This window comes from Scyliorhinus torazame, chromosome 1 (assembly GCF_047496885.1).
Source record: "Scyliorhinus torazame isolate Kashiwa2021f chromosome 1, sScyTor2.1, whole genome shotgun sequence".
NCBI classification, from domain to species: domain Eukaryota; kingdom Metazoa; phylum Chordata; class Chondrichthyes; order Carcharhiniformes; family Scyliorhinidae; genus Scyliorhinus; species Scyliorhinus torazame.
In genome coordinates, this window is record NC_092707.1 from 248,092,471 (window position 1) to 248,200,496 (window position 108,026).

A 108,026-nucleotide genomic window follows, 5' to 3' on the forward strand; every position below is an offset into this window, starting at 1 on the left:
CACTCCGCTATCTGCAACGACCGTGGAAAGAAGGGACATTTCGCAAAGGTTTGCCTAGCTGGGCCCAAAGTCCAGAAACAAAAGTCTCATCCTGGGCCCCACAACGCGGCTGCGCGCCAGCCGGACACGCCCCCCTCTGATGCATCATTGAACTCGGCCTCATGCGAGTCATGGGGGCAGCCATCTTGGCGGTGGCCATCTTCAAAATCCGACACGTGCAACTGGCACTTTAACAACCTGCTGCTGGAGGACGAGTGGTTCCTGGGCTTATTTTGTCACTTCTGGACCGCTGAAGAAGGAAGCTGGAGACTTCCCCTCCTTGGGGCTATGGTGGGATGTGGGCAAGAAACACGTGCGTTTCTTCAGGAGTATGTGAGGGGGTCAACAAAGAGGCGAAAGCTAGGGTCGAGGAGTTGGAGAAGGAGGCGCTTGACCTGGAGTCACGTCTCGATGAGGACCCAGCCCTGCAGTTGGTGTACAGAGGGGAGAAGGGCGCGTTGCGGGACCTGCAACTTGTCGGGTCCCATGACACATTAATGAGGTCGCGGATCCAAATCCTTACGGATATGGACCTCGGCTCACCCTTCTTCTACTTGTTGCAAAAAAGACACAAGGTCCGTCAGCAGCTCCTTACGCTGCTGGCCAACAACGGGTCCCTCATCTCGGATCCAAAGGAGGTTAGGGCCCAAATCCGAAGCTTCCACAGCGCCATTTTCTCCCCGGATGCGTCTTGCGAGGATGCTTGCCACGTTTTGTGGGAGGTACCACCGCAGGTCGGCCCGGAGGACATTGGGAGGCTTGATACCCCTATAAACCTCGGGGAATTGACCGGCGCCCTCAACAGCCTGTCCAGGTGCAAAACCCCAGGGTTGGATGGGCTGACCGTGGAGTTCTTCAAGGCGTACTGACACGTCCTGGGAAGCGACTATGCGGGGGTCCTGGGGGAAAGTATCGAGACCGGGAAGATGCTCCTCTTGTAGCGCAGGGCTGCTGCCAAAGAGGGGGGATCTCCGCCACCTTAAAAACTGGCGACTGGTCTCCCTCCTCAGCATGGATTAAAAGATCTTTGCCAAGGCGATGTGTTTGTGCCTTGGCACCGTGCTGGACCACATGATCCACCCTGACCAGTCCTTCACGGTCCCAGGCCGCACAATCCACGACAACATCACAACAACAAGGCGCACAATAGCACAGTGGTTAGAACTGTTGCTTCACAGCTCCAGGGTCCCAGGTTTGATTCCGGCTTGGGTCACTGTCTGTGCGGAGTCTGCACGTTCTCCCCGTGTCTGCGTGGGTTTCCTCCGGGTGCTCCAGTTTCCTCCCACAGTCCAAAGATGTGCAGGTTAGGTGGATTGGTCATGCTAAATTGCCCTCAGTGTCCAAAATTGTTAGGTGGGGTTGCTGGGTTACGGGCATGGGGTGGAGGTGTGGGCTTAAGTAGGGTGCTCTTTCCAAGGGCCAGTGCAGACTCGATGGGCAGAATTGTCTTCTTCTGCACTGTAAATTCTATGATTCTATGAACATCGATCTGGTCTGGGACCTGGTCCACCGTTCCCAGAGACTGGTCTGTCAAGTGCCTTCCTGTCCCTTGATCAGGAGATGGCATTCGACGGGGTGGATCACGAATATTTATTTGGAACGCTGCCATCATTTTGGTTTGGGCCGCATTTCGTCGCCCGGACAAAACTTCCATGCACTGCCACAGAGTGTCTCGTTAAGGTTAACAGGTCCGTGACGGCATCCCTTCACTTTGGGAGAGGAGTACGTCAGGGCTGCCTCTTGGCCAAATCTATTCTATTTGCTTGAAGCTTTTCCTGTGCCTCCTGCAGAGGAGATTGTGGGACTGGTTCTGTGCGGGCCGGGCATTGAGGTAGTCCTCTCGGCTTATGCTGATGACATCTTCCTTATGTTCGCTGACCTGCGGAGGATGCGAAAGTGACAGGCTGTGTACTCTGCTGCGTCCTCTCCCAGAATCGACTGGGATAAGTGTTCCGGACTCCTGGTCGGTCCTTGGCAGATGGACCCCCTCTCAGAGGAGCTCAGGGATTTCACCTGGAGCAAGACCAGCCTCCTCGGTTTGCTAGTCCATCTTTGCCCAGCTGAGGAATCCTGGCTGGTTAACTGGCAGGAGCTGGAGGCCAGGGTCACTGCTCGCTTGAGACACTGGACTGGACTGCTCCTAGTGCTGTCTTACAGGGGTTAAGTTCTCGTCATAAACCAGCTGATAGCCTCCATGTTGCGGTACTGGCTGGTCACTTTAACCCCTCCCCCTGACTTTGCCACAAAGCTCCAGAGAATGCCTGTAGAGTTCTTCTGGGACACGAGACTGCACTGGGTCGCTGCTGACGTTCACTCAGGTGCTGGTGTGCCTTCGCACCCAGGTGGCGACCTTCCACCTTCAGGCCCTGCGCTGCCCGTCTTTTATCAGAACCTGCTCAAAGTCTGGAACATTGTCGGCTCGCACCGCAGCCCCCCCCCCCCTCCCTCGGTGACTGTTGCCCCACAATCCTAGTCGCCTCACGGAAATGCCCTCCGTGCCTCTTTGCACTGTACGGAAGGGTTTCTTGTACGGGCTGCTGCTGCACACCCTTCACATCCTTACCCTCGCCCATTGTCCTGACATGCCTTGTTGACGTCCAGCGGCGGAGGTTTCCACTGGAGGAACCTCTACGGAGGAGTCCTGCCCCTCAATCTCGGGGATCTGGGGTAGAGGGTGTTGCATGCAGCACTGCCTTAAATCACCAATTGCACCAGTTCACGAACTCCCAAGAAGCCTGCCATTTTTGCGACCTTGTGTTGTCCGTGGACCACGTCTATGTTACATGTTATAGGCTGCACTTCCTTTTTAGTTTTCTGTCAAATCTTTTTTTTAAATTTAGAGTACCCAATTATTTTTTTCCAATTAAGGGGCAATTTAGTGTGGCCAATCCACCGACCCTGCACATCTTTGTGTTGTGAGGGTGAAACCCATACAGACACGGGGAGAATGTTCAAACTCCACATGGACAGTGACCCGGGGCTGGGATCGAACCCAGGACCTCGGCTCCATGAGGCAGCAGTGCTAACCACTGCGCCACCTTGCCACCATTTTTTCTGTCACATCTTTTGTTGAAGTTTGCTTGAACTTCAACCCCACGCTCCTGATCTATGGGCACAGTGGGTAGCACAGTGCATAGCACTGTTACTTCACAGCTCCAGGGTCCCACGTTCGATTCCCGGCTTGGGTCACTGTCTGTGTGGAGTCTGCACGTTCTTGTCTTGTCTGTGTTGGTTTCCTCCGGGTGCTCCGGTTTCCTCCCACGAGTCCCGAAAGTTAGGTAATTTGCCATTCTGAATTCTCCCTCTGTGTACCCGAACAGGCACCGGAATGTGGCGACTAGGGGCTTTTCACAGTAACTTCATTGCAGTGTTAATGTACGCCTACTTGTGACAATAAAGATCATAAAAATAAAAAAAATATCCAATATTTTGAAGATCACTTTTAACTTGTTTCAAACAATTGACTCAAGGGGGGAGGTCAGGTTAATTTTGAAACCAGAGAAATAATGGAAGTCTGATGACAAATCCTTTAGCAGCAGTCGCATTGCTCATTTCCTCATTGTCTGACTATCATAACAAGTCACTTTGCAGACTATTGAACATCAAAGGACTTCAGACATTTATTTGCAAGCATGTTTTTGCTTTGCTGAGGCAGGAATGCAACATAATTTGAGTAATTATCTTTGGGTTGCTTAGTTTACCACTCACAATGAACAAGAGCAAGGTGCTTTGTCACCACCAATTCCACTGTCCCTGGTTGAATCAGCCTGAAATCTTGATATCCTATTTGATCCCAGCTGAGCTTTGAACCCCATATCCTCTCCCTCACCAAGACTGCCTGCTTAAACTTATGTAACTTCACTTGCCTCCACCCTGCTTCAGCTCATATGTATCTGAAACTCCTGTCCATTCCTTTGTGAGTATCAGACTCGAATACTTAAATCCTCAACCCTCTAAATTTCATCTCCTCGAAAACTCCACACCAAGTCCCATTCAACCATCATCCCTGTGGCTCGGGGGGCAGGGGGGTGGTCGGGGGCGGAAGGAAGGTGGGGAAACCACAAGAGAAGAGGAAAGGTGCTGAGGGGGGCGGGGAATCTTAGACCGATCCAGAGGGCAACAAAATGTATATGGAGTTAGTTAAATGAAGGACAAAATAAACCTCTCTGTAAAATAAAGTAAATGAGCATGGGCAAGAAAAATGTAATGTATAGACACAATTGTTTATCAATATGAGAAAAGGCAATGAAAAGATTTTTTTTTTTAAATAAAATTTAAAGTGCTCACTGTTATGTTTAATTTCCTCTGTGGCAATGAGCTTGGCACTTGCTTTCTAACAGCACTGTGGGTGTACTTACCCAACATGGACTGTAGAAATTCGAGAAGGTGGCTTACCATCACCTTCTCAAGGGCAATTAGGGATGAGCAATACATTTTCAACTAGCCAGTGCCACCCACATCCCGTGAATGAATGAATTACACAATCATTCTACAACTGTAAGGCAGCACGGTGGCGCAGTGCGTTAGCACTGCGGCCTGACGACGCCGAGGTCCCAGGTTCGATCCCGGCTCTGGGTCACTGTCCATGTGGAGTTTGCACATTCTCCCTGTGTTTGTGTGGGTTTCGCCCCCATAACCCAAAAATGTGCAAGCTAGGTGGATTGGCCACGCTAAATTGCCCCTTAATTGGAAAAAATGAATTGGGTATGCTAAATTTGAAAACTCTACAACTGTGCCCTCCCAGCTGTCCATTTGCATTACTGCAGCTTCTTGGATATCTCTTTTCCCTCCATTTCACCATTGCCTTCAACCTTAAAGAAAGGAAGACTTATGCTTTTCATGACCGTGATGTCACAAAACATTTTACAGCCAATGAAGTATATTTGAAATGTAAGGTGGAACATCCCTGCCGGTGTGTTCAATGGTGGGCGGGAGGAGAAGAATTCAGCGGGAGGGCCAGAAAATGGTATTACATCATTCTGGATATGCCCACCATGGTGAATCAAGAACCCCGCATTTGCATCTGAAGTGCTTTCTAGCAGTTAGAAAGAACACCTGCTCAAAAGAGGAAGCACTTCAGAGTTAATGGGCCGGAAAGAGCTATAAAAACAAAGAAAGCCAATTTTTGAAATAACCCGGACCTCTCAATCAAGAGGCATTTAAAAGATAATGGATCATAAAATTGAATGTAAAAATGCAGTTCAAAACTTTTCGGCTTCTCAACGTGCCCAGTGGCTAGAAACAATTAAAGGGGAGTTTTGTGAGGGCCACGAAGAATCCAGCACGGGTTTTAAGGATACAAAGCAATAACATTTATTTGCAATAACATATATATATATAACAGCAGCAGCAACTTCCCTTGCTGCACACTCCTTCCTGCTGGTTCCAAACTGGCCAGCTTTATTTATACTTGGAGTTTACTAATGGTTTCTCTGCCCCCCCTCATTGGGGAAGCTCATACTCCCACAGGATTGTGGGATTGTCATTAGTCCCCAGCCAATGGTAAGCAGGCAGGTTATAACATCCCTCCCCCCCAAAGTCCAAGGAATCCACCGAAGACCCTGGCGAAGGAGGGCGTCGGACTCGTTTTGCCGCAGGCTGGACACCATTTGCACGCGGTGCTGGATCAGGCGGCGTGTAACGAGACGGAGACCGGCACTTCCGTAATGAACGGCCGTTGCGGTTGTACATCCACGACCCGTGGACCCGAGGATTCCCCCTCTGATGCATCCTGTGTCTCCATCTCGGAGTCAGAGTCTGCTGCCTCCGTCATGTCAGCGTCTCTATCTCCATTCGGTTCTGTAACGACCTGCGCAGGCTTCGAGTGAGGCACCAGTGGAAGATTGTGAGGACTACCTTCCCTTGTCTCTGGTCTCTGCGGCTGTAGAAATTAGCTCCGGGGGCGGGGAATCTTTCGAGGGGATAGTCTTCTGGACCGAACGTGGTCTACATGTTTGCGCTGGAGACGGCCCTGGGCTTGCACCTGGTAAGATATAGGGCCCGTTTGGCGAAAGATTACGCCAGGAACCCACTGAGCACCACCAGCAAAATTCCGAACGAACACTGGGTCACCGGATGCAAACTGCCGAATCGGCCGATGCCAAGAAAATCCCTGTCCCTGCCGTTCTTGTGTGCGGCGTACTTTTGCGCCAATGTCCGGGAAAACCATACTGAGGCGGGTGCGAAGTCTCCGGCCCATTAGGAGTTCTGTGGGAGCTACCCCAGTCACCGCATGGGGGGGTGGTCCTATACGTAAACAAAAAGCGAGCCAGTCTCGTGTCCATTGATCCGGAAGACTGCTTCTTTCGGCCTCTTTTGAATGTCTGCACTGCCAACCCATTTGAAGCCGGGTGGTAAGGGGCAGTGCGGATATGGCGTATGCCGTTCATCTCTATGAACCTCGCAAACTCCTCACTCGTGAATGGAGTGCCGTTATCCGTGACCAGCACCTCGGGGAGGCCATGCGTACTAAAAGACAAACGCATCTTTTCAATTGTTGCGCAGGACGTTGTCCTCTGCATCTTATGCACCTCTAGCCATTTAGACTGGGCGTCAATTAATAGAAGGAACATGGATCCTTGAAAAGAGCCTGCGAAATCTGCATGCAAGCGTGCCCAAGGCCACCCTGGCCATTCCCAGTGATGTAGGGGCACGGCCGGCGGAAGCTTCTGATGCTCCTGGCAAATGGAGCAGTTTTGCGCCACCTTCTCAATGTCGGCGTCGAGGCCTGGCCACCAGACATAACGCCGGGCCAACATTTTCATTTTGGTCACACCTGGATGCCCATTGTGCAAGTCTCTTAGTATCAGCTCCTGGCCTTTTTCCGGGACAATCACACGCGTCCCCCACAAGAGGATGCCGTCTTCCACGCTGAATTCTGACAGCATGGAGGAAAATGCCCGCAACTCGCCTGGGAGCTGTCTATGCTGCCCACCATACAGGACTATGTGCCGAACCTTTGACAGGACTGGCTCCGTCTGGGTCCACTCACGGATCTGTGATGCCGTGACAGGCAAGGTGTCCATAAAATTTAGCGTTGCAACCACCTCACCGGTCGTGGGGGTCGACATGGGGCCGGTCGATAAAGGAAATCGGCTCAGTGCGTCGGCATTTGCTATCTGCATTCCTGGTTTGTGCTCCAGAGAATACCCGTATGCAGCAAGCAACAAAGCCCAGCGCTGGATCCGTGCGGAAGCAATGGGCGGTATTGGCTTATCCTCTCTGAAAAGTCCCAGCAGAGGCTTATGATCAGTCACGATAGTGAAATGTCGGCCATACACGTACTGGTGGAAGCGTTTCACCGCAAAAACCACTGCCAGGCCCTCCTTCTCGATCTGCGCGTAGTTTTTCTCCGCTGCAGTCAATGTGCGGGAGGCGAAAGCTATCGGTCGCTCTCCATCTTGTGGGAGAGGACGGCCCCAATACCATACGGGGATGCATCACATGTGACGAGCAAAGGCTTTCCAGGATCATAGTGGGTTAGTAACCCAGACGACGACAATTGTTGCTTTCCCCGCCGGAAAGCGGTTTCTTGCGGCTGACCCCAAACCCAGGTGTGATTTTTCTTTAGCAGAAGGTGCAGCGTGGTTGCCAGATTGGGGAGGAACTTCCCGTAATAGTTTACGAGACCGAGAAAAGAACGAAGATGCGAAGCGCCTGTCGGGGCGGGGGCCTGTTGAATCGCACGCACCTTCTCTGCGACGGGGTGCAAACCTTCACGGTCCACCCGATAACCTAGGTAGACTACTTCCTTAGCCTGAAATAGCCAGCTCTGGTGCTATGGTTGGTGTCCTGTAACTCCTTGGAGCTTGGAATATACCTTCTCGAAAGTACTTATTATGGCCTTAGAGGCTGGGCTTTGTTTCTTCTGTGCACGGTGGCCTAGGGTGCAGCCGAATCCTGTACTTTGGTTGATATCCTGTTGCCCCCCCCCTCCTAATGGTAGACATGCTTTCTTATTCAGATGATCAGCTTATTCTCTGTTTTATTAATGGGTGATGGGTGTGCACCGAGAGAATGTGGGATCCTGATCCTTTGTTATCCTGTGATCCACTCCTGGTAGTTATAATTTTCCTTCCTTTTTGTTTATTTTCTTGGGAGGTGTTGACGCCACTGATCATGGTCCAAACATGTTACTGCTGGTCTTCGCTGTATAAATAGATGGAATGATTTTGGTTCTGTACTGGGCCTGAGACTTGGGTTATGTTCCATTATGTGATTATATACGCAGCACCCTTTTAAAACTGGGGTTCTCGTTTATTTTTATTGTACGTTTTTATTTATTTATTTATTTTGTTTTTATAAAATAAATTTAGAGTACTCAATTTTTTTTGCAATTAAGGGGCAATTTAGCGTGGCCAATCCACCTACCCTGCACATCTTTGGATTGTGGGGGTGAGACCCACGTAAACACGGGGAGAATGTGCAAACTCCACACGGACAGTAACCTGGGGCCGAGATCGAACCCGGATCCTCAGCACAGTAAGGCAGCAGTGAAAACCCACTGCACAACCGTGCCGCCCCACGTTTTATTTTTTTTAAGGGTGAGAATAAAGAATCATAATTGGTTCCTGCATGAGTGCGGATAGGAAGGAGCTGGTGGTGTGTCATTGGTGCGTCTGACATGCTGGAGTTGAGAGAGAAATATTGGTGCATGCCAGAACATGGCGCAAAATTTTTTATCCTGAACTCTCATGGTAATTGTGAGCAATTGCTGTGTGGGAAGATGTGTGTTAAAACCCTTTGGGGGCCAAGGATTGTGCTCTGAGGACGGCGGGCGGGAGGCGGCCGCACAATGGAGGGCTCCCGTTCGGGAACGGCATTTTCGGGGCTTTAAGCCCGGTCCCAGGGTCCACGGAGGCGGCAAAAGCAGGAAGAGACAGTAAAGGCACAGTGAAGAAGAATGTCGAGGGTAAGCAAAAAATCTTCCGTAAAGAATACAGCTGAAGGTCCGTCGTGGAGTGGAAAGGTCACCGCGGGGTCACCAAGGAAAATGGAGGCTGGAGCACCAGGGGAGGCCGCATTGCTTACGGCTGAAGAAATAACTAAGGTGATGGCTGCGGAATTCGAAAGACAGTTTACAAGATACATGGAGACGGTGAGGAAGGAGATGAGAGAGGTTTTGAGTGCGCTGGTGGAGGAGGCGATTTCCCCGGTGATGACGGCGGTGGCGAGCGCAGTGGCGGAGGTGCGAGAGCAAGGGGAGGTGCTGAAGGAAGTGGAGGAGACATTATTGCAGCACGGTGATCAACTTGCCTCGATGGGGAAGGAGATGCGGAAGGTGATGGACATTAACAAGGATCTGCGCGGAAAAATGGAAGACCTGGAAAACAGATCCAGGCGACAGAATTTGAGGATTGTGGGGCTGCCCGAAGGAGTTGAAGGACCGAAGCCGATTGAGTATTTTGCCGCGATGCTGGCGAAACTATTGGGGGAGGGGGAGGATCCCTCCCGATATGAACTGGATCGGGCTCATCGGTCGTGGAGACCTGTACCAATGGTGAGTGAGCCGCCAAGGGTAGTGACTCTGTGCTTCCGTAGGTACAGTGTGAAGAAGGTCCTGAGTTGGGCCAAGCAGAAGCGGGTGGTGCAGTGGGCTGGAGCTGGTATACGTGTATACCAGGACATTACGGTGGAGCTGGCGAGGAAGCGGGCTGCCTTCAACCGGGTGAAGAGGGCACTGTACATTAGCAAGGTGCGGTGCGGCATTGTATATCCAGCGAAGCTGAGGGTGACTTACAAGCTCAGGGACTTTTATTTTGGAACGGCGGAAGCAGCGGAGGAGTTTGCGAAAGCAGAAGGACTGTGGCAGAACTGAGAAATTGAGGAATGGCCATGTGCCGATGTGAGCTCATGACTGACTGTATTTTCTTCTTTTTTTGTTTCACTGTGTGCGGGTGTATGGGCTAAAGGAGCCAATGTTGTATATATTTGGACAAGGGAAGTGATGGGACTTTCACTCGAAATGAGGGCTCTTTGGGGTGTAGGTGGATATGCGGGGTTTGTGTGCTAAAAGGGGATTTCTGGGCTTTCCTAGGGCCGGGCAAGGGGGAAAGGGACCCGGGCAGGGGCCTCCATGCTGGCCGGTTTAAGCCGGCCAGTGAAGAGGAGTGAGGTGGGGGGAGGGGCTGCGGCCATCGGAGCCTGGCAGAACAGGGTCCGAGTGGTCTAGCCGGGGTGGAAAGTTGGGGGGAAGGAACCAAGGTTGGGAGGAGGAGTTTTACAAGTGGACGGGAGGAGTTGGAGACTGGGGCGGGGGGGGGGGGGGGGGGGGGGGGGGTGGGGGGGGGGGGGGCTGGTTTTACAACTCTTGGGTATCATGTACGGTACTCTTTCAGAGGTTGGATGGCGTTGAGTGTAGGGGGGGGAGGGGGTGTGGACTCTATAGGTCAATTGACACCATGGGCGGTCCCGGACTCCTTTTGTCTTTTTCTCCTTTGTTTTTTGTTGCCACCGTGGGAGGGTTTGTTTTATTGGATGCATATATTGACAGGTGGGCCGTTGTTTGGGGTGGTGGGAGGATGGGATCTGTGGGTGGGGTGTAAATTTTGAAGGAAAATGTGAAAATGGAGAATAAAAACATTTTTTTTAAAAAGGACTGTGCTCTGTACAATTTCCTCCTTCCACAGCTGAGTATGACCTCCCCTGGTAATTGGGGGCAGGGTTTTCTCTTAACAAGGGGAAACTGCTCAGTATAAAAACCCTGACCTGGGAGCAGTTCAGGAAGGGTGGCCCTTCTTGGAGTTATTGTCTTGTTATTTTGTGTACAGCACAATATACCTGTTGTTTATTTCTAACCTACCATGTGTTCCTGTTGTCTCTCTCGTTCTGGTTCTACGCTGGCGACGAGGGTGAAGTGGAGCTGCCGCAGCTGCTGTGCGTTATACCATCGATCCACTTCATCCAGGCCCACAATGGCCTCCACTCCAAATGGTGAGATGCCACACTTCGGAAACTGGAACAGTACGGTGCTGGTACCGATGACTGGACAGCACTTGGAGTAGGTGCAATATTTTTTTCAGTCGAATGTGATCATTGGGGATGAACGACAGACCATTATCCTGCTGACTGCAGTCGGGGGACCCACCTATGTGCTCATCAAACGCCTCATGCACCCGGGCAGGCTGGGCTCCCAAGTCTTTCGTCACTGTGGCACTGGTCGAGGCACACCTTAACCCAGTTAATGGTCCTCCAGTTCCATTTTCACATGGCCTCACAGGCCCAAAGAAAATCAAATGGTGAATGTTTGGAACACTTGAGGACACTCATCACCTCATGTGAGTTTGGGGCCGTGCTGTCCGATTCTTGAAGGGACCATTTCATCTGTGAGCTCCGAGACGCCGATACCCAAAGGAAACACCTTATGGAGGCCTACTTAAACGTCCAGCAGGCGGTGGACATGGCTATTTCCCTGGACTGCGCCATTTCCTGGGAGAGCGCGGGGTGCAGGAGTTGCAAGGCCTGTCGGTCCTGAACCTCAGTCACCGAAGCGACCACTGACCAATCGCTCTCAGTGTGGCTTCCGCGAAGTGGCACCTATCATGGGACCCAAGGACGTCGCTATGGCGCACCCAGATGCAACCGGGATGATTCCCCGAAATGGAACACCAAGATAGCAGCCATAGGCCACGAGCTGGATGCCATGAATAGGGTCGGGACGCTGGACAAACCCGTGAGGGAACCGTTCCCTGCTGAACCGACAGGTGTGACTGCCCCCCTAGAGTCCAAACATACTATGTTGAAGACCAGGAGGCGAAGTACCAGTAGTTGCACTACGTTACAGCCCCCAGGGTTGCACCCATCTGGATTGCATTGCAGGTGAATGGCCACCCCATTGAAATGGAGCTCGTTACCGGAGCAGCAGTCTCGGTGACCAGCCACTGGACATTTGCCATGATCAAGTCCGGTCTCCATACTTTGGATCTTTGGGACACGGATGCCCGATTGGCGATTTACACTGGAGAGCCTTTGGCCATTGAGGAAACCATCTATGTGACGGTGGCATATGGGGACCAGTCGGCCTGTTTGCCCTTGATGATAGTCCTTGGAGGAGGACCCACCTTACTGGGCCGGGATTGACTGCGCCACTTAAAGTGGTGGCCAATGCGTCTGCCGCATGTACTCCCACAGCCTGGAAGGAGTGCTGGCGAAGTTTCCAGGCATTTTCAATGAAGGCCTCAGGATGATAAAAGGTGCAGTAGCCAAAATTGGTGTGGATGAGGACACGGAATTCCATTATTTCCACGCCTGCCCAGTACACTACACGCTGAGGCCAAAGGTCGACTGGATCGTTTGGAACGCTTGGTCATCATCCGCCCCGTCCATTTCGCCGATTGGGTTGTGCCAGTGGTCCTGGTGCTAAAACCCGATGGGTCTGTACGGGGACTACAAGATGACAGTGAACCGGTCTCTCGCCTTGACCGTTACCCAGTCCCATGCACTGAGGACCTGAACGCCATGCTCAGCGGAGGAACATCATTCTGAACAGGCTGGCGTCTGCATCCGCAGAGAGAAGTGCGTTTTACCACCCAAAAGTCACCTATTTAGAGCACTTGGTCGACAGGAAGGAGCTTCACCCAGTGGAAGACAAGGTGTGGGCTATCCGCTAGGCTCACATCCCTCAAGACCTGACCGAACTCTGTTCCATTTTAGGACTTATCAACTACTCCGGGAAATTCACCCCCAACTTGGCCATGTTAATTTTATGAATTTAGACTATCCAATTATTTTTTTCCCAATGGGGCAATTTAGCGTGGCCAATCCACCTCGACTACACATCTTTGGGTTGTGGGCATGAGACCAGGGGTGAGAACCACGCAAACACGTGGAGAATGTGCAAACTCCAGACGGACACGGACAGTGACTCGGAGCCGGGATTGAACCCTGGTCCTCGGCGCCGTGAGGCAGTAGTGCTAACCACTGCACCACCGTGCTGCCCCAACTTGGCCAAGCTGCTTAGCCCGCTCCACCAATTATTTAAAAAAGGACACCACTGGGAATGGAGCTCCCCACACCAGAAGGCGATCCAAGAGGTCAAGCAACAGTTATCTCCGAGAAACTACTGACGCACTTCGACCCATAGAAACAACTTCCCCTTACAGCGTAGGAACCGTTCTCGCACACCAATCTCCGGGTCAGAGCAACCGATAGCTTTCGCATCTCACACTGTAGCCATCTGGGATGGCCACTTTCAGCATATAAAATGGACACTCGCAGAGCATACAGGGAAAAATGGACAATGCAAAGCAACAAGCAGGCACAGAGCCTGAATGTATATTTGGAAGGCAGTCTGCAGACGGAACGGAAACTCCGGGCCGATTTACATATTGATGGCCCATCTCCGGGAAACAAAGAACTAGTGCTCAGGTAGCCGATACCGTCCCAGACATTCCGGCGCCACTACCCCAGCAAGAAGACACAAACAAAGCAAGGCCAATGGCCACTTAGGACATGCCCAGCCATCAAGGCACCCGCCCCCTTATTGGCTCAGATCGATGGCTGTGATCAAGAAGCTGCCCAATTAATTGGGACCATGTTTAAGGCCTGCCTAAAAGAGTGCAAAGCCCCTCCGAGTATAAGAAGGAACCCCCGCCAAAGGTTCAGTCTCTTGGATTTGGCTCTCAAGCGGAGAGATCCTTCCACCTGCACCACCAGAAGCAAGTAAGTTGATGTTCAATGCTCGCTACCAGATGGACGACCTTAGCTGTACTCCTGTTACCTCTTCGAACCCAGCAGCCTCAGATCCGAACAACGGCCACTGTTCCTCTGACCTAAACGGGTACCCGAAGTTAAGTATAGTGTTAGTGATAGATATAGTTTAGCCTGTAGTGTTATTGTGCATGAGTAAATCATACTGTGTGTAAATAAAGTACTATTGACTTTGAACTAACTAACTGGTGTATTGGTTCTTTGATCGGTATTCGGTTGAACCTTGTGGCAGTATCAAGAGATACCTGGCGACTCTGAAAGCATATTCATAGTTAGGATTAAGAAAGGCGACCTTATTAACTGCCATATTTATAGCAAGTAAATATAGCAACAACACACCAGTCGACATCGAGCGGAACTATGCTCAAATTGAGAAGGAGGGCCAGGCGGATTTGGGGTGAGAAAGTTCCACCAGTATATCTACGGCCGTGTGTTTACGGTCTATATCGACCACAAACCTTTAGGGCAATTCAAAGAGGATGAGGCATTCCCCCGATCGTGTCCGCCAGGGTCCAGTGATGGGCGTTACTCATAGCGTACGAATACACGCTGTAACATCGCCTGGGCACGTGGGTCCCACATGCTGACGCATTGAGCCACCTGCCCCTTTCAACAAGACCACCAGCTCCCACCTCGGCTGCAGAATTAGTAGCGGTCCTCCACTTCCTGGATTCCTTGCAGGTCACGGCGGCTTGCATAAAAGAGTGCTTTTTCTGCAGCTATTTCTGGTCTGACACATGGTCCAGTATGGGGGCCAACACAGAGCTTTGTCCGATGATCTGCGGATTATACAGCAGAGCTCCTGGAACTGAGCGGCTAGTACGGCATCTTATTGTGGGGGACACAGGTGGTCATCCCAGAACACGGTCATGCACTTTTGTTGCAAGATCTCCACAGTGGACACCTGGGGGTATCAAGATGAAGAAGGGGTATCCAAGATGAAGATGCTGACCCGTAGCTATGGGTGGCTCAGCATTGCAGCCCATGCCAGAAGAACCTGAAGGCACCACCTTCTATGCCAATGCACCCTTGGGAATGGTCGGGAAAACCTTGGTCCTGGCTGCACTTCAACTTCGCCGGGCAATTCCAGGGGGCGACATTCTTCGTCATGGTAGATGCCCACGCGAAGTGGCTCAAGGTGCACAAGGAATTAGGCATGCACGGACCGCCCGTATCACCCAGCCTCGAACAGTTTGGCAGGGCATGTGGTCCAAACTTTCAAGAGGGCAATGAAAAAGCTGACCACAGGATCTTGGGAGACTCAACAGGTCCGTTTCCTCTTCAGTTACCGGATGACCCCCGGGTGTGGCACCAGAGTTTTTAATAAAATTTAAAGTATCCAATTGGTTTCTTTCCCCAATTAAGGGGAAATTTAATGTGGCCATTCACCTACCCTGCACATCTTTGGGTTGTGAGGGTGAGACATGAGGAGATTGTGTAAACTCTACAAGGATAGTGACCCGGGGCTGGGATCGACCCTGGGTCCTCGACGCCATGAGGCAACAGTGCTAACCACTGCGCCACCTTGCTGCCATTGCAGCAGAAGAGTTGCTGATGGGACGTTGGCTCAGGACCCACCTCACCCTTGTCATCACAGACATAGCGCTCGGATCCACCAGTGACAGGACCGCTCCGAGACGGACGTAGGTCGACGCTCGCAGCTGTGTGACCTCAAACCAGGGGACGCTGTATAACTGCACAATTTTGGCGCTGGTACATGGTGCTCCAGGCACCAGGCCCTGTTTCCTATTCAATCTGGGCATAGGGACATGAAGCCAACTGCCACCTGGACCACATCCGCCACCGCATGTGGGATCTCCAGAACAGACTCCAGATATGCCAATCCAGGTCTGCCCTAGGTTCCCGCCACTGCCTAGGTCCCCACGCCGATCACCATCGCCTCTGCCTGTCTACGCCCAGGAACATGAGATGCCAGACACCTCATCAGAAGGCTCTGACACCGATTCAGACTGGGACACAGACCTGCCCACCATAGTCGTCCAGCCGCCCTGGGTGCCGACACCGTTGCCAGCTGCACCACTCCCGCCTCGATGCTCCGCTCAAAAACGTCGGTGGTCGGGGCGTTACCCACCTCCTGGACCCGTCCCATCGACGCCAGACCGTTGTCCGCTCTCAAAACGAACAAGTGGGCCTTAGTCTGATGACATGGATGTTTCTCCGGACTTGGGGGCGGTGGGTGCGGTGGAGAGGTGTAACAACCCCTTTGGGCACCAAGGACTGTGCTCCATATGATTCCCCCTTAGACAGCTGAGCATGAACTCCTTGGTAATTGGGGGCGGGGTTTGGGAAACAACTCAGTAGAATAACCCTGACCTGGTAGCAGGTCAGGAAGGCTGGCCCTTGGGGTCAGGTGTAGTATTTTGTGTATACCGTAATAAATCAGTTGTTCATTTCTACCCTACTGTGTGTTCCTGTTGTCCTCTGTTCCTGTTCGGGTTCTACAGTGTGCACCATTTTACATTGTTTTCATGGCTTTATCCTGTTCTCCCTTCTTCACTGGTTGGGTAGAGGCATCAAGTCATCATAGAATCATAGAAGCCCTACAGTGCAGAAGGAGGCCATCCGGCCCATCAAGTGTGCACCAAGCCTCCGAAGGAGTACCCTATCCAAGCCCACTCCCCCGCCCTATCCCTGCAACCCCACCTAACCTTTAGACTCTAATCATGGCCAATCCACCTAACAAGCACATCTTTGGTCTGTGGGAGGAAATTGCAGCAGTCGGAGGAATGTCTCATGATTTCATCGAGCTAGTTATACTACTGTTCTCCTGTTCACCTCTGTATTCATATATGCTGAGCCTTTTATTTTTGCTTGCTGTGCTGTATCGTTCTTGTGGTTTTGTTGTGTTGTTTGTCAAAATGTAAAATCTTAATAAACATACTTTTTCAAAAATGGTGCAAGGCTAGGAAATGTGGCGGTCCAAAGGGATTTAGAGATCCACAAACACAAATCATTAAATGTAGTAGGGCAGGTACAAAGAATATTTTTTAAATACCTAAGATGATGTTAGCTGTCATAATATCCACTCATGTATATAATGAAATGCAGACTCGCAGTGATTGACACACAGGATAACCAATGAACACACACAACACATAACAACCAATCACCAGACAGGAAACCACCACTATAAAGCACACAGGGCATTAAGACTCTCCCTCTCTCTACAGGACGCAGCTACTGAGATAGTTAGGGTGCACAAGCCAGTGAGCACTATCACCATGAGGTAGAGAGTTAGTCTGGTCAAGCCAGTAGGAGGTTATCAGTTAAATTGATAAGAGTGTAACTCACAGCAGTCAGGAAGTTCAATAAAACAGTGTTGGACCAGCTGCTGTGTCAGAAGCCTGTTTCTAGTTTCACTGCATCCAGTTGCAGTCAACGTTGAACCAACTTACTTAACACATCATTAGCTTTGATAGTTAGAGGACAAGAAGAGAATGGAGAGGAAGTATTGCTAAAGTTATGCAAAACCCTGGTTAGACCACATCTAAAATAGCTTGTCCAGTTATGGTCAATGTACCTTACATTGGCCCTGGAAGGAGTGCAATGCAGTTTCACCAGACTGTTCCCATGGTTACAAGAGTTAAATTATGGGTAGAGGCTGCAAAGATCCAGGTAGACGTTTACAAAGTATTTGCAGTAGCGCTGGCCCTGCACTTGTGGGAGATGTTCAACGATTCACTGTCGAAAGGGGCCCAGCCACCCACGCTGGCCCAGTCCTTGATCTTACTGATCCCCAAAAAGGACAAAGACCCAACAGACCCTTTTCTCTTTTAAACACTGATGCAAAGGTCCTAGTGAAAGCTCTGGCGAGGCGCCTGGAGAGCTGCCTGCCAGAAGTGATCATGGAAGATCAGACCAGGTTTGTCAAGCTGTTTGTCAAGACAGCTTACAACGAACATCAGATGCCTGCTGAATGTAATAATGACCCCATCTGGGGAGAGGACACCAGAGGTAATCACCACACTGGACACTGAGAAAACTTTTGATCAAGTAGGATGGAGGTACCTCATGGAGGTACTTGAGCGATTTGGGTTTGGAGCAGGGTTCACCACGTGGGTGAAGCTCCTGTACTGCACTCCTATGGTGAGCATACGGGCAAACATCACCAGCTCTGAATACTTTAGGCTGCACAGGGGAACGAAGCAGGGATGCCTGATATCCCCGCTCCTGTTCACACTGGCAATCGAACCACTGACCATCGCCCTTAATTTGGCGGAGTGGTGAACGGGCATTTGAATAGGGGGCAGAGAGGATGACCTGCTCCTTGATGCACTATCAATTACTACAAAGATGAGAGTAGTGAATAATCAAGGCTTTATTGAGCAAAGATGTGTGGCCTCCTGTAGCTGCTACCAGAATGGGAACAGCTCCGGCGAGCACACACATTTATACGCCGCCTACTGGGTGGAGCCAGCAGGCAGGGATTTACCCATGTACCTCTAGTACATGAGTCTTACCGTACTACATCTAATATACATCTAATACAGTTAGTGGTGACTACCACACTCCTCTATGTGTCAAATGCCCTAGAAAGCATGGGAAAGATAATAGGACCCCTCAGGGTCTTCAGCACCTTCTCAGCTTACAAACCCAGCCTGGGAAAGAGTTAAGTCTTCCCCATGCATCCCCAAGAGAGAGAAGCGGAGCTGGAAGAATTACTGTTTAAAGTGACTCAAACCACATTCAGATACCTGGGGATCCAAGTGGCCCACACCTGGACTGGACTCCACAAATGGAACCTCACTAGCGTAGTGGAGGCAGTGAAGAGGGACCTGCAAAGATGGGACTCAGTCCTTCTTTCGGGAGAGGGAAGGGTACAGGCGGTCAAAATGAACGTGCTGCCTAGGTTCCTCTTCGTATTCAAATCACTCCCAATCTTCATTCCCAAATCGTTCTTCATGAGGGTTGACAAGTTAACCATGGCCTTCATCTGGGGGTGAAGAGTCCCCAGGATATGCAAGACCATCTTACAGCGAGGGTGATACATGGGAGACCTGACCCTACCGAACCTCCTATTCTACCACTGGGCGGCAAATGCGGAGAGGGTGAGGGGGTGGCTAAATGAACTGGAGGCGGACTGGGTCCGAATGGAAGAAGCCTCCTGCATGGGTTGTCTCTCTGAGTACTGGCACCGCTCCATTCCTGGCCTCCTCCATATCACATTCCAGGAGCCTGGTGGTAGTGGCCACACAAAGGGCATATAACCAGGTCAGGCATCAGCTGAAGCTTGATGTAATGTCTATAGAGATGCCCATGAATGAAAATGAAATGAAAAATGAAATGAAAATCGCTTATTGTCACGAGTAGGCTTCAAATGAAGTTACTGTGAAAAGCCCCTAGTCGCCACATCCCGGCGCCTGTTCGGGGAGGCTGTTACGGGAATTGAACCGTGCTGCTGGCCTGCCGTGGTCTGCTTTCAAAGCCAGCGATTTAGCCCTGTGCTAAACAAACCATGTACAACAACCATAAGTTCATACCAGCGAGGATAGACGCCACATTTTGGTCATGGCGGGAAGACAGAGGGGGGAATGAGAGTGAAGGACATGTACATGGGCGATAGACTGCCAACCCCAGGGGAACTCTTGGAGAAGCTCCAATTCCCGAAAGAGAAGGGGCTCAGGTACCTGAAGCTGCATGGCTTTCTCCGTAAGGAGACAAAAACGTTCCCCCAGAGACTCGGACATACATTTCTGGACATAATGGTAGGGCTGGATTGGTTAGGGGATGACAAATATGGCGACACCTATGAACGACTCATGGAAACGGTCAGGACCCCATTGGACGAAACCAGATGGAAATGGGAGGAGGATCTGTGCATGGAGTAGGGGGAGGACTCTGGATCGAGTGGCTGCACAGGATCAACTCCACCTCCTCTTGCGCCGGGCTAAGCCTGATGCATCTCAAGGTGGTGCACAGAGAGCACCTTAGGTAATTTGGACATTCTGAATTCTCTCTGTGTGTACCCGAACAGGCGCCGGAATATGGCGACTAGAGATTTTTCACAGAAACGTCATTGCAGTGTTAATTATTATTATTACTAAGACACGTATGAGTGGGTTCTTCCCAGGGGTGGGGGATAAGTATGAGTGGTGTCAGGGGGGCCTGGCCAACCACACCCACATGTTCTGGTCTTACCCCAGACTCAGTAAGTTCTGGATCAAGACGGAGCCGTGCACATCTGTGACGGTCTTTGGGGTGTCAGAGCATCCAGAGCTCTGGACAGGGAAGGGGCAGATGCTCTGGCCTTTGCCTCACTGATCGCCAGGCAGAGACTTCTGCTAGGCTGGAAGTTGGCAGCGTCACCCAGAGCCTCAGAGTGGCTCTCGGACTGCCCGAGTTTCTGCAACTAGAAAAATAAATTCTCGATAGGGGATCCGAGGAGAGATTCCATGACACGTGGAAGAAATTCACAAACCCGTTCGCAACCAGGAACTAACTGGGGGGGTGGGGGTTGTTAGTGAAGAAGGAGGGAGGGATTGGAAGGTGGGTAGAAAGGATAGGGGGGCAGGGAACACCACCTGGATGAAAGAGAGCCCGCATATTGCAGAGAAGGAATGGGGAGAGAGGCCATTCACAGGAGGGGACATAGATCCCTCCCACTCGGGCCAAACCAGGAGAACGGACCTGTCCAAACTCCCCCGAGAACTCGAGGTCGGAACAGGATTTCCCTCCCCAGCAAAATAAATGTTCTTGTAATTATAAATTCTGAACAATGTAAAGAGCCCTGGCAATAATTGTAAATGCATGTGTAAAGTTGTGTGTAACTTGTATTACTAAATATTAAGAATCTCAATAAGAACACTTCTGAAAAACTATAAGATAATAAGATACAAACTAATGCAAATAGAGTCGGGAAAAGATAGAACTGAAACCACTGTCACAGACACAGTGACAGCATGTGATACCTGTGTTGATGTTGTTACTGTGTTGATTATTATTATTGTTTCTGTGTTGTTCTGCAAAGTTTGAATATTAAGTGCAAAATGCCAATAAAGAAATATCTTTAAGCTTTAGAAATATATTTAAACTTGGAACCAGATGAGATGAAACTTTGGCTTAACCGAGATGTCCACCATGGCCCCCATCTACGGTAACCACAAATTCCCACCAGCCAAGGGACGTCAACTTCAAGAGGTGGAGACAGGATGGGGGGACGCTAGCGATTAGGGACTTCTATATAGGGGACGGATTTGCAACCCTGGACGAGCTGACGGAGAGACTGGAGCTACCGAACGGACAGGAGCTTATGAATCAAAAGCTTTCTCCGCAAGGAGATGACAAAGTACCCTAGGGCCCCGAGAGGCATAATGCTGGAGGAACAACTGGACGCGGACAGTGTGGAGAAACGGAGCAGTGGGGACATATATGGATGACTTTTAGAAAGGGCGGGAACCCCACTAGAAGGAGCAAGGCAGAAATGGGAAGATGAACTAGGGACAGAAGTAGGGTGGGGACTCTGAAGCGAAGCACGAAGAAGGGCCAACTCCACCTACTCCTGCGTAAGACTAAGCCTCATGCAGTTTAAAGTGGTGCACAGAGCAGACCTAATAAGAACCTGAGTGAACACGTTCTTCCCGGAGGTGGAGGACAAGTATGAATGGTGCCAGGGAAGTCCGGCCAACCACTCCTACATGTTTTGAGCCTGCCCCAGCCTTGTCAGGTTCTGGACAGCCTTCTTCGAGGCAATGTCGAAGGTTGCGGGGGTGAGGCTGGCGCCATGCCAGAGAGTGGTAGTCTTTGAGGTACCGGACAAGCCAGAACTTCAGATGGGGAAGAGGGCCAATGCCCTTGCTTTTGCTTCCTTAATCGCCCGCCGGAGAATCCTGCTCGGCTGCACCAACCACAGCTGCTGGCTGGCTGGCAGACCTATAAGACCATAAGACATAGGAGGAGAATTATGCCACTTGGCCCATCGAGCCTGCTCCACCATTCAATCATGGCTGATATTTTTCTCATCCCCATTCTTCTGCGTTCTTCCATGACCCCTGATCCCTTTATTAATCAAGAACCTATCTATCTCTGTCTTAAAGACACTCAGTGATATGACCTCCAAAGCCTTCTGCGGCAAAGAGTTCCATAGATTCACCACCCTCTGGCTGAAGAAATTCCTCCTCATCTCTGTTTTGAAGAGGCAGCACGGTAGCACAGTGGTTAGCACCACTGTGTCACGGCGCCGAGGTCCCAGGTTCAATCCTGGCTCTGGGTCACTGTCCGTGAGGAGTTTGCACCCACGTGTTTGCGTGGGTTTCGCCTTCATAACCCAAAGATGTGCAGGGTAGGTGGATTGGCCACGCTAAATTGCCCCTTAGTTGGAAAAAATGAATTGGGTATTTTAAATTTATAAAACAAAATCTGTTTTAAAGGATCGTCCCTTTAATCTGAGATTGTGCCCTCTGGGTTTAGGTTTTCCTGCAAGTGGAAACATCCTCTCCATGTCCACTCTATCCAGGCCTCACGGTATCCTGTAAGTTTCAATAAGATCCCCCCTCATCATTCTAAACTCCAACGAGTACAGACCCAGAGTCCATAACCATTCCTCATATGACAAGCTGTTCATTCCTGGGATCATTCTTGTGAACCTCCTCTGGACCCTTTCCAAGGCCAGCACATCCTTCCTTAGATACAGGGCACAAAACTGCTCACAATACTCCAAATGGGGTCTGTCCAGAGCCTTATACAGCCTCAGAAGTACATCCTTGGTCCTATATTCCAGCCCTCTCGACATGAATGCTAACATTGTATTTGCCTTCCTTTTTTTTTTCCTTCTTTTTAAAATAAATTTAGTCTACCCAATTCATTTTATCCAATTAAGGGGCAATTTAGCGTGTTCAATCCACCTAACTTGCACATCTTTGGGTTCTCCTTTGTTTAACTTCCTTGTTACCTCATCAAAGAACTCTCACAGATTTGTCAGACATGACCTCCCTTTGACAAAGCCGTGCTGACTCAGTCCTATTTTACCATGCACTTCCAAGTACTCCGCGATCTCATCTTTAATAACGGACGTTAAAATCTCACCAATGACAGAAGTCAGGCTAACCGGCCTATAATTTCCTGTCTTCTGCCTCCCTCCCTTCTTAAACAGTGGTGTTACATTAGCCACTTTCTAGTCATCTGGGCCACTCCCTGCCTCCAGTGATTCCTGAAAGATCATCACCAATGCCTCCACAATCTCCTCAGCTATTTCTTTTGGAACCCTGGGTGTAGTCCATCCGGTCCAGGTGATTTATCCAGCTTCAGACCTTTCAGTTTCATCAGAACCTTCTCCTTAGTGATGGCCACTGCACTCACCTCTGCCCCCTGGTTCTCCTCTGGAGCTCTGGCATCCCACTGGTGTCTCCCACCGTCTGTCACAAGCTGCTCCAAAAAAAACATGTCTTAGACATTCCTTTTCTTGGGATCCACTACCAACCTGATTTTCCCAGTCTATTTGCATATTGAAATCTCCTGTGATTATTGTAATATTGTCTTTTTTACATGCATTTTCTAGCTCCTGATTTATTTTCTGCCCCACATCCGGACTACTGCTAGGGGGCCTGTACATAACTCCCATCAGGGTCATTTGACCTTTGCGATTCCTCAACTCTATCCACAGAGATCCTATACCTTTTGATCCTATATTGCTCCTCGCCATCATAGAATCATAGAATTTACAGTGCAGAAGGAGGCCATTCGGTCCATCGAGTATGCACAAGCCCTTGGAAGGAGCATCTTACCCAAGCCCACACCTCCTCCCTCCCTGCAACCCAGTAACCCCACCCAACCTTCTTGAACACTAAGGGCAATTTAGCATGGCCAATCCACCTAACCTGCACATCTTTGGACTGTGGGAGGAAACCGGAGCACCCGGAGGGAACCCACGCAGACACGGGGAGAACGTGCAAACTCCGCACCGACAGTGACCCGAGTCGGGAATTGAACCTGGGACCCTGGAGCTGTGAAGCAACTGTGCTAACCACTATACTACCATGCTGCCCTTATTGATTTAACTTCATTCCTTACTAACAATGCAACCCTGCCCCCTTTGCCCATCTGCCTGTCCTTTCGACAGGTCACATATCCTTGTATATTTAGATCCCAGCCCTGATCCCCTTAGAGCCACACCTCTGTGATTCCCACCACATCGTACCGGCCAATTTCAATGTGTGCAACAAGCTCATTTACCTCGTCCCATATACTGTGCGCATTTAAGTACAAAACCCTCAGTCCTGCAATGACCACCTCTCTTCTCATACTTGACACCTTTTTTTGCTCTGCCTGAGGTTGATGTTGTTCTCTTATTTTTGTTCTCTATTTCCCCTTCAATTATTACACCTTCTAACCTCACATTCTGGTTCCCAACCCGCTGTCATACTAGTTCAAATCCTCCCGAGCAACTCTAACAACTTCCCAGCCAGGATTTTGGTGCCCCTCCAGTTTAGATGCAACACGTCCTTCTTGTACAGGTCCCACCTGCCCCGGAAGAGATCCCAATGGTCCAGAAATCTGAAACCCTCCCTCCTACACCACCAGTTTAGCCACGTGTTTAGCTGCATTATCCTCCTATTTCTTTTTTAAAATATAAATTTGGAGTACCCAATTCATTTTTTCCAATTAAGGGGCAATTTAGTGTGTTCAATTCACCTACCTTGCACATCTTTGAATGTGCAAACTCCACATGGACAGTGACCCAGAGCCAGGATCGAACCTGGGACCTCAGTGCCGTGAGACTGCAGTGCTACCACTGCGCCACTGTGCTGCCCCTATCCTCCTATTTCTAACCTCACTGGCACGTGTCACAGGGAGTAATCCTGAGATTACAACCCTAGAGCTCCTGCTTTTTAGCTTACTGCCTAACTCCCTGAATTCCTTCTGCAGGACCTCATCACACTTACTGCCTATGTCGTTAGTACCTATGTGTACTACGACCTCTGGCTGTTCACTGTCCCCCTTCAGGATGTCCTGTGTTTGTTCAGACTTTGACCCTGGCACCAGGGAGGCAACATACCATCCTGGAGTCTCTTTCATGTCCACAGAAGTGCCTATCTGTGCCCCTTACTATAGAGTCCCCTGCTGAGCAACAGAGCCAGTTGTGGTGCCAGTATTCTGGCCACTGTTGTTTTCCCCTGATAGTCTATCCTCCCCAACTGTATCCAAAATGGTATACCTGTTAGAGAGGGGGACAGCCACAGGGGATTCCTGCACTGACTGCCTGCCCTTTCTAGCGGTCACCCATCTGTCTGCCTGCAGTTTGGGTGTGACCACGTCTCTATAACTCCTATCTATGACACTTTACACCACCTGCATGCTCCTAAGTGCATCCAACTGCTGCTCCAACTGAACCACGCGGTCTGTGAGGAGCTGCCATTGGTTACACTTCCTGCAGACGGAGTCGACCGGAACACTGGAAGCGTCACGGATCTCCACATCTCACAGCTAGAGCACTGTACCCCAGTGATAACTGTCTCAATCACCTGCTGTATAGTGTGCAGATGTAAATATCAAGAAAAATATTGATCAAAAAAATAAATATATTTAAACAAAATAATACAACAGAACTGTAGAGTAACAGAAAATTTGTGAATAAAATTCACAATAAAATTTTAACCAGCACTGTTCCTTTTGTATTTCAAGGTACTCCTGAGGCACAGACATAGCGCTTTACACAGAAGACCACAAAACAGTGCATGCTGGGCAGGACGGAAAAGTTGTAAAATAAAGAATAGGGATGGGAAATTAAATGCACTATGAGGAAAAAAGTGTTTTCGGGATTTTTGTTTAAATATAGGGGTGGGAAGAACTGAATACAGAGGACAGGTTTTTATTAGATAAATCGTGGACAAGTGTTATTTCAGATTTCCAGCATCTGCAGCATTTTGCAAAACTCTAATTTGTTTGCCCAATGCCAACTTGCACGTTTGACATTTAAATTAATTGCAAAGTTCTGCATTTAAATTTTCATCCTCGCCCCTCAGCAGAGCCTCATTCCTAGCTATTGGTTCCAAGGGGCCTTAACAATTGGATCCTCCCATTTCCACTTCAAGTTCTTTTTTTAATCCTTGAAGGATTGTTCTTAACCTTGGCACCAGGGGCAGCATGGTGGCGCAGTGGTTGGCAGGTTCGTCCCCGGCTCTGGGTCGCTGTCCGTGTGGAGTTTGCACTTTCTCCTTGTGTTTACGTAGGTTTCACCCCCACACCCCAAAGGGTCGGTGCATTGGCCATGCTAAATTGCATCTTAATTTGAAAAAATGAATTGTTACTCTAAATTGTATCAAAACAGGTTACAGCAAGTAAACATCCCGGGAAACATACTTCCCAACCATCAACTATACAGTCTGTACAGAGTTTTCCCCTTTTTATCTCCCCTCTCCCCATCACAAACCCCCCTCCGACGAATAGCTCCTCAAACACGGTGACAGACATCCCCCACCTTTTCTCAAACTCCCCTGCTGAGCCCCTTAACTCATACTTTATCTTCTCTAACCGTAGGAAGTCGTACAGGTCACCCAACCATGCCATTACCCCTGGTGGCGATGCCGACTGCCACTCCAGCAACATTTGCCGCCGTGCAATCAGAGAGGCGAAGGCCACGACATTGGCCTTCCTCCTCTCCATCAGCTCCAGCTTCTCTGAAACCCCAAATATCGCCACCAAAGGTTCCGGGTCCACCTCCTCCTCCACTATCTTGGCTAAAACCGTGAACATTCCCGCCCAGAATCTTGCCAATTTTTCGCAACCCCAAAACACGTGCGCGTGATTCGCTGGCCCCCGCCCACACTGATCTGCTACGCCCTGAAAGAACCAACTTTCTCGCCCGAATCATATGCACCCTGTGCACCACCTTAAACTGTATCAGGCTCATCCTTGCACAAGAGGAGGTGCCGTTTATCCTTCGCAGTGCCTCACTCCATACTCCCCAATTGATCTTAATTTCCAACTCCGCTTCCCAATTCTCTTTGATCTTTACTACCCGCTCACCTTCCTGCTCCCCTCGACCCTTATTATTTATCCCCAATATTTCCCTCTCCTTTCACATCCGGAAGCAGCAGTCGCTCCAGCAGGGTGTATGCTGGCAACCTGGGGAACCCCCTCCAGACCTTTCATGCAAAGTCCCTAACCTGCAGATACCTGAACTCACTACCTCTCAGAAGCTCTACCCTCTCCCTTAGCTCCTCCAGACTGGTGAACCCTTCTTCCAAATAGCTCACCTTGACCAACCCCACTTCCCTCCATCTCCAATATACACTATCCATCCCCCCAGCTGAACCCCATGATTCTCACACAACAGCTTTAGCACCAACATTCCTTCCATCCTAAAATGCCTCCTCAGCTGACTCTAAAATTTTTTTTTTAAAGATATATTTTATTCAAGATTTTTTGGCCAAACATAACAGTACATAGTGTTTCCTTTATACATCAATAAAACAATATAAATAACAATGGCCAGTTTTAAACAAATAAACAAATAATATATGAACAAAATCAAAAACAAAACTAAATGGCAACTGCCTTGTCCACGATAAATACTCTCCAAAAATACAATCCAACAATCCAATATACAATTACATATACCAAATACCTATGCATATACAATAACATCCCTGAGAGTTCTTCTGATTCCTTACCCCCCCCCCCCCCCCCGGGTTACTGCTGCTGTCTTCTTCTTTTCCATTCCCTCTATCTTTCTGTGAGGTATTCGACGAACGGTTGCTACCGCCTGGTGAACCCTTGAGCCGACCCCCTTAGAACGAACTTAATCCGTTCCAACTTTATAAACCCTGCCATGCCATTTATCCAGGTCTCCACACCCGGGGGCTTGGCTTCTTTCCACATTAACAGTATCCTGCGCCGGGCTACTAGGGACGCAAAGGCCAAAACATCAGCCTCTTTCGCCTCCTGCACTCCCGGCTCTTCTGCAACCCCGAATATAGCCAGCCCCCAGCTTGGTTCGACCTGGACCCCCACCACCTTCGAAAGCACCTTTGCCACCCCCACCCCTGTAAGTGCCGGGCATGACCAGAACATGTGGGTGTGATTCGCTGGGCTTCTGGAGCATCTCGCACACCTATCCTCTACTCCAAAAAATTTACTGAGCCGTGCTCCAGTCATATGTGCCCTGTGTAACACCTTAAATTGTATCAGGCTTAGCCTGGCACACGAGGACGATGAGTTTACCCTACTTAGGGCATCAGCCCACAGCCCCTCCTCAATCTCCTCCCCCAGCTCTTCTTCCCATTTCCCTTTCAGCTCATCTATCATGATCTCCCCCTCGTCCCTCATTTCTCTATATATGTCTGACACCTTACCGTCCCCCACCCATGTCTCTGAGATCACTCTATCCTGCACCTCCTGCATCCGTAGCTGCGGGAATTCCCTCACCTGTTGCCTCGCAAAAGCCCTCAGTTGCATATACCGAAATGCATTCCCTTGGGGCAACCCATATTTTTCCGTCAGCGCTCCCAGACTCGCAAACGTCCCATCTACGAACAGATCTCTCAATTGTGTTACCCCTACTCTTTGCCATGCTCCAAATCCCCCATCCATTCTCCCCGGAACAAACCTATGGTTATTTCTTATCGGGGACCGCACCGAGGCTCCCGTCTTTCCCCTATGCCATCTCCACTGCCCCCAAATTTTCAGTGTAGCCACCACCACCGGGCTTGTGGTGTATTTCTTCAGTGAGAACGGCAACGGCGCCGTCACCATAGCTTGTAGGCTAGTCCCCCTGCAGGACGCCCTCTCCAATCTCTTCCACGCCGCTCCCTCCTCTTCTCCCATCCACTTACACACCATTGAGATATTGGCGGCCCAGTAGTACTCACTTAGGCTCGGTAGTGCCAGCCCCCCCCCTATCCCTACTATGCTGCAGAAATCCCCTCCTCACTCTCGGGGTCTTCCCGGCCCACACAAAACTCATAATACTCTTCTCAATTCTTTTTAAAAAAGCCTTCGTGACCACCACTGGGAGGCACTGAAACACAAAAAGGAATCTCGGGAGGACCACCATTTTAACCGCCTGCACCCTCCCTGCCAGTGACAGGGACACCATGTCCCATCTCTTAAAGTCCTCCTCCATCTGCTCCACCAACCGCGTTAAATTTAGCCTATGCAATGTACCCCAATTCTTGGCTATCTGGATCCCCAAGTAACGAAAGTCCCTTGTTACCTTCCTCAATGGTAAGTCCTCTATTTCTCTGCTCTGCTCCCCTGGATGCACCACAAACAACTCACTTTTCCCCATGTTCAATTTATACCCTGAAAAAACTCCAAACTCCCCAAGTATCCGCATTATCTCTGGCATCCCCCCCGCCGGGTCCGCCACATATAACAACAAATCGTCCGCATACAGAGGTACCCGGTGTTCTTCTCCTCCCCTGAGTACTCCCCTCCACTTCCTGGAAACCCTCAATGCTATTGCCAGGGGCTCAATCGCCAGTGCAAACAATAATGGGGACAGAGGACATCCCTGTCTCGTCCCTCTATGGAGCCGAAAATATTCAGACCCCCGTCCATTCGTGACTACGCTCGACATCGGGGCCCTATACAGCAGCTGTACCCATCTAATATACCCATCTCCAAAGCCGAATCTCCTCAGCACCTCCCACAAATAATCCCATTCCACTCTATCAAATGCTTTCTCGGCATCCATCGCCACCACTATCTCCACTTCCCCCTCTGGTGGGGGCATCATCATTACCCCTAGCAGCCTCCGTATATTCGTATTCAGCTGTCTCCCCTTCACAAACCCAGTTTGGTCCTCATGGACCACCCCCGGGACACAATCCTCTATCCTCATTGCCATTACTTTGGCCAGAATCTTAGCGTCCATGTTCAGGAGGGAAATAGGCCTATAGGACCCGCATTGCAGCGGGTCTTTTTCCTTCTTTAGGAGGAGCGATATCGTTGCCTCTGACATAGTTGGGGGCAGCTGCCCCCTTTCCCTCGCCTCATTAAATGTTCTCATCAGTAGTGGGGCCAGCAAGTCCACATGTTTCCTATAAAATTCAACTGGGAATCCGTCTGGTCCCGGGGCCTTCCCCGCCTGCATGCTCCTAATTCCTTTCACTACTTCCTCCGTTTCAATCTGTGCTCCCAGTCCCACCCTCTCCTGCTCCTCCACCTTAGGAAATTCCAGCTGGTCCAGAAAACACATCATTCTCTCCTTCCCATCCGGGGGCTGAGCTTCATATAATCTTTCATAGAATGCCTTGAACACTCCATTCACTCTCTCCGCTCCCCGCTCCATCTCTCCCTCCTCATCTCTCACTCCCCCTATCTCCCTCGCTGCTCCCCTTTTCCTCAGTTGGTGGGCCAGCAACCTGCTCGCCTTCTCCCCATATTCGTACTGTACACCCTGTGCCTTCCTCCACTGTGCCTCTGCATTACCCGTAGTCAGCAAATCAAATTCTACGTGTAGCCTTTGCCTTTCCCTGTACAGTCCCTCCTCCGGTGCCTCCGCATATTGCCTGTCCACCCTCAGGAGTTCTTGCAGCAACCGCTCCCGTTCCCTACCCTCCTGCTTTCCTTTATGTGCCCTGATTGATATCAGCTCCCCTCTAACCACTACCTTCAGCGCCTCCCAGACCACTCCCATCTGGACCTCCCCATTAACATTGAGTTCCAAGTACCTTTCAATACACCCCCTCACCCTTAAGCACACCCCCTCGTCCGCCAATAGTCCCATGTCCATTCTCAAGGGTGGACGCTGTTCTTTATCCTCCCCTATCTCCAAGTCCACCCAATGTGGAGCGTGATCTGAAATAGCTATAGCCGTATACTCCGTCCCCGTCACCTTCGGGATCAGCGCCCTTCCCAAAACAAAAAAGTCTATCCGTGAATAAACTTTGTGGATATAGGAGAAAAACGAAAACTCCTTACTCCGAGGTCTACTAAATCTCCAGGGGTCTACTCCTCCCATCTGCTCCATAAAGTCCTTAAGCACCCTAGCTGCTGCCGGCCTCCTTCCGGTCCTGGACGTCGATCTGTCCAGCCCTGGTTCCAGCACTGTGTTAAAATCTCCACCCATTACCAGCTTCCCCGCCTCTAGGTCCGGGATACATCCTAGCATGCGCCTCATAAAGTTGGCATCATCCCAGTTCGGGGCATATACGTTCACTAAGACCACCGCCTCCCCCTGTAATTTGCCACTCACCATCACGTATCTGCCCCCACTATCCGCCACTATGGTCTTTGCCTCAAACATTACCCGCTTCCCCACTAGTATAGCCACCCCCCTGTTTTTCGCATCTAGCCCCGAATGAAACACCTGCTCCACCCATCCTTTGCGTAGTCTGACCTGGTCTATCAGTTTCAAATGCGTCTCCTGTAGCATAACCACATCTGCCTTAAGTTTCTTTAGGTGTGCGAGTACCCGTGCCCTCTTTATCGGCCCGTTCAGCCGTCTCACATTCCACGTGATCAGCCGGGTTGGGGGGCTCTTTACCCCCTTGTCGACTAGCCATCCCCTTTTTTTAACCAGCTGCTGACTCTAAATTTATATTTAAAAAAAGAATATGGTGCCAAAGTGGGTGGAACATAGATCAGCCACCGAATGGGGTAGATGTTGGAAGGGCTGAATGGCCTCCCCGCCCCCCTCTCTGCCATTGGTCTAACGCTGTCCCCACTCAGCACAAATAGGGGGCGAATGAATGATGAAGGAGCGGGCTACGGGCTGGGTGACTGACGTTCCCGGGACCAATCAGAATGCAGGATCACGGGCAGCGTCGTCCCTCCTTTGTTCTAACGTCCAATCCGGACCAGCGGCCGAGTGGCGACCAATCAACGGAAGGGAAGGGGGCGGGAGCGCGCGCGTCGCGCCGAGCACGACCATTGCATTGTCGGGGTGCCGGACAAAAGGAGGACTGTTGGCGAAGAGGCGCCTTTGGCTGAAACAACTGTGCTTTTTGTTGGGTCTATAGTGTGGCATCAAGGACCTTTTATTGGGGGAAAGGTCTCGGTGTCGAATTGACTAATTGGGCCCCGTTTTTCTTTCGAAGAGTCGGTAGTGTCGTCCCCCCCCGAGTTACATAACAGCCGCGGCCTCAGTTCGACGGCACTCCAGTTTCTTCCCCGTCGAAAGTCCATTCGGAGGGTGTGGGGAGAGGGAAGGGGAAAAAATGTCTTCGGCGGATTATTACGAGTCGACCGACTATGTGGAAGAGTATTATGAGTCATCCCGGCACCCGTCTAAACGGCTCAAGGTCGACGAAAGCGACACCGATGTTGATAGCGAGGAGGATGAAGGACGCAACGTTGGCGGCTCGGATGCCGGGGTAAGCTGGAGATGGGGGGGAGGGGCGGGGAAGACGGGCGGTTGGGAAGCGAAGGGCAGGGACGACAGGCGGGTGGGGGAGGGGGAGTCTCGAATGATCGGCGCCCGAACGTTATGTAACGTTCCGTGGAACAAAGGGGGACGTTCCAGATTCCAGGCCGCCGCGCGGCTCCTGCACACAGCCCCTCCAGGTTGAAACGTCCGCACCGCGGAAATCTGATCCAAAGGCTTTAATAATTAATCATCAGTGTTGCCCCCCCCCCCCCCCCGGTTCGTTCCTCCCGCGTCGCCCTCTACCCTCATCACGATCCCTTAATCTGACTCTTATTTTTCGCACTACACCAAATGTACCACCACGCTTTTCTCTCTTTCTCCCCCCCCCCCCCCGTGCCACAGTGCAGCTGCGATCTGTATTTTAATGCGGGTACCGTCGTATTTTCAGGCGATGTGGCGGGCCGGGTGGGGGGGTGGCTTGAAGCTGAAGTTGCAATGCTTGCATAGCATGTATTTGCATATTACATAAGGCGGCGTCAATCTTGCACCATCGCGGGCTAGTCTGCCGGTTTATTGTAATCACCAGAAACTGGTTTGGAGTGGCGAGCTGTTTCTGTCCCAACGAGTCGGCATAGCCGTCGACTCTCCTTACAATGCTATAATTTGCTGGTTTGATTCATGCTGAAGGCACTTAAAACCGAGGAATGGTGTCCAAAACTAAAGTGAAATGTTAGACGTTTTAAGTCCATCATATTTAACTGCACATCAACCTAAATTTGATTGCATCTTGAAATAAAGATTATGTTACAATACCTGTGTAGTTGTGTATTTTTGCTGCGATGTGTGTGTTGCCGTAAATACGCTGATCCTAAAGCCGATCAATGTGAAAGGCCCACGGAAACTGCCAGCCATATTGGATGGGTGGTTCATGCGGTGGAATGGGATGGATCTGTTTTACGGATTTTCAGCGGTATAATCCAAATTGCAATCTATGCAATTTGTAAAGGAGTGACTTATTCAAGATAGTTCTGGTGTCCGAGAACAGAATAGATTGGTAAATCCGAGCAATGGAAATTTGCAATCTCTAATGGGTGGCAGGGTAGGACAGTTGCTTCACAGCTCCAGGGCCCCAGGTCCGATTCCTGACTTGGGTCACTGGAGTTTGCCCGTTCTCATAGATTAACATAGAATTTACAGTGCAGAAGGAGGCCATTCGCCCCATTGAGTCTGCACCGGCTCTTGGAAAGAGCACACTACCCAAGGTCAACACCTCCACCCAACACTAAGGGCACTTTTGGACACGAAGGGCAATTTATCATTGCCAATCCACCTAACCTGCACATCTTTGGACTGTGGGAGGAAACCGGAGCTACGGAGGAAACCCACGCACACACTGGGAGGATGTGCAGACTCCGCACAGACAGTGCCCCAAGCCGGAATCGAACTTGGGACCCTGGAGCTGTGAAGCAATTGTGCTATCCACAATGCTACCATTCTCCTCGTTTGTGTGTGGGTTTTCTCCAGGTGGTAAGGCATTTTGGAAGGCCTAATACAGGTAGAGAATATACACTGAATGGTAGAACCATCAAGAGTATTGCCAGTCAGAGATCTGGGTGTACAGGGCCACAGGTCACTGAAAGGGGCAACACAGATGGAGAAGGTAGTCCAGAAGGGATGGAGAGGGTAATTGTTGCCTGGAACACGCTGCCATAGGAGGTGGTGGAAGCAGGTATGATAATGACGTTTAAGGGGCATCTTGACAAATACATGAATAGGATGGTAACAAAGGGATATGGACCCTGGAAGTGTAGAAGATTTTAGTTTAGATGGGCAGCGTGGTCAGTGCAGGCTTGGAGGGCCGAAGGGCCTGTTCCGTACTTTTCTTTGTTCTTTGCTCCAGTTTCCTCCCACAGAGTTATATTAATGAAGTTGTGATAGAAGCGATGGAATGTTTGGTTTTAACAAATATTGTACATTTAATTTCTGCACTCATGTCGAAAGTACCAAGATTCGTCTGTTGGTGTATGTGTGTGTGTATATATATATATATATTTAGATTTTATGTTTCATTCAGAGTTCTATCCAGTTTATTGTTTGATATTTGGGGAATTGCTGAAAGAGGTTTTTTTGGCGGCACGGGAGCACAGTGGTTAGCACTGTTGCTTCGCAGCATATGGGATCTGGGTTTGATTCCCAGCTTGGGTCACTGTCTGTCTGCGGAGTCTGTACATTCTCCCCGTGTCTGCATGGGTTTCCTTCCACAAGTCGCGAAAGACGTGCTTGTTGGTGAATTGGACATTCTGAATTCTCCCTCAGTGTACCCGAACAGGCGCCGAAGTGTGGCGACTAGGGGAATTTCACAGTAACTTCATTGCAGTGTTAATGTAAGCCTATTTGTGACACTGATAAAGATTATTCTATTATTAAACTGCAGCTGAAAAAAAATAATTGTTAGCTGGTGTCTAGTTTGATTTCAAAAACAGTGGAATTTAAATTTAGTGACTGAAGGTAAATTAAGTATTTGGAGGCAGAAACATAGAAAATCACAGTGGGAGGAAGCCATTTCGCACTTTGAGCCTGCTCCAAATTCCACAGGCTGACCACACTCTGGGTGAAGAAATGTCTCTCGAAGTCCCAAATAGTCTACCCCGTATCCTCAGACTTTGACCCTGGTTCTGGACACCCCCACCATCAGAACATCCATCCTGCGTCTAGTCCTGTCAGAATTTTCATAGAATCCCTACAGTGCAGAAGGAGGCCAGTCGGCCCATTGAGTTTGCACCGACCCTCTGAAAGAGCACACTACCTAGGCCCGCCCCTCTGTCCTATCCCCGTAACCCCACCTCACCACGCCTTTGGATACTATGGGGCAATTTAGCATGGCTAATCTACCTAACATGCACATCTTTGGACTGTGGGGGAAACCAGACTACCCGGAGGAAACCCACGCTGGCATTGGGAGAAGGTGCAAGCTCCACACAGACAGTCACCTAAGGCCAGACTTGAATCCAGGTCCCTGGTGCTGTAAGGCTACAGAGTCAGCCACCATACTGCTCTATTTTATAGGTTTCTATGAGATCCCCACTCCCATTCTTCTGAACTCCTGCGAATACAATCCTAACCACCTCAATCTCTCCTTGTACGACAGTCCCACCATCCCAGGAATCAGTCTGGTAAACCTTCTCTGCTCTATAGCAAGAACATCCTTCCTCTGATAAGGAAACCAGAACTGCACACGCTATTCCAGGTGTGGTCTCACCAAGACCCTGTATATTTGCAGCTTTCCTGCTCCTGTACTCTAATCCTCACTATAATGGCCAACCATTTGCTTTCCGTACTGCCTACTGCGCCTGCATGCTTACCTTGAGCAACTGGTGTACAAGGACACCCATGTCTCGTTTCATATTCTCCCCTCCTAATTTATGGCCATTTGAATAATATTCTCCTTCCTGGTTTTGCTACCAAAGACATTTACAAAGAATTTCACCACTGGTGTTTTTTAAACCAATGAAGCTATTTGTATTGTGAATTCTGTCAGGAAATGGAATGTATAAAAAGGTTACCGCTGTGCGTGTAGAAAATAGAAGACTGGACTTGGCGCTGTACATTTTACATTCCCTGAAATAGAGGGTTGATCTTTCCTGGAGGTGCACATTATGAAGGGCCTGTCTGTTTTGTAAAGGATTGGTCAAATCTTCACGTTTCCGAGGCCAAAATACAGTAACTAGTTAGTCACTTCAATGGTTAATCCTAGTTATCCAAAGTCAAATTGATATTCCTCGTGGCATACTTTGCTCCTGGTAACCATTTCCCAATTCAGAACCTGGCTTCAGGCTGTTGGCCCACATTGTGGTGATATGATAATTAGGCATTGATCTTTTAAAAGCAGATTTCCAAACAGTTGCGGCTAAATACTTGATGCTGATTTACTTGCCGCAGATGTAATGAAAGCTAATGTGTGAATAATCTATGCCTCGTATATTAGCCGAACAAATCTGATGCAGTAGCAAGTTTCTCTCTGGGTAAAAAATCTTTTTTGATAGATTGGTGACTCAAATTGTCCCTCTGTCCTGCCCCCAGCCAATTCTAGGAGCTTAACAAAGGAAAGAGCCCCAGTTTGTTTGATCATTATTGATAGTTACGTGATTACTTCCTTGTTTTATTTTTGAAGCCGCACTTTTCACACAGTTTATGTACTTTGTTATCATATTTCACCATCCATCTTCCCATTGTGGTGTCGTGAGACTTTGGTTTCTGTGTTATGCATGTAATTTATTTTCAGATCTTTGGTATGAAACAGCTCTGAGCACTGAAGGCAGTGGTCCGGGGGAAATTATTTTTATTTCTTTTTTTCCCTAAAATCTAGAGTACCCAATTATTTTTTGGGTAATTTAGCATGGCCAATCCACCTAACCTTTGGGTTGTGGGGTAAAACCCACGCAGACATGGGGAGAATGTGCAAACTCCACACGGATAGTGACCCAGGGCCGGGATTCGAACCCAGGTCCTCAGCGCCACAGTCCCAGTGCGAAGCACTGCACCGCACGCCACCCCCGCTGGGATGTTATTTTGTTAAGGCCCGTGCGGATAGGGAGAGGAGGGAGGAACATGACCGTCTCGTGAGCCAAATAGTGGAGATGGACAGGGAATATTCAAGAGTGCCCACCGTGGAGGCATTGGAGAGGAGGAAAAAGTTGCATGGGCAGTTTGACAGGCTGACAACAGGGAGGGTGGTAGGGAAAGGGGGTGCAATATGAGTATGGGGATAAGGCAAGCCGCATGCTGGGGCACCAGCTGCAGAGGCAGGCTGCGTCCAGGGAAATATTGAAGATACGGACTGGGGCTGGAGATGCGGTGTCAGAGCCAGTGAAGATAAATGAGGCATTTAGGGAGTGCTACCAGGGACTTTGAGGAAGACCGGGGGGTGGGGGGGAAGAGAGAACGGGGACATGGGGCGGTTTCTGGAGAAGCTGGAATTTCCCCAGGTGGAGGCAGCAAAGAGGCAGGCGTTGGAGGAACCCCTGGGGGCTGAGGGAGGTGCTGGATAGTATCAGGGGTATGAAGTTGGGGAAGGCCCCTGGGCCGGATGGGTACCCGGCGGAATTTTTATAAGGAATTTGCATCGGACTTGGCACCATAACTGTTGGGGGCGCTTAATGAAGCACTGGAGAAAGGGGGGTTGCCAGAGATGGTGACGCAGGCAGTAATCTCACTAATCCCGAAGGAGGGGAAAGACCCGGTGGAATATGGGTCGTATAGGCCCGGATCACTATTGAACACGAATGTGAAAGTTGTTGGCGGGGAGGATGGAGGAGTGTGTCCCCGGAGTGTTGGCAGAAGATCAAACCGGCTTTGTGAAGGGCAGGCAGCTCACGAGTAATATAAGGCGGCTGTTGAATGTGGTGATGAATCCGTTGGGGGCTCTGGTACAGGAGGTGGTAGTGTCCATGGATGCGGAGAAGCCATTTGAACGCATGGAGTGGCGGTACTTGTTGAGGATTTGGGCTGAGATTTGTGGCATGGGTACGGTTGCTGTATGTGGCACCGAGGGTGAAGGCGAACGATAGCTCACAAAGCTTTGATGGGTACGAGACAGGGGTGCGCGCTGTCACCGCTGCTGTTTGCGCTGGCCATAGAGCCATTGGCGATGGCTCTCAGGGTCGGCAGAGTGGCGAGTCATTATGAGGGGACAGAGGGTGCATTGGGTGTCACTGGAGAGCATGGGAAGGATTATGGGCCTGCTGGGATGGTTTGGAGGGTTCTCGGTACACGCTGAATGTAGGGAAAAGCGATGTATTCCCGGTGAATGAGCTGGCACAGCGGGCTAATTTAGGGGGGATGCCATTTATGGTAGTGAGGGATAGGATTGGGGATTCGGGTAGCGAGGGAATGGACGGGGCTCCATAAGTGGAACTTAACAAAGCTGGTGGAGAGGCTAGGGGGGATTTTAAGAGGTGGGATATACTGCACTTAAAGCTGGTGGGGAGGGTCCAGGTGGTGAAAATGAATTTTCTGCCGAGGTTCTTGTTTATCTTTTAAACGCTCCCGATCTTTATACCAAAGGCCTTTTATCGCAAAGTGGACACTATTATTTCTGACTTTGTATGGGCGGGGAAGGTGCTGAGACTGGGGCGGACCCTGTTGGCATTGCCGAACTTCATTATTATTGGGTGGTGAATGTGGACAAGGTGTGGCGGTGGTGGGAAGGAGAAGGCATAGAGTGGGTTAGATTGGAGGAGAAATCTTGTAAGTAAGGGGTCTAGTTTGAGGGCTATGGTGCCAGCAGTGTTGCCAATGGCTCCGAGTAGGTATTCAAGGAGCCTGGTGGTGCAATCCACAGTGAAAATATGGAATCAGTTGAGGTATTTTAGGGTGGAAGGGATGTCGGTGCTAACGCCGCTGTGCAGGAATCATGGGTTTGAGCCGGGGTGGAGGATATTGTATACAGGCGGTGAAGGGAAGTGGGGCTGGCCAAGCTGAGGGATCTGTATTTGGAGGAAGGGTTCGCTAGTCTGGAGGAGCTAAGGGGGTCGGCAGAGGTGGAGCTGCCGAGGGGGAGTGAGTTCAGGTATCTGCAGGTCAGGGACTTGGCGCGAAAGGTCTGGAGGGGGTTCCCTAGGTTGCCGGCACACAGCATGCTGGATTGACTGCTGCTTCTGGATGTGAAAGGGGAGGTAATAATTGGGGATCTATACAAGTGGCTGGGGGAGCAGGGAGGCGAGTGAGTGAAGATCAATGGGAAGTGGAGTTGGGAGGGGAGATCAATTGAGTGAGGCACTGTTTGGTAAACGGGACCACCTCTTGTGCAAGGATGAGCCTGATACAGTTTATTTATTTATCAATTTAGAGTACCCAATTATATACCTATTTCCAATTAAAGGCAATTTAGCGTGGCCAATCCACCAAACCTGCACATCTTTGGGTTGTGGGTTAAAACCCACGCAGGCATGGGGAGAATGTGCAAACTCCACACGGACAGTGACCCAGGGCCGGGTTTTGAACCCAGGTCCTCAGCGCCACAGTCCCAGTGCTGCCCACTGCGCCACATGCTGCCCTCTGATACAGTTTAGGTGGTGCACAGGGTGCATATGACTGGTGAGAATGAGTGGATTCTTTCAGGGGTTAACAGAAGAGTGTGAGGAGAGGGCGGGGGCCAGCGAATCACGCGCACATGTTTTGGGCTTCAAAAAATTGGGAAGGTTCTGGGCTGGAGTGTTCGTGATCTTAGCCAGGATAGTGGAGGATGTGGTGGAGCCAGTCCCTTTTGGTGGCGATATTTGGGATTTCAGACCCATTGGTGGCGATATTTGGGATTTCAGAGAAGCCGGAGCTCATGGAGAGGAAGAAAGCCAATGTCTTGGCCTTCGTCTCTCTGATCGCAAGGCGGCTAATTTTGCTGGAGTGGCGGTCGGCATCGCCACCGGGGGTAGCAGCTTGGTTGTGTGACCTGTACGACTTCCTGCGATTAGGGGAGGGGAGAAAAAGCTGTACAGACTGTACAATTGATTGTAGTGAAGTATATTTCCCGGGGTGTTTATTCGCTGTAACCTGTTTTGATACACGTTTATATTAAAATGCATTTTTAAAAAAATAAATAAAAATAAAACAGCTCTGAACTAATACATGGTAGCATGGTGGTTAGCACTGTTGCATAAAAGTGCCAGGGACCCGGGTTCGATTCCCGACTTGGGTCACTGCCTGTGCAGAGTCTGTATGTTCTCCCTGTGTCAGCATGGGCTTCCCCCTGGTGCTCCGGTTTTCTCCCGCAAGCCCTGAAAGACGTGCTTGTTAGGTGAATTGGACATTGTGAATTCTCCCTCTGTACCCAAACAGATGCCATAGTGTGACGACTAGGGGATTTTCATAGTAACTTGATGGCAGTGTCAATGTAAGCCTACTTGTGACACAAAAAAAGATTGTAATTGTATTAAGGTTCTTCAGTTTACAAGTAGGAGTGCCATTGGAAGTTCAGAAAATGTAATAAGATCAGGCTTTTTAGGTGGGGAAAGAAACTAAAATTTCAATGAAGTTCTCCTTTGAAGTATGGTACTCTGAAGTGGTTGACATTTCAATTTTCTTTCAATTTGTAATTGAAAAATTATGCAGCTAACTCATTTGTAAATTAGTGAATAGTTTGGAGTAACGTTTTTCTTTTTTAAGGGGCAATTTAGCGTGACCAATCCACCTGCCCTGCACATCTTTCGGTTGTAGGGATGAAATCCACGCAGACAAGGGGAGAATGTGCAAACTCCCGGGGTCGGGATCAAACCCGGGTCCTCGGAGCCGTGAGGGAGCAGTGCTAATCACTGTGCCACCGTGCTGCCCCTTAGTTTGGAGTAATAAAACAGTAAAGAGACATAAATATTTTTAATGCAATATAACACTTGAACAATCAGTACAGTGTACTTTTTATAGCTCACGTTGAATGCAACAACTGTTTGCACCTATTGTTTTGTGACTATTTTCTTTCCCCAGCCAGCGGCACTCTATACTGTTGCCCTTCTCTTCCACCCCCTTGCTCCAGAAATAGACCTTTTTATTATTCAAGTCCGAATGGATCCCGGCCCTGGGTCTGGCTGTGTGGAGTTTGCACGTTCTCCCTGTTGGAGTGAAACTCGTGCAGACACAACCCAACGGTTAGGTGGATTGGTCACACTAAATTGTCCCTTAATTGGAAAACAATAATTGGGTACTCTAATGACTAGAGTCCGAATGAGTATCAAGGAATTAAAATTTTCTCTTGGGACATAGTGGGCCATTAAGTTATAGAATTAGATCCTGTGTCATGTGAGAGTACCTTTAAGAAATGGGTGTGGATATAAATATCCTGTAGTGAGAGTGCCTTCAAGAAATGGGTGTTTACTACTGCAGTGATGTCAGTGGGTGGAGCTGGGCTGTCTGTCAGCTTTTTACTTTCGTTTTTGAGCAGGCTGCAGGGTGTGATTTAGTTTTGTTTTCAGTGTTGGAGCTGAAGTCACAGCCAGAAGGTGTATGAATCTCTAAAGACTAAATCGATCCTGGTGATTTAAAACTAATAACAGTAGTGACTTTAACCTAATGTGCTTCTGTTAAAAGGTTTTTTTAATGTCATATAGATGTTAAAAGGAAAGTTTAAGGATTATTTAATGTTGTATTCTTTGGGGGTTGTATTTGAATTGATGGTTGCTAAGATGTTCACTATGTTTTAAAAAGGTTAACTTGAGTTCATAGAATAAACATTATTTTGCTTTAAAAAATACTTTCCCATTTCTGCTGTACCACACCTGTAGAGTGGGCCGTGTGCTCCCCATACCACAATATATTAAAAGTTGTGAGTCAGGTGAACTCCATGATACACTTTGGGGTTCTCTAAACCCTGGCCCATAACAAATTGGGGCCTCGAGCGACATAAAAGTCTTAACTATTCGATTGGTTTAGTGAACTTAAAGACCGTGAGGGGTGAGCATATTGTGGCTGCTTTTCAGATGTGGTATTTCAGTTAATAGGGGAGTGTGTTGTGGACAATGGCTCTTTCAGAGGCTCTGAATTTTTTGGGGGTGGAGACGGTCACGCAGTACTTTACGGACAGAGACTAAAAGTAGATTGTTAGATTTGGCAAAAACATTGCAGTTAACATTACCTGACAAAATGCGAAAAGATTAGGTAATTATGGCAGTGGCTAAGCATTTAAAGTTGCCTGAGATACAGTCTGACAAATTAGAAATGGCAAAGATCCAGTTGCAGATTAAGCAACTTGAACGTGAAAAATAATTAAAGCAGCTTGAATATGCAATGAGAGAAAGAGAAAGGGAGATACAGATCAGGGAAAAAGAAAAGGAGAGTAGAAGAAAGAAACAAAGAAAGAGATAGAGAGGAAAAGGAAAGAGATAGAGAGGAAAGGGTAAAAGAGAGAGAGTTTGAACTTCAGAAAATGGCTATGAAACATAAGAGTCAGTTAAAATTGGCAGACGTAAAGGGAAACGTACAGTTGGAGGATAGTGAGAAAGAGCGCCATAGTCCAAGGCTTGGTGGAGATCTATTTAAATATGTCGAAGCATTGCCACGGTTTGACGAGAAGGAGGTAGAAGCCTTTTTCATATCATTTGAGAAGGTAGCTAAACAAATACAATGGCCACAGGACATGTGGGTATTACTGATTCAAACAAAGCTGGTAGGTAGAGCTAGTGAAGTGTTTGCATCACTCCCGGAGGAGGTATCTGGGACGTATGAGGAGGTGAAAAAATACATGGAGTTTGAAAGGATCAAACTAGAATAATTTTGATACGTGGATAAGGGCTTTGAAAATAGACCAAACGTATGAAGCTCTCAGATAAATTGTACTTTGGGGAGTTTAAAAATTCAATTCCTGATGTAGTGCGAACTCATGTGGAAGAACAGAGGGTTAAAACTGCAAGATTAGCAGCAGAAATGGCAGATAATTATGAATTAGCTCATAAATCAAAGCTTGGTTTCCAACATCAGTTTCAGCCTGTGAGGGATAGAAACTTGGGACATGAGAAATACTCAAGTGGTAAAGGTGACCTGATGGGAGATAATGAGAGTGTACCTCAGACTAAAAAAGAAATCCAGGAGGGTGGAAAAGAAATGAAAAGTTTCAAATGTTTTCACTGTAATAAACTAGGCCATGTAAAGTCACAGTGCTGGTGGTTGAAGAAAAGCACTGGGAAGGCTGATGTGGTAAAACAGGATAAGACTGGGGTTTGTGAAAGTGGTAAAGGAAAGCCCAAGTGAAGCGAAGGAGGTGCAAAAGATTGTACAGCCTGATCAAAGAAGGTGCCAGATCTCGCTAAAGAATTGTGTGGGTAAAGTTTACTCGTGTATCGGGAGGAGCAGATAAAGAAGTCACAATTTTTAAGAGATACGGGAGCTAGTCAATCTTTAATGGTAAGAGATGAGGAATTATGTAGTTTGGGAAGAATGTTGCCAGAAAAGGTGTTAATATGTGGAATTCAAGGTGAGAGGACTAGTGTTCCATTGTATAAGGTAAGGTTGGAAAGCCCTGTGAACAGTGGTGAAGTTTGGAGTAGGAGTAATAGAGAAACTATCTAGTCCCGGAATACAGTTTATCTTGGGCAATGATATAGCTGGATCGCAGGTGAGAGTGATGCCTACTGTGGTTGATAAGCCAGTGGAAAATCAAGACAACTGAAGTGTTGAAGGATGAATATCCTGGGATTTTTCCGGATTGTGTAGTAACAAGGTAGCAAAGTCACATGTTAAGACAAGAGGAGAAATCAAAGAGTGAAGATGAAGTTGAAGTGCAATTATCAGAAACTATTTTTGATCAGATGGTTGGAAAAGAACAGGTGGAGGATGAGGTGAATATTTTTAGTTCAGGAAAATTGGTGGAGTTACAACAGAAAGATGTAGAAATAATCAGAAAGCATACACGGAAGAGGAATCTGAGTGGATACCAGTGTTATTACTGTAAAAGTAATGTCTTGATGAGCAAATGAGAGAACTTTACATATGCAGGCGGATGAAAAGTGGGTGGAAGTTCATCAAGTAGTATTGCCGGTAGGGTATAGAAATTGCGAGTTGCACATGGGGTACCAGTGGAAGGTCATTTAGGAATAAGGAAAACTCAAGCTAATATCCAGAAACATTTTTATTAGCCTGGACTACATAAAGATGTAGTTAATTTTGTCAATCATGTCACACATGTCAAGTGATAGGGAAACCACAAGCAGTGATAAAACCAGCGCCCTTAATACCCATTCCAGCATTTGAGGAACCTTTTACAAGGATCCTAATTGATTGCGTAGGACCAGTTCCTAAAACAAAAAGTGGGAATCAATATCTTTTGATAATGGATGTGTCTACTAGGTTTCCAGAGGCCATTCCAGTACGTAATATTACAGCTAAAAAGATTGTGGAGGAGTTACTTAAATTCTTTACTAGATATGGACTACCCACAGAAATGCAATTGGATCAAGGATCGAATTTTACCTCCAGGTTATTCAAAGGAGTTATGGATAGCTTAGGAATAAAACAATTTAAATCAACTGCGTACCATCCAGAATCGCAGGGAGCGTTAGAAAGGTGGCATAAGACATTATGTTGAGGGCTTATTGTCAAGATTATCCAGAGGATTGGGATGAAGGAATTCCATTCGTACTGTTTGCAATTAGGGATGCACCTAATGAGTCAACCAAATTCAGTCCTTTTGAACTAATTTTTGGTCATGAGTTAAGAGGACCACGTAAATTGATTTTTAAGGAAAAATTGGTGAGAGAGAAATCTGAAATTACATTATTGGGTTACGTGTCAAATTTTAGGGAACGATTAAATAGAGCAGGTGAATTGGCTAGACAACATTTAAAAGTTGCACAAAATGTGATAAAACCGGTAGCGGACAAGAAATCCAAAGTTTGTATTTTTGCCAGTGGAGATAAAGTTATAGTGTTGTTACCAGTGGTAGGGGAACCTTTAAAAGCAAGGTTTTGTAGACCTTATCAGATTGAAAGGAAATTGAGTGAGGTGAATTATGTTGTAAAAACACCAGATAGAAGGAACACTCACCGAGTGTGTCATGTGAATATGCTTAAAAGGTACTTTGAAAGGGAAGGAGAGAAAAAGGAGGAGGTTTTAATGATTCTAACTCAATGTGACGGACGAAATCCGGATGACCGTGAATTTGACATACCTCAAATTAAATTGGAAAATGAGGTGTACCTAAAAATTGGGATAAATTGTTGAGTTACCTTCCAGAGGAAAAACGGACTGACCTGAAAGAGTTATTGATATCACGTGGGCAAGTTTGTGGAGATAGATTGGGAAGTACTAAAATGGCTTTACTTGATATAGATGTGGGAAATGCTGTTCCAATCAAACAACATCCAACAAACAACATCCAACATCTTATCCTATCCCGCGTTTGGAGGATTGGATTGAAAAAGTGGGACAATCCGCTTTTATTTCCAAATTGGACTTACTTAAAGGTTACTGGCAGGTACCTTTATCCGAACCATTTGGCACGAAAAACGCACCAGCCATATTTCAACAGTTAACTAACCCAGTTGTTTCAGGATTACCCAATTTTGCGGTATACATCGACGATCTGGTAATTTTCAGCCAGACATGGAAAGAACATTTAAAACATCTGGTGGGAGTTATTTGATCGACTTCAGGAAGCATGTTTGGTGATAAGCCTAGCCAAAAGTGAATTTGAAAAAGCCCAAGTCACTTTCCTTGGTCATACAATTGGACAGGGTCGAATGGTCACACGGGATGTGAAACCAAGAGTTGAGGAGTTTTCAATACCCTCGAGACAAAGGGAAATAATGTGATTTCTTGGCATGAGTGGATTTAATCGAACGTTTGTGCAAGTTTTGTAGCGTGATTGCTCATCTGATGGACTTGCTAAAGAAACGTTGAAAATATCAGTGGACAGCGGACTTTCAACAGGCAGTTGATGGCCTGAAAGCTGTGGTAACCAATGCTCCTGTGTTGGAGAATTACAAGGGACTCTGCTATCAGATTGAACTCAAATATCTGACGTTAAAGAGAAATGCCGAGGCGTAGAGAAAGAGACAGATCGTGCAGAGACCTTTTGTTCAAAGGGACTGTCAATCAGGAAGCATTTCAGCTGGAGGAAGAAGAACAAAAATGGACTATATTATTGTACCTGTTTGCGTGTGGTGTTTTTTGAAACGAAAAAGTATATTTACTGTGTGCATTTCGTAAAGGATAGTGAAAAATGAAACCACCTTGAAGTTGATGATTTATTTATTTTTCTTGGGGGGGGGGGGGGGAAGAGGTGTCATGTAAAAGTACCTTTAAGAAATGGGTGTTTATAAATGGGTGTGTATCTAAATATCTGTAGTGAGAGTAAGTTTAAGAAATGGGTGTTTACTACTGCAGTGATGTCAGAGTGGGTGGAGCTGGGCAGCCTTGTCAGCTTTTTACTTTTGTTTTTGAACAGGCTGCAGGGTGTGTTTTAGTTTTATTTTCAGTGTTGGAGCTGATGTCACAGCCAGAAGGTGTATGAATCTCTCTCTGTAATCTAAAGACTCTAAATCGATCCTGGTGATTTAAAACTAATAACAATAGTGACTTTAACCTGATGTGCTTCTGGTAAAAGGTGTTTTAAGTCGTATGGATGTTAAAAGGAAAGCTTAAAGGATTACTTAGTGTTGTATTCTTTGGGGGTTGTATTTGAATTGATGGTTGCTAAGATGTTCACTATGTTTTAAAAAGGTTAACTTGAGTTCATAGAATAAACATTGTTTTGCTTTAAAAAATACTTTTCCATTTCTGCTGTACCACACCTGTAGAGTGGACCGTGTGCTCCCCATACCACAATCTATTAAAAGTTGTGGGTCAGGTGAACACCATGATACACTTTGGGGGTCTCTAAACCCTGGCCCATAACACCTGATTAATCTCTACCACAACTGTAATGTTCCTGTCTTTGTCTCCTATCCCCATGATAACTTTACCCAACAAATGTTTTGGTCTCGATCTGCTTGTGCCTTAATTGGTTAAGTAAGGCTTTAAATTGAGTATTAAAATCATGTCAATCTTAGCTAGGTACTTTTCAGTCTTTGCAATATGTTTAAAACATTTTTTTCCTACAGTCTGCTATTTTCTAAGATGTTTTGACTCGTGGCTTACTGGTAGCTTCTAACCCAAAAGGCTGTAGCGTCAAACCCCACTCCAGAGATTTGAACACTCATTCTTAGTTGACACTGCAGTAGAGCAGCACTAGTGGTGTTTTGCAGTTGAAATGTTAAACCATGGCCTGCCCCCATAATGGATGTAAAAGATCGGAAAACATTCTTTTGAAGGAGGGCAGGTGACTTGATCAGTAGTTATCTCAATCTCTCGGGCAATATCAACAAAACCACTTACATGGTCATTATCAGATTGCTGTTTTGTGGGCCATTGCTGTGCAAATTGGCTACCAGATTTTCTGTATAACAATAATCTTTATTAGTGTCACAAGTAGGTTTACATTGACACTGCAATGAAGTTACTATGAAAATCCCCTAGTCTCCACACTACGGCACCTGTTCGGGTACACTGAGGGAGAATTCAGAATGTCCAATTCCCCTAACAACCACGTCTTTTGGGATTTGTGGGAGGAAACCGGAGGAAACCCACGTTGACGCTGACACGGAGAATGTGCAGACTCCGCCCAGTTAATGACCCAAGCCGGGAATCTAACCTGGCTCCCTGGTGCTGTGATTGGATTTGTTTATTGACACGTGTACCGAGGTACAGCGAAAAGTATTTTTCTGCAAGCAGCTGAAACCGATCATTGGTACATGAAAATAAAATAAAAAGAAAACACATAATAGGGCAACACAAGGTACACAATGTAAGTACATAGACACCGGCATCGGGTGAAGCATACAGGAGTGTCGTATTAATCATGTCAGTCCATAAGAGGGTTGTTTAGGACTCTGGTAACAGCAAAGAAGAAGCTGTTTTTGAATCTGTGTGTTCTCAGACTTTTGTGTCTCCTGCCCAATCGAAGAAGCTGGCGAGAATGGCAGAGGTGCCGTTGCCAATGCCCCCAAACTTGTGCCCTCACAAGATGGCACCTCCACCCGCTCCCACACCAATCCCTCCCCAACTACCCACTTGTTGTTTATTCTTACTGATCGTGGTCTGTGGGTCAGAAAGTCGAGGATCCTGTTGCAGCGTGAGGAGCCAGGTCCTAGGTTTCGGAGCTTTGATATGAGCTTGGCAGGGATTATGGTGTTGAAGGCAGAGCTGTAGTCAATAAATAGGAGTCTGATGTAGGAGTCCTTGTTGTCGAGGTGTTCTCGGGATGAGTGCAGGGCCAAGGAGATGGCGTCTGTTGTGGACTGGTTGCGGTGGTATGCAAATTGCAGTGGATCTAGGTGTTCTGGGTGTTTGGAGTTGATGCGCTTCATGACCAACATCTCGAAGCACTTCATTACGATTGATGTCAGGGCCACCTGACGGTAGTCATTGAGGCATGTTGTGAGGAATTGAACTAAAGAAAAGAGCATTAGACTGGGATGGCCAGTTAGAATAGTGCATTATGGACATTAATTCGGGTTGCAGTGAGTGAACAAAGAGATGGGCAAAGCATGGCGAAAAGGGGAGGGGTGGCTATAGGGACTGGTTCTTTGCACAAAGGATGCTGGGAGGCAGAGGCCCAGAGGAAGGAAAGGAATGTGTAATGAGCCTGTCAGAATCAGTGGCAGTTAGATTATATGACCAGGTCAAGGAAAGGGCCTATCGGAATCTTGTATTCGTGTATGTGGAACTTGATACTGCATGAATGTAAACTAAAGACCACATGTGTTGCCTCCCTTTGTCTCACTCACTCTGGGAGTTTCAAGAGACATGGGTCTCCTGCCTTCATCAGAGGGAGTGTAAGCTTGCAAGCTATTTGAAATAAACTAAAGGAAATTCTAAATCCGAACTCAGCCTTTTGATTGAGACCAGACTGAGGGCAGAAAGAACTCAATTTCTTCATTTGGTGGCAGCGGTGGGATTTCGAGAGCAAATTCCCGACTATTCGCGAAATCAGAATTAAACCAGCCTTGGACGGAGAGAGGGGAAGTGGGCCCACGGTGTGAGTAGATTATAAAGGACCATGTCGGTGTTCCCCTGCCTCATAGTCCGAAGTGGGTTTGGTCACTCACCTATGGTCGGGTAAGATCGTTCGACGAAATCAAAGGTCAGTCTGGCGGATTAGAACAATTAATTTCAGTCGATGTAGGTACGGCTGAGGGTTAAAACGTGACTCCGGTAATACGGGGTAATAATTCAGTTGGTAACGGAGGTAATATTGCCTGGTAATTCAGTTGCATGTGGGTGGAAAATTAAAATTGGTTATATTAAATTATACTTTAATTCGGTTAAGGTCTTTAACGGGTTGAGGACATGTTACAGACAATTCAGCTATGGTCACTGAGGGAATGTTCTGGACACAATTCAATGCCGTACAATTAGAATTGATTAAAGTTGGATTTTATTAGGGGGAGATATGTCTTGAGTGAAAAAGTTGGGAGATGAATGGCCACTAGGGGAACCAGAGACTTGGAAAATTCAGAACCGTATTGGAAAAGAGGCGATTTCAGGAATGTTAAATTTACTTTACAGTTTTGAAGAAGGAAAAAAACGCGCAAATTCAAAGTTTTATTGTCTAGTTGGTTGAAATGAATGAAAGTATAATGATTTGAATTCCTTTTGTTTGAGTGGAGATCGCGATGAATGAGTGTGTGTTTAATAAGAATTTGTGAACTTCCTCTGGTATTCCTAGTTTTTAAAATGGTGTGATTTGCTAAACGAAGTTGCACATCAATTAGGAGGTATACGCGGCAGTTAAAGTGAGATTTAAAATGGGGTAAGTATTTGAAAGTTCTTTAGAAAATCAATAATGATTAACATTGTGGAAGCTATTTAGAACGCAATTCTCAGGAAGTAAACAAAAAGCTAAATCAAAATGTATAAATTGAGATTTGTAAATGACTAGTTGAACTCTGCATAGTCTTGGTTGGTTAAAAAAGAAACCGAACAAAGGAATCAAAAATTGAAATGCGAAGACTAGGCATTCGGTGAATTGAGTCCATGTGCTCCCTTGTTAGAGGCAGCCAAGATGTACCTACATTTAAAAATTTTGTTCTGTGTGTTCCAAATTGTAGAGATTTCAGTATTTTCTCTGTAAACTCACTACACATCAAATTTAAGATTCGGGAATTTTCATATAGCAAAGACTTTGGATTTTTAACTTTATTTTAAGATTACACAGGGGAAAGGAAGATCCCAGTAGAAAGGAAGAAAGCCATTTTAGAGATCCCAAGACCGGAATCGAACCTGGGACCCTGGAGCTGTGAAGCAATTGTGCTATCCACAAGGCTACCGTGCTGCCCATTTAGAATGGTTAACGAATTACAAAGCATTAAATAAGGTTCCAAAAAGAAAAAAAGAGAAGGATAAACGGTATTTAATAAATCCACAAACTAATTGGAGATGATGATCAGGGGGACACGTTGAAAGAGTGACCAAAATTATTAAAACACTTAATGCAGCAGGGTTTAAGATAGGGTTAAAGAAATGCCAGATTGGCAGGAGCAAAGTCGACTATCTAGGGTAGTCAGTGTCAAGGGCAGGTGGGGAAGCCAGTGTTGGGATGAGAGAGAAAGTTGCTAGAATTGCAGCGCCCGTTTCACGGAACGAGGGTAAGCAAATCATGGGAATTTTGGGGTATTTGAGACCAGTAGTGGAAGACTTTGGTCTTTATGCTAGACCCATTTATGAAACTTTAAGGGGATTTTAGGTGGACCAGTGAAGAACAAAGAAAATTACAGCACAGGACCAGGCACTTCGGCCCTCCCAGCCTGCGCCGATCCAGATCCTTTATCTAAACCTGTCACCTATTTTCGAAGGATCTACTTCCCTCTGTTCCCCGCTGTTTATATATCTGTCTAGATGCATCTTAAATAATGCTATCGTACCCGCCTCTACCACCTCTGCTGGGAAAGTGTTCCAGGCACCCACCACTCTGCGTTAAAACTGTCCACGCACACCTCCCTTAAACTTTTCACCTTGAAATCGTGACCCCTTGTAATTGACACCCCCACTCTTGGAAAAAGGTTGTTTATATCCACGCTGTACATATCTCTTGAGATTTGTCCTACTTTCCCGATATTGCTCCAAAGCTTCATCAGTTTTAAGTCGCCTAGATCTTATGTATGCTTCCTTTTTCATCTTGGCTAGTCTCACAATTCCACCCGTCATCCATGGTTCACTAACCTTGCCATTTCTATCCCTGATTTTCTCAGGGGCATGTCTGTCCTGCACTCTAATCAACCTTTCCGTAAAAGACTCCCACATTTCAAATGTGAATGTACCCTTAAACAGCTGCTCCCAATCCACATTCCCTAGCTCCTGCCGAAGAGGAGTTTGGACCAGTTTAAAAACAGCTGTAGCAACATCCGGGCCATTAGAGGAGAGACGTGAAGAGGACGATTTGAGCATTAAATTTGATTTTACGCAAATGGATATGGTATGGTGCTTGTTAATCACAGTACTCAGACACCTATCAAACATTGACAGGAAATTGGTCAAGGGCTGAACAAAAGTTTTCGGACATTGCAAAATGTTTGGCAGCCATAACAAAAAAGATAGCAGCGATTGAAAATTTATCAGCCGGGAAGAAAATTTGTGTCACAAGTGACTTTTTAAGAATTGACAGAGTTGACCAAGAGACAGGGTTGCCAGCAAGGCGCGAATACAGCTCGATGGGATAGATGGGAAGCCATTCTTTTAAACCCTGCCTTAATGTTTATTCATAACATTAAAGAGGGACAGAAACTTGATAAATCAGTTAGCAGAACAGAGTTGGTAAATGCTTGGGTGGTATATACAGATGGTAGTAATGTTAAGGAGGGCGAGGGGCAAGCCAGGGGGGCATCCATTAAAAAAAAAAAAATCATTAAAGAAAATGGTGGAGAAACGGAGGAGCACAGAAAAAACTGAGACACTGATAGAAGAATGATCACTAGAGTATGCAGGCCCTCTTTTTCCTAGGAACAGCAAAAGTAATTTGTACTTTTTAATCAAAGCTGATAGCAGCACAGGGGACATTGAATTAGAGAATCAGTGGCATCCGGAGCAAAGGAATTGTATTAGAACTAAAACATCCGACCCAATTAAATGATAAAAGAGGGATTATTATAATCCATAGGCAACCATCGGCAGCAAACCAAGAAACATAATTAGTAAGGAATTGAGAATATGGGATGATAGGTCACGGGCTGTTATTAATGGATCCCAGTTAAAATGATTCATTGTCAACATAATGAAACATCGTGTCAAGGATGTGGCACGTTCTGTAGCCCAGTAGTTTGGACAGGGAGTAATATGAAACCTAGGAGAATGGTAGATATAGCATTCAGGTGAGTTGATATTGCATTTAGAACGACAGAAATGGGGAAATGCTTCGGCTCCCAGGGAAATTTGGGGAATTCAGTTGTTATGATTGTTTTGTGAAACAACAGGCAACACTGATGATCGAAGTTTGTGACCACATGATGGCTTTTGACCATGGGATGGTGTGATCATGATAAATTCTAATTACTGCAGAGAAAACCAAGCTGACGACGGAGTGATTGAGAAAGGATGTACAGGATTGTGAAGAAGTGATAAACTTGTGGTACCAATTAGTGAGGGAGTACGTAGTTTAAGAGATGTTGGGATGACCATGGGGACGTAAAATTAGCCTAACAGTGTTTAGAGACTGTATCACTGCAATGATGCCGTGCCACAGGATAGATCATATCCCCAAACCGCTCGGACAAGGGAAGAGGAATGTTTGGTTGTGAGTGGTATGGGATAACTGCACTTACTGGTATAATGGAATCAGTGGAGCGGGATGCCAGGGAATTGAAACCTGTTAGTAGCATCGTTAGGACCGATGATGAAGTGAAAATGTCATGATTGGAAATTACTTTCATAAAAATCCTGTTGTAATCAAAATTAAAGGAATTAAAGTACATGCAGTAGCACTATCCGACATGTATCAAGGAAAGTTTTGACCCGCTTGGATCACTGTTAGTAAAAGAGGAGTTTGAGATTCTTCAAGTCTCACTCAGGGGTGCAACGATAGGAGAAGGAGGCTTAACAGGCCTTAATCGTATGATGTACGTCAAGGATGAGAAGGGAATTAAATGGAAATCCGGAAGTCCTGGAGAGGGCACTTCTGGAACATCCAAACAAGAATAGAAAGATACAAGTTAAGAAATAGGGCCCTCTCCGCCTTTGACCTGTTCATTTGGTTTTCAGATGAAGCAAAAATAACACAGACAAAGAATGAGAACTACTCTTCAGAGAAGAATGTTTTAGACGGTATGGGGGAGAAACTAATGATACAATTGGTTATATATTTGAGGGAACTAAATGACAGAGCCCAGAAGGAAAACCTTGCGGGTTAGAAACAAATCAAAATATCAAATTATTCCTCAATAGTGAAACCTCAGGTCAGATATCTCGAACTGCACGTTAGCTGATGGATGATCTGTGGTCTCCACGGGGTATGTACTACGTGGTGGAGTTATTCAGGGTCTTGGCAGATGGCAGCGACTGACGAGGAACCCCCGCATTTTAAATGACAATAGTTAGGAATTTTGGAAGCTTGATGCCATGGCGGGAAATTTGTAACCAATGCAGCAAACAATATTGCATTGGAGAGTGTAATAGTTATTACGGACGAAATGTCCTGTAAGTTGTTAGGGACTGTTATGTATTGATTCAATTGGGTTGTGACCCCAAAGGTTGACTGTATTGAATGTGCAAGTGGTTGTTATTGCAAAGTAGAAAAACAAACAAACAAATAATGGCAAGTATACACTCCATGCTGTCAGGAAAATGATAACCGACAACAGGGATTTGAAGAAAACTGAGTATTGTCTCATGTAAACAGGGGCTGGTAGATTACATGGTTCCGTACAATGTTAGACATTAGTGTGAGGAAGTCAGGAATAAAAACAGGATTGATTGAAGCTTCTACAATTCATAAAGCGAGATAATCAGTGGATAGTACATGATATCATAAATAATACCAGTGAGGGATGAAAACCTTTTTGGTCGCTGATGGACTGAGTTGTGTGCTGTTTCTAAGGGACGTGAGGAAGCTTTTACGGTGCTGCTACCCCAAGGTAATGCGATGCCTTGGAGGTAGTGAAACACACAGATATAGCTATTGTGTTACCTTCCTGAGTAGCGACAGCTATGGTTCACGGTGATTGGACTTGAGGCAAGAACAATACAAAGATCTATCGCCACTGGTCTGAGGGATGGATGAATTTACAGTTGATTTCCGTGCACAGTTTACAAATCACGACATGTATACACACATGGTAAGGATCGGGGATAGCTGCTAATCAGTACGACTAGAAGGGGGATATAAACCCTACAGTAGGATTCAGCTCCGAGTCAGCTCTCATAGCTCAGTCATGGGGTTTTACCTGATGCATGGATTGATAATACTTGTTATTATAATTGTATATTGTACAATCATTGGATGCCTTAATATGTGCTGTAAGATGACTATGGCTCGGATGATGCCGATAGACTCGGCCCATCACCACTCACCAAGATGACATCCCGTTACTGGTGACCATCAAACCAGAAGGAACCCGGACGGAGAGCCAATGGCTGTAAAAATGTGATGAGGTGTTTATGTACGGAATGTAATTAATTGCGGGATGGTCTTTCAGACCAGACATTGATGCGGTTTATTAACCTGGGGATGTTTATAATGGACACTGGGAGTTGTATGCCCCACCAAAATCCAAATTTGGACCGAGACAGCAACAGGACTATTGTTGGTCTGGCGAATTGTTAGCACACTTTTTGACCATTAGGGGGAATACCTACCCACACCTTTCTCTAGCGATAGAGACCCTCGTGGCAGAGGTGACAGAAAATATAACATGTCTGTTCTCCACCTGCACGGCACGGAGGTGTAGCGTAACCCAGACGTCAGGCCAATGCACCTGCCACAACGCCACCGGTGTCCCGTTGTCGGCGGGTAGCGGAAGGGAATGTTGGTTAGGAGGCGGCATAGTAGTTATAGAATGATAAAAGGAGAGAATGAGGAATTGAACTAAAGAAAAGAGTATTAGACTGGGATGGCCAGTTAGAATAGTGCATTATGGACATTAATTCGTGTGGCAGGGAGTGAACAAAGAGATGGGCAAAGCATGGCGAAAAGGGGAGGGGTGGCTATAGGGACTGGTTCTTTGCACAAAGGATGCTGGGAGGCAGAGGCCCAGAGGAAGGAAAGGAATGTGTAATGAGCCTGTCAGAATCAGTGGCAGTTAGATTACATGACCAGGTCAAGGAAAGGGCCTATCGGAATCTTGTATTCGTGTATGTGGAACTTGATACTGCATGAATGTAAACTAAAGACCACATGTGTTGCCTCCCTTTGTCTCACTCACTCTGGGAGTTTCAAGAGACATGGGTCTCCTGCCTTCATCAGAGGGAGTGTAAGCTTGCAAGCTATTTGAAATAAACTAAAGGAAATTCTAAATCCGAACTCAGCCTTTTGATTGAGACCAGACTGAGGGCAGAAAGAACTCAATTTCTTCAGTTGCCTGGCTCCTCTTCGGCACCGGTATGATGGTGGTCTTCTTGAAGCAGGTGGGGACCTCGGAGCGGAGTAGGGACAGGTTAAAGATTCCGCGAATACCTCTGCCAGCTGGTCTGCGCAGGCTCTGAGTGCACGACCAGGGATCCCGACTGGACCCGTCGCCTTCCGAGGTTTCACTCTCAGGAAAGCTGATCTGACTTCGGAAGCTGTGACAGTGGGTATGGGTGTGTTTTGGGCTGCCGGGGCACTCTACAGGGATTGATGGTTTCCTGCTCGAACCGAGCATAGAATGCATTGAGTTCATCGGGGAGGGATGTGTTGCTGCCGGAGATACTGCTCGGCTTAGCTTTGTAGCCCGTTATGTTGTTTTGCCCTTGCCACAACTGACGAGAGTCTGTGATTCTAGCTTGGTCTGATATTCTCTCTTTGCATCCCGGATGGCTTTGCGGAGGTCGTACCTGGATTTCTTGTATAGGTCAGGGTCGCCTGACTTGAATGCATCAGACCTGTCCTTCAGTAGGGAGTCAGTCTTCCGATTAAGCCATGGTTTCTCGTTGGGGAACGTACATGCTGCTTTCTTTGGCACTCAGTCGTCCACACATTTGCTGATGAAGTCTGATGGTGGTTGCAGCGTACTCATTCAGATTGGTCGCTGAGTTCTTAAATACGGACCAGTCCATTGTCTCCAAGCAGTCACGTCGGAGCTCTTCTGTTTCCTCGGACCAGCACTGCATGACGTTCTTAGCCGGATTCTCCTTTCTGCTTTGATGCCGGTAGAAGGAGCACTGTCTTATGGTCTGATTTTCCAAAGTGCGGTCGCCGTATGTAACGGTAGGTGCCCTTGATTTTTGTGTAGAAGTGGTCAAGGGTGTTGTCGCCCCTGGTGGGACAGGAGATGTGCTGGTGGAATTTTGGTAGTTCGCTTGTGAGGTTGGCCTTGTTGAAGCCCCCGGCCACGATGAACTAGGCCTCCGGGTATTCTGTTTCGTTGTCGTTTATAACTGTACAGTTCGTCCAGCGCCACCTTCACTTCTGCCTGGGATGGGATATAGACCGCTGTGACAATGGCTGAAGTGAACTCACATGGAAGTTAATATGGGCGTCACTTCACGGTCAGATATTCCAGGTCCGGGGAGCAGTAGGTCGCCAGGGTCACCACATCCAAGCACCAGGAGGAGTTGATGATGAGGCAAACCCCTCCACCCTTTGCTTTGATGACGCGGTGCAGTCTGCCCGATGAATTGAGAAGTCTTCAGGTTGTATGGCACAGTCAAGTGAGGCAGGGGTGAGCCATGTCTCTGTGAAATAGAGCACCCAGCAGTGCTAACTGAAGCAGCAGTGCTAACTGAAGCAACAGTGCTAACCACTGTGCTCCCTACAACAATGTCCTTTGTATATAAAATACTTTGGAATGCCTTGAGGTAATTAAAAGTGCTCTGTAAATGCATGTTCTTCCCTCTGGGAATTGTATTTTACAAATGTATATAACTCCTATCAATGTTGTTATGGAGTTTACTCTTAGAGACATGGATGTTTATAGCATGGAAACAGGCCCTTAGGCCCAGCTTGTCCATGACACCCAGTTTCTATCACCACGTTGGTTCCACTTGCCTGCATTTGACCCATATCCCTCTATACCCACCCTGTCCATGTAACTGTCACTGTTTTTTAAAATAAAAATTGTACCCGCCTCTACCACTGCCTCTGACAGCCTGTTCCAGATGCTCACCACCCTCTGTGTGCAAAAATTTCCCCTCTGGCCTCTTGTATCTCTCACTGTAAACTTATGCCCTCTAGTTCTAGACACCTCTACCTTTGGGTAAAAGATGTTGACTATCTCCCTTATCTATGCTCATTATTTTCTAGACCTCTATAAGATCACCCCTAAGCCTGCTACGCTCCAGGGAAAGAAGTCCCAGCCTATCTTGTTAAATGTTCTTTCTTGCAGCATAGTAGAAGCTGTGGAAGAGAAGTGGGTGGTTTTCTGATTGCTGGGTGGAGCCAGGACATGGAGCTTAAGGTTTTTGTCATTCATCCTGTGATTGTATTGTGTAATGCTGCACGTTTTCTGAGGGTTTTTACTTTGCCATTGATGTGGCTGCAATTTGCAATTCTGTAATTGGTATACATTCCTAAACTACTCTGTTCACAGCACCTTATTGAATTGACAGGCCATTTGACCTTGTGTGCCTCTGGCAGCCATTTGGAAGAGCTACCAGTTGGTCTTGCTCTTTCCCAGAATCCTGCAAGATGTTTCCTCAAGTGCATAATCCAAAAAGGTATTTTGTTTCCACAGTATGAAATTCCTGTTCCTAGCTTGCTGTCCTTATATTTAATCACATTTTTCCCTCCAATTATTTTGTGAATTATCTTGAGTCTTGTGTTTAGTTGCTCCATGTCTCTCATTCCTTCAATTTAGTCATGTTCACATCAAGACTGGCTAATTCTTTTTATGGACTAGTTTTGTGACTGCAAAATTTAGGAGTAGCATAAATCTGAGATTGCCATTCATTTTCAACAGTCTTGATCTTGCAGAAGCAGTAGCAACGAATGCTAAGAGGTTGGTTGTTATTAAGGGTCATAGCTGCCGGGGAGTCCACTTGCATTATAATCTAGAGTTGAAGACTGGCCTCTTCATTCAATTTGTTGTCAGACCCACATTGCAGCTGGGAGAGCAAGTTAGGGCAGTGTTCGTCAAACTTTTTTTCTGGGGACCCATTTTTACCAACCGGCTGACCTTCGTGACCCACGCCGGCCGACTTGCGCAACCCACCATTTTCTCTTGCCTTGTTTGCTGCTGACAAAAATGGAGGAAATGGTTTTGGGTCCCTTTGGCCCTCGTACACGCTCCTCCAATGGAACCTGTTGGATGAAGGTGAAGCCTTCCCGTGTTGGAAAGTATGGAGACTCCATCTGTCCAAAGTTCTACATTTTTTTTCCTGTAAAATTTTATCAAATAAAACCCCCCCCGAACTTGTAAAAAAAAAATGAATAAAATAAATGGAAAAAAAATTTAAATGAATAAAATAAATGAATAAAACCCCCCTGAACTAGTAAAACAAAAAGCTGCGACCGTTTAAAAAAAAAAAAAAAGAGCGGCCGCACTGCACATGCTGTCTAATCATCGGCGCGCATGCGTGCCGATGATCTGGCACGCATGCGCAGTGCGGCCGCATTTTTTTTTTACATGTTCGCTGCCATTTTGAAGGCCGTTTACAGCCGGCTGTTGCGTGCTGATTTGTGTGATCGGGAGCGCTGCGGCCCCGAGTTTGACAGTGCCTGAGTTAGGGCATATTAACTTGAGAATTGAGAACAGGAGTAGGCCACTTGGCCCCTCAACCTGCTCCACCATTTAATAACTATCGTATGAATTTCACATCTAGGTTAGGTTATTTTTCCCATTGATTTTTTTTCTTCTCCCCGGTCTATATGTAGATTAAAATCCCTCATGGTTATCGCTGTACTTTTCTGACGACGCTCCCATTTCTTCCTTTGTACCCAGTCCTGTACGGTTCCTGTTCTGGGTCCTAAACACCACTCTCCCAAGTGGTTTCTTGCTGTATCATTTCTCATCTACGTCCTGGTTTCCTGAACTTCGTTCATCCCTCTTTTGTGTTAAGAGCCGCATCTTTCTCGCTTTCTCTCTCGTATTCGTATCTTTGGATTGTGGGGTGGCGCCCTCTCAGACACTGGGAGAATGTGCAAACTCCACATGGACAGTGACCTAGGGCTGGGATCGAACCCACGTTCTAGGCTACGTGAGGCAGCAGTGCTAACCACTGCATCACAGATTGACTGAGGTTTTGTAGCACTTTGTTTTTATTTTACATCTCAGCAATTTTGCTTTTATTATGCTTCATAGAATCATAGAATTTACAGTCCATTCGGTCCATCAAGTCTGCACCGGCTCTTTTTGAAAGGGCATCCTACCCAAGCCCACACCTCCACCCTGTCCCCATAACCCAGTAACCCCACCCAACACTAAGGGCAATTTTGGACACTAAGGGCAATTTAGCATGGCCAATCCACCTAACCTGTACATCTTTGGACTGTGGGAGGAAACCGGAGCACGGAGGAAACCCACGCACACACTCTGAGAACGTGCAGACTCCGCACAGGCAGTGACCCAAGCCGGCAATCGAACCTGGGACCCTGGAGCTGTGAAGCAATTGTGCTAACCACTGTGCTACCCTTCTATAGTATTAAGGTACTTCAATCGTACCTTTCTGAAACCAAGTATTTTACAGCCAAAGAATAACTTGTGAAGTCCAATCACCGTTGTAATGTAGAAAGTACAGCCAAATTGTAAACACAAGTAACAACATAAATGTGGTCATAATCTGCTTTACTGATGTCTGAGGGGTGATTCGGGAATGTTTCCCTGCACTTTGGAATAGTGCTGGTGCTTTTTTCAACCACCTGAGAAGGTGAGCAGACCTTGGTTTAATTTTTGAAAGGCGACTCCAATACACATTCCTTCAGTATAGTACTGCACTGATTAGTGTCAGTCTGGATTTAAGTGGTCAAGTGTCTAAATTGGGGCTTGAATGCCTGACGCGTCTGATTCAAGAAGTGAGAGTGCTTCCGACTAAGCTGCAGCTGATACCACGGTTGCTGGAGACCTGTTTGAGATTAGTTTCTGCAACCAAGTGTTCAAACTAGACATCCAAGAACTACACTGGTGAGACTTTATATGTATTTTTGATTTGAAGTATTATCCCACATGCATGAGGGTTAAAATGAGAGAATAGGTTTTGAAGATAATTTATTTACAGCAACAAAAACATTTAAATTTTAGGATCGTGATAGAGATCGGGAGCGCGATAAAGATAGAGACAGGGACCATGACCGTGACAGAGATCATGATCGACCAAGAAGTCAATACAAGACTGCTCCATCACCTGTGGTTCATGTCCGTGCTTTATGTGACTCCGTCATCGAAGCTGATCTGGTGAAGGGTGTTGACCGATTTGGACTCATAAGGTAAATTGATCATTTATATGGCTTGGAGTACTTGGAATGGCTTTTATGTACCTATCAGTTTCCAAAATGAACAATGCTGTTGAAAGGAACCAAGGTGTTCTTTCAATGTAAAATGCTCTTCTCTCTCATTTTGTTGGCATGCTCTTATCCAGTAGTCTACCGAACATGCCGAAAAATGCACAGCGGGGTGGTCGGTAAATCCTGCCCAACATTTACAATAGTAAATTCCCGGGTGTGTTCCTGAGTCATTAGGGCCTCCAGAATGATTTGACTCTTCTCTTGCTGCCCATTTTGGCAATATTAATTATTGGGGGTATAATGCTGTTGCAACACAACCTAGACCTGTCATATCCTGGGATGAGGTGGGTGGGAGGAGAGAATTTATGTAGTGCTGAGGTTAGATTTAGAAAAGACTAGTGATCAGACAGGATAACTTCAGATAGTCGCTCAAAGAATGCTCAACCATTGGATGGAGCGGAGTAGGAATTAAAATAGTAGAAAGTGAGAAGAGGATTCATGAGCCAGAGGACACCGATAAGGTGAAGGTGGCAAAAAATCAGAAGCAACACAAGGAAAAATTGAAGAAAAAAAATAAGAGCAAGTGATTAGGATCTGAGAGGGTATGACATTTAAGCTATATGAGTTTTCCCTATATTGTTGCCTCTTGTGTTTTTAAAATCCTGTTAATGAAATGTGCAATTACTATCATGGGATCACCAATGGTTGTACAAGAAACATAAAATGCATTTATCATGCTGTTTCCTGGATGGTTAAAGACCATCTAGATGGCCGTGGGAATGAGTAGACTGAAAAACCAACACTTGGGGCCTAAATAATTGGTCTACTTTAAATGCCTGTTACTGTTGAATGTGATTTTATATTTTAAACTGAATTGCATCATTCACTCTTGTTAAATCTGCTATTGGCTGAATTCATGTCATGGTGAGTGGAGGACCAGAAGAATACTACTGGACTGGTCAAGTTCTCCCTTGTAACATTTTTCATCCTTAATACTTCTGCCATTTTGATAAATTATTCCAAATATTTAAAGTTCTATGGATGATTGTTCCGAATTAAATATGTCGCTTGCCTTCCCTTTCTATTTTTATTGACTTTCTTTAGATTTGATGTCCAAGTAATTTTGTATAAAATAGTGTTGGGGCCAAATGTTGAATTACACATCGTCTACATCAACATAACAAACAGATTGTAATATCATCAAATGGTCATGCCCATTTTGACCGTGACAGCATTCTGGAGAAATGAAAATAGTCCCACTTCACTGCCTTCTCCCTGTAGTGCTGCAATATGTCTCTTGCCTTTCCTTTCTATTTTTATTGACTTTCTTTAGTTTTGATGTCCAAGTAATTTTGTATAAAATAGTGTTGGGGCCAAATGTTGAATTGCACATAGTCTATATCAACATAAAAAACCGATTGTAATATCATCAAATGGTCATGCCCATTTTGACCGTGACAACATTCTGGAGAAATGCAAATGGTCCCACTTCACTGCCTTTTCCCTGTAGTGCTGCAAAAGTCCCACCTTCCAGGAGTTATCCAATTCCCCTTTGAAAGCCATAATGTTAATTTGCCTCTACTACACACACCAGTAACAATCCAGATCCTAATCACATGCTCTGATTTAAAAAAAAAAAGATTTTTCCTTGTGTTGCTTTTGGTTTTTTGCCGCCTTCATCTTATTGGTGTCCTCTGGTTCATGATTCCTCCGCCAATAGGAACAGTTTCTCCCTATTTACTCCTAGATTCTTCATGACTTTAAACCTCTATCAAATCTGCTCATGATGTTCTCGTCAAGCTGAACAGTCCATTCCAGACAGTTTTAAGATAATTATAGATTGTAATATTACAAGAGGAAACCTAGTTAGTTGCTCTTGTATTTGATTGGACGAGGTCTGCTCTGATATTGTTTACATCTCCTAAACCACACAATATTCCATAAATGTTGATGAAATTCCTTATGGTCAATAGGCAGTTTGTCTTGGGCTGGTTGTGGGGCCTAACCACTGGGCGATGTGCGAATGCTGACCTGTGCTGATTTGCATTCTGCTCTGGAAGATACTAGAGGTGTTCAAAGAGGCTTTTTGTGTCTCATAGGCTTCTTGGGCTGCAGTAGTGTTTTTAGTCCCAAGGGAAATTTAAGTGCGATTCTTCATAGCTGATTGACTTCTCATTACAGTTATGTGATGATGTTGCCCAACAAAAGGCAAGCGTTGGTGGAGTTTCAAGATTTACGAAGTGCCCAGAAGTGCGTTGCCTACTCTAAACGGCGGATTGTCAATATTGCCGGACACCCTGCTTTCTTCAACTTTTCTACCAGCCAAAGGATCACTCGCCCTGGGGGTCCTGAAGACCCAAAGCATGTCAACAATGTTCTATTCTTGTCCATTCAGAATCCTCTGTATCCAATCACAACGGTAGGTTGCCTTCTATTGAAAGTATCGCACCTGGCTTCATGGAATTGTTTTTAATTCATTGCAACTCAAAGTACAGTGTACTGACTTTTGGCAACTTAACCTAACATTTTATTTGGAGCTTGCCTGGCTTAAATTAAGTCTTCATGTTCAAAAGAAAAGAAACCTGATTGCAGTTTGGACAAATTCAAACACAGATGGGAGAAGCAGATCTTTCCGCCAGTTGCATCTTAATCCTATTTGCTTTTTTTTGTGTTTAAAATCCTGATAAACTAATCCTTCTGTCTTTCAGGATGTTCTGTACACTGTCTGCAATGCGTGTGGTCCAGTTCTGCGTATTGTAATATTCAAGAAGAATGGAATACAGGCTCTGGTTGAATATCTTTTTGCAGTGGGAGAAATGCATTGACTAAATGTGCAACTTGGATTGATTTAGTTCCAACTGGTTAAGTTATAGGACATTGGAATAGTTTATTTTGCTGGGGGATTGGTATTGGATTCTTGAACCTGTAGCATTTGTCATCAACCCCAACCTCTTGACCATAAATGCATTATTGGTGGGATTAATATGGTTAATGCAGTTGATGTGGACTGGGTAGGGAGGAGAGAAGAGTTGGGGAAGAGAGAGAGAGAGAGAGAGAACGAGTGCCACATAACAGCTGTCAACAAAGTTGAAGCTCGTGGAATAAGTAAGAAGTCTTATAACACCAAGTTAAAGTCCAACAGGTTTGTTTCAAATCAGTAGCTTTCGGAGCACTGCTCCTTCCTCAGGTGAATGAATCATTCACCTGACTGGGGGGGGGGGGGGGGGAGAATGGAGAAAAATCTGTACAGACTGTGTAGTTGATTGTTGGGAAGTATGTCTCCCGGGGTGTTTATTTGCTGCAACCTGTTTTGATACATGTTTATAATAAAATACATTAAAATAAAAAAAATAATCGACCCTGCTCCATTCACCGAGACCGTGACCCATCATCTATCATGACGTCACCTTCCTAGCCGATCCCACAGCTCTTCATTTCTTGCGTGTACAAAAATGTATTGATGACTAAACATCCACCGACCTCTAGGGTAGAGAATTCCAACTTTTCACAACCCTCGAAGTAAACCAATTTCTTTGTCTTAAATTATAAGCCTTAAACCTTTTATGCAGAGTCCAAGTCTTTTATTCCAGGAGGAAGGAAAATTGAGTGAGGAGGTGGGTGTGGAATATGTGAGATGTGGGAAGGGGTTGAGAGAGAGCATCTATTCTTGCTAATAGGACAGAATTGGTTTTGCCATGATTGTTGTTTAATTTACTAACTTATAACTTGCAATTGACTCCTTAACATTGTGCACATTTGATTCAGTCCCAAGTGCCCAGAAGGCTAAAGCTTCTCTGAATGGTGCAGACATCTATTCTGGTTGCTGCACACTAAAAATAGAGTATGCAAAGGTAATTTCTTAAAGCATTGTATTTTTTTAAATGACAATTAAAAGTTATTTATTTTCTCACATTAAAACCAAAGAGATGTTCTTTCAATTCACTAGCCTACTCGACTGAATGTGTTCAAGAATGACAGCGAGTCCTGGGACTACACTAATCCTGATTTGACTGCACGAGGTATGGTGTTCCCTCATTATTTGTGTAGGATTTTAGATTTTATGTGCGCATGAAGAACCTGCTTTCCATGTTAGACCTCCAGCAACAAATGCCAATTTTGCCTTTAGATCAGAATTGGAATGACAGAAATTTCTTTAACTTAGCAACGGGAAATGTGCTAAAATCAGGATCTACTAAAAGCTCTATTAGTTTGCACCATTACCATATTCCAGTTTTGCGCACATAAAATGGATTAACAGCTATCTGTTTTAATTAGCAGCTGAAGATTCATATCTGCTTTTTAAACTTTATGGTAAAGTGTTTTTTTGCCCGTAGCGAATTGAAGCCGGAAAGTTGATCTTTAAACAGGGACTGGTGACAGGTGGGCCTTGGGTGTTGTGAGCTGCAAAAGGGGGGAAATTTAGACTGTACTTTCTCCTATTGCTGTTCTGTGGCTTCCCAGTGGAAATCTCACAGTTAATTATATGAAACATAATCTCTTCTGAATTAATTGACTTGCCAAGGCATTAGTATTTTTCCTCTATTACAACAGTGACTGTATTTCAATAAGTACTTCATTGGTTGTAAAGGGCTTTGAGACATCCTGATGTCATGAAAGGTGCTATAGAATTGTTGGTCTTTATATGTCAAAAGTAGCTATTCTCATTTGTGGAACCAAAGCCTTGAGAGTTACTGGTTTCAGAAGAGAGTAGGAAATATAGAGCAGCCTTCAGGTGCAACTGAGATCTCCCAAGTGGTGCAGCTTCTTAAAACAGTGTCATGGTTCAAACCGAGACACCCAGCCCTTGTATAAAAATGGGGAGGGGTGGTGGCTCTTAATTTTTGGGTAGTGGGATAGAATTTATGTTTGTAAATTTTCAGTAATGCAGCACTACTCTTTTTAAAAGAAAACTGCAGCACTTTAAAAAAAAAAAAGAAAACGGCTTTAGCATGGTTTACATTCTTGCTTTGTTATTTTTTCCCCCAACCCAGACTGTGAACTAATCAAGAGATTTTAAACTTTTTTTAAGGGAGGCCTGAGGTATGAAATCTGTTCACTGAACAGGACGAACAAATTAGTTGTCTTAGCTTTTTATAAAGAAGTGAAATTTGATGCACTCATTTTATAGGAGCTGAAAATATGATCCAAAGTTATAGTTCTTTATGGTTCCTGCTATTGATGCACAGTGGTTTCCTAATTATTGTAACAACTTGACACTTGATGGTTGTATATCTGTACAGTAATTGCTGGTAGTCTAACATCTGTTTGGAAAAATATATTATTCAAGGTTTAGCTGCCTGTGTTGAACTGCACTGTCCTCTGCTGGATGTTTTTGAAGTTCACTTGCAACACTTGTTATAGCACTGTAGCTGCAGCTCACCTACATGAACTGTACATGCAAACAACGCTACGGCACAGAAAATCGCAGCTTTCAAAGTCGCACGCAGTACTCAAGAACATTTCACTCAAAGGGGAAAGAGAGAGAACCAAGACTTCAGTTACAGAGATACTAAATCTTCAAAGCTACATTCACCTTCTGCAGATTAATATCTTCATTGCCGAAAGGATATTGATCTTTTTCCCCCCCTTACTGGAGCAAGACATTTTCTCAGGTACACCAGCGAAGTGACACCACAGAGAGAGAAGAGGGGCAAGCCAGGCAAACTCACCACTTCATGCACCTTGCCAACGAATGCCAGCATTTCGCAGTTACAAATGACAGCAATCCAGCCTTCAGAAACAGAACAGACTCTTAATAAATCTCAGCTCACCCAGACTGCATGCAAACACAACCTCAGGAAACTTGATCAGGAAGGACACTTTTCTTTCCCCCCCCATTCATCGGTGCACAGAGGATATGTTTGCAAGGTGCCATCGTAAGACTGAAATGAAATTCTATTTGAATGCATTAAATGCTGTGAAATAAATCATTAAAGAAAAAACAACTTTTGTAAATTTCAAATGAAGAGAAGAAGTCCACTTAATGACTGCTGTTTTTCACAAAAAAAAAATCATGTGGAAACTTCTTGAGGTTGAGTTTGAGACTTAAATTATTTGAGCTTTTTGTCAAATCCAGGAACTATTGAATGCCTGTTGGATGGATGGTTCTAAAGATTACCAGGGAAAACTGTTTATTTTTATGGTTAACTTCATATCACCATTATAATTTTTTGTTGTGTGTTTAATGGGATAATAATCACGAGTACTGTAATTTTTAAATGGCCACATTCCCTGTGTTAATACTATGCACGCTTTTAAGACCTAAAATATCATTGATGCAAGCTATTTCATGAATTTGTATTTTCTTTTACTTTGGAAGTTATGAAGCCCTTTTATCTTTTTTGAGACACAGGTAACATCCTTGACTGAATCAGAAGGTCATGTGTGTCCCATGTCCTAAAGCTTGAGTCTTTTCTCTCAATTTTTCGAATTAAGGGGCAATTTAGCGTCACCAATTCACCAGGCGCTGGTTTAGCATAGGGCTAAAGAGTTGGCTTTTAAGGCAGGCCAGCAGCACGGTTCAATTCCCGTACCAGCCTCCCCGAACAGGCGCCGGAATGTGGCGACTAGGGGCTTTTCACAGTAACTTCATTTAAAGCCTACTTGTGACAAGCGATTTTCATTTCATTTCTTTTTGGGTTGTGGGGTGAGACCCATGCAGATACTGGGTGAATGTGCAAACTCTACATGGAGAGTGACCCGAGGCTGAGATCGAACCCGGGTCCTCAGTGCCGTGAGGCAGCAGTGCTAACCACTAAGCTACCATGACGGCCCCAACTTGAGTCTCTTGTATAGGCTGCGCCTTCACTACAGTACTGAAGGAGTGCTGCACTATCGCAGGTCCTGTCATACAGTTAGATGCTAAATCGAGGTCCTGTCTGGTGAGTGTACAAACACTTATTCAAATATTTAATTCAGGGATGTTCTCTTAGTGACCTCATACAGCCCTGAAAAAAATTGGCATTACCACATTACTGCGTAACAGTGGCTATGTGACTATATGTCAAAAAGTCGTTCATTAACTGAAATACATCAGGGATATCCCAAGGACGGCGACACTGATGTGTCAGTTCTGTACCAACTGCCTGTAACAGTTGCATAGTTCGTGGTGCTGAAAGTGTAAAATTGTGCATACCCACAAATCTTGATGTAAATGTGGCAGAGTACAAGAACATAATTCTGATTCTGACCTATATGACACCCAACTTGAGTGCTCTGAGCTGTTGCTTAAGGCGCAATGGATAATTATGCTGACCAAGCACATTCATTTGTGTTCAACTTTTTCTCTTCTCCCCCCCCCCCCCCAATTTACTCACAAAAAATAGGAGAAAAAGTGGTCTGCTTTTTGCGTAATCATCAAGAGCTACGTGTATACCTCCTTGTTTTCCCTGCACTCGCTGCAATTGAATGAAGATACACTTCTGGGAGTAACAGGAGCAATTTGGTAATTTTCAAATGCTGTCTCTCTAGGATGTACACCCTTTGAGCAGCACCACCCTCTGCTCTGCTGGCTTCCATATTTGAATGTCTGGACAGAGATTTGCTGGACTCGCCGTAAAACAGAGAGTGAAGGGAAAATGTTTGTTTCCAGCTTTAACCACCTCACTACAGAATGCCTTTAATATTGGAAGAAAGATGGCTTCAACAAGATCTGTAGTGGACCTTTTTTCATTTGCAGTTGAGTTGCAATATTGCACATACTGTCTTGGTCCCATTACTGGTCGTGGAATTTGTGTCAATTGCTTTAGAGATTATAATCCTATTTGATGGTTCAGTTACCTACTTTCAACCTAACCTCTTGCAGTAGTGGGGACATCAATCTGCTACAAGTATGTGTCATTTGATGATAAATAGTGTTTGCAAGAAAATGCTGTTAAAAAGGCACTGTATTTTTGGGTCTTAAAAGTTGTATAAATGTTTTGGCTGATCCATTTTACCTGATCTTTTGCATTACATTCAACTGTTCCAGGATTTGTGATTAAAGCTTCAATGTTGGTTGACCAAGTCCATACCTTAAAATAGATGGCTATAATTTCAAAGCCAAAAGGTTTGTTCAATATTCTGCTGCAATTCTGGATATTTAACTTTATGCGTCAGTTTGGCAGAGCATCACTGACCAATGACCTAAGCAAATTTCTGGATAGAATGTGTTGTTTGTAATGGTTTAAAGCCATTGGATTTGGCCAACCAACAGCGGTCTCCTATTTTTACCATGTGTAAAGTTTTTAAAAAATTGATGTATGTTCACCTTTAAAACCCTGTATTTACTGATTATAAAACTGTAATGCAGGGGCGAAGCATCTCGCTTTTGCTGAATCCTCCTGCAAGTTATTAAGAAGGCCGTTTTGAAACTGCTCTATCTTGCTGTTTGAAGCTTATGGTACAAAAGAACAGGTACTGCTTTTTCAAAATTGTATTTTTATCAATTGTAAAATTGACCAAATGTACAAATGTTTTTTGACTTTCTGTACAATGTATTAATGTTGAAAATGTGTAGTTTTTAAATACTGCGCAGAGGGAACCTAGGTGCTGAATTTAACTACTTGTATTTAACTACTTGTATAATTATGCAACATCTGCAAACCATCTAATTTCCCCTCTTCTTGATTCCAGATGAAAGAAGACGACAAGGACAGCCAGCCCTTCTGGGAGATCACCCGTCAACATATGGGGGTAATCAATGGTTCTGGTGCAATATTTTAAGAGGGCCCTCTCCAACCTCATTGTTACCTTTTAAAAATTTAAAACATTTTTTCCAATTAAGGAGCACTTTAGCGTGGCCAATCCACCTTTTTGGGTTGTGGGGGCGAGACCCACGCAAACACGGGGAGAATGTGCAAACTCCACATGGGCCGGGATTGAACCCAGGTCCTAATCTCAGTGAGGCGTAGTGATATTGTTACCTTTTCACCTATTTTGTTTTATTTTATGAAACTTTTTTCCCTCTTGAGTAACGTTTTAATCAGAGGGAGAACTCTTTAATTTTCTTTCAAGCCTTTATCAGAAAATGAAGGAGGGCCGTTGGAATTTTAAAATTCTATTTGCCATTGCGTAAACTATTTATTGAATCTTCCATTGCTGAATTTGAATTTGCCGTGCAACATTAATAGTAGTTTCTACAGGAAGGGGACTTTCTTTCCCCCACCCACCCAACCAACTTTGTTATTTATGTTGTGTTTTTACAGTTCTTGGACCGTTCTGAAATTTGTTCCTCTGTCTCCTTCCCAATATTTGTCCTATAATGCATCCAGCAATATAATAGTGTCTATTTCATTCATTCATTCTAACTAAATAGATCCTGTCATGGAACCCTTCAATACAGCATCCATTTCCAGTCTTGTAACAGCATCATCAATCAATATTGCCACCTATTTCCTTCTACTCCTACCTTCTCATTCCTGAATGCATGGAATCAGGAATATTAGTGTCCATTCCTTCCCTTTCTTGAGCCAGGGATGCTGTTATTGCCCATAATATTATCTCATCTGGCTACTTCAATCTGCAAAGACTGAGGCTCCATGCATGTACGTAGTTGCATTCTAAATTAATCTAAATCTGCTCCTCGCCACCCTCGTATTTTTGAGCCGCTCTTGATTCCAATACATAGAACATACAGTGCAGAAGGTGGCCATTTGGCCCATCGAGTCTGCACCGACCCACTTAAGCCCTCACTTCCACCCTATCCATGTAACCCAATAACCACTCCTAACCTTTTTGGTCACTAAGGGCAATTTATCATGCCCAATCCACCTAACCTGCACGTCTTTGGACTGAGGGGAGAAACCGGAGCACGTGCAGACTCCGCACAGACAGAGACCCAGCGGGGAATCGAACCTGGGACCCTGGAGCTGTGACGCCACAGTGCTATCCACTTGTGCTACCGTGCTGCCCTACATTTTGTCTCTGCCTGCACATCATGCATCTTCTCCAATGCTTCATTTGGTGTCCTTTCCCTTGCTTCCATTGACCTTGATGCTGCATAATAAATGATGTGGAGATGCTGGTGTTGGACTGGGGTGAACACAGTAAGAAGTCTTACAACACCAGGTTAAAATCCAACAGGTTTGTTTCAAACACTAGCTTTCGGAGCACTGCTCCTTGCTCAGGTGAGGAAGGAGTAGTGCTCCGAAAGCTAGTGTTTGAAACAAACCGGTTGGACTTTCACCTGGTGTTGTAAGACTTCTTACATAATAAATGGAGCATGGACCTGGTATAGTGCATGCTGATTTAATCAACAGCCCTTGCCATTTCTCCAGGAGACTTGCAACTACCATCCCTCAATTCATTTTTTATGCTAAGATCCCAGAAAGGAGCACGGTACAGCAGTTACATGTGTGAAGTGTAAAAGTTGTTCATATGTATGTTGGCATATTTGGAAGTAAAACAGAACAAAAATAAAGTCCATAAAATAATGAAAGGCTGAGAGGGATGCTTTTTATAAATTTTAAGTACCCAATTAAAGAGCAATTTAGCACGGCCAATCCATCTATCCTGCACATCTTGGGGTTATGGGGGGTCAAATTCACGTAGACAAGGGGATGTGCAAACCCCACACGGAAAGTGACCTGGGAGGGATGAGGGATGGTAACACTTCATGATAGCATTGTGGTGAATAAATAAAACTGCTGCACCGTTTAGGTATCTATTTCGATACTATAATCTATGTGCAAGTGTTTTATATATTGGGCATAAAAGGTAATTTATCAATCTTTGAACAGGCTTTCAAGCAAACCCATTGGCATTGACACACAGAATGGATGCTCGCTCTTCCAACAACAGGCCTATGCATCTCTACTCGTCTCCTGACTTTGAGTATGTGCCCCAAGGCAGAGTTATAATGATCTATGGACTTAATCCACACAAAATGAATTGTGAAAAAATCTTCAATCTTCTCTGCCTCTATGGCAATATTGAAAAGGTAAGACTTGCCCTGTTTTTATTGGTCTTGGTTGATAAGGCCTGCTTGTATCTTCTACCATTTTGAAGCTTTTCTGAATTGACTTTTTCAAAGAAGCGAGTTCTGTGCTCGAGTCAGAAAGCAGTGATTGATTTGCCAATGTTTAATTTTAAGATTATAAAAAGATTATATAAAGGAGAAACTAGGTTTCCATCTGAAGCTGTTCAAATTCCATTTGATTTTATTTATTTTACAAAATCAGAGTACCCAATTTTTTATCCCAATTGAGGGAGAATTTAGCGTGGCCAATTCACCAACCCTGTCCATCTTTCTGGATCGTGGGGGTGAGACCTGTGCCGACGCGGGAATAATGTGCAAGCTCAACGCGGACAGTGACCCGGCACCGGGATCGAATTAGGTCATCGGCGCCATGAGGCCCGTGCAAATTCCATTTTAAACCATGCAGTGTTCCACCCTATAATTTGAACATATTGGAACCATGGTATTTGAAGATTAGGGGCAACACAATGGCGCAGTGGCTAGCACTGCTGCCGAGAACCCATGTTCGATCCCAGCCCCGGGTCATTGTCCATGTGGAGTTTGCACATTCTCCCCTTGTGTTTGTCTCACCCCCAGAACCCAAAGATGTGCAGCGTAGGTGAATTGGCCACGTTGGATTGCCCCTTAATTGGGGGGGGGGGGAAGAATTGGGTACTCTAAATTAAAAAAAATTATTTCAGAGTTGCCAACTAGCACGGATTATCCGTTTTTTATATGGAAAATCCGTTCTCATTGCAATACGGAAAAGAAGACCCGCGATTTGCAAGCAGCCTCCCGAAGTGCATTATTTGGTTTCCTTGGCGACAGGGCCGGCGCAGAGGTTCCCCCTGCCCCGCCCCACACATTAACAGCATGTGGGTCGGACCGGCATGGGCTGTTAGCGTGCGGAGAGGAGAGAGGGCAGGGCTCTGTTGCCAAGGAAACAAATATGTACCTCGATGCCTCGTGTCAGGTGATCCTGACCTTCGTGCAGTCTCTGAGGCATTGAGATGCCTGGATTTTATTGGGATAAAAATCACGTCGAGGGAGGGTAGACTACAGTAAGTAGACTCAACACTAGCTCTATCACTGATCTTTGTAGAGCACTGCTATGTATTTAAAGAAAAGAAAGTGCTGGAAATACCCATGTCAGGCAGCAACAAGGGGGCGAGAAGCAGACTTAACATTTCAGAATTCTTGAAAGGCCATTGATCTGACATTTTAACTCTACTTCCCTCTTTCTATACTGGTGGAGTGCAGCTGATAATACATTGCACATTATTAAGTTTCAGCAGGATTCAGTTCATAAATCCTTGTTTTACTTGTGGAAACTGCCCTTTTTGCTGTCAGCATGAAACAAAAATGCTAAAAAAGTAAACTTGAAACATCATGCATCTATTTAACCATACCTTCTGCTTTTTGCTCTTCTCCCTTTACTATCATAAACCCTAATTTGAACATTAAATCTGTTAGTGCTACTTCATGAAAATATTTTTTGAAAGAGAAATGCACTGGATCTCTTTTTGTCAATACACAATTTCTTGTAGGAATTCAATTAAGTTTGTCAGGTGTTCAGGACAATTTTGAACTTCATGTAAAAAGGCGAATGTTTTGTTCACGTTTTTCATTCTGAGATTTACTGAATGTTTGAAAGTTAATTTGAAACACTCATGATGATGTACATGTATGAACCATTGGATTTGCACTTTCCATTTGTGTTTTAGATTTGTGCAATAAAGTTGTAAAGCTATACTTCAGATTGGTGGGCATTTTTCCTTTGAAATGAAAATCTGGATTTTACTACCAAAATACTGATTTGGTATCTGGAATACTTATTTCTGTTGGGAAAGGTTGGAAGGTCTGGTATTTGAAGATTAATTAGCCATTAAATCAGGGAGAAGAGCACAGCAAGAATTATGTTATTAAAAATAATTAAAATTTGGTGTGATCTCTTCAGGATGCTGTTGCCAATAAAACAAAATACTAGTATTCATTCTATAAACTACTATTTGTTGTTCTTAGATCAAGTTCATGAAGAGCATGCCTGATGCTGCCATGGTCGAAATGGGTGATGAATTTTCTGTGGAGCGAGCCATCACCCATCTAAACAGTGTTGAGATGTTTGGAAAGAAACTTAACTTGTGGTAAGCGTTTTAAAAAAAAAAGCTCAATTATAGAGAAGAGTTTGCAGTTTCAATTATTGTTCTATGGACAGTTTTCATATTCTAAACTATGCCACTACAGTGTGTCTAAGCAGGCATCGATTGTGCCAAGTCAATCGTATGAGTTAGTGGACGGTACTGATAGTTACAAGGAGTTCACCAACTCGAGGAATAACCGCTTCACTAATCCCGGGCAGGCAGCCAAAAACAGGATCCAACCGCCTTCCAATGTGCTCCATTTCTTCAATGCTCCACCTTGTGTAACAGAAGAAATATTTCAAGAGGTAAGATTTATGATGTGAATGTAATGGTACAAGAGTTCACTATTCCGTAGCCAGCAGTTAAAGGCTGCAGTCTATCCTGGTAGTTCACACATTGCAAAAGTGTGCTAGTGGTGGAGAGTGGATATTGAGTTCAAGGGGGATTAGCCAAGCAACTGTTTTTATTGTTGCAGGTGCACCTATCCAGGCTAGTGGTGAGTGCTCTGTCACTTCCTGACTTGAGCCTTTGTAGAAAGGGATTGGGTGGTGAACCATTTATTAGAGTATTTGACTCTCGCTGCTCTTGTGTTGCTGTGCCTGGTCCAGTCAAATTTCTGATCTATGGCCACCGTCCCATCCAGAATATTTTATGTTGAAGGACCCTGTCCCATCCAGAATATTGATATTGAAGACTTGGCTAGTTGCCATCAAAAAGAAGCTTGTATACCACGGAAACAAGAGTTCCATGGCAACATTCCCCTTAAACCGTGGAGGTGCACAACAACTTTTAAATTCATTGTAGAGGCTACACATATATTGGCATTGTGTGTGCGGCCGGGAACTTGAACCACCTGCACACTACATAATAAATTAAAGGGAATGTTAGTCCATGGTACAACTTGCATGACCATTTACACTTGCTGATAAATCCAGGTTGGGTTCTTGACTTGGTTTGATGGTACTAAAAGAAGTGAGGTGTGACCTTGCTGGTGAAGTAACAGTTTGCAGTGATGTGCAACTGTCTCGTTGGTGACTCTTAGCGCCATAAAGATGCCCAGATTTGGATTGCTGTATCTGTCCTACTTTGCATGGCCATTGTACTCCACAACACGATGCAGAAAGTTCTCAGTCTCGTCTTAATATATAGTGCTCACCTATATTAATGCTGTCGTACCTGTGGTAGATAGGTGGTCAGTTCAAACAAAAATTACTTTTGTTGGTTCCATTACTCTTTCTGCAACCATACCAATCCGGATTCGGATAGTTTGTCAGTGGTGGTACTAAGTGACTTTTGGTCATTTGGTGTTCCCACCCACAGTAAATTTTGTGCCTTTGGCCAGTACGTTTTGTAAATGGGCAGTCAACATTGAGTATTTTGTCACTTGAAGTGATGGCCCTCGTTGGACCTGGCGCCTGTGAAATGGCATATTTTGGTAGGCAGAATGAGGAAAGGTGCCAACACAAAATAAAAGGCACAATTCTAAAAGTCTTGTAGGAAGAAGGCAGACTTTAGTTTATGTGCAGAAATTGTTGAAGGTGGCAAAATCAGTTGGAAAAAATGATTTAAAAGACGTGTGATCCTGAGCTATATAAGTGGAGGCATAGAGCACAAAAGTGAGGAAATCATGGTGAACTGGTAAAGTTGGTTTGGCATCAACTAGAGTATTGTGTCCAATTCTGTCCACATTTAGGAAGGATCACAGCCTTCTGCCAATGGGACCAAAGATTGTGTTGAAAATCATGAACAGATGGGATAAATTGTTCCCATTGGCAGAAGGATTGAGAAGTAGAGGACACCAGTTTAGGTGATGGCAAACAACCAAGGGCAACATTGGAAACTTCCTTGTGCAGCAAAGTATTTAGGATCTGGAATACACTGTCTTAGAGTGTGTTGGAGGCAGATTTAGTTGTGGCTTTCAAAACCGATTTTGATAATTGCCTGAGGAGAGAATATGCAGGGCGAAGAGGAAAGTGAAGATGAATGGGATTAGTGAGTTGCTTTTTTTGGATGGCTGATTTGAACCCGACTGTCATTGTCCTGTGACCCTATCTCTTTGGATCTTTCCTGCCAATGGGATGGATCCCAAGAGATGTTGATGGAATCTTGGAGGCTGAATGTGATTCTGTGACATGATTGTCAGGCTGTTGCTTTACCAGTCTTTGGTGTTTTCCTGCTGACTTAGGATGTTGGGCTCCTGCAGGGAATCGACCGCCTGCCCCATTGCACAGATTAGCAGTTTGTTAATTAAATTCCAAAATTTGACAATAATGGGATTTGAACTCAACCGAATTGCTTGTCAGTATGTATGCTAATTCTTTTTGGTATTTCTAACCGACTCCTCACTGTTCACTGGGTAGGATACTGGCAATGGAGCTTGTGGATATTGTGAGGTTTTGAGTAGGATGGAGTGTGAAAGGGACAACATTTATTTTAAAAAAAACATTGAGTACCCAATTATTTTTTCCAATTAAGGGGCAATTTAGTGTGGCCAATCCACCTAATGTGCACATCTTTGGGTTGTGGGGGGGTGAAACCCATGCAGACACAGGGAGAATGTGCAAACTCCACACAGACAGTGACCCGGGGCCGGGATCGAACCTGGATCCTCAGCGCTGTATGCATCATTGCTAACCACTGTGCCGCCCGAACGGGACATTATGTCTAGTCTGGAGGACTGTTTTTGGCATAATTCGAGACCCAAACTAGATTCATTCCCTTTCAGAATTTTAGGAACTTTCATTGTTTGAACAGGTTTTCTTTCATTTGGAGATGGGGCAATGAAAAGCTGTGCGCACTCGGCTTACATTATCTGCAATGAAGTTATTGTGGAAATCCCCTAGTCACCACACTAGCCCGTACCAGCCTTCCCGAACAGGCGCTGTAATGTGGCGACTAGGGGCTTTTCACAGTAACTTCATTTGAAGCCTACTTGTGACAATAAGCGATTTTCATTTCATTTCATTTCACTACGGCGCCTGTTCGGGTACACTGAGGGAGAATTCAGAATGTCCAATTCACCTAACCTTTCGGGACATGTGGGAGGAAACCGGAGTACCTGGAGGAAACCCATGCAAACACTGGGAGAACGTGCAGACTCCGCACGGAACAGTGACCCAAGCCGGGAATCAAAATCGAGGCTCCCTGCTGCTGTGAAGCAATGTGCTAGCTACTGTTGCCCATAAAACATAACTTTAAAACATTTTTTCACAGTTTAACAAATTTAACAAATTAACATTCTAAACAACCTAGCGGCCCGACGCACGCAACCACATCACAATAACATACCCAACTACCCTCCCACCCTAGCTACCCGTATATTAGATTCCCTGTCCTTACTGCCATGCCTCCCATTTTCTCCCCCCTCCCCTTTCTGCTGACGTTCAATTTTTCTTATAAGAAGTCAATGAACGGCTGCCACCTCCGAGCAAACCCCTGAGTTGAACCTCAGGGCGAACTTAACCTTATCCAGCCTGAGAAACCCTGCCATGTCGCCAACCCACACTCCTGATTTTGGAGTCTCTGAGTCCCTCCATCCCAGCAAAGTCCGACTCCGGAATATCTGGGAGGAGAAGGCCAGAACTTCGGCCTCTTTCCCCCCCCCCCCCCCCCCCCCCCCCTCTCGGGCCCCTGAATCTTCCAATACCCCAAATATTGCCAATTCTGGACTCTTGAGTCACCCTCCCTTCCTCTGATATAACGTCTGCAAATCCCTGCCAGAATGCCCTCAACTTCGGACACGCCCAGAACATATGCACATGATTCGCCGGGCTTCCCCCACAGCGACCGTACCTGTCCTCCACTTCCTCTCAAAACCTATTCATCCAGGCTACCATCATGTGGGCCCTATGAACCACCTTGAACTGGATCAGGCTAAGCCTGGCACACGACGAGGATGAATTGACTCTCCAAGGCCTTTTCCCACAGTCCGACTTCCAGCTCCCCTCCCAACTCTTCCTCCCACTTCCTCTTCACTTCCCCGATTGGGACCCCTTCCCACTCTATGAATTCTTTGTATATCTCCGAGACCCTCCCCTCCCCAACACCTGTTTTAGACATTACCTTATCTTGTAGTCCCCTTGGGGAGGCGAGGAAAGCTTGGAACATGCCCCCGGACGAAGTCCCGTACCTGTGGGTACTGAAACCTGTACCCACGTCAACTCAAACTCCTCCTCTATTGCCTCCAGGCTCAGAAAGCCCTCAATGAAGAGATCCCCAAATCTCTCAATCCCTGCCCGCTACCACCTCCAAAAGACCCCCCCCCGCGGAACAAACCGGTGATTATCACAAATCGGTGACCATACTGACGCCCCCTCCTAACTCATGTGCTGACTCCATTGTCCCCACACCCTCCGGGCTGCCACTACAACTGGGCTTGAGGAGTACCGAGCCGGCGAGAACGGCAGGGGTGCCGTTAGCAAAGCCTCCAAACTCGTACCCTTACACGATGCCGCCTCTACTCGCTCCCACACCGACACTACCGCACTTCCTAACCATTGATATGTTGGCCGCCCAGTAGTTTATAAAAGTTGGCATGGCGAAGTCCCCCTCCCCGTGCCCCCGTTCCAAAAGTACCTTCTTCACCTTCGGGGTCTTACCAGCCCATACAAAACCCGAGATCGCCGCGTTCATCTTTCTGAAAAAAGCCTTGGGGATAAAAATTGGAAGACATTGGAAAACAAACAGCAACCTCTGGAAGACTGTCATCTTCACAGTCTGCATCCTCCCTGCCAATGACAGCGGGAGCGGGAATTCTCTTTTCCTATGCTCAACCGCCCTGCCCGGATTTAACATGGAGCTGACCCCAGTCCCTAGCCATTTGAATCCCCAGGTACCTAAAACTCCTACCCATCACTTTGAACGGTAACTCCCTCAGTCTCCTCTCCTGCCCCCATGCCTGGATCACGAACATCTCACTCTTGCCCATATTTAACTTGTAGCCTGAGAACCAACCAAAGTCTTCCAGTATCTCCATAAATCCAGCCATCCCCCCCAGCGAATCTGTTATGCACTGGAGCAAATCGTCTGCGTAGAGCGAGACCCTATGTTCCAACCCCTCTCTCGCTATCCCCCGCCAAACATTCAATGACCTAACGGCCATTGCCAAGGGCTCTATGGGGAGTGGGGAGAGCGGACACCCCTGTCTTGTCCCCCTACACAAATGACAAGTATTCTGACCGGTCCTTACATTCGCCACCGGTGCCTGGTATAGCAACCAGACCCAGTCCACAAATCCCTGCCCGAACCCAATCGCACAAGTACTTCCACTCCACCCGGTCAAAGGTCAAATTCCCCATATTCTGCATCCATGGCTGCTACCACCTCAACTTTGTGCCCCGCCGCTGGCATCATTATAACATTTAGGAGCCGTCTAATGTTGGACGTCAAGTGCTGTCCCTTCACAAATCCCGTCTGGTCCTTCCCTATTACCCCCGGGACACAGTCCTCTATCCTGTGGCCAGGATCTTTGCCAGCAACTTCGCATCTACATTCAAAAGAGAATTCGGCCTATACGATCCACAGCTCTCTGGATCCTTATCCCGCTTCAAAATAAGGGAAATTGATGCCTGTGATAACATTGGAGGGAGCACTCCCAGCTCCTTGAACTCATTAAAGGCCTTTACCAAGAATGGCCAGAGTAACCCAGAAAACCTTTTGTAAAATTCCACTGGGTATCAGTCAGGTCCCAGAGCCTTACCCGATTGCATCGCCCCAGAGTCTGTCTATCATCTCCCCAAGCCCGATTGGGCCTCCCAATCCTTCCACCAACTACTTATCTACCCTCGGGAACTCCAGCCCCCCCAATAATCGCTTCATACCCTCCTCCCCGGCCGGGGGTTCCGATTTATAAAGTCGGCTATAAAATTTCGGAAACACCTCGTTCACCCCTCCGGGTCCACAACCACCTCCCTTGTATCCTTTATTTTCCCAATTTCTCTTGCCGCCTCCTGTTTCCTCAACATCCTGCTGGCTTTTCCCCCATATTCATACACCACCCCCTTTACCCTCCTCAGCTTACCTGTGCCCCTCTGCCTTGCCTGTGGACAGGAGCTCAAATTACATTTGCAGTCTCTGACGCTCCTTGAGGAGCCCCACATCCAGAGACTCTGCATGTCTCCTGTCCACCTGTAAAATTTCACCTACCAGCCTGTCCAACTCCACCCGTTCAGTCTTCTCCCTGTGAGCCTGAATCGAAAGCTGCTTTCAGTGCCTCCCACGCCACCCCTGCTGAGATCTCACCCGTATCATTACTCTTTATCGACCCCCAAATGGCCTCCCTCACCAGCTCACACACCTCATCCTTCGCTAGTAGTCCTACATCTAGCCTCCATTGCGGCCGCTGGAGGCCTTTCCTTTACTCACTCGCAGATCTACCCAGTGTGAGATGTGGTCCGACACCACAATTGCTGAATATTCCGTATCCACCACCTCCGCCAGCAGCGTTTTGTCCAGCACGAAAAAGTCTATATGGAGTACACTTTGTGCACATGGGAGTAGAATGAAAACTCCTTACTCCTTGGCCTCCTGAATCTCCATAGATCCACCCCTCCCATGCGCTCCATATACTCCCGCAGCTCTTTTGCCATTGCTGATACCTTTCCAGTCCTGGGACTCGACCGGTCCAGTCTCAGATCCAGGACCATGTTGAAATCTCTTTCCCCCCCCCAAATCAATCTGTGCGAGTCCAGGTCCGGAATCTTCCCTAGCACCCTCCTAATGAACTCAACATCATCCCAGTTTGGGGCGTATATATTCACCAGCACCACGGCCATTCCCTCCAGCTTCCCGCTAACCATAATAAATCTAATCCCCGGGTCTGCCTCTTATCTTCCCCCACCTCGAATGCCACCTTTTTGTTGACCAGAATTTCAACCCCCTTGTTTTAAAGTCCAATCCCGAGTGAAACACTGGCCCGACCCATCCCTTCCTCAATCTAACCTGATCTCCCAGTTTTAATTGTGTCTCCTGCAGCACGGCCACGTCCACCTTTTTACCTCAAGTGTGCAGACACACAGGCTCTTTTGACCGGCCCATTCAGTCCACGAACATGCCACGTGACCAACCTGATCGAGGGCCCCCTGCCCCCCTCCCCTGTCGCTCAGCCATAGCCTCTCCTAGGCCAGCCCTTGGCCCATGCCCCGCACCTCACCTAGCCCGCTCTCCGGCAGCTACCGTCATCAACTATTTTCCTCCACCACCCTAAAAGTCCCTACCCCGTCAGCAGTCTACCCCCCCCGCCCCCTCCCCCTCATTGGTCTTCAGCTCACCCCCACTATGCTTCCGTGAACTAGTCCTCCCAGCTAGCCTGGCAGCTCCCGCCCCTGGCGCCTAGCATCCTATCCCCCACTGATATCCCCCCCCGCTCTTAATGCAAACTTCCAAAACAATGGCAAGAAGCAAAAACAAACAATCCCTCCCAAGATCCAAGCACAAAGGCCCACCCCATCTCCCTTAACAAAGTATTATCTAGTCAACTAACCTCACTCAGAACCGAATGAAAAACAGAAAAAGAAAGAAAATATATATACGGAGCCTCAAACGTCTTTCCAAACATCGCAAATTAAACGTTGAAAGTTTTACAAAACATAGCTCATAGCTCAGTTCCCCACAGTCAGAGTTCAAGGTCTTCATTCTCCCGTCAGTTTATTGTCTTTCATAAAGTCCACGACGGCCTCCGGCGAGCCAAAGTACAGCTCCCGACCTTCCTAGGTCACCCATAGACAGGCTGGGTAAGGCCGGGTAAAGCAGACCAAACTTTATTCCTTTCTCATATAGGGCCGACTTGACCTTATTGAAACTCGCCCTCCTCTTTGCGAGTTCGGCTCCCAAGTCCTGGTACACCGGATCTCGGCATCTTCCCACACACACCGCTTTGTCTGCCTGGCCTCCCTCATAATACGTTCCTTGTCTAGGAACCAATGTAGTCGTACCACCATCGCCCTCGGGGGCACGCCCCTGGTGCTTAAGTATAAGAGCCCTCCAACGGCTTGTCGAACGCACCTTCCCCCATCAGCTTCTCCAGCATCTTCCCCACGTATGCACCAGCCTCCGACCCTTCTTTCCCCTCCGGCAGACCCACGATCCGCATGTTCTGCCTCCGTGAACGGTTCTCCAGGTCCTCCACTTTCTCCAACAGTCGCTTCTGCTGGTCCTGCAGCATCCCAATCTCCGCTGCCATCGAGGTGGACTGTTCTTCGTCTCCATCAACTAGGGGTCCCCTGCTTTTGTTCCTGCTTCTACACCTTTACTTCACAAAATTCTACAACATTCCGGCGTAAAAGCCACAAAAAGACCACCATGAGCGCGAGCTGCCAAATTTGCGACCTTTCACTCCATGGCCGCCACCGGAAGTCGCCCATAAGACATAACTAGCATAGAATGGCAATTCTGCATTCATTAAGAATAGTACACTGGTAGTTGTGATGCACTGAGATGATGGCTTCACTGTTATACTTTATTTCACACTCTTTTGCAACTCTCATCTTGCATAGGTTTGCGAGGATTGCGAACTGAAAGCTTTTAGAACTTTCAAGACATTTACTGGGAAATGTAAGTAATACAATTGTGAAAGTTGACGATTGAAAACTGTCCCAAATATAATTTATTATCCTCTGCTAGTTTGGAGAAGCTTAATTTTTGATAAAGATCTTTTATTAATGTTTTGAGAATTAACCATGCTTTGCTTCTAACTAGATCAACTTTGAGCATTGTATGTGATTGTGGGTACAGATGTTATTTCGTGGTTAATTCAAGGTGATTTGCATCTCCTCTCTTTACATCACCTTCAATTTGATAACCATTTACATGCATATTTATTATAATGAGGTGTTTTGCAAAGAGATGGACACCGAACAAAAGTTTAGGAGATGGGGCCTAGCTGAAGAAAAGGTGGTTTCTGAGGGCGTGCAAGCTGTTGGACTTTGGAAAGGGAACACCAGGGTACTAGGAATATTAGTTGATGACGGTGGAAGAGGAACACATACGTGTAGAATGAGAGGAGCAGAGGGGTGTAAATTGGAGGTATATGTTTGGAAAGGTTTTTCATAGGTGGAGCAAAGTTTCATGGACTACACAGATTTTAAAATCTGTGTACTCTGAGCGGACAATTGTCTTTAAAGCCTGGATTTTCTGAAAGGTTTTCAGCCTTGCCTTTATTTGTCTGCAGAAAGGTTTATTTGACGGTGGACGACAAGACATGACCATTTTCACACTGTATGGCAAAACCTGACTGCATATGAACAGTCAGATAGTGTTGATACCAGTTCAAAATTACTCTAGTATTTTATGATGGTCTACTTGCAAGATTACTTTCTACTTTCTAGCTGACAGGAGTTTGTCTGGCCTGTTGGAGTGGGAGACGAAAAGCGATGCCGTGGAAGCACTGACAGTCCTGAATCACTACCAGATGAAAAACACAAGTAAGTTTCCATGATAAATGGGATGATCAAAGACTAAAAGTTTCAGATTGTATGACCGGTAAGGATTCTCTTTGCTTCTGGAGCCTGGGCTTGATTGAAGTGGATACATGGAGTTGTCTAATTGTATGGTGATTTAAATGATCTCCATCTAGTTAATTGGTTAACTCCTTTTGGCCATAGTGGCTGATGGGGAAATTTGGGGAGAATGCTGCATAACCATCGTAGGGGCTGCATTTCTCAAATTGAGAATGAGACCAGAGTGCAAAAGTAGAAGAGTGACCTACTTCACTGTTCCTTAACCCTTGGGGAAGGGCAGAAGCAATGTGTCTTGATGGCACAACTGGGATTTGGAACAACAGGTAAGTACTGCAGATGGTTAAAATCTGTAAATAGAAAATGTTGGAAATAATCAGCAGGTCTGGCAACACCTGTGGAAGAGAAACAAAGTTAATGTTTCAGGTTGGTGGCCCTTTGTTAGAACCTGAAATATTTCTCCACAGGTGCTACCAGGCCTGCCAAGTATTTCCTAACATTTTCTGTTTTTGTTTGGGTTGTGAAACAGATTGTGGTATGATGCGTTGGTACATTCAACCCAGCTGTCAATGCAGCTCAGATATTCCTTTTGAATTCTGAGATGACCAGCAAAAATAGCTAGCTGAAGATTTTTTTTGTATAAATCCACATTCAAATATTAGATCTTTACTCCCATACAACTTACAATACAAATTACCATGATCACAACATTTAAGACACATACGAGATTCAACTACAGCTGTCCTTATGCGCAAACTCTCAAATGGTAATTAACTGTAATTATCTGTGTAACATGAGGATTCAGCTTCCTGGCTGTTGCCTATCGATGTGTAATGACTTGCATAATTCACTCCTTTTTTTCTCCCTTAAGGGGAGTCTACCGTTAAACTAATGCATACCACCTCCCTTTCCCATATCTTTTATTTGGGGTAGCACAAGTAGATAGCACTGTGGCTTCACAGCGCCAGGGTCCCAGGTTCGACTCCCCGCTGGGGTCACTGTCTGTGCGGAGTCTGCACGTTCTCCCCGTGTCTGCGTGGGTTTCCTCCGGGTGCTCCGGTTTCCTCCCACAGTCCAAAGATGTGCAGATTGGGTGGATTGGCCATGATAAATTGCGTTAGTGTCCAAAAAGGTCAGGAGGGGCTATTGGGTTACGGGAATAGGGTGGAAGTGAGGGCTTAAGTGGGTCAGCGCAGACTCGATGGGCCGAATGGCCTCCTTCAACACTGTGTTCTATGTTAAGAGTACCCAATTTATTTTTCCAATTAAGGGGCAATTTAGCCAATCCATCTACCCTGCACATCTTTGGGTTGTTGGGGTGAAACCCACATCGACATGGGAAGAATGTGCAAACTCCACACGGACAGTCACCCAGAGCTGGGATTGAACCTGGGACTGGCGCCGTGAGGCAGCAATGCTAACCACCGCACCACCGTGCTGCCCGAAATGATCTCTTCTGATCTGTCCCTTGATGGGGTCATTATCACTTTCAGCAGGCGCTTGATGTTCGGTGTTATCTGCCTGCCCATGACAAAGCCCTTCTGGTCCTCCATGACTACCTGTAGCACGCAGCTCTCCAGCAGCCTCTCCAGGGCCTTCACCAGGATCTTTGTGTCTATGTTGAGATGGACCTCAAGGTCCTGAACTCTGTTGGGTCTTTGTCCTTTTTGGATATCAGCGATATTGAGGCTCGTGCCAGTGTTGGCGGCCGGGTGCCCCTTACTAACGAGTCTGCGAACATCTTCTGCAGGTGTTGGGTCAATGCTTTAAAACATTTTTTAGTGTACCCAATTTTCTTACAATTAAAGGGCAGTTTAGTGTGGCCAATCTACCTACCGTACACATCTTTGGGTTGGGGGTGGGGGGGGGGGCGAGATCCATGCAGACATGAGAAGAATGTACAAACTCCACACGGACAGTGACCCGGGATCGAACCTGGGTCCTCAGCACTGAGACAGCAGTGCTAACCACTGCACCATCGTGCCACCCTCTGTGGGGCCAGTGCTGCTGCGAATATTTTGTAAAAGTCTGCCGGGAATCCATCTGGCCCTGGTGCCTTCCCCGCCTGCCTGGAGTTAATACTCTCCATGACTTCCGCCTGTTCTAATGGTGCTCCAGGCTCTGTATCTTCCCTCACGACTGGCATGTCAAGTCCATTGAGAACTGCTTCTTAGAGTTCCTTCTCTGGGGGTTCGGAGGTGTACAGTCCTCTGTATAAGGTTGCAAAGGCGTTGTTTTCTGGTGCAGCGACTAGCATGCCACTTCTGCCTTTAACCTGAGCTATTTCCCTTGTGGCTGCCTGCTTACTCGGCTTTTTCTCCGTGTTTGTAAAAGGTCCCCCGTGTCTGGCGGAGCTGGTGCACTGCTTTCCCAGTGGAGGTCAAAGTCCATCTGTAGCTCTTTCTTCTCCTCCAGTAGGCCCATGGTTGGGGTTGAGGAGTACCGCTGATCCACCTCCAGTATGGAGTCGACCAGCTGTTGCCTAGCTGCCCTCTCCTCCCTATTGTTGCGCTCATTGTACACAATTTTCCCCCATATCACTGCCTTCAGCGCCTCCCAGAAGGTAGAGGGTGTGACCCCTCCCCATTTTGGTTGTTGGTAACGTACTCATCTATGGCCTGTGATATCCATTTGCAAAATGCCTTATCGACCAGGAGGGCCGTGTCCAACCTCCATTGGGGGGTGGGGGTGACGGTGTTTTGCCCATCTGGTCTCCAACCTCTCATCCACGTAATGATGCACTTAATGAATTTAGCATCTTCCCAGTTGGGATTCGTACACGGTTACGTGGACCACTGGTGCCCATTCCAGGACGTCAAGAACCATGACCACAACCCCCCCTCACCCACCCCAAAAAGTCCGTAACTGTCCTGGTCGCTGATAATACTGCCCTCTTATTGAGCAGTACGGTTTCCCCCATCCCCACCCAGGCCTCGTCCCACACAACAACTAGCAAGTCTGTCCCACCCAGCTCTTAAACGCAGTCGGTCCTTCTCACTCAGGTGGGTCTCCTAGAGGAAGACTGTTGGCTCTCAGACTTCACCTGGCCATTAAGTCTCCTGACATTCCAGGTGACTATTCTGATCAGGGGATGGGGTTCTGTCTTTCTCTCTTTCCCTCCCCCATTGGGAGTTGTGCCGCGGTCCCCTCACCCGTGCTTCCCTGTGCTCACCCGCTAGTGTAGGCTCACAGTGCAGAGGTTTATATGGCGCAACCTATTCTCTTGGTCCTTGAACTTCAGCGTCCCTTGTGTCGCCACCAACCTCGCCAGTGAGGTGATCCAGTCGCTCTGGTCGGATAACTTTCTCCAGCTCCCTGATTGTCACCTCCTGTTTCTCCAGTCGCTACTCCGCCTTTCTCACACGACTTGAAAGGGGACCAGTGCCTCTGCTACTGACGGCACCATTTCTAATTAAAAAAAATATAAATTTAGAGTGCCCAATTCATTTTTTCCAATTAAGGGGCAATTTAGCATGGTCAATCCACCTACCCTGCACATCTTTGGGTTGTGGGGGCGAAACCCACAAACCGGGGAGAATGTGCAAACTCCACACGGATAATGACCCAGAGCCGGGATCGAACCTGGGACCTCGGCCACGAGCCAACAGTGCTGACCACTGCACCACCGTGGTGCCCATGAGCAGTATTTATTTAAATATAAATTTAGAGTACCCAATCATTTTTTCCCAATTAAGGGGCAGAATTTAGCGCGGCCAATCAATCTACCCTGGGGGTGAAATCCACGCAGACACTGGGAGAATGTGCAAACTCCACACAGACTGTGACCCCGGGGCCGGCATCGAACCCGGGTCCTCAGAGCCGTAAGCAGCAGTGCTAACCACCGCCCCCGTGCCGCCCCCAGATTTCCTTGGCGCATTGAAAAAAAAGTGAATAGTATTTGTCGAGACCAAATCACATTTGCTACTGTTATCACTAACTTGTATTGAGGAGAGTATTTTTCACTTGGAGGAGGGGGGAAATTTGTCAAGTAGGTTTGTATGTCCAGAAGTATTGAATTCACCACATCTGGGCTTTTGTGTATGAATTGCACTAAAGCAGTTTTTAGATTGAACAAGTGTATATTGCAGGAATTTCTGGTGGTTGTGAATAGCAGAATTTAATTGAAACATTTTTGTGAACAGAGTTGGCAATTGATTGGAATGAAGTTAAAACGAACATTTCGTAAAATATGTAAATCTCCAATTTTCAAAGTCTTAAAGCAAATGAATAATGGGTTATTGTTGTGAAAATAGCCTGTGCCAGCATTATGTCAGAAAGCTTTTCTTCCTAATAGAATGATAGATTATTGATTTGTGGTACGGCCACATTGTTGCAGTATATGTGGCAAAAAAATAGAATTATTTATTTATATAATACATATATGTGTGTGTGTGTGTGTGTATATATATATATATAAACATTTTTGAGCTAGCAAATGATTTAATTTACATAAGCCTATGCAATGTGACACATTTTCAACATTTAAATTGGAATAAACAAATGGCAAATAATTTATAATATCAATTTGAGTTAATGGTAAGGGATTCTACAGACAGTATCAACTTTTGTAATATTAATGTATATTTTAATTTGTTATTAATGTTTAATGCATGCATTTTATAGTTTGTTTGGAAGCCAAGATTCAAATGAAACTCCATTTGTATTTTTAGGTGGCCCATATCCTTACACCTTGAAACTCTGCTTCTCCACCATGTCCCATGCATGAAGATCCAACTAAAGTTTGAAGAGGATTTTGAATTAACACTTGTAGTCAATGTAAAACGGGCTATTTCCAAATTGCGAGAGAAACCTAGATTTCTAGTGTCTGTCTTGCACCTAAGTGAAAGATATTTTTTGTTTCTGTTTTAAATTGTAACTTTTTTTTCAGAATTGTATCAGTGTAAAAGTAGACGTTTAACCAAGTTCCTTTTCTCAGTAATTTTCTTTGCAGTCAGTGTGTCAGTACTTAGGAGCTTAATGTTTATGCAAGTGACCTTGTAAATTAGAACTATGCAAGTGGTTTAAAAAAAAAAAAAAAATCTGCTTGAGGAATATTCACAAATTTAAAGGCACTTTTCTCCAGTGACATGAAACTAGGATTATCATTCTTTGGGAAGTGTAGTTTGCAAGTTTGTTTTACTATAAACTAAATACCATTGTCATCTAGAAAGTTCTGTGTACTACAACTGAAGTGCCAACATAGTGATTTTGAACACTATACCTGTACTTGGTATATGGACGGCTTGTTGCCACATGTTAATTCTTGCTGTGGTTCAGTACTCATTAAACAATTATTACCAGTATCTGTGGATTGTTTCTCTGTTAGCAATAATAAAGGTTGTAAAACTAAAATTGGAGGTCACCTTGTCAAAACTGAGCTGACCCTAACTAGGCCTCTTACTATTTGTTTCTCCTCCCTCACACCTCCACACCACAATCGTTCTGCACAATGCATGTGGGGAAACCTGTTGCACAGTTTGATCTTCCAAGTTTTGGTTGTTTATTAACAGGACATCAACAAGGATCTGAGATTTAATTGCCAGGCACGTCCTCTTTGAGCCACTTGGCTAAGGCATGCTCATATTCTTCTAGAAAACATTGGATCTATTTGCCAACTAAGTTATTGCTCTCTTTCATGTGACATAATTCTTGGGGCAAAATAGTATACTTTTGATTGTGACAAGCTGTTAATTGGAGCAGACAGTAATAAACTAAAGTCAGCGTCTGTGATAGGATGCAAGACAGATTAAATGACAAAATAACATAAGAAAAAGCTTCCTTTGCCATTCAATATGATCATGGCTGATCCTGGTCTCAACTCCTTTCCTGCCTCTTCCCCATTAGCCTTGCCTTTCCTAAAGTTTAAAAATGTCTCATCTCGGCTGTGAATATATTCCATGATAGCATGCACAACTAGAAATTCCTTCTCATCTCAGTCTTAACTATGCTGAGATCATCAATGCTCAGTTTGGGCTCTATTAAGGCTACTCAACCCCAGGCCTCATTATGGTTTTAGTCCAAAGAGCTGAATTCCAGAGACCGTGTTTGAGTGTAGTGTCAAGTAGCCCTAGCAAAATTAAAATCAATAGGAAGCAGTGGGTGGGGAGAGAGAAAGAGAGAGGACAAGAGAGCAAGGGGAGAGGGAATGTGTCATTGGCTGGAGTCGTACCAAACACACAAATTATATGGTTGTTAAGAGGCCTATTATCTCAGCCCCAGACATTGCTGTACAAGTTCTTCAGGATAGTGTTCCTAACATTTGTGTCAGGCAATGGTTATCTCTCAAGAGAGAATCTAACCACCACCATGTGTGGTTCAGCAGCATTATCATCCTGAATCTCTCACCATCCGTATCCTGGGCCAGCCATATAACTATTGTGGCTACAAGTTCAGAGACCAGGAATTCTGCGGTGAGTGTGGTGTGGACTGCAGTGTATAAATGTGGGCACCATCTTCTCCAGGACAATTGGGAATGGGCAATACATGTTGGAATAGCCTGCAATGCCCACATCCTGTGACAATGTGTAACTCACCACCTGGCTCCCCACAGACTGTTTACTATCTATAAGGCAAAACAAAGTCCAGAGTGTGATGGAATACTCTACTTGCTTGGATGTGTGCAGTTCGTACAACATTTAAGGGGCTCAACGCTATCAAAGACAAAGCATCTTGCTTGTTTGGCACCCTATCCACCATCTTAAATATTCACTGCCTTCCTAATTTGTGGTAACAGTATACAATCTACTAATTGCACTGTGGTAACCCATTGTACCGTTGACATCATTGACCTACGACACTACAATCCAGAACAGTGTTTTCAAATTTTTTTTTTTCTAAACTTTTACCAACTGACTGACCTTTGCGACCCAACTGACCTTTGTGGCCCAACATTTTCACTTAACCTTTAATGTGACACGTGAGCCTGTTTGCTCCTCAGAATCTAACTTGCTTTGTAATTCAATGTTTCACTTCTGCTAAAGCCTTAAGCTGCTGATTTAAATTCTCACTGCATCCTTTCATCCTCTAACTCGCCATGCTTAGTCTTTAAATGCCTTTGAGAGTTTAAACATTCAGTTGCCAGTCCTTCCCTGCATATAACACATTGATACAATTAACAAAGCCATACCTCCAGAAATCATCTTGATACTGCTTTGTTCTTGATTTCAGTGCTTAGTAAGCTAAGCTGTTCACCAGAGGCCCTGGTCCTCTTTATAGCTCACACTGGCACTGCTTTGTCCTGCCCTGGACTCCTGAGCAGCGCTCTCCAGTAGATTCAGTTGTGAGATATTGGCCTGTTTGTGTCTCTGGCCCTCTCATGACAAAACAATCCATCTTCACAGTCCTGTTTGGTTGCTCATAGCTAGAAAATGGAGGAATCTCCTCTCCTGTAATTTGGTGCCAAAAGCATTGGTGTGCATGGTGCATGACCAGCTCTCTGCTGCTGCTTCTGGCGGGAAGATTGCATTGTTCGCATTTAAAACCTGGTCGTGGCCACACTCTTAATTTTGGATTTTAACGGTTGTCTTTCTTAGTTACAAAGATATCAGGAGAAATGAAAAGACTCTTTGATGGGGTCGAGCTGTTGTTCAGGAGATGTTTCCTCCAGGAATATATTTGGTTGGGGTTGGCAATCTAGTCCCAGGCCAGGTGGATTAAAGCCTTGTAAATGTAGTTACCGCTAAATGGTCACTGGAAATTCACATGGGCTTGGAGGAGGATGTGCTGGAGCTAATGTAACAACTGTGCCTCCTGCAGACCAGATGTGGATCTTCGCTATCTGATTCCAGGTGGGACCACTTAGATGGAGGTGGCACTGAGACTACCCTCAACCCCGTGCCCCTGGCGGTGCAGTTCCAGATCAAGATGCAGAGCTATGAGTTGTACTCCATCTACGAGGGTTGCTCCAACTTGCCGCTGGCCCATGGCAGCTGTAGAACAGCCTGCTCAACCTTCCTGTGGGTGGGGTTGCCTGTGGTGGGGTGGGGTGGGGTGGGGGGGGGGATGCCACCCTCCGCATGGGAAGGGGCTGGCTCGGAGCCCAGGAAAGAGGCGGGCAGAGCCCTGGCCTCAGCGGAAAAATCGGGAGGGGAGCGGCTCCTCGTGGCCATTAGAAATGTGCTGTCACTCCCTCACTTAGACGGGGCCGCTTGTGAGTTCAAGCTGGGTTGTCCTTGCCCATGTCAGAAATCAGCACTGACTAGTGACAGTTTTTTTTGTTTTCTTTAACTGTTCCATATTCCTGACGATGGTTTGCCAGCATCCTGTCTCCTTTCAGCAGGTACTTCCCCCATCAGTTTGGTGATCTTGTCCTGGCGTTCGTGGTGGGCCTTGATCCCCTTCATCTCTGTTTCAATCGGGGTGGGGGGGTTCTATATAAACTTATCCCCACTATTCAGAGCCATGCTACTGCTGCCAGAAGTCACAACTGGCATTCTTAAAATCACAGCCATTGGGCACTTCTCCCACGATCAGAAATGCCACGATCCTCCCGACACCGGCCAGCGACATGCAGTTTGGAAAATCCTGATCTATAAGGACAAGGGCAACAGATACATGCGAACACTATCACCTGCAAATTCCCCTCCAAGTCACACACCATCCTGACTTAGCTCAATCAAAAGCCTGGTACTCCCCAACAGGATTGTGGGTGGGCCTACACCGTAAGTACTGCAGCAGTTCAAGAAGGTGGCTCACCACAAACTTCTCAAGGATTTGAGGAATGGACAATAAATTCTTATCTGCAATGCCCAGATCCCACCAATGCGTTTTAAAAAGCCCCAAAATAACAGGCAAAGCAAGAACCCAAATGTGTTCACATCGCTACATCTTTTCTTTGGGCAAAGTGATCAAGAGCTGAAAGGACCTGTCCAACATGAGAACAAGTTCAGCCAGGTTGGATTTGTTTATTGTCACGTGTACCGAGGTACAGTGAAAAGTATTTTTCTGCGAGCAGCTCAACAGATCAATAAATACATAGGAAAAGGGAATAAAAGAAAATACATAATAGGGCAACACAACATATACAATGTAACTACATAAGCACTGGCATCGGATGACGCATACAGGGTGTAGTAATGAGGTCAGTCCATAAGAGGCTCATTTAGGAGTCTGCTGACAGTGGGGAAGAAACTGTTTTTGAGTGTGTGTTCTCAGACTTCTGTATCTCCTGCCCGATGGAAGAAGTTGGAAGAGTGAGTAAGCCGGGTGGGAGGGATCTTTGATTATGCTGCTCGCTTTCCCCAGGCAGCGGTTGGTGTAGATGGAGTCAATGGATGGGAGGCAGGTTCGTGTGATGGACTGGGCGGTGTTCACGACTCTGAAGTTTCTTGCGGTCCTGGGCCGAGCAGTTGCCATACCAGGCTGTGATGCAGCTGATCGAATGCTTTCTTTTTTTTTTAAATAATATTTTATTGAAAATTTTTGGTCAACCAACACAGTACAGTGTGCATCCTTTACACAACATTGTAACAATACAGATAATAATGACCTTTTTTAAATTTAAACAAAAACAACAACAAATAAATAAATATTAAATAACAAAAAATAAAAACTAGCCCTAATTGGCAACTGCCTTGTCTCAGGCCACACCCCATCCCCCCCCCCCCCCCCCATCCCCCCCCCCCCCAAGTCCTGGGCCGCTGCTGCTGCCTTCTTTGTTCTCCCCTATCTATCTTTCCGCAAGATATTCGACGAACGGTTGCCACCGCCTAGTAAACCCTTGAGCCGACCCCCTTAGGACGAACTTAATCCGCTCTAACTTTATGAACCCCGCCATATCATTTATCCAGGTCTCCACCCCCGGGGGCTTGGCTTCTTTCCACATTAGCAATATTCTGCGCCGGGCTACTAGGGACGCAAAGGCCAAAACATCGGCCTCTTTCGCCTCCTGCACTCCCGGCTCTTGTGCAACCCCAAATATAGCCAACCCCCAGCTTGGTTCGACCCGGACTCCTACTACTTTCGAAAGCACCTTTGTCACCCCCATCCAAAACCCCTGTAGTGCCGGGCATGACCAAAACATATGGGTATGATTCGCTGGGCTTCTCGAGCACCTCGCACACCTATCCTCCACCCCAAAGAATTTACTGAGCCGTGTTCCAGTCATATGTGCCCTGTGTAATACCTTAAACTGAATCAGGCTTAGCCTGGCGCACGAGGACGACGAATTTACCCTGTTTAGGGCATCTGCCCACATCCCCTCCTCAATCTCCTCCCCTAGCTCTTCCCATTTCCCTTTTAGTTCGTCCATCATAGTCTCCCCTTCGTCTCTCATTTCCCTATATATATCCGACACCTTACCGTCCCCCACCCATTTCTTTGAGATGACTCTGTCCTGCACCTCTTGTGTCGGGAGCTGCGGGAATTCCCTCACCTGCTGCCTCGCAAAAGCCCTCAATTGCATGTACCTGAATGCATTCCCTTGGGGCAACCCATATTTCTCGGTCAGCGCTCCCAGACTCGCAAACTTCCCATCCACAAATAGATCTTTCAATTGCGTTATACCTGCTCTTTGCCACATTCCATATCCCCCATCCATTCCCCCCGGGGCAAACCTATGGTTGTTTCTTATCGGGGACCCCCCCAGTGCTCCGGTCTTTCCCCTATGTCGTCTCCACTGTCCCCAAATCTTCAGTGTAGCTACCACCACCGGACTCGTGGTATAGTTCCTTGGTGAGAACGGCAATGGGGCTGTCACCATAGCCTGCAGGCTGGTCCCCCTACAGGACGCCCTCTCTAATCTCTTCCACGCCGCTCCTTCCTCCTCTCCCATCCACTTACTCACCATTGAAATATTAGCGGCCCAATAATACTCACTTAGGCTCGGTAGTGCCAGCCCCCCCCTATCCCTACTACGCTGTAAGAATCCCTTCCTCACTCTCGGAGTCTTCCCGGCCCAAACAAAACCCATGATACTCTTTTCTATCCTTTTGAAAAAAGCCTTCGTGATCACCACCGGGAGACACTGAAACACAAAAAGGAATCTCGGGAGGACCACCATCTTAACTGCCTGCACCCTCCCTGCCATTGACAATGCTACCATATCCCATCTCTTGAAATCTTCCTCCATCTGTTCCACCAACCGCGTCAAATTTAGCCTGTGCAATGTGCCCCAATTCTTAGCTATCTGGATCCCCAGGTAACGAAAGTCTCTTGTTACCTTCCTCAACGGTAGGTCTTCTATTTCTCTACTCTGCTCCCCTGGATGCACCACAAACAGCTCACTCTTTCCCATGTTCAATTTATACCCTGAAAAATCCCCAAACTCCCCAAGTATCCGCATTATTTCTGGCATCCCCTCCGCTGGATCCACCACATATAGTAGCAGATCATCCGCATATAAAGATACCCGGTGTTCTTCTCCTCCCCTAAGTATTCCCCTCCATCCCTTGGAACCTCTCAGCGCTATCGCCAGGGGCTCAATCGCCAGTGCAAACAGTAATGGGGACAGAGGACATCCCTGCCTTGTCCCTCTATGGAGCCGAAAATATGCCGATCCCCGTCCATTCGTGACCACACTCGCCACTGGGGCCCTATACAACAGCTGCACCCATCTAACATACCCCTCTCCGAACCCAAATCTCCTCAACACCTCCCACAGATAATCCCACTCCACTCTATCAAATGCTTTCTCGGCATCCATCGCCACTACTATCTCCGTTTCACCCTCTGGTGGGGCCATCATCATTACCCCTAACAACCTCCGTATGTTCGTGTTCAGCTGTCTCCCCTTCACAAACCCAGTTTGGTCCTCATGAACCACCCCCGGGCCACATTCCTCTATTCTCATTGCCATTACCTTGGCCAAGACCTTGACATCTACATTGAGGAGGGAGATTGGTCTGTAGGACCCGCATTGTAGCGGATCCTTTTCCTTCTTTAAAAGAAGCGATATCGTTGCTTCTGACATAGTCGGGGGCAGTTGTCCCCTTTCCTTTGCCTCGTTGAAGGTCCTCGTCAGTAGCGGGGCGAGCAAGTCCAAATATTTTCTGTAAAATTCAACTGGGAATCCGTCCGGTCCCGGGGCCTTTCCCGTCTGCATGTTCCTAATTCCTTTTACCACTTCTTCTACCGTGATCTGTGCTCCCAATCCCATCCTTTCCTGCTCTTCCACCTTGGGAATTTCCAGCCGATCCAAAAACTCCATCATTCTCTCCCTCCCATCCGGGGGTTGAGCTTCATACAATTTTTTATAAAATGTCTTAAACACTTCATTCACTCTCTCCGCTCCCCGCTCCGTCTCTCCATCTTCGTCTCTCACCCCCCCTATTTCCCTCGCTGCTCCCCTTTTCCTCAATTGGTGTGCCAGCAATCTGCTCGCCTTCTCTCCATATTCATACTGTACACCCTGCGCCTTCCTCCATTGTGCCTCTGCAGTGCCTGTGGTCAGCAAGTCAAATTCCACATGCAGCCTTTGCCTTTCCCTATACAGTCCCTCCTCCGGTGCTTCCGCATACTGTCTGTCCACCCTCAAAAGTTCTTGCAACAACCGCTCCCGTTCCTTACTCTCCTGCTTCCCTTTATGTGTCCTTATTGATATCAGCTCCCCCCTAACCACCGTTTTCAATGCATCCCCTCACCCTTAAGCACACCCCCTCATCCGCCATTAGTCCCATATCCATTCTCCAGGGTGGACGCCCTCTTGTTTCCTCCCCTATCTCCAAGTCTACCCAGTGTGGGGCATGATCCGAAATGGCTATAGCCGTATATTCCGTTCCCCTCACCCTCGGGATCAATGCCCTACCCAACACAAAAAAGTCTATGCGTGAATAGACTTTATGGACATAGGAGAAAAACGAGAACTCCTTACTCCTAGGTCTACTGAATCTCCACGGGTCCACCCCTCCCATCTGCTCCATAAAATCCTTAAGCACCTTGGCTGCTGCCGGCCTCCTACCAGTCCTGGACTTCGACCTATCCAGCCTTGGTTCCAACACCGTGTTAAAGTCTCCCCCCATTATCAGCTTTCCGGTCTCTAGGTCTGGGATGCGTCCTAGCATTCGCCTCATAAAATTGGCATCGTCCCAATTCGGGGCAGACACGTTTACCAACACCACCATCTCTCCCTGTAATTTGCCATTCACCATCACTTATCTGCCCCCGTTATCCGCCACTATAGTCTTTGCCTCGAACATTACCCGCTTCCCCACTAATATAGCCACCCCCCTGTTTTTCGCATCCAGCCCCGAATGGAACACCTGCCCTACCCATCCTTTGCGCAGCCTAACCTGATCTATCAGTTTCAGGTGCGTTTCCTGTAACATGACCACATCTGCTTTAAGTTTCTTAAGGTGTGCGAGTACTCGTGCCCTCTTTATCGGCCCGTTAAGCCCCCTCACGTTCCACGTGATCAGCCGGGTTGGGGGGCTTCCCACCCCCCCCCCCTTGCCGGTTAGCCATCATCTTTTTCCAGCTTCTCGCCCAGTTCCCACGCGGCTGTATTTCTCCCAGACGGTGCCCCCCCGCCCATCCTTTCCCGCACCCACTCCCCCCTTTCCCCAGCAGCAGCAACCCAGTAATTCCCCCCTCCCCCTCCCCGCTAGACCCCCCGCTAGCGTAATTACTCCCCCCATGTTGCTCCCAGAAGTCAGCAAACTCTGGCTGACCTCGGCTTCCCCCCGTGATCACGGCTCGCCCCGTGCGGCGCCCCCTCCTTCCTGCTTCTCTATTCCCGCCATAATTATCATAGCGCGGGAACCAAGCCCGCGCCTCTCCCTCGGCCCCGCCTCCCATGGCCAACGCCCCATCTCCTCTCCCTCCCCACCTCCCCCCATCACCACCTGTGGGAGAAAGAAAAGTTACCATACCGCAGGATTAATCATACAATCCCTCTTCGCCCCCCCCCCCCCCCCCCACTCGTCCCACCACTTTGTCCAAACGTTCATTTTCGTAGTCCAATCATTCCAATTTTTCTTCTACAATAAAATTCCACGCTTCATCCGCCGTCTCAAAGTAGTGGTGCCTCCCTTGATATGTGACCCACAGTCTTGCCGGTTGCAGCATTCCAAACTTTATCTTTTTTTTGTGAAGTACCGCTTTGGCCCGATTAAAGCTCGCCCTCCTTCTCGCCACCTCCGCACTCCAATCTTGATAGACGCGGATCACCGCGTTCTCCCATTTACTACACCGAGTTTTCTTCGCCCATCTAAGGACCATTTCTCTATCCTTAAAATGGAGAAATCTCACCACTATGGCTCTGGGAGCTTCTCCTGCTCTCGGTCCTCGCACCATAACTCGGTATGCTCCCTCCACCTCCAACGGACCCATCGGGGCCTCCACTCCCATTAACGAGTGCAGCATCGTGCTCACATATGCCCCGACGTCCGCCCCCTCCACACCTTCAGGAAGGCCAAGAATCCTCAAGTTGTTTCTCCTTGCGTTATTTTCCAGTGCCTCCAACCTCTCCACAGATCGTTTCTGGTGTGCCTCCTGTATCTCCGACTTCACCACCAGGCCCTGTATGTCGTTTTCATTCTCTGCTGCTTTCGCCTTCACGACCCGAAGCTCCTGCTCCTGGGTCTTTTGTTCCTCTTTCAGCCCTTCAATCGCCTGTAATATCGGGGCCAACAACTCTTTCTTCATTTCCTTTTTTATCTCCTCCACGCAGCGTTTCAAAAACTCTTGTTGTTCAGGGCCCCATATGAAACTGCCACCTTCCGACGCCATCTTGGTTTCTGCTTGCCTTCCTTGCCGTTGTTCCAAAGGATCCGCTGCAATCCGGCCACTTTCCTCTCCTTTTTCCATCCGTGTCCAGGGGGAACACCCTTCTGGTTTACCGCACGGTGTTTTCAGCCGTTAAAATTGCCGTTGGGGCTCCTATCAAGAGCCCAAAAGTCCGTTTCCCAGGGAGCTGCCGAAACGTGCGACTCAGCTGGTCATCGCCGCACCCGGAAACTGATCGAATGCTTTCTATGGTGCATCTGTAAAAGTTGCTAAGGGTTAATGTGGACATGCCGAATTTCCTTAGTTTCCTGAGGCAATATAGGTGCTGTTGTGCTTTCTTGGTGGTAGCATCGACGTGGGTGGACCAGGACAGATTTTTGGAGATGTGCACCCCTAGGAATTTGAAACTGCTAACCATCTCCACCTCGGCCCCGTTGATGCTGACAGGGGTGTGTACAGTACTTTGCTTCCTGAAGTCAATTACCAGCTCTTTAGTTTTGCTGGCATTGAGGGAGAGATTGTTGTCGCTACACCACTCCACTAGATTCTCTATCTCCCTCTTGTATTCGGACTCGTCGTTATTCGAGATCCGGCCCACTATGGTCGTATCGTCAGCAAACTTGTAGATGGAGTTGGAACCAAATTTTGCCACGCAGTCGTCTGTGTACAGGGAGTAGAATAGGGGGCTAAGTACGCAGCCTTGCGGGGCCCCGGTGTTGAGGACTATTGTGGAATAGTTCTTTATTCTTACTGATTGTGGTCTGTTGGTCAGAAAATCGAGGATCCAGTTGCAGAGTGGGGAGCCAAGTCCTAGGTTTTGGAGCTTTGATATGAGCTTGGCTGGGATTATGGTGTTGAAGGCGGAGCTGTAGTCAATAAATAGGAGTCTGATGAGGGAGTCCTTGTTTTCGAGATGCTCTAGGGATGAGTGTAGGGCCAGGGAAATGGTGTCTGATGTGGACCGGTTGCAGCGGTATGCGAATTGCAGTGGATCAAGGAGTTCTGGGAGTATGGAGGTGATGCGCTTCATGATCAACCTCTCGAAGCACTTCATTACGACTGGAGTCAGGGTCACTGGTTTGTAGTCATTGAGGCATGTTGCCTGGTTCTTCTTTGGTACCGGTATGATGGTGGCCGCCTTGAAGCAGGTGGGGCCCTCGGAGTGGAGTAGGGACAGGTAAAAGATGTCCGTGAACACCTCTGCCAGCTGGTCCGCGCAGGCACTGAGTGCACGACCAGGGATCCCGTCTGGGCCCGTCGCCTTCTGAGGGTTCACTTTCAGGAAGGCCAATCTGACTTCGGAAGCTGTGATGGTGGGTATGGGTGAATTATGGGCTGCTGGGGCACTCGACAGCGGATTGTTGGTTCCCTGCTCGAACCGAGCATAGAATGCATTGAGTTCATCGGGGAGGGGTGCGCTGCTGCCAGAGATACTGTTCGGCTTCGCTTTATAGCCCGTTATGTTGTTTCGTCCTTGCCACAACCGCCGAGAGTCTGTCTGTGACTCTAGCTTGGTTTGATAGTCTTGGCATCTGATGGCTTTGCGGAGGTCGTACCTGGATTTCTTGTATAGGTCAGGGTCGTCTGCCTTGAACGCCTCAGATCTGTCGTTCAGTAGGGAGTCAATCTCGCGATTGAGCCATGGTTTCCAGTTGGGGAATGCACGTACTGCTTTCTTTGGCACGCAGTCGTCCACACATTTGCTGATGAAGTTTGTGACGGTGGTGGCATACTCATTTAAGTTGGTCGCTGAGTTCTTAAATATGGACCAGTCCACTGTCTCTAAACAGTCACGTAAGAGCTCTTCTGTCTCCTCGGACCAGCACTGCACAACCTTCTTAGCTGGATTCTCCTGCTTGAGTTTCTGCTTGTATGCCGGGAGAAGGAGCACCGTCTTATGGTCTGATTTCCCAAAGTGCGGTCGGGAGATGGAACGGTAGGCGCCCTTGATTTTTGAGTAGCAGTGGTCACCACGTCGCCTCTGGTGGGACAGGAGATGTGCTGGTGGAATTTTGGCAGTACACTCTTGAGGTTGGCCTTGCTGAAGTCTGGCCACGATGAACAAGGCCTTTGGGTGTTCTGTTTCGTAGTTGTTTATTACTGTGTATAGTTCATCCAGCGCCTTCCTCACTTCTGCCTGGGGATTCACAATCACTTCTCATCTTACTCTCTTTTGGCACTGAACAATCAGTGCTCAGCAAAGGCCTCAGGTTCATCCCCTTCCAGGGGATGTAGACCGCCGTCATGATGGCTGAAGTGAACTCACGTGGAAGATAATATGGGCGGCACTTCGCGGTCAGGTATTCCAGGTGGAGGAGAGACTGGTTGAATCTCCATTTAAGGAAGAAACCGAGCCTGCAGACCATCCTGATAGGGGGGTGTAATGTGAAATGACTGAACATCTGTGTTGAAAAGAGAATAGGAACAGGAAACGAGAAGTTATCAAAGTGATGGGGAGGCATTGGAAGAGTTGTAAATATAGAGATGGGCAGACAAAGCAGTAAAGATAGGAAGAAAACAGTTCTGGGGGTACAAACAGGCTGGAATGATGGGTCTACCAGGGCAGTCCTGTGTGTGAATCATGGGAAAGAGGCAGAGCAGGCTGGCGTGAGACTATGAAAAATGAGTGTTGCGAGTTCAGAGGGAGATAGAGTTAAATAAGTGAGGGAGCTGAGAAATTGAAACAGCCAATGTCGAGCTGATAATTCTGAATGAAAAGATCTACAGTGTACAAGAGTCCAGGTGAACTAAGATTTCTGAATCTCGAAGAAAGAGTCAGTTTTGTGGGGGAAATACTGAATAAAGAAGTGGGTAGGGAAGTGAAGGCAATGGAAGAAGAGCTCCGTTTTGTGCCCAGCTTGAAATGATTAAGGTATGGGGTGTAAGGGGATGAACCTGAGGCCTTTGCTGAGCACTGATTGTTCAGTGCCAAAAGAGAGTAAGATGAGAAGTGATTGTGAATACACAGGAAGGGGTAAAATTGAAAGAAGGGATGTGGTCAGAAGAAAGTGAAGAGGAAGAAGGAACCTGAGGGTCTTTCGTATCCATGTTGGTATCCAGTTGTTGAAGTTGGTGATCCTTACCATTGAACTTTAGTGCAACAGTGTAGGAGGCAGAGAACAGTGGAAATGGGGTGGAGAATTGGAATGGTCGGAAGCTCGGAGTTACACTTGTGAACCGATAGGCGATACACATAGCGATCATCCAATTGCTTTTGGTCTCCCCAGTGTCCAGAAGACCGCATCGTGAACATGGGTGTCAGCAATTGAAGCCGATGCATGAAACTCCATTGTTTTTTTTCTGATCAAAGATTCTGAAAAAATGTTCAAATAAATAAATGGTGACCACAGCCGTGGTTAAGGCTGTCTCAGTCTCATTGAGTTGGAAGGTCGTGGGTTCAAGTCCCATTCCATTGTAGTGTGGTAGGCGAGCTGCACTGTTGGAGTTGCCACCTTTCAGCAAGACATTAAATAGAGTCCCTATCTGCCCTCTGAAGTGGAAGTAGAAGGTGCCATGGCATAATTTAAAAGAGCATGGAATACTCCTCTGTTCTATACCTATCCATCAACCTGACACAAGCAAATATATGTGGTTGTTATCACATTGCTGTTTATTGGACCTTGTTGTGCACAAAGTGTCTGCCTTACAACAATCTTCTTCAGAAAGTGCTTAATTGGCAGCAATGTAGTTTGGGTGTCCAGAGGTTGTGAGGGTGTTATATATATCTATATAAATACAAGTTCTTCTCCATGTTTGAATGTTGACAAGTTACTGAGCGTGAGGTCAGGTGTGATGCCTGGATCTGGTATGTCTCTTGGAGGGACCATGAATTGGATTCAATTTGAATTGTTTTTTGGAGCAGGCAAGGAGCTGGATTAGGGGTTTGCCCCTGTCCACACTCTGAGCTCTGGCTTTGTAACTCTGATAAATTAATTAAAAATTTTTAAAAATGGCTCTTGATCCAAACTGGAACCTGGCAGTGCCATTAGCCACTCAGGCTATTAGACATGTCTAATATTAAAATGATTTAAGTGGGACACCTTTTTCTACTTTTACGGATTTGCAGCTGGATCCCATCTGTGCTCATATCAGCATTGGACTCGCAGTCTGGTGATGCATTGACTTTAAAATTCTCACCCTTGTTTACAAATTCCTCTTGGACCCTCTATCTGTAATCTTTTTCAGCCCTGCAACCATTCGAGGTATCTGCACTCCTGCAATTCTATCCTCTTGCACATTCCTGATTTTAATGTCTCCACCATTGAGAGCTGTGTCCTTAGCTGCCCAAGCTCTAAGCTCTGGAATTCCCTCCTTCTCCGTACCCCTACCTCTTTCCTCCTAGGTCACCTGTCCTAATAGCTCTTTGGCTGTTTCAGTGTCAAATTATGTCTGATAATACATAGAATATATAGTGCAGAAGGAGGCCATTCGGCCCATCGGGTCTGCACCGACCCACTTAAGCCCTCACTTCCACCCTATCCCTGTAACCCAATAACCCCTCATAACCTTTTTGGTCACTAAGGGCAATTTATCATGGCCAATCCACCTAACCTGCACGTCTTTGGGCTGTGGGAGGAAACCGGAGCACCTGGAGGAAACCCACGCAGACATGGGGAGAACGTGCAGACTCCGCAGAGACAGTGGAATCGAACCTGGGACCCTGGCGCTGTGAAGCCACAGTGCTATCCACTTGTGCTGCCTGTGAAGTACTTCAAGTATTCGACTAAGTTAATGGCATTATACAAGTGCAAATTGTTGTTAGATTGTTTAGTCGACTCTGTTTTGGGAGAGGAGCAGTTGGCAGAATTATTAATAAGCTGTCTTTCCAGCACTACATTGCTATTACTATTGACTACGGGAAGCATCACAACCAAGTCCTGTCCTCATTTGACGTCCGAAAGAGTGGGAATCAATTTATTTTCCCTCCTCTCCACCTAGCCTGTGGTAACACTGCTATGGCTGAGAACAGTTAACAACACGGCGCGGGGACTGAAACTGGGATACCTGCTGTTATCTTGCGACTCAGTTACCCACTGGTTAAACCACTGAAGAAGCACAGCTCAAAGGCTGCTCAGTGCTCCTGGGTAGCAGCAAGAGCAGGGGCTGAGAGTTTAAAAAAAAAAAAATGTTTTTATTGGTTTTCACATCTTATATTTCACAATTCAATTCATAAGTTAAGTTACATATTGCATAACCGCGCAAAAAAGGGAAAATTAAAAAAGAAAATATAAATCAGCACATATATTTACTAGCAATTGTCTTCTCTGTCGCTATGGCCTTGGTCCCCCTTTAGTCGGCCTACATCTGTTATAAATCCCCAGTATAGCCAGAGCGCGTATTTACAGGTGTTTAGGACTGAGAGTTTTATCTTTAAATTGGTAGTCGGGCTTAAAGTTTCAGATTTAAATTTTTAGTCCATGAGTATTTGTGTATGAAAAAAGAAAGGCTTATGAAATGCCCATGATGTCAGAACATCCAAAGTGTTTTACAGTCGCTGAAGCAATTTTGAAGTGACTGTGGCCTTATCACTGATGGCAAATTTCATGAAATAGCCACTTTGGTGAGGGACCAAATTTTGTTGTCATAGATACACAAGGGCAGTTCCCGTATCACAGCAGGAAAGTGGACCAGAGATTGTGCACACTACAGGTGGGGCCTTTTTGTTTTAATTAGTTTGGTAAAAGGACGTGGTTACCATGGTACCACTTTGTATACAGAAAAGAGTGCAATGACATGATTGACTGTAGCATGAAGTCATTATACTGCTTGCCAATTGCTTGTGGCATTATAATTTAGCATTCTTAAAATAGAGAAAGCATGGCAGAAATGTTTGGGCTTGATCAGATGGTGTTGGAGTATAAAAGGCTTTATACCACTGTTTACCAAATAAAGGCTGTTTTGTAGAGAACAACAGGCCAGGCCTGGGGTAATGTAGCTTTGATGAGAGATTGGTATTCCACAATTTAGCCTTTTTACCTTTGGGAGTCGGGGAGAAAGAGTGGCCACTTTTTCATTTACAGGACGTGGCGTCGCTGGCTGGACCAGCATTTATTGCCCATTCCTAGTTGTTCTTGAAAAGGTGGTGGTGAGCTGCTATCTTGAACCGCTCAGTCCCCGAGGTGTGGGTGCACCGAATGTGCTGTTAGGGAGGGAGTTCCAGGATTTTGACCCAGTGACAGTGAAGGAATGTTGATATATTTCAAAGTCAGGATGGTGAGTGACTTGGAGGGGAACTTCGAGGTGGTGGTGTTCCCAGGTTTCTGCTACTTTTGTCCTTCTAGGTGGTAGTGGTCGTGGGTTTGGAACTTGCTGTCTAAGGAACCTTGGTGATTTCCTGCAGTGCACCTTGTAGACAGTAAACTGCTGCCACTGTTCATCGGTGGTGGAAGGAGTGAATGTTTGTGGAAGAGGGAGCAATCAAGTGGGTTGCTTTGTCCTGGATGATGTTGAGCTGCTTGAGTGTTGGAACTGCACTCATCCAGGCAAGTGGAAAGTATTTCATTACACCCCTGACTTGTGCCTTGTAGATGGTGGGCAGGCTTTGGGGAGTCAGGAGGTCAGTTACTCACCACGGAATTCCTAGTCTTTGACCTGCTCTTGTAACGACAGTAGCTGACATTTAATTCCCCGCGAAGAAGTTGATAAATGGTTGCCACCTTCAGGCAAACCCTAATACAGATCCTCTTAAGGCAAACTTAATTTTTTCCAGCCCTAAAAAGCTCGACATGTCCGAGAGCCATGCTTCAGTCTTTGAGGGCTTTGAGTCCCTCCAAGCCAGCAGTATACGTCACCGGGCTACCAGGGAAGCAAAGGCCAAGACGTCGGCCTCCCTCTCCTCCTGGACCCCCGGGTCTTCCGAGACCCCAAATCTTGCCACCACTGGACTCATCACCACCCTAGTTTTCAGTACCTGGGATATGACGTCCGCAAATCCCTCCCAGTATCTCCTAAGTTCTGGGCATGCCCAGAACATGTGGACATGATTCGCTGGCCCTCCCGCACACCTAGCGCATTTATCCTCCACCCCAAAAAATTTACTCATCCGGGCTACCGTCATGTGGGCCCGGTGGACGACCTTGAACTGAATCAGGCCGAGCCTGGCACATGTTGCAGTTGAATTTACCCTACTCACGGCTTCCGCCCATACCCCCTCCTCCATCTCCTCGCCGAGTTCCTCCCCCCACTTGAGCTTCAGTTCCTCTGTCTGGGACTCCTCCTCTTTCATAAGTTCACGGTAAATATCCGATACTTTCCCCTCTCCTACCTCTCCCCTAGACACTATTCTGTCCTGGATCCCATTTGGCGGGAGGCGTGGGAAGGATGGGGCCTGTCTACGTATGAAGTCACGCGCTTGCAAGTACCGAAAGTCATTCCCTCTGACTAGTCCGAATTTCTCCTCCAAAGCCCTCATGCTTGAGAAGCTCCCCCCACCCCGCCCAAGAACATTTCGCCCATCCTTCCCACCCCCGCCCGCCGCCACGCTCGGAATCCACCGTCCATACTCCCAGGGGTGAATTGGTGGTTGTCGCATATTGAAGACCAGACCGATGCTCCCACCTCCCCTACATGCCTCCTCCACTGGCCCCAGATCCGCAGGGCTGCCACCACTACCGGGATGGTGGAGTACCTGGCCGGCGGGAGCGGTAGGGGGGCCGTGACCAGGGCTGCCAAACTGATGCCCCTGCACGAAGCCGCCTCCACTCGCCCCCAAATACTCACCCACCATCCAACTCCTTACCATGGCTATTTTGGCCGCCCAGTAGTAGTTGCTGAGGTTCGGCAGCGCCAGCCCCCCCCCCTTGCTACGGTTCCTCTCCAGCATCGCTTTCTTCACCCGCGGGGACTTCCCCGCCCAGACAAAGCCCATAATAATCTTGTTGACCTTTTTGAAGAAGGACCGCAGGATGAAAATCGGGAGGCACTGCAAAATAAAGAGGAATCTTGGGAGCATTGTCATCTTTACCATCTACACTCTCCCCGCAAGTGATAGCGGGAGTGCATCCCATCTCCTGAACTCGCTCTTCATTTGTTCCACCACTCTAGTCAAATTTAGCTTATGCAGCCTGCCCCAGTCTTGTGCCACCTGTATCCCTAAGTATCGGAAACTTTCTCCGACCATCCTAAATGGCAGCCCCTTCAGCCTGTTCTCCTGGCCCCTCGCCTGCACTACAAACATCTCACTCTTAGCCACTGCACTGTCGGAGATGCTGTTTTTCAGATGAGAAGTTAAACCAAGGCCCCATTTGCCTGCTTAAGTGTGTAAAACATCGAATGGCACAACTTCAAAGAAGAGCAGTAGAGTTATCTCCAGTGTCCTAGCCAACATTTATCCGCCAATCGAATTCCATAAATCACATTGCTGTTTGCGTTCGCAAATTAGCTGTTGTGTTTCCGACATCACAATAGTGACTACATCTTGTACTTCATTAGCTGTAAAGCAGTTTGAGACATCCAGTGGTACCGAAAAGCACTATATAAATCCATTTAAAAAAAATTACTCAATGGTAGCACTCTCACCTCCGAATCAAAAAGTTGTGAGTTCAAGACTCACTTCAGGATCTTGAGCATATTATCCAAGCTGACACTGCCAGTGCAGCACTGAGGGATGTTAAACCGAGGCCCCCATTTGTCCTCTCAGTTGCACATAAAATATCTAAGAGAATTATTCTGAATAATTGGCAAATTCTCCCCGGTATCAACATTTTCCCCCCAGCAACATTATTAAAAATACATGACCTGGTTGTCCCACGCATTGCTGTTTCTGGGGCTCTGCTGTGCATAAACCAGTTTTACACTTGAACACAAGGGGTGGGATTCTCCGAGCTTCCGTGCCAAAATCGTGATCCGCGCGGGGGCGGAGAATGGGCGTTGACGCCGAAATCCGGTCCCCGGAGAATCGCTGCTAATCACGCGCGCATAGTCTATGCGGAGTGGGTAGGGGGCCATTCACAGAGGCCCCCGCGGCGATTCTCCAAGGGTAGCTGGCCGAGTTCCCGACATCGTGGGCCTCTCATGGTCCCACCCATCGGGAACATGGCATGGCGGCTGCAGAGTCAGTCCGCGACCGCCCTGGTGGGGGGCGGGGGGATCCCTCACCGGCGGGGGGGGGCTCACAGATGGCCAGGCTGTCGATCGGAGGCCACCGATCCACAGGCGCGCGTGATCACGGGGGGGGGGGGGCCCTATCTTTTTGGTGCTGGTCCGTGGTGTGGGTCTGCCATGTTGCGCGGGGCGGCCCACAGGTCGCCGGCGTTCGCGGACCCACAACCGGAGGTGCAGGGCCCTCGTATTGGTAGCTGGAGCTGCGAGGAGCACTCCAGGGCCCTGCTAGCCCCCTCCTAGTAGGAGAATCACTCTGGCCTTTCTTCAGGAAAGTCCAGAGTGATTCGCCCATGTTTTGACGCTGGAGTGGAGAATTCCACCCAAGAAATAGGAGCAGGAGTAGACCACATGGCCCATCGAGCCTGCTTCGTAATTCAGTGCGATCAAGGCTGATTTGGGGCTTTCAGGCTTGAACTCCATTTCCCCACCTACCGCACACCCCTAACAGTACAGAATGTTTATTGGGACAGCCTTTGTTAAGAAGGGAGGAAATTAAGATTAAAACTAATAAAAAGCAAAGTAAAACAGAGAGTTGATTAGTGGCAGATGTCTGGAGCAATGATGAGATGTGAATTCGCTTATCAGTGGAAAACAAGTATTTTACATACATGACTCGAGGAAACAATGGGGCTATAGAGGTGGTAACTTCAAAGTTGAGAGATAAGGAAATTGGCACGTACCTCCCAAAAGTCAGCTCCACAGTGTGAATAACATAAAAGGGAAGGAAATAGTATAATTGTAGAACACTAACTAAAGAAAAAGAGACAGCTAACATCAGGACTGCAGCAAGTTGCAGATTTATTCTCCCGAAAGAAGCAGCAATTTTCCGCCTTCGCTGAACCTGAAGACCATTTCCCAGGCATGGCCACCTTAACCTGGTTGTAGAAATTATTTGCTGGATTTAGCTCATAAAGTTACTTAATATTGGATGTTGTTTGGGAAAATTAGTGTCTCAGAGTTCAGGTAAACTTAGGTAGTTGGGGGCCAAGGGATAGTTTCATGTAAAATTATGTGAGTATAGTCATCAGTATACTTATGTGTCATAGTGCATTATAGTCCTTCTTGTGTGTGTATTTGTCTTTTTAATTTAATAAATATTCTTTATTAATTGTTCACATAATGACTGGACTGTTTCTCACTGGGTTGTACACCATTCCTCAAACGTATACACCACTGGGAACCTGTGTTCCAAGTTACCCATATATGTGGATACCCACATATTTAACATCAGCATGGTTCGTACCACCTTGATGTCCATGCAGTTGATACATTCCAACCAGCAACCACAGATGGAATAGATAATTGGTAATGAATTTACCTGCCAATCTTTTATGTTTGCCTTGTAAAATATTGTTAATTAATTTGCCTATGATTTATTTATGTGTCCAGGTACTCTGTCAGAAAGGGCAGCACGGTGGTGCAATGGTTAGCACTGCTGCCTCACGGCACTGAAGATCCGCGTTCGATCCCGGCCCTGGGTCACTGTCCATGTGGAGTTTGCACATTCTCCCCGCGTCTGCGTGGGTCTCACCCCTACAACCCAAAAAAGATGTGCAGGATTGGTGAATTGGCCATGCTAAATTGCTCCTTAATTGGAAAAAAAAAGAATTGGATACTCTAAATTTATTTTTTCTAAAAC

General features: G+C 46.7%; 1 protein-coding gene across 1 annotated transcript; it reads left to right on the plus strand.

Moving 5' to 3' along the window:
- The first annotated feature begins 31,569 nt into the window (after nt 1–31,569).
- On the plus strand, nt 31,570–87,927 carry LOC140420335 (heterogeneous nuclear ribonucleoprotein L-like). Its single transcript, XM_072504355.1, has 13 exons — nt 31,570–32,021; nt 59,893–60,077; nt 62,277–62,514; nt 62,804–62,889; nt 63,850–63,946; nt 64,042–64,114; nt 68,709–68,768; nt 70,814–71,013; nt 73,054–73,175; nt 73,276–73,477; nt 81,665–81,722; nt 82,496–82,591; nt 87,295–87,927. Exons 1-13 carry the CDS (start codon nt 31,866–31,868, stop codon nt 87,348–87,350), a joined length of 1,629 nt encoding a protein of 542 aa, XP_072360456.1. The 5' UTR covers nt 31,570–31,865; the 3' UTR covers nt 87,351–87,927.
- Nucleotides 87,928–108,026: the final 20,099 nt, after the last annotated feature.

Bases quoted from the DNA above. Each gene is read 5' to 3' on its own strand.
- LOC140420335 (XM_072504355.1), top strand. From the start codon at position 31,866: ATGTCTTCGGCGGATTATTACGAGTCGACCGACTATGTGGAAGAGTAT. The intron at 60,078-62,276 runs GTAAATTGATCA...TTCTCATTACAG, and splicing joins GACCGATTTGGACTCATAAG to TTATGTGATGATGTTGCCCA. The intron at 81,723-82,495 runs GTAAGTAATACA...TCTACTTTCTAG, and splicing joins CAAGACATTTACTGGGAAAT to CTGACAGGAGTTTGTCTGGC.